The 125,360-nt window shown below is 38.5% G+C and overlaps 2 protein-coding genes across 2 annotated transcripts; both read right to left on the minus strand.

The window, feature by feature from the left end:
* Positions 1-10,546: 10,546 nt before the first annotated feature.
* npc1 (Niemann-Pick disease, type C1) lies at positions 10,547-36,851 on the minus strand. The gene is made up of 25 exons (XM_041803295.1): positions 36,710-36,851; positions 33,803-33,931; positions 33,540-33,646; positions 32,386-32,531; positions 31,987-32,154; positions 31,607-31,856; positions 31,381-31,463; positions 30,903-31,276; positions 28,699-28,925; positions 28,206-28,306; positions 25,008-25,110; positions 24,726-24,915; positions 24,293-24,475; positions 23,960-24,074; positions 21,609-21,736; positions 21,189-21,323; positions 20,930-21,019; positions 20,521-20,711; positions 19,941-20,056; positions 19,368-19,497; positions 19,047-19,232; positions 18,309-18,540; positions 15,870-15,983; positions 13,499-13,661; positions 10,547-13,413 (listed from the first exon to the last, which is right to left on the minus strand). Exons 1-25 carry the CDS (start codon positions 36,803-36,805, stop codon positions 13,331-13,333), a joined length of 3,840 nt encoding a protein of 1,279 aa, XP_041659229.1. The 5' UTR covers positions 36,806-36,851; the 3' UTR covers positions 10,547-13,330.
* Positions 36,852-45,890: 9,039 nt separating this feature from the next.
* On the minus strand, positions 45,891-116,643 carry egfra (epidermal growth factor receptor a (erythroblastic leukemia viral (v-erb-b) oncogene homolog, avian)). The gene is made up of 28 exons (XM_041802825.1): positions 116,408-116,643; positions 80,652-80,803; positions 77,947-78,133; positions 77,695-77,826; positions 77,499-77,567; positions 76,569-76,687; positions 76,065-76,206; positions 75,348-75,464; positions 72,775-72,901; positions 72,597-72,670; positions 72,426-72,513; positions 72,072-72,271; positions 71,775-71,907; positions 68,616-68,706; positions 67,802-67,959; positions 63,846-63,884; positions 63,545-63,689; positions 63,287-63,409; positions 60,755-60,853; positions 57,253-57,438; positions 56,737-56,892; positions 53,152-53,227; positions 52,239-52,385; positions 51,997-52,094; positions 50,709-50,876; positions 48,817-48,864; positions 48,617-48,710; positions 45,891-47,157 (listed from the first exon to the last, which is right to left on the minus strand). Exons 1-28 carry the CDS (start codon positions 116,517-116,519, stop codon positions 46,814-46,816), a joined length of 3,624 nt encoding a protein of 1,207 aa, XP_041658759.1. The 5' UTR covers positions 116,520-116,643; the 3' UTR covers positions 45,891-46,813.
* Positions 116,644-125,360: the final 8,717 nt, after the last annotated feature.

The raw sequence follows: 125,360 nt of genomic DNA on the forward strand, positions 1-125,360 counted from the left end.
AGTAAAATCCAAGCAGCTGATCTGAGGAAGCCCAAAGGGGGTTACAAAGTTGTGCTTGACAGTTTAAAGTCAATTTACAAGCACATAGGGAGCAAATGCATAGAGGCCAGGATCGCCTATATTTGATGTTGTTTTCTAACTTTAGTATTTTGCACTAACTTAAGATGATGAAGCAAAAAAATTCTTGTTTTTAAATCTTAAGTAACATTTTTTTTCCATTTTTAAAGAGTAGCTCCTTTTAAAAGCAGTGCATTGGCTGGCAGCAATCCTTCCTTAAGGGTGAGATTATTTTAACCTGGTTTCACCTTTAAAGTGGGTGCAGTGAGTGATCTGCTCAGTTGCACTCGCAAACACACTGATGTCACGTTTTCCAGGGTAGACCTGTCCAAACCACCTGAGGCCTGAAAAAACAAGATCAACCACTGGATTTTTAGAAAAGAAGACTTTTAGCATTTTAATCAGAACATTAAGTTTTAACCTCACAGCAAACAGTATAAAAATGCTCTGTACATCTGTATGGGTACAATGTAGGTGTGGTTTGTTTGAGATACTGTACTTGTGACATGAGCACATACTGTCACCAGATTTTGATTCATCAGTTTGCTATCTGTGATTGGTGCATGTAAATGTATGACATCACTGTTTCTAAGAAGACCTGCCCACTTTAACCAGTGAGACAACAAATCAGCAAACTCTTGTGTGACTTGTGCATGCAGAAAAACACAGAGCATGGGCTTTTAAACACATCTACATGCTCACAACTGTTCAAAGTCAAAACTAGCAAGAATCTTTGAGGTGTCTCTGAAATCAATATATAAAATCAAGTCAGATTTCAGTAATTTGTCTTACTTTCATGGGGGTTTACATAAGACTAATATATGGAAACGTATCCACCCAGGCTCTGGTTCTGGTCCAGCTTGTTTTCTAACTACCTGTAGCTCCACTAAATCAAATACTTTGAATCTTATTAGTACTTTTTTATCATTTATCCTCAGAAATTCATCAGCACTGAGGCAGAGCAGATGCCAAAAAATTCACACATGGATATGGTTAGTTTGTTTATTGCTACATGATAAATTACAAGGCTGGGATACTATTTGCTATTCAGAAGAAGTGTTACATCACCTTGTACATTTGCACATCAGTATTGCAATGAAAATCACTATTGCCGTGTCAGAAATCACTCTACAGGATACATAGTATAGCATATTTTTGTATATTTTGTGTATATTTTGTCAGAATCTTTACTTTTATAAAGATTATCCCTGAGCATTGTCAGGGGTGTTTTTTTAGAAACTGAGTGCCCCAGACAAGATCTAATATTAGACCCTTCTTCAAAGCAATCATAACAAGTGAAGCACCTCTTTTCTTTTTTCAAGTAGCAAAGCTGGAGAAGTACAGGACATTCCTGAATCTGAATTACAGATACCCAAATACCCAACAGCACTTGCCAGCACCTCTTAGAAGAGCATCATCACTCAATCTCAACCCATCTAAATAATTTCACATGTCTCTAGGCCAGCTGTAATATAAAAAATAAATGCTCAAGACACAAATCAGACCAGATTTATTTAAGGGAAAATACTAATTTTTCAATGACACGCAGTTAAAAAAAACATTGAATCCAGAAATTCTGCAGAAGAATGTTTCAATTGTAGCAGTAATACAAAAGAAGGAAAACTTACAATACTTATAGGGGTCAGAGCACCAAATGAGTGCAAAAGCTTTTTTTACTCATAGGCTGGGTTTTGTTTTTTTCTCCCTCTTCTGCCCATATTTGGTGCAATAGACATGTACATATTTTTAATTGCCACAACCCTAAAACTGTGATCTTTTTGCTCTGTCATGCCACCTTTTATACTTTCACGGTAGACTGCAAAAAGGCAGTTTTACCTAAAATGGAGGTGCTTTGGGCCATTTCCAGGGGTCATACTTGGACAACCTGGTCGAGGGGCTTTAATTTGAATAACTTGTGCTTTGGTGTACAGCTAGAATAAACGTTGATGATGAAAAGCTGTTAAAAACTTTTTCATTGGTCATAGGGTGTGGCTATAGCAAGCCCTCAAATTTGTGTTGTTTTGGAAAATCAGGAAGTTGATCATAACTCAGCTTCTCATGGTTCAATCAGACTGAATCTTTCTGTGTTAAAGAAGGTCCATATCTGCAGACATTCAAAATATTTCACTCAGGTTAAAACGCATCCTTGTGGCAACAGGAAATGTCAAGGTTAAAAGTACAAATTAAAGAGCCTCCAAAGGTATGAAGGCCCCTTTGTAGGGGCTCCATGACAAGATGCATCACATGCTGATGCTGTGTCAAAAGGCATGGCCAGAGTGTTTTGTTTTTTTTTTTAGATTTATTTTTGGCCTTTTTGCCTTTATTTGATAGGACAGTAGATAGAGTCGGAAACAGGGGAGAGCAGGGAGAGACATGCAGGAATTAGTGCCACAGGCTGGATTCGAACCCGGGTCGCCTGCGTATATGGCATGTGCCTTAACCACTCGACTACCGGCGCACCAGCCAGAAGGTTTTTTTGTTCGCCATGAAACAGGAAGAATATTTATTTCAAATTTTTTTGAAACACTTGCAAACCTGGCAGGAAATTTCCCATTTGGCAAAGGAGATAATTATTATGGATTCTGTAGATGGGTGTGGTTTCTGGGCTCAGTGGCGCCCCCTGCAGCATTTTAAGATTCATTTCTTGCACCAGTTTTAATCTAGGATTTTGGAAACTAGTGGACACATGTATCATGTCAGGACCTTCAAGAAGCCTATTAGACTCATTGTATAAAATTAAAAGTAAGTCATTGCTTTTATTTATTTTATTTTATTTATTTATTTTTTGATGAACCAGCTTACTTTCGGACAAGTCCAGGGCTCATAATTGGAAGATCTCCTCTTACAACTGTCAGCCAAACAACTTCTTCATTGGCAAAGAATAAGAAGACACATCATCTGTGAAATTTTGTTACGAACTCTTTCAGTACTTAAAGGGTGTGACTATGATGGCTCATCAAAGTTCAGGCTTTCTCCCAAGCAGTAACCTCCGGTCCTGAAAAATGAAGCCAATGCGGAAGTGCAAAAAATTGCAATACAGCGAGTGTCCACTTGAGGCTGGCTGCAGGAACACTGGAAGTTTCATCTAAACACCTGTTAAACAGCTGGTTTTTACACTAGAAATAAACTGGTTTACAGCATGGTTCAAAGCACCAAACATGTCTCATTAGCTAGTGTCTTCATATGCTCTCACTGCACGGGGGTGAATTTTTCAAGCACAATCATTTAGATCATATTTAGGAAAAACCTATCTGCGCACTGGTTGGCACATCTCATTGATTGACAGATAGCTCAACAGGCAGAAGCTACATTTCTGTCAACCAGAATGCTAGCTAGCTAGCTGACAGGAAGTTGAGCTTAGTGGGCGGGCCATTAGGTTGATCCAAATTTCAGGTGAGACAGCGATTTCAATATGGAAGCCGCTGCGGATTGGCTTCAAAAGCAGTTTGAGTCTACCAGTTGGAGGCTAAGCAGATGGCTGACGTCACACAGGCTTTTTCCAGTTCTTTCTACAGTCTGTGGTTTCTCCATGGCACACAGTTTGGCTTCTATATAAAGGAAACAGGGACAATCCCTACCAGGATGGTCAAACCTCTCCAAAAATGGGTCCCCAACATCCTCATGTTGTTTCCATACTATCATGTAAAGCCCACAGGTCTGCTAAAAAAGCTGTTTCCATGGCAATGCAATTTATGCCACGAAACAGGAAGTAGGTTTTTTTAAAGGCTGAAAACGTAAAAGCATTAAATATAAGTAGAAATTAAGATAGTGGAGGAACAAGAGGGGGTGTGTATTTTGTCAGTGGGGTTGGTAAGCAGCTCCATGGTGCCCCCTACAAAGAAAAAAAATCCCCTAAAAATTATACGCCATGAAACAGGAAGTAGTTTTTTTAGGGTGGTGCCCTCTACAAAGAAATAAACAATAGAAATTGATCAGCCCCCAAAGCATACTGTAGTACACCTCCAGTTATGAACTTTGGGAGCCCATTTTGCTGTTGTGCTATGACCCCAACATGCATCAAATTCTGACGTGTGTAAGGGTGCCAGGGTTTGCTCAGCACTGCTTGCAGCCCTAGTATTGAACTTGTGTATCATTTTGGTCTTAATGATGCTGTCAAAGGTTCTTTTCTTCTTAGTTGGTGTGATATTTCCGTTCATGTGAATTTTTCTACCTTATTCTCGATGTTAGATGTAAATCATGTTGCACTCCTAATTGTTTTGTTGTAGCAATTCTGTACTCTTTGGTGATCAGTTATGTAATATAAGCCTCATGTCCCAAACATATAAAATTCCTACCTAGCACTTCTTAAACTCACTGTCAAGGCTGTCTTTCAAAATAAGACTTACTCTTCAGAAACACACCTCCTCTGTCTTGCAGATGCATAACATGAAGGCCTATTATTCAGCTGTCAGACCTGGCACAATAAAAGGTGTGACTCCACAAGCCTTGACTGGGAAAAACAGCTTGCACCTGCGGCTCTGATGCAATCGAAGAGGTCAGTTTCTCATGAAGAGTGGAAACTCTCCTGCCTGACACATATCCAATGTAAACAAGCCCCCCGCAGTCACGCCAGTCTCGTGCTGCCATCAAAACAAACAGGCCCCTGGGCCGAGCATGGCCACATGGCATACGTGGCTTAGTCCCCTCCATTGATAGCCTAATTCCCCCCTCGCCTCCTCATAAAGGGCTCTATTGACAGGCCTTCCTGAGCCCTGCTCACACATAAGTGACCCTCATTGTGAAAATATGTGTAGCGTGGTTTGGGGCAGGCCGTGCTCTATTGCCCTTCACTCTAAAATAACAGCATTCGGCTGAAACGGCATTTTTGGTCTTTCCTGTCATGATACTGTGACTCAGGGCTTTTCCACCTTTACAGTAATGTGTAAACAAGGAAGAGGTCAACACTGAGGACTGTGGGATAGGAATGTCTAACATAAATAAGCCATTACCTGCTTGATTACCTTACTTACAGTCCCATCTCTCAATTTGACTCCTACCTTTTAAACCTTGAAAAACCTGATGTCATCATCAGCAGTTTTCAAATAGGCTCTCTTTGATTTGATTTTTTAATGCTTTTTTGATTTAATATGAACATCATGTATTAAAATAACATCAAATTAAAACAATGTGATGGTTGTTGCAATTATTTGAATCTTATTAACACATTTGGAAGGTTTCCCATGACACTAAGACTCAAATCCACTTTACCCCTTCACCCCTACCACTTATCGCTACCCCTATATTTTGTGCGTTCTCTTCTAGGACTAGAGTTACCCAATTCCTGTTGGAATGAAGGGGTAGGGTGAAGTGCAAGGGTTACATTGCCCTTCAAACCAAGATTTCCCAGTGGCATAGTCCAAACCATGGGAAACCCCCCCAGAAGGCCTTACAGATAATTGGAAAGATGGGTGCTAAATTTACATGCCATGAAGCAGGAAGTAGTTTTTTAAGGGCTGAAAAGATATAAGCACAAATATCTGTAGAAATCAGGACGGTGGTGAAATAAGAAGGTACATGAAGATTTTCTAGTGGCGTAGTCCAAACCATGGAAATCTCTCAGAAGGCCTTGCAAATAATTGGAAAAAAAATGGGTGCCAAAGCATCAAACATTGGCCTTTATCAAACCATTTCCTCCTCACTTGCACTAATTAATAACATCTTCACTAAAGCCATAAATAAGTCTTAAATTGATAATTCAACAAATAATTATGTGTAAAATGTATTAATATAGTATGTTCAGTTCAGTGACATCAGCAGGAACAAAGCTGTTTTTGTACCACTTTGTTCTGCACCATGGGACTTAAAGTGATACTATATAGCAAAAGTTTCTGAAGCAGGACCACACCTCAACCCCCCCACCTCCTCCTATAAATCTAAACCTGACCATCTCTTCTCTTTTAATTCTTGCAACCCTCCTCCTCGTCTCTTAAGGCCATAGTTTCAAAAAATAATTTAAAATTTGGATTAATCTGACCACAGAACTGTTTTCCATCTGGCCTAAGTCTATTTTAAATGAGCATTGGCAAAGAGAGAATGGCAGCATTCTGGATCATGTGTACATATGGCCTTATTTTTGCATTTGTAGATGGCATGGCAAACTGTGTTGACAGACAATGATTTCTGGAAGTGTTCTTGAGCACAAGCAGTAATTTCCAGTACACAATCATGCCTGTTTTAATGCAGGGCTGGCTGAGGGCCAGAAGATCATGAGCATCCAATATTGACCTTTGGCCTTGTCTCTCTGAATCGTTTGATGATATTATGTACTGTGGATGGTGGGATGTTAAGTCTTTGCAAATTTACATTGAGGAGAGACTCTTTCTATCTAAAATGCTCCTTTTATACTCAGCAAGGTCACTGACCTGTTGCCATTTAACCTAATTAGTTGCTCTTTCAGCTGTTTTTCATTAGTAACACTTACTTTTCCAGCCTTTTGATGCTCTGAGCGTACTTTATGAGATGTGTTGCTGCCAGCAAATTCAAACTGAGCTAATATTTTTCATGAAATAATAAAATCAGTTTCAGCATCTGTTATATTGTTTGTGTTCAGCTGTAAACAACTAATGGGTTTATGAGATTTGCAAATCATTGCTTTCTGTTTGTGTTTACATTTTACACAGTGGACCAACTTTTTGGAATTGGGTTTGTAAATGATTGTCAAATCCCATTCTGGTTGACGATGGCGTGGTCCTTGCTAGAGAAACCTCTGTGCTGAAGAAGCTGAAAAATACATGTGAAAAGGCATCATTTAAAACAGTTAGCTATCTGCTGTGACTGTGATGCAGTTAAGGACACTAGAGCGATCAGCTGACTAGACCAATAATCAGTCCGAGTCAAGGATTTTTATCTATTAAAGTTTGACAAACCATAATACCCAAAAAGGTGGTTCAATAAAAAGCATGATAAAACATGGTTATTATGGCTCCATTAGTGTGAAAGTATGGGCGTTTCCCTCAACAGTACTAGTGCTGGTGAGCCTTTTTAGACACAGTTTCACAGTCAGTTTTAAAGTTCAGTTTTGAATCCACGATGGTATCATGGTATTTATCAGCTTGCACACTCTCAATAGTCTAATAGGGGCATATTTCTCATGAGATTTACTTCTCAAATCACTCAGTATGTCTTTAGTTTTAAATGTGTTTGGCTGGAGGTAAGACTCTTCCTGCTGCTTAGTCTCTATTCTTCATCTGTTTCAGACATGCCTTTATTTGTCAAAACATGCAGTAACACCAGGCTATTAAACAGGACTAGGTTTTTAAAATGGGATGGGCTTTCATCTGAAGTTTGACAGTAACAGCTTAAATCTTAAAATTCCAGGCAGTTTCAGCTCTACTTGTAAGAGTATACTTCTTTTTCCTCCTGTATTTTCTGCATGTTTTTGTTCCTCGGTCAGCAGGGGCAAAGCTCTGCAGGTGGACCTGACAATCTGATCCTCTCCTCATGTTTGACGAGGCCACCTAATCCCTTTTGTTCCACACCAAGAGTCCATTTCAGGGACAGAGGAGCCTGCTGTAACAGAAAACCAGTGACGCAAAGCAGGCCATTAAACGCCTCTTACGCTTATTTATTCATGGTTGTTTGGAAAAGCATGCAGATCAACTTTTTAAGTCCGTGAGGTGGGGGCACTAAGGTGAGTTCAAGGTGACTTTAGGAGAAGGCACATTTAGTAGACTGGCATAAGGATTAGGTTTAATCTGAATACCTTCATATACATTTTTTCAACTGCAGATGTGTCATGAATTTAGGATTAGATAATGCAGCAGTACAAGTAGGTTCAGATTTAATTCATTTAAATACATATGTTTATTATGTGGCCTGGATGAAGCCATGTCGTCTTAGAGACTGTTTTGGAATAATTTGGACTGTTGATAACAAGTTCCCTTATTAGGAAAAAGGTCAGAGTTCAAGGACATTTGATCTTATGTTCATTGGTGTCAAAAACACTTTAAGGTACTTTCTTCAAACTTTGCACAAACCTCCATTTAGACTCAAGGATGGTCTGACCAGATTTTAAAGGTCAGATGTCAACATCATTGGGCTTCATGTTCATTGGGGAGTCTTGGGGATCATCAAGATTTTTTTGGCAAATGTGAGACCAGTCTTTGTGTGGAGGTGGAACTCTCCCATGGATGCCATTTTTGCCCAGTCTCTTTTTACTGTTGAATCATGAACACTGACCATGGCGGAGTCAAGGGAATCCTTCAGGTCTTTAGATGTTGTTCTGAGTTCTTTTGTGACTTCCCAGATGAGTTGTTGATGGGCCCTTGGAGTCATTTTGGTAGGCTGATTACTCCTAGGTTGGGTTCACCACTGTTTAAAGTTTTCCCCATTTGTGGATAATGGCTGCCACCACAGTTTCCTGGAGTCCCAAAGCCTCAGAAATGGCTTTTTAAACCTTTCCAGACTGATACATGTCAGTTACGTTTTCTCATATTTTTTAATCATGATGTTTTTTGCAATCATTTTGCCTAATTTACTTCATCATACAGGCTCTATTTGGGTGATTTCTTGATTGAACAGGTCTGGCAGTAGGTAGATTCATGGGGAAATTACTTTTTCATGTGTGGCCAGGTAGGTTTGGATGGCTTTTTTACCTAAATAAATGAAATCATTCTAAAAACTGCATTTTGTATTTACTGTTATCTTTGTCCCCATGGAGGAATGTTACCACCAGTAGTTCTACTTATCTGTAAATAATGCAACTATAACTATTAATCACACAGCATCCCCTGAAACCTGAAAATCAACATTAAATCACATCACTTTATGACTGATATACAGCTACAATTATGCAACCATTCGTGCTTTACCACACCCATTTTAATCCTTTAATTTCACTTTCAGTCTTTGTTGTCATTAGGGGCACTCAGCTGCATTAGTTACCAGATTATTGACAGATTAGTCCTGTTAGCTAAGAATTTCAGGGACTGGTAATCCACAGTCATCATGCTGTGGTGACAGACAGTCAGTGGGAGGGAGAGTCAGCCTTCACTCAAACCATCAAAACAAATTATGAAAGAGTTCTTTCAAAAGAAATCATTATGAATGAATTACACATGAAATTAGACAACAGTATGTACTCCCTGAATATGTTCTTTGGTATACTTGTTGGTACCAGACATATTTCAGATACTGCTGATCTACTGGAGTTGTAACAGCAAACCATGACTAGGGTTTATGGAGGATTTTTTTAAGAAAAAGAAAATGTCCAGTGAGTGGCAGTTCTGCAGCCAAAATGCCTTGTTGATGGCAGGGCTCCCTGGAGTATGGACAGACTGGTTCCAGCTGATGGAAAGACAACTATAACTCAGTCATTATAATCAAGGTATAAGAAGGGAGCTTCATTTAAAGATCAACATGTGAAACCTTGAAGCAGATGGGCTACAGCACCAGAAAACCAATCCAGGTGCCAATCCTGCTGGCTAAAACAGAAAACTAAGGCTTCAGTTAGCATGATTTTACCATACACTCTGATGTTTACTCAACACTCACAGATACTCTGATGTTCACTCAACACTCACAGAGATACTCTGATGTTCACTCAACAGTCACAGAGATACTCTGATGTTCACTCAACAGTCCCAGAGTTACTATGATGACCACCCAACAGTCACAGAGTCATAAATTAGAACTTCAATCTTAGAAGCACCCTATCACTGATTTATTCAAAACATCCTGCACTGTCTGTCATGGCTTTCCTCTACCTTCAGTTTCATATGAAAGCTCACTGTGGTAAAACAGCTCACTTCATTTGCACGTTTGCACTAATTCATGTTAACTGTCTTTAACCATCTTATCTGCCTCATGTAAATCTACTTACATCCTTGAACTGTTTATATTCTTGATCATGCCTAGCCAACATTCCTGCCCCCTTTGCACATCTCACAGCCATACTATCAATGCACACAGACGTATTTACTAAAAAAAAAAATACCCAACTAGAGCTTGTACATAAATAAATCCTAATTCTGAAGAAAATGCCTTCAACTCCTTATTCTGTCCTATATTTTGTTCCATTTGATGTCCAAACAGAACCCTTTTCATTAAAAAACACTTTGTTATGATTGTAAAATCTAAGAAATGTGTGCCATAGTTTTGCTGCTAAGGAAGTGATGGGTCCTCCTGACACTAGACCAGTTGAGAAGCACTGGTTTAAGACATGCAAAATTGAAAATAAATACCTAAATGCTGCTCTCTTTCTTTAAAATATTTTCAAAATTTTGGATGCTTCATTTAACATTTATTTTACAATGAATTACTTACTAAAAATATTATTAGTACCAATTCAGATCAGTATCAAATGCCCTCTTAGTCATAGTATTAAAAACAAGCTTTACATTGACATCTTCAACTCTGATTAGTTTTAAGTGGAATATGTCAGCAAAAACATCTACTTTACACAGTATTATTTTTTTCAGTTGCATTGTTCCTATAGTGTTCTTCATTCCATCTCGTTGAGCTGCACCACCCTTACTCTGCAGTGGGTGTGTGCCTTTCTGTCATAATGAAGAATAGGGGACAGGTTCAACTCTGGTGAGAGTCAAGCCATGCACATCTTACATAATAGTTCTCTCACAACCTGCATGTATTCTCCCCCAGACAGCCGAGCAGGACCTGCAGAGGAAATTAATATTTTAATCTCCCTGCCAAAGAACAGTCCCCGCTCTCACAGGGCCAGCGGATAAATAAGTCATGAGCTGGAGGTTTGTGTGACAACAGAACAGGACAGACAGACACAACAACACTCGCCGTGAGGAAGTGCACGGCTTGGGCTTTGGCACAGACTCACACATGGGATGTTAGTGGCTAACGGCCTGTGAAGTTTGGGGGTAAATATCCAAATACTGCAGATTTATACACAGAACATCCGACTGCACACAGAAACTATGTGGACTTTGAAGACACTGTCCTCTGCAGAGTGTAATTTAGTGAGTGTGTAAGAAGCATGGCAACCACTGCTTCTCTTCAAGGAGCATAAATTAGGTCACTCCCACTACAATACTGGGAGCACGATGCAGACAGAAACACTTGAGTGGATTCAAGCGCCACACTGTGGTCAGTATGAGCAATCTCAACCAAAAAGTGTGTTGCATATGCAACAGAGGCCTCCACTGCAGTTCTTTTAACCTTATGGTATTAAAAACAGCATAACAAGATAATAGATATGCTGACTTTGTTCTTAAAAGTTGACAGAAGATGCAAAAATTGGAAATGTTTTTTTCTATTTTGGTTCACCTTGAGGCTTTAATCAAAATAACTGCAAAAATAAGCATGAAAAATGATTTTTTGAGCCATATCCTTCAGGATATATCAAGAAAAGGGCTGGTTATGTGCATGTCACGTAGATGCAGGGCTATTAAAAGAAAAACAGGAAGAAGAGGAGTGAGTGGGCATATCTTCTTTGTCTTCCTGCAAATATCCAAATGAAGTAGACACATTTCCATGAGAACAATTTAATGTGTTAAAAATGTTTAAAACTAAAGAATCCAAATGTTTAAGTCACAATCATTCTGCGGTGATTTGTCCATGTCAATGCACAGCACTGTTAACATGTCTGCATTATTGATGATAAAAATTTCTCACTTAGTTCCATGATTTTACTTTTCAGTATACTGCTTTTTTGCAGCAACAAACTTAACTGCATCTCAAGGAAAAAAAGCACATTGAAAACAAAACTTAAAAACAAAGAATGATGCTGTTCTCTTCCATGATTTCATACTGTGAACAGCAAAAGCATGGTAACAAAATGCTAATAATTAAAAATAAAAAAATAATGACGACTTAACCGAGCGGGAATGTTAAAGCCAGGACTGTAATGCTGTATATTTATAACAATATTCTGTATTAACATATCAAGCTGAATGAATAAATCCAAAGCAGTCCTGGTTAGTTATCTACATTTCAACATGAAGCTTCAACTCTTCACCTTTCTATGCAACAAAAAGTTGTTCAGTAACTGCAAAATCTTCAGTGTAAAACCATTATTAGCATGACAGCACCTTAAAAACCTGGCATCAGCATGTATCTATGACTGATAGCACACAGGGGGTTGCTGATGGGACCATCCATGAAAGCACCAGAGTCATGCAAACACTTCAAAAGGACACTTAAGAATAATTAGCTAAAATGAAATGTTGCACCAGGTTATGTAGCTACTTGGTAATCTTGAAATTAAAGACCTGCAAATGCCGCTTTATGAGCCTCATGCATCGATGAAGGCATATTGTGCTAGAGTATTTGGATGGTAATGTTATGCAATGTATTCCGGAGCTACTGCATGATGGAATTTTGCTCTTGCAAAACTTGTGCAAAGGGTGAAAAGAGATACAATTTCTCCCTAACCTTAAAGTCAGTCATTTAAAGCTCCTGTGAAAAATTTTTGCTAGCTTTAAATTTTCGTAGGCCAAGATTCACAATGAGTGACATATTTGACTATTAAAAGACAACTAGATGGGTTTTTCCCCCCAAAAAGTACAACTTCTGCATGAGATACTGCCTTGTCCATAGGGGGTGCAAAATTAAAACTAAACAAAACTTCCTCACAGGAGCTTTAAACTCAAAGTTCATTATAAATCCAAAGTAGTAGTCAAAACCAGCCGTTCAAATCTTTAAAAGCTGCACAGAAACACATCAATGCAAGGCAAAACTAGCATGCCTGTTATACATTACAGTAAATCAATAAAGCCCCAGATCTGATACATGCTAATGCCAGTTTATAAGGAGCTATGATATTATTTCTGTCTGTTAGCTCCCCAGTGTGTGCTGTGTGTGCATCGTAAATGATTCATGATATCAAATAGCTCTACAAAAGTCAAGTTTTCAAAAATGTCTTTTTACACTTTAGTTTCCTCTTAAAAAACACAAATAAACCGACGTGTTTCACACTTTAGTTTTCCCAAATCCAAATATCTTTTAGCATAATGAGTTAGCAGGGAGTTCATCTGTTAGCTGACGTTTGACGTGGTGTTTCTCCTACTTCCACACTGTCAGAGTAGTTTCTCTGTTGCCAAAGTTCCCTGTAGTGTGACGATGAAAAGTGGAAGGAGGAGGGGCAACGTCGGGGGGTCCAAAGTCTTCTGAAGAAAATCAATAATTTGGCAGTCTGACAAGGCCTCTGGTACTCCTCTTCATGGGTATATTCCTGAGTTATATCCTTGCATAGGAAATGATGATGAGTGCGTCAGTAATCACAGAAACGGCCCGCGCCCACACCCATACAGTCACTCCCTTAATAATAGATAGTTCATTGTTCACTGTCATTCCAACCGGCCTGCTAGTAGTTGAGGAGGCGCTCCCTTTCTGTACCAATGAAACGTTTGTTGGAAGCAAACACCTTTGCTTTGTTTACAGAGGGACCTATAAAAATGAAAAGACAGAACATTTAATACACATTTCAGCGCTGAATTTTACGATTGGTTTGTATTATTTAAATGTTACTGACCGATGTAACTGAGCAGAACAGGAAGGAAGATGAGGCCGTGTGCGGCTCCTAGCAGCACGATGGCCAAGTACATCCTAAAGTAGAAGACCTTAAAAATCTGAGACTTTGAAAGTGCCAGGATGACGATCCCTCCAAACTTTGTTAATGTGATTCCACTGAACACCTGCAGGAATTAAACAGTGTTCAGATTCAGATTTTAATTTTATGCATCCCAAGGTGACAATTCAGTTTTACAGTCTATCAAACCTTGTGAAAACAAACCAAAACAACTAAATCACTCTAAATAGTTTTTAGAGGAAACTAAATCAGGGAAACAGTCATAGCAGCATTCAGACAGTCATATTCACATGTCAGTTACAGCAGACTGGTAGAAAAACATGGGAGCAAAATAAATAAATAAAAAAAATAAATAGAATGCATAAAGAAGTAAGACAAAACTGAGATTTAACGTAAGCACAGACTACAATCAATTACACAGCCTGATAACTGAAGGATTAAATGAGCTTGAATTTTGATAGATATCATATTATGGAAGAATTACCAAACTGAGACTCTATTTAAATCATCCTTAATAAGATTAAGAATCCAAAAAAGTGTTTCATATTTCAAGATTTATTTTCAGAGCTATAGCATTAGGGTGGGAAATTAGCACCCACCACCTGCCAAATGTGAGTATTTTTGAGCAGTATCAGGTGAATTTGCTCAGCTTACCACTGCAGCTGGTAGATGGAAGTAGCCTAACCTAAAAGAATGATGTTTTTTTTTAATGGCATAGATCAACCCTTTTTTTCTGCTATTTCCTACTGACTGTGTGCAAAGCTGAGCAGACCTACACTCTAACCAAGCTAAAGACCCTGCCCCCCTCCTCCCTCTGTCAGAGCTGCATCTGGTGTATCTGCTAAAGCTGTGTTTGAAACAATGTCTTGCTTGCTGCAAGTTCAAGATACTCAAGAAAGCATGAATTTTGGCTTAAGACTGTAGAAAATGCACAAGAAGTATTACATTCTAGCAAGTCAAAAACTTACAATGCAGAAAAATTCCTATGAATTTACAGTGCCCCTGTAGAAATTACAGCAAAAGTTTGCATAGTCAAGTATAGGAGATATTGGGCAAAAAAAAAAAAAAAAAAAATTAAATGAGTGACAGTTTGGATAATTTGTGCAAAACCCCCTCTTATTTAACAGGCATTAACTTAAATATTATAAGCCTTAACTTTTTAAAGGATGCTGCTTGTTGAAACAGAGTGGCTAGTCAAAATGTTTATGGATATTTGAATCCATCAGCCACAGTGGCAGGTAGATGAAAAAGTGGAAAAAAACTGGATCTCCAGTTCCATCATTTTTCACAAATTTAATCTTTATTTAGGCCGCTTTGCTACACTAAAATAAAGGATATTACAAAGTAGTCCTGGCCAAGAATGGCAGCTACACTCAGTTTACACAGAAAAAAAATCAGACTCACCCTGATTGGCTGTTTAAAATCTTTCTACAGAAGTTGAAAGAATCCCTCCCACGTGTGCTACAGCTTGCACCCGTGTTTCTTCACACAAGTGACTTGATTTCCTGTTTAGCTGAACTGAGCCAGAAGTAATTCAGAAAAAAAGCATTCTGTACAGACGTGCTAAACCAGAAGTTTGCTTTCATAAACCAGAAGTATACTTGTTCTGTGTTCATCTTGCCTGTGACATATCCTGCTGATGTGGACAGAGAAAGCCTCACTAATACTTGAAATTTAAAGAACGGTTTTATGACATCAAAATATTTCAGCATGTGGCCTTCATCAGGGTCATCACACTGCAAACACATTTTACTGATGTGGACATGCATATCTGCTTAAACAAAGCAATTGTGGCCCTCTATTGATCATTTTCATGCCACGAGATGCATGTGGCTTTGGAAAAAATTGGCAAGCCTTCTATTTGCTAGATTCCCCGTGCATGAGACACGCATATCAGGTGAATGAGACATAGATCACGCAGGCAGTCTAAAAGCCAAGACAAGTACTTCACACACCCAGTCTGAAACAGGCTTAAAACCTTCAACAATTCAGTTTGACTTTGAGCAAGACCAATTTCCTAAGGTCAAAAGAACAAAGGTTTTGATCCCTAGCCTTTAAGATTAAAAGGAGGAGAAGAAGTCTGTTATTCTGTAGAAATAGCTTTATAAATGAAGATATACGTATAAAAGTCTGAGTGAGCACACACTCAGCAGTGAGAAGTCCAAATGACTAAAGAATATAAAGAACACTGAGTTATAAAACCATATTTTGTTTTAAATCATAAAAAAACCTTATTGAACACTGAAGGCTCCTTATTTACTTCCATTTAAAAATCTTCCTCTGGTAAATTAATTAAAAATGAACTCAGACTTACGGAGCTGCCCATGTGAGCCAGAGCCTCCTCGGCCCGCTCCACTCTGTTCTTCTTCACACTGATGGAAAACGCTCGCACAATGTGACTGCAGAACTCCACCGAGATACCACAACTCTGCAACACAAGACAGAACACAACCCAGCATCACCATATAGAAATAAAATCCATCCAATTAAAGATTTATTCCGCTGCCTTCAATTACATATTTTACAGTAGATGGAGGTTGAGAAATAAATTCCCCCGATGGCCAAGACAACAGTGGTAGAACAAAGTCCTGCAGGGTTGGCAACATGACAAGCCAGCATGTAATATGTCTGAGGGTTTAAAGTTACAACCTGTGTTTTTATCAGAGTGGTGAAATCCATCACTTATTAAAGTCCTAAAATGTAAAAAATACTCAGAAAGCACGACACGTATTACTCCTTGGGTCTATCACATCTGTTGTCTTTGTAACCAATATGTCTACATTTAATTTATTTCTGTTCTCTCTTATGTTAAACTGTCATGTATCTTATTTCTAATATTGTACTGTTCCTTTTTATTATCACGGTTTTCTGTAAGCTACTGTGTCTACATTCAGAAAGGCAAATTAACACATATGTTGGATAAACATAAATTCTTCAATGTAGTGTCAGACAAAAGCTCTTTTCACAGATGCACTCCTAATAATTTCCAGGGAAACCTACACAGAAAATGTTCTAAATTCCTTTTTTAACACTTGTCCCTTTCACAGCTGGCAAGTCAGGCAAGAAAGAGGCGGGGGAGGGAAAATGGGAGTACTGGGATGGGAGTGTTCATTAGGTAACAGGGTTACCCAATGCAAAATACGGTAACAGGGTTACCCAATGCAAAATACTCCCACTGCAAAATACTCCATGTAGACGGAAGGCTGATTCACACATGCACAGAGCTCTTGAAAGTTTCCTTAATTTTTCAGGGTGAGCTGCATGTGTGAATGCAAGCAGCTGCATTTTTCACCCAATTTTACCCAGATTTTTTCCCCAATAGCCCCATAGTATATTCCTCCTCTCTGACCCCTCTGTTGTCTGACAAACTGCAGAGAAATTTCCATTCTGAGGGACAAGTGTGAACAAGCAAGTTGGGAATTTTCTGGATAGGCTGTCCTGAAAATTAAAAAAAAAAAAAAAAAAAAAAATCAGGAGTGGACATGTGGCATTCTCTTTTGAATGTGGTTACAAAAGAAACATTTTATTCAGTAATTAGTAGCTATACAAATCTACACACCCCTACAAAATATCAGATTTTTGTGTTGAAAAACGAGGCCAAGTCATATCTTTTTTTTAGGGGGAAATAAAAAACTTACTAGCACTTCATGGAAGCATTTTTGATTTCACTACTACTATCAGCTTGGTGTGCTTTGACTTGGTAAATTTTCAAGACTCTTCTTTGAAAAAGAGCTCAAAATCTGTCAGATTACGAGGATATTTCCTGTGCACATCCCACTTCAGGGTACCCCACAGATTTTCAGCAGGATTCAGGTTCTTGCTGGGCCAGTCCAAAACTTTTATCTTCTGGTAAAGCAATTCTTTTATAGATATGGATGCTTTGGATCATTGTCTGAGAGGTTAAAATGCCCTTCATCTTCAGCTTTCTAGCAGATACCTGAGTTTTTTATATCAAAATTGACAGGTATCTGAAACTGTTCATAATTCATGCCACCATAACTAAACCCAAAGTTCCAGCTGAACAAAAACAGCTCTACAGAATAATGCTTCCTTCACCATGCTTCATTATGGGTTTGGTGGTTTGTTTTTCAGTTGAATTCAGTAAAAATGGACAGGTTATAGGTCACATAAAAGGTGAAAAAAGTTCTGAATTAATTTGTCTTGGCCTAGTTTAGTTACATCACAAAAACCTGATATTTTGTCAGGGCTCTGAAGACTTTAAGATCAACTGTATGTTATTTTTTTATTAATACACTGCAAGATAAACTTAAACGTCCAATCAGACATTAAAATGAAACTGTAAAAAAGTGAAATTAAAAAATGTAATAAAAAATTTAAATAAACTAACAAAAATGAACATAAAAGCCCACTGCGTAAGCTGAATGAAGTTAGCATGCTGTGCAAAATGTGCTGCTGGCATCATATTTCTAAAAAGGCACATCATAAAAAAACAATCCCGATTTAATAATTCAATGTGTTGCCTTTATGCTAGCTTCATTTAAATACAGGACATTTTGTGCAAATCATCACATATTATTGTAATTCATATTTTACACAACATGCCAACTTTAAGGAAATGGGGTTGTACAATCAAACACAGAATGTGATCAATAAAACTTAAAGATCATGGCCATAAGAGAAATGATAAATCCTTAAAATATTCTTCAAAACCCAAACCAAAGGTAATATTTGTCAACATTATTTGGACAGAAATCAGTTCAGGGGCTAGTAAGTGTTTCATGATGCTGCTCACCATGACCAGGTTCACTAGAGAGACTGCATTGAGGCTGATGTTCCAAAGCCACATGACCCCAAACATGTTGACCAGGATCATGGCGATGGTAATGCTGACGACCACAGCCGACCACAGCTCGAAGCCCAGCAACACGGTCGTCACCACAAAGATAGATGCCAGCGAGACGCTCAGGTTCAGAGCGGTGTCGTAGGCGATGGTGAGGTACTGCTCGTAAAAGACGTAGAAGACACTGCAAAGGAGGAAAAGACATTTGAGTACACATCACTAAAAATGTCTCAGCTGGAGTTTAGTTCATTTTTGTACATGAACAGAGAAGAATATGGATTATCTAACTAAATTTTGCTTTTCTTTATCAGTGGGTGTTCATTTTCTTTCAATCAACATTAAATATTGTATCTGTGTCATATCCTGTCATACCTTTCAGTAATTCCAAATCTATAAACTTCTAAATTCTCAGTTTTATTTGGTACAAAGTCTACTAGATGATGTCAGTGCTTAGCTGTCTAGCTTTATAAAATGCTTTATTTGCTGTGTGCTTATCTATGACCCACTCCCACCTCAAATGTACTTGAACCTTGAAGTCAAAACAAGCAAAACATCACTCACAAATATTTCCCCTAAAAGACCTTCAACAAAAAACTGATTCCAGCTTATTCTTGCCACAGAAACAGCAATGCCTGGGGTTTCTGTGGTTTATTTTGCTTAATGAAAACACTAAATAACACCAGAACTTACCTGTAGGCAAAGACTTTGTGGCCGATGGACTCAGTGATATTTTCAGCCAGGGTTCGGGCCATTTTTAAAGCGTGTATAAAGTCAGAGGATTCATTCAGTATGGTGTGATACGTCATAAAGTAAGTGGCTCCGACCTCCTTTTTGTCAGGGGAGAGGTCAACTGCTGTTGCATAGGCAGCGTGACCACTGGTGAAAATGATAAAAGAAGGGAAATTATCAACCACAGCATAAGTGACAGACTGTGAAATGAAATTCTTGGGCACATAAGAAAGTTTCATGTGTTTTTAATTTAAAAATAAAAGAGCAGAGCTATCAAATTACCCTTTTCCACACTTAGGATTTGGATTGTCTGACAGGAACATGGGTAGAAAGCGCCTGAAGTCCTCTCCTTCTGGCCTCTGCTTCCCTTCGGGGGTCAACGGTCGACAGTGAACACAAGAGGGATCCACCACTGGAAAACAATATCAGGAATATCATCATCTATTTAACCATCAAGTCAGAGGAAAAAATCCTGCAGTAAAATCAAATAGCCACACAGATATGATCTCATACCTTCAGAAACACTAAATCAAGAACAATTTTTATCATTCTGACCTTAAAAATCAAGAAAACTTTAGGCTTTTATGCAACACAGAGGCAACATGGATATATGAAATACTTTTGCGATAGGCACATTTTTCCTGAAACTGCATGTACTCTATAATAAATCCCACAACACTGAATTTCTCAATGTTTTAAACACTACGGGCATTATGAAGCAGATAATGTCCCTGGTTCCACTGTGTGCTGTTCATGAACAGTAACTAAATGATGAAATCACGCCATGCAGCAGCTTGTGAAATAAGGATCACGAGGCAGAGACCCATGGTATGTTGACATTTGATAAAACTGTACCTGAGGCATTGCAGAAAGATCCGCTGGAGTTGTAGTATCGACAGCAGGTCGACTGAGGTTTCACCCAGTCGAAGTAATCATCGAGCCAAGAGGACGGAGTGAAGGCAATGGTTGTGCTAAGAGGACGAGGGAAAAGGGAATTGAATAGGTCACATTAAGGTAGGCAAGATTTGACAGATTTAATCCTGTCACCTGATTATGCGAAATAATTTTCAGGGTTTTAGGCCATGCTGTAACATGCATTCCAATATATTGCTATATAAGGCCAAAACTTTGCATCTCCAAAACCACCACTTTTTAGGGAATAAAAAAAAAATGCTGTATTTTTCAATTAATTTAATGCTGAATGGTCATGATCAGCATCTTTTTGATATTTCTTCATTGCTTCAAAAGTGGTTAACACCCACTGATAGATGTAAAGGGTGACCAATAGCACTGATTTATTTAAAAAAATTGAAATCATTAAAAATGGAGATACAAGGTTTTGGCCCAATACCAGCGATATGCTGCATCTAATGTGTATTGTTGGGGGTTTTTTTGTTTGTTTTTTATAGAACTATCTCAAATTGCCCAAACTTACTAGTTGCTAATGAGAGAGGCGGTGTAGACCTGCTGGACTAGAGAGTTGTTGTTGCAGCCAACTCCTCCACACACAACATTTTGACCTTCTGGGCTACTGTAGTTTATACCTTCCTCCACCACAAAGTACACTGGAGCACCAGTGTGAAGGTACATGCTCATATTCCTGAAGTAGTCCAGCACATAGGAGTCCTAAATGGATAAAAAGAGCATAAGAAAAGCATGAGGCAAAGACATACACATTTTCAATAATCACAGCATGGACTGATTTTGCTCAATTAATTTTTTTCATGACAAAATAAAAATCAGACCCATTGTTCCGTGCAGAAATCTATTAAAACACATTTAATGCAACAACCACTAAAAACACATAACAACACAGGTATGATAGAAAGTGAAAGAAGACTTACGTCAGGCATAGAGAGTTTCTGGTCCAGCCCAATTTCTACTTTATTCACCACAGCAATGCTGAAGGAGAGCATTCCCACAAACACTGAAACCTAAACAAAGTGAAACACACAAAATAATCAATAAAAGCTGCAAATATTTCACCCTGACATGAGTCCAACTCAGTGCATCAGCGTCTAAATGAAGAGTGGAGTAAAGTGAAAGGGAAATCTCCATAAAAGGACTAACACATGGCTGACAGGGCATTGCAGAGGTACTTACTATGATAGGGCGCACCCACTCTTTGAGGATGAATGGAGCATAGACTTTCTTGAAAAACCAGAAGAGGAGGCTCTGTGTCTTTGTTTCCTGACCCTCTGGCAGCTTCACACAGCAGCAGATGTCGAGTCGATTAGTCTGTAAAAACACAGAAAGACGCAGCAATTTGGTAAGTGAGTAACTCATTGAAGAGAGCAAGACTTTCTGAGTCTGCAAGCAAGTTTCCACTGCAATCCCTCCATCTGCTAATTACAATGTTCTGCAAAAACTCAACCAGAAAGGAGGATTTATCTGTTCAATTAGCATCTGCAGTGATTGGCAGGAGGAAATGTCATAATCATGCAGGATTTTCTACAGGTTTATGAGCCATCTGTAAGCCCTTCAGTGTTGTTATTTATGTAACCAGCATTCCCTCCGTCTCACCTCCTGTCTTTTAGCATCCAGGCCAAGCAAGCTGACAAAGCAACTTATCTGCAACAGGAAATCAATAAAGACAGCCAAGCCAGCGAACAGAGAGAACGTCCTCACGGCAGGCATGTTGGACAGCGCTCCTAAAGAAGACAAAGTCGACAGATTTATCATCAGCGTGTGATTTAAGCACTTTTTGTTGCAAACGGGGCCAATTCTGTCCATAAAGTAGCTTTTTTGTGGCCAGATTCTTATTTAGAAAATGTCAAGTGCAATTTATATTGCCACCAAATATGCTACCATGAAGACAGAAAAAGTCAAATCTGACTAAATCTGGACTTTAAAGGGAACTCTCCGTGATCATATTGGATAGATATATGTATCTCTTCAACATGTATATGTGTCTCATCTCACCAGGATGCCACAATGTTTTAGTCTGCACTGCAGTCTGGGTAGCGTGACTACATAAGGTTTCCACCCTTCTCTGCCTGTACTTTTTCTATGCATTATTATATTGTGAACATGAGCACAGAGGAAATCCTTACTCTCAGTGTAACTCAAAGTGAATGTAGTCATAGAGGCAAAGACTACAAGTGGAGCTGATTTTATAGTGTCTGTATTAGCGCCTGCTGAAAAAGAGAAAGCGAGCGAGAAAGAGAGGCTAGCCTACCTCGGTGAGCAATAAGTCCCGGCCATTGACCCCATACCGATTTAAGTACTAATATTCACAGCTGGTCTGATTCTCATCATATGTCTAATGTCTCAGTGATTACCTGAACGGTTTCCCTCCTCATATGCAAATAAAACGGAGCCCCACTCACCTTCATTAGCCTTTCAAAACAGGAATTAATGGCAATATATCATGAAAACCATTAGTGCTTTACCTTACCCATTTTTTCTTTTTAATGTATACAGAGACTTACCTTATAAAATACAGTGTTAAGCATGTAGAGACAGTATTAAGACAGACTGATGTGATTCACACCACCCAGAGATATTAGCAGCAAGCACTGATTTCATGGGTCCCTGTATATATATAAAGAAAACTCACAAACAAATTCTTTCTGTTAGTATGTTTAGGCCCCATGTAACCTGCTTCATGTCTTCAATATGTCTTCAAAGTTGCCTGGTCCATCTTTTAAATGCTCTGTCTCTACGTGCTTATCATGATGTGAGTCTCTAAATCAATTTATAATTAAAAAAAAAAAATAAATAAATAAATAGCAGTATGTCTTCATCATTTCCTATTCATAGGCTATTGCAGGTGAGAAGGGCTCCGTGTTTATTTACATATAAAGAAGGAAGCGTTCAGGTGATCACTGAGACACAGTAATATGATGAGGGTCAGACCAGGTGTGGATAGTGATACTTAAAGTTGGACAGGAGTCAATGGATTGGACCACTCACCCAGGCAGGCTCGCTCTTGTTCTTTCTCTCAGCAGGCACTAATACAGACAGCACAAAATCAGATCCACTTGCCGTCTTTTTGCCTCTATGACTACATTTACTTTGATTTACACTGGGAGTAAGGTCTTGTTGATGAATTTCTCTTCACTAACAGTGCCATCATTGTCATAATATAAAGATGTAATGGGTGAGATATGCATAGAAATAATACAGGCATAGGACCGTTGAAGCCTTATGACATCACACTACCCAGCAGTCTAAAACATGGCAGCCTCCTGATGAGTTCATAATTTCAAATCTCAAAATGTAGATATCTTGTGAGTTATTTTTTCATTTCAATATGTGTAAGAGAAACAAATATCTATCCATTAATATGACCTTATCATGTAGGGTTCCTGTTATACCCGTTATTCTCACTGATATTTTACGAAACTGAATTTCTAAATGCAGATGGAGATACATTTACTCTTGAATGTATGCTGCCCAATCAGACCCACACTGGACTATGAACTTTGTACCTTCTCCACAGTTTCCATGTCAGGCTTTACCTCAACAAATTGATCCCAAAAGTAGCATAGATCAAATTGCACTACCGTTTGTCCACCATGAGCCAGAGGGATAAAGTGCATCAGTGCCACAAATAAAGACTACAGAATGCTCAAAATGTAAAAAGCTACTCAGTTTTTCTGTATTTTTTATCATTCAATATGCAATTAACTGCTTGCTAATTTTTTAGTAAATTGAACCTGAAAAAGGAACAGAAGGAACTAGATGAAAGGGGACATATTTGCACCCAGCATAGCTGAGTCAGACATAATCCCATCAACAAATGGGTTCCCCAGAGCTTTAATACTGGGGCAAGGACAGTAGTCAATTGAGCTACAACTGTAGCTGTACTTGAATGTGCTTTCAAACATAGTAAGTGTACTAAAAACTTGAGATCTGTATCAGAGATTTACCCAAAAAGAAAGCCACTGTCTCGGAAAAGGAGGAGAGGAACATGCTGGGGGCTACATCTCCAAGAATACGACCGATCTGCTGGTGAAGTTCCTCCTGTGGCAGCCGCTCATCCCGCTGTGTGGAAATACAAACTCAAATTATTCTAAAAAAGTGTTTACTGGTAGCATTTGAGTTTTAGGACACTAACATTAAAGTCTCTTTAAAACATGAGCTGTTATCATAATTTGTAATAAAAATAATTAGTAATTATAAAAGAGTACACATTAAAAAAACATGGAAAGAACAGTGTGTTGTTACATAATATTTGAAGGTTTAAAGAGTGAAGAAGTTACCTGGTATGTCTGCACTATAATAAAGATGTTGTCCACTCCCACAGCCAGCACAAGGAAAGGAATGACTTCAATCACAATGAGGGTGAGGGGAATACCACAGTAGCTGAAGATCCCCAGTGAGGAGGCCACAGAGCTGAGCACGATCAGGATGCCAGCAATACCCAGAGAAATCTTAGAGTCCACCTGTATGGGCCAAAACATGGAGGATTAATCATGGTCTTCCCTACAATAATCGTTTTTTTTTTTCATTTGAGTTGCAGAAAGTCATCTAGCATGTTTCACTAGTTTTAGTGAATCATTTCTGCAAGCTCTTACATCACACAGGAAAGAGGAGACATGCTACGTAATGTGATGAGGTATTTTAGATATGTGTTACGCTAACAGACACATGGAGCTAAAAAATGCATGACAGTGCTCAGTGATTAATGCTTACCAGTAACCTCCTGAAGCTGTGGATGTGACCCAGAGCTAGAGAGATGTAGATAAACATGATGGCATAGCTGATCACTATGGTGCTAATATCACTGTCGCTCTCTCTGTCTATCTCATCTTCAATGCTCCTCTCTGCACTGAACGCGATGGTCAGGTTGGGGTTGCTATAATTCTTCATGAAGCTGATGAACCTAAAATTTGCAAACAAAGACACCATTAGCTGGGACTTTATACCAGCTAGATAACAGGGCCTGCAGGGGAAAAAAAAGGACAGATGTCTTACTCTTTCTCCCACGCCAGAGTTTTGTCCATCTTGACTGAGTCATTCAGGTAGTTGTTGAGGGGGAAGGTTATCACGAGAGCAGTGGCGTTGTTGTAGTTTGTATCTGTAACACAGACAAATAGAAAGACTGCATCAATTATCATTTATTTGATAAGGAAAACTCAAAAAGCTCCCAACTAATGATAAGAAAGTCTCAAAGTCATATGATAACCTTATATGGATCTGATAAGACCAGTTTTTAAAATTTGGGGGTATTTTTTGGAATTCATTTCAAGTAAAGGGGACAGAAAACTCAAATGAGATGAGAAGAGATACTGTGTTCACAAGTATGAGATTTAATACTATTTTTAAGAAAACTTTTATAGTGCTTGCAGGCAAAGTCTGAAATGTTTAAATAAGTAATCATCCATTAACACGAACTACTGCTTATATATTGTCTGTTTAAGTCTGGCGAGATCCTGTGGCACAGCATCTCGTCACACACCCAAGACCAAATTTTATACTTTTTTTGTTGGAAATACAACAATTGTGTAAACGGTATTCATCACGATAAATGTTATTCATGAAAACATAAATTGTTCATGGTCAATTCAAAATATTACTGAGCCTCAAATCCAAATCCTCAACAAAGGAAATTGAGTTATATTTATCCTAAAGGAATATATATCTGTGTAAAATTATTAGGCAAGTACTAATTTGCAGAATTATTAGGAAACTACATTTAAAAAAAGACTATTTTTCAACTCATTCGTTCATTCTCACCTCTGAAGCAAAGATAAAAAAGTAACTCAAAGTGATGATCAATTAATAATTCTGGCCTTTCAAAAGTATTCAGTGGCTGATGGAGCCACCCTTCTTTTCAGCCACTGCCATGAGCCTTTCATCCAAGGAGTCAGAAAGTTTTCTGATGTGGTCACCGTCAACTTTTACCCAAGCAGCAACCACAGCCCCCCAAATGCTGTTCAGAGAGGTGAACTGTCTTACCTCACTGTAAATCTCCCCTTTGAGAAGGACCCACAAGCTCTCAAAGGGACTTAAGGCAGGTGAGGAAGGAGGCCAGGTCATAACTCAATCATTTTTGAGGGCTCTGCTGGCTAACCAATCAGTGGAGTACTTGGATGCAAGTGATGGAGCATTGTCATGCATAAAGATCATGGTTTTCTAGAATGCTGCAGACTTCTTCCTGTGCCACTGCTTGAAGAAAGTATCTTCCAGGAACTGGCAGTAAGTCTGGGAGTTAATTTCCAGTCCATCTTCAACTTGAAAAGGTCCAACCAGCACATCCTTAATGATACCAGCCCATACTAAAACCCCTCCTCCACCTTGCTGGCACCTACCTCAAAGTGGTGCTTCAAAGTGATCCAACTGTGAGCCAATCCATCCAAGAGTCACTCTCATTTTATCTGTCCATAAAACCTTTGAGAAATCTATCTTCAGGTATTTCTTGGCCAAATTTTGACACTTTAACTCATGAATCTTATTCATTTGTTGAGTTTCAGCCTTCTTTACATTTGCCACACCTCTGAGTACTTGAGAATTTTGTTCTTCTAGATACTACAGGCAGATTACGGTTCAGGAATATGGTTGTGCTGGAAAATAATTGGTTTCTGGTAACTTCACACTTGATTCTCCACAAGTCTTTCAGTTGATTTTTTAAAATGTATTCACTATATTTTTGCAACCTTGTTGACTATTTGCAACAAAACGTTTGATTGTCCTGTGGTCACATCTCATCATTTTAGCTATTTCAGGAGAGTTGCGTCCATCTTACAGGCATTTTACAATATTTGACTTTTCAGCGTCAGATGAATCTCTTTTTTTTGGCTCATTTTGCCTGAGGTAATGAAGCTGCCTAATATTTATGCACAGTTTGATATAAGGTCTAAATCAGTTCAGTTCACACCCTCCATCATTACATAAATACATGGCACCTGCATCTGATTTCCTCCTATAGGAAGTTCACAAGTTCACTTCTAAGAGTGAGGAAAAAAGCATTCAAAAACAGATCAGGTCACAAAACTCAATTGCCTAATATCCGTGCACTCAGCGCAGGTTTAAGGTATGAAGACACCTTATGAACAAATACATAAAGTCAGGTGTACATTTTGTGATTTTCATGAATTTTGAGACGCTTGACTCACTAGGACGTCCCACCGACTTTTGGTTTGATCTTGCATAATTTGTCATGCAGTGTACAGGTGGGATACAATGGCAGACCGCAGCCTGACCAGCTGCTCATAACTTGTCAGATGGATTTCTGGCATACTTTGGTCATATGACTGCACACAAGAGCACAGTGAAAGCAGAACCACAAGCAGACTCACCAACACATTTTCAGCTTGTTTTTCTTTGCAAACTGTCAGCCAGCATGTTCAATCACCACGAAAGCCGCAGGAATACCTCCAGCTGACACTAAATATTTATTATTTAGCTGCTAATTGTGCCTGCTGGTGATGCTGTTTAAGTGTGTGGCATAGGCAGAATCCTGAAATAACACGGTGCACACCCGGCCTTAAGCTGAAAGTCAGGGCTTTAATATGTGAGATGAACTAAACTACTCCAGCGCATGAAGGATATATGCTTAGAGAAAAGGTGTGCATTTAGAAGAAATCACCATGCACCGATGGCATCATAAAATAAAGCAATAATGGATGAGAGTAAGGCCATCAAATAAACAACCCTTCGTATCAGTTACATTGATAAAGGCTATCACAGTAGCACGTGCAAACACAAACTCCTTTTATGGAAGAGGAAGTAAAATCACAGGTACAGTTCCCTGAAAAACACTGCCTGTCTTGGTTTCTCTAGGAGCAGAAGAACTCTTGCATGATTTCACTGTATTATCATTTAAAACAGCACATGTATAACTTAAACTAGAATTGTACGTACAATAAAGGAGATTATTATCAGGATAATAAACACTTTGTTCATGCAAAATTATTCCGGCTCAATTACAAAAACAGTTGGTTCAAAAGTATTTAAATGGGCACCAAGCTTCTGATAATACAATTTTAGACTACCACATTAGGAGAACAATGTTTAAAAGTTCAATGACCAAGAGAGCAGAACTTCTTTCTTAGTGCTATAAAACAATCCACAGAGAGGCTGTAAACAGATTATGACATTGTGTTACTGCAATGTGATACAAACTGCCATGTTTCTACTTCTGTTCACACCAAAGAAGTTAAACCAGCTCACCATCATATCCACCCAGAGCCAGCCATGGGAACACAGGGCCACCAAATGTGCCTAAACAAGGGTCATGGAGGAGGGTAGTGTCATTGAGGGATGCTGGTGCACTGAGGAAGAATAAAAAGCAGAGTTTACAGTCTGAAAAATCACATTTCTATAACATAAACCCAATCATCAGTACACGTTTATCTAATGACACTGTCATGCAGTTCAGAACAAATAAAGAACAACTGCATGACAACCAATGAGGAAGTAGATTCTGCTATTTTAAGACTCCCCCCCCACAAACTGCAGATAGCAGCATTTTGTGAAAAAAGATTCTCATGACTTGCAGGTGTTTGAGTTTGCTACATCTTTTTCCCTTATCAGATTTCGACATTTTTCTAAACTGACAAAAGATTTCAGAAGGCAGTGGAGGTCTAAGCCTACCTAGTGCTAGTCTAGTTACATATATTGAAAGTGAAAACAAGAACTTTAGCCTCCAAAGAAATAAATTCACCTGACACAGTAGAGGAAGTGGCTGTGGAAGTCGGCATAGGTGAAGAAGTCGTCTCCTATGCTGTGGTCCAGAACTGAGTGGCTGTTCTGGAAGTAGTTGAGGACACTCAAGATGGTACAGTTGTTATTGTAAGGAGCCAGCGGTGCCAAGCAGAGATCTTGCAAGGTGACATTTTCACCCTCATGTGTGGCTACAAGGTCTTCGATTTCGAGCTGCAGATCCAGCACCTGGTTGGTAAGGTTGGACAAAAAGGAGACAAGAAATTGATGGTAAGAATTAAGTCAGACTACTGCCATTGTCCCAGTATACAAGCACTGAGGGAGAATCGATTTATAAACACGAGAATGTGTTAAGGTTTTTGTTTTTGTTTCATCTGAGATTGTAACAAATGTAAAAAGAAGAACAATCTTATGTGGTGTCACATGTTTGCACGACCCCAAAACTGGAGTCGTTTTTCTGAACAGGTTTGGTTTTTGTGCTTTTTTCACATTTGTGCATGTCGTTAAGATCAGTGATTCACAACTGGTGGGTTGGGACTGAAAAGAAGGTTGCGGAGACATTTCAGTGTGTCGCAAAGGTGTGCCAAGAAAAAAATGTGTGCTTAAAAGTCTATGAAACTCTTAAAACATGGCCTGTTTTGTCTTGCCTCTTTGATTTGTCATGTTTTGTACCATCTGAGGTACAAACCGTACATTTTTCACTAAAAAGATCTGATTGGTGGAAAGTTATCAAAAAGTTTGGGTAACTATTTCTCACAGAGGGGTTTTTGGTGGGTCTGAGGCTTGACCAGTTGAGAAATGCCAGTTAAGATCAGGAAGCATTCCCTTTTCAAAAAAAAAAAAGTGAATATTTTTTTGAGAAAATAAAGTTGTAAATAATCACAAAACAAACTCAGAATTTCAGAGATAAGAGTCATCCATTTATGTTAAAAAATATCAAAATATCAGAGTTTAATCAGTGTTCAATTTTAACATTGGACCTTAAAAATTTTACATTTTTAAACTCCTAAATTTTACGTTGTAAAGTCAAAAATTTACTAGAAACTAATTGAAAACAGTGGTTAGATTTTTGACTTTAACTCAAAAATTGAAAGTTTTGGTTCTCATACTTCCATTAATTTTAAGGTAAAAACACATTTTTTCTTACTTACTTCTTAAATTACTTACTTTTTAAACTTGAGAATTTTGAGTTTTTCTTTAAAATTAACCCGTCCTTTTTTTTATTTTTTTTTCAAGAGTAGACTTAACACACTGTCATAACAATGGATAATATATACACAGATTTTTTTTAAGAACAAGTCAGTTAAAACAATTAAAATTCATGTGTACTCATTCCATGTGGGTCCTTGAGGGGGGTCTTAGCTTTTCTTGGTGCGAGTGGGGGGGTGGGGGGGGTGCTCTTAGGAAAAAACATTGGGAATCGGTGGTAGATCATCACCTCACTACTCAGAGAAGCGGCTGCAGCTCATTTTCTCTCTTTCTCTCCCCCTTGCACTGAAACTTCCCCTTAAACATCATGCTGTGGCCATGCATTATGTGGTGAAGGCCAAAATTTGTACTCACAACCACATGACAAGAGTCACTTTGGCATGAGCTTTTGCAAATAACCAAAATGTATAAAAGGCTCTAACAGAGGTGGATGGACCAAGTGGTTTCTCTTTTTTTTCCAAGGAGTAAAAGAGCCACAAAATCCCCATCACTGTTTTTTTTTCTTTGTAGCAGAAGTCCATTTTGCCTCCCACTGCAAATTTTGGCATTAAGAAGAGGGACTCAAGAGAGCAAAGACCTTTACTCAGTGACTTTTGTGCTGAACAGGGAAAACAGATAGTTTTAAAGCTCTGTACATTTCACGTGTACTCTTGTGACTTGTGGTGCAAGCACAATGCAAGCTATCCCACAATCGCCATTCTGTTTTTTTCTTCTACACATTTATCTTACCCAACTACAGAGCCAAAGCACCCAGTGAGGGAAGTGTGGTGTATGCCCAAAAATGCTTAGACTAGTTTTGGGCTAAACATGCATGAAAAATCTGAGGGTGAATTAGTCGGCCTTTGAGAATTCTGATTTAGTTTGCCAGCAGTCAGGCTACCAAATGTACAAACACTTCAAAAGACCATGTAAAAGAACATCATGTCAAAATATGTAGTAGCCATAAATAAATCAAGCCAATGATCCCCCTTTTGAATTTCTCTTTGTCTGACCCACCTGATGCAGGAGTTCTTTGTTCAAGATGGCTCCAAATGGGACATCTGATCCTCCAAAGTATGGTGAATACAAGTAAGTGTCATTGACAAGCGGAGTGGTAATAATGAGCTGCACAGTCCTAAAGAAGGGTCCGAAGTGGCTGTCGAAGTAGTCTTTTTCTTGGCGAGCCTGGCTGGTGGGAGACGACCACAGATCAACTGGGTCTGTGGTGATGCGCATGTACATCAGACCTCCAGAAGAGGCGGCTATGACTACCAGGCTTCCCAGTATAACCAGAGAGGGACGGCGCACGCAGAAAGAGCCCCAGGAGCTGAAGATGATTCGCAGAATGTTCTCGAAGCGTTCGCCAAGTGTTTCACAGCAGGATGCGTTAACTAAAATTTAAAAACAAAAAGAAAAAAACTATTTGTTGAAGCAATGAGACAATTATGTTTATCTACTCTCTAGTGATGTTAACAATTTGACTGCAGCACAATACCTTGGTCAGGGTTATCACTGTTGAGAGATAATGGGTTATTGCTGTCCAATATGGGGCCATATTCAGACATGATGGTCCTTTTCCTGGATGAAAAACCTACACGTCAGTCAAGTTTATACCAACTCAAGGCAAGCATCTAGCAAAGAATGTGCTTTTTCAATATGAATAGAGATTTAAGCTTCAATCTTTTATACACTTTTTAATATAAATCAGTCAGTCTTCCTACCTGTAACACCAAGCTGCCACTACAGTCCCAATAAAGATTAGTAGGAAGGCCATGTAAGAGATCCACATGATGACAGTCATGGCATCCATACCAAGGATCGTCCATGGAGAGGGGAGAGGGGGAGGCACAGGTCTGGGGCCACAGGCTTTTGAGCAGTCCTGACAGGAGCAGGGGCCTGAACCGTCCTCTAAACCCTCTGTACAGTTATACGTCTGGTTGTTCATGGGATCATAACCGGACACTGGGGCATCTAAAGCACAGAAACCACATAACACAACATGCCAGATTAATAATACACATTGTAACACAAGTAGGTAGATGATACATTGATCTGAGTGTTACACACTGAGCAACAAGGATAGAAACAGAAAATGAATTACCTGAGAATATTGGAATGATGGGAAAAGGGGTCTGTCCATTGTTGATATCAAACATATACTGGATCCAGTTTGTAGCATTGCACTCATTTGCATCCTTCCCACAAAGCAGTGACAACGCCTTCACATTACTAGATGGTGCTTGGACATCCTTACAGGCGTTATACATGGCTGAAAAACACAAAACTTCATTATTTAGAGAAAAGCTTGACCTCTGTGACATTACACTGTAAAGTCCCCTTTTTAATTTGACAAAAATGAATGTTTCTGGTGTTTGCCAACCACAGATTTACACAAGCGAGATTCTGACTTTGGATATTTGGTGCAGTTCCCTGCTTATTCACAAAGACCATGACAGAAACGTGGGACAGGCTTTTTTTTATCATCCAGCAGTGAACTTACCATTTGTAAATGTCTGTCCGATGTAGTACTGCACTTCCAGTACATTAAAACCCTTAACCTGGGTGGCATTCATGAACTGGCTCTGGTGGGGGCTGCATGTCAGCTCACAGAAGAGGTTCATCAGGTTGAAGAAACATGCAGGACATCTGCACAGAAACATGATGGACAGGAGAGCAGAATTTAAGAACAGACAAGGGATCACTGCAATAGGGATGCCCTACAGAAGTAGACATGCATGTATAAGTTTATTTTACCAGACATTCTGGTTGGTTTTCTGAGATATTAACTAACGTATGCCAACATTTTAAGATAACAATGCATGAATATCCTTCTGTTCTCTCTTCCTGCACCTCCCTCTTTTAATTCTTTGCATCTCCCCCGTCTTTCTTCCTATGTGTCCCTCTTCTTGCACCCCCTTTTCTCTCTTTATTTGCATCTCTCTCTTCTCTCCTATTTTATCTTCCTTTTCTTTCTTTTCTGCCTCTGACTCTATCAATTCACAAGCCCAAAACACTTTGGGTGATGGCTATTCAACAAGAGTCTGGTTCTGATTTCTGCCTGGTAAAATGAAAGCTGAGCTCATGGTGGATAAATGTTGGGCTTTCTAAGTAATATAACAGAGAGTACAGTCTAAAACTGCCTTTGTTGTTAAGTGCCTTGAGATAACATAGGTTATGAATTGGTGTTACGCAAATAAAGACTAAAAATGGCTGAATCTTTATCCCAAGACACGACGATTAAGTCAAATCTTATTTTACTCAGTATCACAGAAAACTGAATAAAATAAAATGTACTGATGCTTGTCCTCTTGAGCTCCTGTTTTGCACATGTATAACATAATAAAAGCAGTTAAAGTTTAAGAGTTCATGGTAAAAAAACAAGACAATAATGCACACACTAAGGTAAACTAAATCAGCAAAGATAAAGAAAATATGCCAACCTTATAAAATCACATTGATCTTTCTATCTCTGACCTAGTATTTAAAGCATGCAAAAGCAAGGCGTGCATGTTAGAACAATAATACAGAAGATTTGACACATTTAAACAGACACATAGTCTTCTGTTTTTGTTCATCTGCTGTGAAGGGGAATGAGAATACCCTTCCAAGCATGTCATGTGCTTTATTAGTTAATGTTATAAAGCCAGTGCATACCGAGACAAAAACTGAAGGGGTAGCTGAAGACTTCCTTTGAGAGTGTGCAACTGTGTAGTATCACAGCAGAGGCTCCGGTTTCCATAGTCGTATCCAGGACAAAGTTCCTGCACACAAACATTAAAATGCATGACATCACTCTGATTCAAGTATTTCCCTGCTGCTAAAAAGGACCGATGAAAAAACAGAAGTTGATGCATTTGACTCATTTGAGCATCAAGTGTCAGCAAAAAACAACTGAGGCATCAAGACATTGTTTGTACCGTGAGAAGTTCATAACCCTCTTTTTCCAGCGGGATGGGGGGACCAGTGTAGTTGCAGTTGTACTTTTTTCCAGGCACCTTTTCCGACTCCCCGCATTCCCCATACCACACACAGTGCTGAGCTTCAACCTGAGAGACAAACAAAAATATGGTGAGCACATCTGCAAATCGTTCATAAAGAAAATCCCATTGGCCTTATTGTTTTAGTCTTCAGGTTTGCTTATGTTAAACCTCTCTACTCTGTACAGTCTTCTGAATCATTAAACTGATACGGCCTACTTCTACTATCTAGGAAGGACAAGTGCAAGGTCTTGTTAACATGCCACTGACTAATAACTAAAAACAAACAGCTTCTCTCCATGCTACAGTGCTTTTTGACTTTTTTGACACTTGAACATTGCTATCTGATATATAAGCCACGTGTGAGTCTCATATCCTATCCTTCATGTATCTCGTGCTCAGAAAGTCTGAAAATAAAAATCTCACTTCTTCTTTCATTACAAAAGTAAGCCTTATAATACAGATATAAACAGTTGCTCAATCATGTCCCCCAAAGTTGACTAAACCAACATTTAACATGAAAAGAGGTCTGAAAAGGAGTGCTAGGATCAGGTATCTGTGATAAGATAACAACCTTTTCACACTGTTGTTACAGCTACAACCAAGTCAGGTTTGAGCTGTGGAAACTTCAAAGCTATAGTGTGTAAAAGAAAAACAACAAAATGCAATAAGTGTTACTTAACATGTTATTACATTGTTAAATCTACTAAAAAACCTCTGCAGTTAAAATTTTTTTTATCCGTCAACTCAGCATCAAAGCTCTCACGTGGTCGCAGTTGGGAGGGCTGCCTAGGGAAGTTAATTCACTTAGTCTACAAACTGTTTTATGAGTGATCCCAGTGTTAAACTCTGTCCTACTTGTGCTTTGTGCTCCTGAGTTCAAGGGCAGCATTTGTATGTCATTATCCCCTTACCCTGACTTTTACACAGCTTGCAGACAAGGAAAACTGTCCAAAGTCAACTGGCAGGCCTCCGAGTATGTTATAAGAGGCTTTTCTTTTTATTAAAGAGGGAACTGGATCCATGCAAGATTTGTTTGAAGTGATTTTTGAAAATCACAAAGCCAATGCATGACCCTGCCAAACTCACAAAAAGATTAAATGTAAGCAATTTTCTGTGAAATCCTTAAAGTAGCCTCTGCAGCCCTAAAGAAGTCAATATTTTACTTTTCCTATATCTTGATGTTTTTACCAGGATGCTGATATCTTCAAAAACTAATGATCAACCTTGCAGTTTGGCACACTTTGAAAAAGTTGCATGAATTGCAGTGGATTGACCTAATTACCTCATGAAAGGGGACTGCAAACAATGATAGCGTCAGAAAGAGGGAACTGGTAGTGAAAGTTTATCAGTGTCTGATGGGCACAGATTAGATGCATGGATCAGGGGCTTATTCGTTGTGCATTTTGCCTTCTTTTTTCTAATAGCTAACATCTTCACCAGAAATACTACAACTGAGGTCATGATTAATTAGTAAATACTTAATAAAGGTATATGTTTTTTAACACACTTTTGTGCCCATTTTTGTTCTCTGCTGATCATTTTATTAAAAACACAAATCCAGGTACAACCCACGGCTTTTGTCGTCCATCTGTTTATTTATTAGCTTTTATTTTTATCATTTTTAAAAGATAAAATCTCCATTTTTCTAGGTTTTCATAGAATCAAATCCCTACAAAGCATAAAAACTCCAAATTACCAGTCATATTTTCAATCAGAATAGAGAGAGGAGTATCAAATTGCACAACTATATATATAACACATCAATATATCCAAAGTAGCGGTGCTGTATAGACAATGTGAAGCAGTTTGCATGATGTTTTTAGAATTAAAAACAGGAATTACTTAATATATATTGCTTATAATTTCTTTTTTGTAGGAGTGGTCTCACAACAACTACCGATATCTATATTTATACCAGTATTTTATCAGAATTTGCACTACTTTTTGAATTATTATGAGAGTTTCAGACTTAACAGCCCGTATTGTATTTGCACAGCCTACATTCAAATGACGATAGAAGACAGTACACCTAATTTTAACACCCGTAGTGCTTCTTCATTCATCTACCCGGCTTTTACCAGGTGTTACGGTTAAACTAGAGACCGTGTCAACTGCAGAATGGGTCACAGCTATCTTCGCCGCCACAGATATTTAAACGTGAACTTCTGTGTTTATGTATTAATTTCATTTATAATTATAAGTATAAGTATTTTGACACTACAACAGATAATAAACAAGCAGACATTTGCCAGGACTTAAAGTGTTTAACATCCGTCGTAACTGCGACATCCACAGACGCATTCACCAGTTAAAACGGTCACTCTTTCAGCCGAAACACCAGCTTGCTAACTGTTGAGTTGCAGTTTCGATGTTTCATTATTCCAGCGTCTCCAGATATTGCAGAACATCTAGCAGAATAATTTCACAATATTTTCGTGAACACATTCGTCTAGGCTTTATACTCTTATCTACCTAAAATGAAGGTTTGTGTTCCGTCTGTCAATACATGACAATGGGAAACTTCTGGCTTTAGGAGACAACATGTACCATCATTATCAGTCTCTGAGAAATGTCAAAGCTAACATCTTATCCAGTTTCGATAACGTGACGATATGTGCTGTTTTCTACAAGCATTAAACGCAGCCACTGCTATATCTGTGGTACTACTAAACCAATTACTGGGCTCTAATTTTATCCTGGGTAGATTGAGTCTAAACCCCGAGTAGCTAAACTGACCTGAATGGTATTTTCGTTAGCCGCCTCGGATAAACATCACACTAGCAACAGCAGACCGAGCTGAGTCATCTTTTAGTCACGAGAGCACTGACGTTAAGTTAAACTTACCCATCGGAAATGTCCCTCTGAAAGCAGAATAATGAAGAAAACTACACACAAAATGCTTTTCCTCGGTAGGAATCCCATTCCTCTTACAGAAGACATCCAACCGAAGTGACAGCCCAGCTGAAGTTTCGCATATCTTGTTGATGCTTTCTTCTTCGTCGGATTGTATATTTAGGGCGGGGACAAACTGGAGCCTCAGTGCTGCCACCAAAAGGCAACGAGTGCGCACTACAAGTAAAGAGTCTGTAAACAACATGCCCTGTGATTCACAGGCTCTGAAAACATCTTTCATCGATCAGTTTCAGATGATAAATCGTTTTATGTTTTGGTATAAGGACAGCATTCTGAAATGCATGTAAAAATATGTATAATGAATTAAACCGTAATAACCAGAATTTCCCCCTTTGTCTTGTTTTTTTTCACTGTTAATATTACATCCCCAGCTCCCAAAAATGTGGCAGTGTAATCAAATGTAATTAAAACTGAATGCAATGATTTGCAGATCTTTTATTTACAATAGAACATAAGAAAACATGTCAGACTCTGAAAATGAGATATTTTACCATTTCATGAAAAATATTCACACATTTTGAATTTGACTGCAGCGGCACATCTCAAAAAAAAAAAAAAAAAAAAAAAAGGGAAAAAGGCCAGTTCAACACCCGGACTCTTCTGCTGCAAAGCCATGCTGTTATGATGGATGTGATGTTTGGTTTAACATTGTCTTGCTGAAATTTGCAAGGCTTTCTCTGAAAAAGACATTGGATGGGAACATATATTGCTCTAAAGCGTCTGAATCCTTTTCAGCATTGATAGTGTCTTTCCAGATGTGTAAGCTGCCCATGCCATAGGCACTAATGCAACCCCATACCAAATATGCAGGCTTTTCAACCATGTGCTGATAAAAAGATGGATGGTCCCTCTCCTCTTCAGTCTACAGGGCACAACGTCTACGGTTTCCAAAAAAGAATGACACATTTTGAATAATCTGACCACAGAACAGTTTTCCATTTTGATTTCATCCATCTTAAGTTAGTGTTGGCCCAGGGAAGATGGTGTTTCTGGATGATGTTCACATTTGACTTCTTCTTTGCATTATATAACTTTAACTAGCATTTGTGGATGGTAGGCAAACTGAGTTGACAGCCAGTGATTGCTGGAAGTGTTCCTGAGCCCATGCAGTGATTTCCAGTCCAGAATCATGCCTGTTCTTAATGCAGTATGACCTGCAATGTTTACATTTTTTAAACATTTTTCCCCTGCAAAATGATGAACCTTTGCCCATCTTTTTTAACTTTGCCTCACTAAAATCCTTTTAAAACTTAGTCATGTTACTGACATGTTGCCAGTTAGCCTTATTAGTTGTAAAATGCTCTCTGATCTACAAATCATTGCATCCAGTTTCTGTTTCCATTTTACGTAGCTTCCTATCTTTTTTGGAATCAGGGATGTAATAATAAAGCAAGAATAAATTCATTTATTTTGTGCCTTTAAAAAGAGATTTTTATAAGTTGCTTTCACAGAGATAGCAGAGGCAGTAAATCAGGGAATAATAAAATAAACATAAACATCAGGGCCAAACAGAAAAGTTCTTGAAAAGTCAGACTAGTAGGCAAGATTTGAACAAATTAAAGGGACAAAGATAACAGCATGGACGGATCTCAAAGGACAGTTAAAATCAACAAATTAAGATTCTAACAGCAATAAAACACAGTAGAAAAAAATATTCAAAATAGAAGAAGACAAAATCAATCCCTGCCAAGACAGAGATTTATATCCAGAGGCACAGAGGAAATAGAGACATCAGATATTAAAGATATGGATATGAATCTGAGGGTGAGAGTCATCAATCAAAATAGTTTGAATACCTTTTCACAAAGAATATTTGATAAAGAGAGGGAGAGAAGTTCAGGCACAAGTCACAACTAACACAACCATGTAGTTCTTGTATATTTGCAGATTAGCTACTTTATTCAAGTCTGGCTTTAGCGCTTAGAGTCCCCATTGAATTCAACTGAATCTTTAAAGATTTAAGCTCTCTGCCATTGGCTCTGATGTTTTAGCAATGATTCTCCCTGATGAATATGAAATAAGTTAGGAGAAATATGACATATCAACTTAACAACAGCTCTACAGAGCTGATCTCAATGCAAAAGCAGCAGATAATATACAAGAGGGCTGCAGGTTACCAAAGTGAGCTCAGTTTTGATGTTTGAAATTAACATCCTCACAGTCTCTATCAGTGTCACTGATTACTTCCCTTTGCAGTTTTAGGAAATTGTGACTCAGGTGTGATCAAAGCTCACAGATGTTTCAGGTTGGATAAGAGTTAAGCTGGTGATACTTGGTATGCTGATTTGATTAACAATCATCATGGATGTGCTGTTTTTTCACACTGATGGATGCTTATTTAGATGCAAATGAGAGCAATTTTTAAGATTTGAAACCACAGTTTTATTCCAAAAAAACATTATTTGAAGGCTTATAACTTAGTATAAAACTGGTTGTAAAACTGGTGTTTTATTTAAATAAATTCAAATTCTTAACTAAACCTACTCTAAAAGTAAAATGACTCATTCTCTGCTGTGTTTGCAGCATCTAAGCTTACAGCTCATTATCACTGAAGTGTTTGATGAAGTAATTTCCTCCTCAGATCAAAATTTCAGTTTCACTTATTTCCCTGAACACATAAAAATTCCCAGTGTTTAAAAATATAAAATGCCTTGTTAACTCAGTTTACTCACAACATTATCATTATTCAGAACCCTACTGGGAGTTTAATGGTATAATATTCCCACATAGTTAAACAGTTTTTTCAGCTTTCAAACATATGACTATACAACTAAAGCAACTCAGCAAGCAGAAAAATAAAATATAATTTCTAAACTTGGTTTTACATTAGTTTTGTTTGATGTGAAGATCAAGAGATTTTTTGATGAAAAAAAAATAGCATTAATAAATAATCCTTTCCAGCAGACAGTACAATCATAAATCATTTGATTGATGCTGTGTACATTGGTAAATACATCCAGCAGTACAGGCTTATTCATTAATGTACATTTATTTTTCTTCTTATGATAATGAAGTCCTTTAATTTATGAGTATATTTTACATTAACATTTTTAATACAGTGGGTAAGTCAAATAGGCCAATATTTATACTGCAAAACAAAATAGATGGCTATTCAGGCTTTTATTTTGAACTTTTTAACTTTTCATTGGATCACGTTTTCCTGTTCTTCAATTCCTTCTTCAAAACAAGAAAACTAAAAACATAATTTATGAAAGCAAAAATCTGACCCAATTTTATTTTTGTTTTCTGTTTTTGTGACTGGAAAAAGAGTGTAATTTTTCTATTTTTTAATTTTAATAAAAAAAAAATAAATGAAAGCATTGTGAAATTGGCTGTTTTTTCATTTTCTTGAATGGGAAAACAGATTAACAAGAGTTTCTCCTGATTTTTGTGTCTCATTTCAACCACAAAATAGAACTGCCTGAATCACCTCAATGCCTAACCTGACACGCCAGATGGATTTGTTTCACACGTTCATCTAGAAAACCTTCAGTACTAAACGTTTGGGAAAGGGCAGAGGTTTTTGAAAAAAAAAACTCGGAGGGTGATTGGATGAACGTTCTGTCTGTCACATCTTTGCAGGCCAATCAGAACAACAAAACACGTGACGTAGCCGCGACCAAGGTGCGGGTGCGCAGCTACCAAGGAACAACACGAACCATGCCGACTATAGACATGTCAGTACATGACTTTTATCGTTTTTAAAAAGAAATATCATCAAGTTCTGATAAAACTGGCGCTTTAGCAGCATCCACGCTAATGTCTTCCACCATGATTGCACTGGTCTCTTGTTGCTGCTTGCTTACATCCTGACTCTGCCGTGCCAGAAAGTACTGCCCCTTGTCGCTGATTGGTCCTGTCACTTTCTAACTGGGCCCAAACGGTTCAGGCGGGAGCTTTGCAAGATGGATTCGCCACTAAGAAACACAGAAACGGGCATATCCATCTGCTTTGCAAGGTAACTCAATGCCAGATTAGTTTATTTCTAAACTTATAATAGCTGAAACTTGCCATGAGAGAAATACAGGAACACAATAAGGAAGTGTTGGAGACTGTGAGGCTCAGTGGAGACAGATCATTTCCATAAATTCTGGGACTGTCCTGACCTAAGCTTCTCTTTAAATGTATTCATAAAACATTAAATAAGGTATTCAAAACTCAAATACCCCTGGGTCTTTACTTGAGATACAGTCTGTGTCTGAGATAGAGGGGTGATAGAAACTGCTGCTGCAGGCTTTTAAGGTAGAAAGTAAAATATGGATTGATATAAGCAGCAAAAGCCAGTGAGACCTACATTAGAAGATTGGTATAGTGTAATTTAAGAAACCGTTAAAAATGGAGAAGTTGATTTATCCTTCAAGGATCCAGAAATAAAAGTTCTATCAAATTTGAATTTATCACACCAATGTGAGCAGCTCCACTCCCTCTCCTCACTTTGAATTGTGAGTTTCCATAGTTTTACTGTAAAAGGTTAAATTGATACTTGGTGTTATAGGAAAATGCAAAAAAAAAAAACCCAAACAAACTTGTATTTACAAGGTTACCAGCCTACATTGGAATGTTGAATATATAATTAATTTAGGTTTATGATAATTGTTGTGGCCATAACCCTCTTTAATACTCTCCCCATTATGATACACTTGACAACTGAAGCTTTTAAAAAGCAGCTTGAAACACTTTTCTTCTTTTATAAGCTTTTAATCATGTGATATTATTTTGTACACTTGTTCTATTTTATAATTTTATTTGAATTTGTTTTGTGGATGTTGTCCAGTGTCATTACACATATTCTTCCCTTTTTTTAGCTTTACTTCCTTTTGTTATATTTCTATATTTTTTAATCTCTTCCTCATGTTATTTTAGTTTCAATTACAGTCCCCTTTATCTCATATCATCATTTTACCTTCCTGTGGTTGCTATGCATTGTTTCTACCTCTTTTTTACTTCTCATATCTCATTTAATAGCTTCTACCCTCTCTTTACTGTTATATCTTTTTAAAATTGTGTTTAAATGTAATTGTTCAAACCTCTCAAATCTTTTGGTCCTACTGGTCTCAGTTTGTGTTGGTGGGTTTTGTGTTGCCTGTGCTCTCATGATGGATTCCTCGGTGAGTTTGGTATGTTTATATGAGTCCCTTTGATTAAAATGCTGTTTGTCATCGGTTATATTATTTTGTACTAAGGTTTCTATGCTTTGCTTTTATGTATGTTCACCATGTATCTCAAAGTGCTTTGAAACTCCTATTTTTAAAAGTACTATGGGAAAAAAGTGATTATTTTTATTCTAAGTTTGTTCAAATATACTGGCCTTCCCCCTTGCGCCAAAGATAAATGCATGCTCATTTGCATTAATACTAACTATTTCAGACAGTTCCACTGGAGACAAATCTCACCACGCAGAAAAACACAATCAAAAGTCATCTGAAGCAGCCTCTGATCAGCACCACTGACAGCAGCCAAAGCAACATTTTCATCCACTCTGATCTAACATTCTGCCTCAAACCACTTCAAGGGACTGTAATAACATTGTACTAAAATATATATCTATATTTTAATATGGAGTTGGTCCTCATTTTGCAGCTGTAACAGCTTCTACTCTACTTTGAAGGCTTTCCACAAGATTTTGGAGTTTCTTTGTGGGAATTTGTGACCACTCATTTTGTAGAGCATTTATGAATTCAGGCACTGATGTTGGATGAAAAGGCCTGGCATACAATCTCCATTCCAGTTCATCCTTAAGGTGCTCGTTTGGGTTGAGGTCAGGGCTCTGTGCGGGCCAGTCAATTTCATCCTCACCAAAATCATCAAACCATGTCATTATAGTCCTTGCTTTGTTCACTAGGGCACAGTCATGTTGGAATAGAAAGGGGCCTTCCCCAAACTGTTGCCACAAAGTTTGAATTATTGCATTGTCCAAAATGTCTTGGTATGCTGAAGGTTTAAGATTGCACTTCACTGGAGATAAGGGGTCTAGACCAAACCCTGAACAGCCCCGCACCATGATCCCTCCTCCACAGAACTTCACAGTTGGCACAGGCAGGTACTGTTCTCCTGACATCAAGCAAACCCAGACTCTCCCATCTGACTGACAGAGAAATATGATTCGTTACTCCACAGAACTCCACAGAACAAGCATTGGCGACTTTTATGCACCATGCACCTAAGCAGTCATTGCGATTTATCACTTCATGGCTGAGTTGCTGTTGTTCCTAAATGCTTCCAATTTCTAATATCACTTACAGCTGACTGTGGAATATCCAGCAGGGATGAAATACTATCTTATGGCAAAGGTGGCATCCATAACAGAAGTCACTGAGCTTTTCAGAACAACCTATTTTGTATCACAAATGTTTGCAAATGGAGACTGCATGGCTAGGTGCTTGATTTTGTCTACTTGTGGCAACAGGGTCTGATTGAAATGCCTGAATTCAATATTTAACAGGTGTGACCCAATGCTTTTGTCCATATAGTGTATTTCCAAAGTTTGAAGGAAATTCCTTAAAGAATTCTCGAGATATTGATTCTATGAACCAGGGATGCACATGAAGCCTTTGAGCTTGCCATTTGATCTTTGACCTCCAAAGTAAAATCAATCAATCCTTGAATCTTTATGGATGTTTCTGCCAAAATTGAAGAAAATCCCCCAAAGCTTTCCTGAGATATGCAGTTAACAGGCAACACATACCCCTAACCTTGACATGTGATGTGTCCTGTCTACAGATATTGTGTTTGACCTGGGATGAATGAAGCCCAATTACTTCGAACTTTGACCCATGACCTCCAAAATAAAATAATTTCACCCTGTGGTCGGGGTGAATATTTGAGGAAAGTTTGATTGAAATCTGTCAGACAGTTCACAAAAATGGCCTAGACAGACGTGCAAATATAATACTAAAAAATATAATGCCTCTGACCTCGGCTATTGGTGCAGAGGCATAAAAATTGATTTCAGAGGTTGGCCAAACTTCAGTCATTAAGGAAATGAAACAAAATGAAATCTAAGCTCATCTAAATGGTTTGATTTTTCTGTGTACCTTCCACTTTGTATACAATGGTTTTTGTCACCTTATGCCCAATCAGGCTCTGTTTATCTCATCAGTGGAGGTTTAACATCATGATTGTCAAAGGGCTGATTCCTTCACTGACAGAGTCAAACTGCAGAGCCTTTTAAATATTTTAATCTGAATTACTTTGAGTGAAACAGCAAATCACCAGGGGGGTGCTGCTCTCGTTCAGCTGATTATCTGCTCCAGGCGTTTCATCAAACTGTTATTTGAAGTGCTGCAGGCGTGGAGATAAACAGACCAGAGTAGACGAGTGAATCCCTGAGCTCACAGTCTCACTCTAAGCTGTAAGGGAGAGAAAAACCAAACAGGTACTTCAATAGAAAAAAGATTTATTCATGTTCTCATCTGAATGAAATAATCACAATTCAGGAGTAAGTGCATATTACATAGAATGTGACAAAAACTGAGTATAAATTACAGATGATTATGTTAGGGTATATTACACGATCATATCTGTTTTCTGTACATGTACCTGTGTAAAATCTGCAAAAGTAGGTTTACAGGCCGCTACAATAGTATATTCCTTTTAAACTAGGAATAATGTTTACAAAGTTAATGCTCTTGCAAGATTACAAGACTTCAAAGCAAGATTCATAGATGTGGTGTGAACACCCCGTGTGGAACTATAGTCTAGTTTGTTAGAAAAACAAACAGGATAAGGAAAAGTCTCTAATAATATTAACACATTTGAACAAAAAAAATCAGACACTTCTGATCTGACATAAAGACATTCAGATAAAACTCATATTTACAGGGAAATGCTACTTCTAATCTAAACATTCAAAACAAGTTACTCACATGACCTAAGACAGTTCACCCAGCATCTTCAGACACATACGACGTAAAAATAGAAGGAAAACAGAAAAAATGCACTGGTTTTAACTGTTCAACAGTTTATCTTGATAACATTTTCTTTCTGTTCTGACAATGTGTTGATCACAAGAATAAATCTGAGTGCAGTCAAAGGGTTGAAGAGACGACACAAGTGGAAAGTAATGATGTAAAATGCTTCGTGGGTACACAAATTACAATGAAAGTGCAAAGAAAAGCTTTGCAGTTAAGGTTTCTAATTTTCAATTTTCCATGTGTTTTAGAGGACAAAATTTCTATTTTTAAATGACTGTTTAAATACATAAGTACTAAAAAACAATGATAATGTGTTGGAAAAACAAAAAAAGGGGCTAAAATCCAAAATGTCCAGAAGCCTAAAGCAGTTGGGCATCCATATTTTTTATTTAACTTTATTTTGCAACTATAGCATGTAAATGAGCTCCTCTTATTTTTTTTGCTATCTTGGGGAAAAAAGCTAGCATTCCCATGGTTATGTGTCACAGTCTGTAGAAAATAGCCAAACTATACATGTTATCACTGGATATAGGGTGAAATGAAATGCACGCATGTCCACCCTGGGCTTTGTTAACAATACAGTTTTTTAAAATGCTTATTTTGTGCAATCAAGTGCCAGAAAGATTGTTCTACATGTCAATGTTGTGGGATATATTTCACATTTCCTGCAACCCATCTTTGAGTCCCAATCCAGACTTTGGGAATGTATGGTCTAAAGAGCAGCATATATTGGAAGCATAATGTTTTTGTGCAATTCAGACAGTGCGCATGAGTTTTCCTGCAATTTCTGAAACTGAAAACGGGAAGTTGCCCTATGTTGGGTGCCTAAGACTTCTTTATTTGTTGCTGTGGTATCAAAACAGGGACTGAAATCATTTAAATTACTCAAGACATATGTAATTTAACAATCTTGTATTGTGACAGTCCTACTTGCTATGTTGATGTTTACATTCTCTTAAACAGTGGTTCTCAACCGGTCTGACCTCAGGACCTACCAGTCTGTCTTATGAAAGATCTCAACCCAAGTTTCCAAACAATTTTAAACAACACATGTTTAGTTAATTGAATATGTTGTAGTTTGGAGCATGATTAATTCATTATCATGGGAAAAGTAGCCATTTTTTGCCAGAAGAAGGAATAAATTAGTTGAAATATTGATCAAACATTTAAATTTACCCAATTTCATAGTAAAACAGGGTAAAATAAAAAGCATTGATGCATGTCCAATAAGGACTTCAGGATTTTTGTCACCATTTTTTTTTCAGACACCTAGTCGTGACCCACTGAAAACTGCTTCATGACCCACTTTTGGGTCCCAAAGCACCAGTTCAAAGCCATTGCTCTAAAATGTAGTGTTAAGTCAGATATAAGCTGACAGATCCCTACTCTTCCTCAAAGAAACAGTATCTTATGTTCAACATACAGAACTGCCTTAGAGCATAAAGGTAACATATTTAAACCTTACAATCCAACACTATTTCCCTTTAAATGGACTGTACATTCTATACATCGCAACATTTAGTTTCCTCATCTTTAAAGATGAGTGTCGTCAGGCCTCTGAGGACCCAAACAGTCAGCATTATGCTCTTTAAAGCTCCCTTTAATCATCTTGACTTCATCACAGTGAAAGCACCTAAAGGCTTCACATCAAGCAAGTAAGCACCACTGTGTGTTTATTAAGAAGGATGCTGTTGAGTGATTTTGTTCCTGTTGTTTGATGCTATAACACATGTACCTTAGGTTAGGTTTTGAGTTGAGCTGCCAGTTTCTGTTCTTTATTCTTCTGCTTATTTTCGAAGAGAGTAGCTTTTTGATTGCATGTCGGAGAAGTGAGCCTGGCAGGAAAAACTCTGAGCCACTAAGGAGTGTGTTTGCAGCCAGCTTTCATTGCTAAAGAGAGAGTTTATAGTTTGGTGCTGAGATTAAAAATCTTTGGAATGAGAGGAGGGGGATTGTGTGCATGCAAACAACACAGAAAGCTGCACAAAGTCTCACATCTCCTTAAAGGATACAATGTATTTGATAATTGGTAGTACCACTTAGCTTTGCTCTCACAGCCAAGACATCAATGCCCTTTCTAAGTGGAAAGTCAGAACGCTTCTATTTCTAATCCACTAAGTCCTCAGTCTGGTCCCAGGTACTCTGCATTCTCTGCTGCGGGGATGTGTCCGTTAGTGTGAGTTTTGAAGGTGGGAGTAAAGTCCTGTTGGTAATCTGGGTTGTCTATGCTGTTCTGCGGCTGGTATTTCTGAACGCTGTGGACCGTGCCGTTGGATGTGAGAGGGAGGACAGCAGGGGATGGGATCTCATTGAGGTACTCGGGTCCATTGTTTTCATTTCTAAAGCAGTTCAGGTACTCTGACTCTGCGTCGTCTGAAGAGATGGTGGGGAGGATGGTTCGAGGAGGACCAGGGTGCTGGTAGACGGGGTTCATCATATCTGAGACGCCGTTCTGGTTCATGTAGTCTGCAAGAATCCAACAAAAATGAAATAAGACTAATCTTAGACGTATTAGAGAGTAGTTAAAATCACTGCACTACTGACGATTTTTTTAAGTAAAATTACACTGTATTCAATTACTGTAAATCAGTGGCTTCCAGCCTTATTTCCTTAGCCCCCATAATCATACCTTAAAAAAAGGCATAGCCCCGCCATGACCCACTTGGAAAAATTACACACCAGTTTCAATTGTTTTCATTAACAAATTCCCATCATAATAGGCCTATATACACTTGTTTTTGACAAAAAAATCTATGTATAAACTATCCATTATTATGACAGTGTACTAGGGCCACTCTAGGAAAAAAATAAGAAGATCCATTCATTTTCAAGAAAAAAATTAAAATTCTTAAATTTGAAAAGTCTTTAATATATGTATTTTTGTTTTTAACTAAGTTGTAAATGTATGTAAACCATAACATAGAATTTTCCAGACTATAAAGACGGAAATCCAACCACTGTTTTCAGTTTGGCTTCTTGTAAATTTTTTACTTTACACTGTTGAAAATTCACAATTTAAAAACTTGAAATTATTGAGTTCCATTCATCCATTTGCTACACTGCTTATCCTATTCAAGTTGGCGGGGAAGGTAGCCTATCCCAGCTGCCATTTTTTGAGCTTCCAGGGCCAAAATGTAAGATTCTTAAACTTGGAAATTTCAAGTTTTTTCTTGTAAATGTTAGACTTTTTAAACTCTGCAGTTTTGAGTTTGTTTACTTGTAAATATACAGCTTAGAAATATTAAATATTTATTCCCAAAAAAAAAGGTTAACTTTTTACTCAAAGATATAAAGATTTTCTTCCTTTATTCATCTTTTAGGTTGGTCCCAATACATTATGTTACTTATCATGGTTTTAAAAGATATAGGACTTTAGACTCTGATCAACCTTGTATAAATATGAAACTCAGCAGATTGAAATTTTTTCATTTTAAGAAATGAATGTTCCATCATAACCAAATGGCACATTTGAAAAAATAAACCCAATTAAAGGATGAAAAAGCAAATAAAACAGGAAACCAAGCATTCAGAAGTCTTTGTATTCAGAAGGCTACTGGCTAATGGTCAGTTGTTGAAAAAGACAAAAGACTAATCTTCTAAAATTGAATTTAATACAGAGGTGGTGCCTGAATATTTCATGTTTTTGTGTTTAATATCCCCCAAATGCTCTATTTCTTTCACATCCCCTTGCCATAGAGACAAGTGGATTCATAAATTAAAGCTGAGGGAAAACCTTTGAAACAGGAGCTAAAGGTAAATAAATGTTATGTAGCTGCAGCAGTAGTCTTTAAGTTGCCCACTAGATGCTCCCATAACTCACTGAATCAAATAGCAGGAAAAAGACTTGCTTTACTGAGCTTCATTTGAATGGCATCAAAAACAAAAAAGGTGCCACTAAGGGGCTTTGCAGTTGAAGGAAACTTGCCTGGAGCTGGCTGGAAGGCGTCGTCTAAATTTTTGTCTGTAGGGTCAGGAATGTACCGGAGAACCATGCTGCCATCTCTGCTTGGGAACGTGTTCTGCAACAAAAGGTAGTTTGAAAGCTGTAGCATCAAAAGAATAAACATAATAGAGAATAAATAAAATACCAGTTGTAAGTGCAATGTAATGGAATTATTCTCTCACCATTAAGCCATTTCTGCCATGACACCTTCCGATGCTGCTGTTCGTACTCTGCAATAATATCAAATAAACATGTGTTAATTTTAAAGGTGAAAATACAGCAAATCAGGGCAGGGAGATGAAAATTAAGACGGTCTGAAAATGCAACTAGAGAGTCATTTTTAGTACAATTGCCCCTGTGCTCAATTTTTGGATGAGCCAATCACTTCTTTTTGTTGTATTTCACTTTGATTCTTTTTATTCTGCCTTCCTCAATACATAAACAAGTTTTCTGAAAGGAGAGTGATTCTTTAAGTCATTGATTTTCATTTTAAAGCCTCTCAGAGGACAATAAGCTCCTCTGAATAGGAAGAGAAAACATGTTTTTAATGAAACCTGTGCAACCAGTGCAAACAGATACAGATCAAAGTAAACGTCCACCGAGCAGATTCATATTCATTCAGACAAAATGACAAGCTTTGTGGTGTCTGTCACTTTCTCAAGAGGAAACTACTGTGAACAGGGTGAAAACCATGGAAACCGAGCGAATCAAAAGGAGAGAGTGACAGCTGTGGCAATGCAATTACTTTCAACAAGAAAAGGAAATTAAACACACTGAAAGAGCGACCATCTGTGAAAAATGTCCCGACCCACGGTGGGCAATACCCCAGCTGTGATATCACAAAAGCAGGCTTATGCTGAGCTTTTGCTGGACAAAGATTTTAAAGAGTTTGCCTGCTTGCCTGCAAAGGTAATCAAGGTTTAACGCTTATACGAGCTAAGCAGGCTGTCAGTGTCCGGCAGTGATCCCAGGTAAGAAGAGCCAGACCTACGCATGGCCTCTACTGAACCTGAGGAAGACAAGCTCTGCTCATTCATCAAACGGCACCTGGGAGGAAATGTAGGAGGGGGGGCGATGATGAGGGTGAGTGGGTAGGGGTCAGAAGGAGGAGAAATAGTCCCAGTGGTGACACAGAAAGAGGGCAGGCAGGTTCAGCCAGGTTCAGGTTAGGTACGGCGCTACTCCCTGTGTGATCACCTGCAGTTTAGCAGCCAGAATTGTGCTGCTTCAACTGAAGGCTAATTGATTTCTACAAGGCGAAAAATGGCTCTGCCATTATTTCCATTCTGACTCATGTTTTAATGACTAATACAGAAATCTTATTTCCCCAAACTCAGATTAAATGGCAATATTAAATCTCAAACAGTTAGTAAGGTGTGCACTGCTAATGCATTCCAGTTGATTTTTTGATCAATTAATGCGTCTTTTCATGGGAAAAATTCAACATCCACCACAGCTGGTATTCTCTTTTCTTTTCCCCCCTTGATAGAGATGTTTCATTTTTCTTTTTACTTGAATATATTTTAGCGAAAAGCATGAAAACCGGTGAGAATTTAAGAGCAGATTCCAGCTGGAATATTTCAAAGGGAATATTGTGAACAAAGTAAGCGACTGTCATTGTTTAAAACTTCTTATATATTTATATTGAATCTACTTTAATTTTTTTCTTTCACCTAAATAACTAGGCTGAGCTCCTAGATTTAGAGCTTGAACATCGGAAAGATTAACTTGAATTGATTAATTTATTATGATAACTGTTTGTGGGCAATGACAGAAAATGTTGTGATGTCTACAAGTGAAGCAGGATGCATCTTCAGTGAAATGACACCACCTTGTGGACGTTCTCCATACATGGAAGTCTTCAGTATCCTCAGTGAGGGACTCTGAGGCCAGTTTTCTTGATTGTTTGCTTTAACCAGGAATGACTTATCCCTTTTGTGAATTATAAACAGAGTTTTAATCAGTCCAGAGAGACATTTTATAAGTGTGTGTTAGTTATCACCGGGGAGGGAGGCAGATGGACTGACACACCTGAGCCAAAACCTCTGATTGTTCATTTTTCTTTGCATCTTACCGTGGAGTGAAGCAGCGGGGTGACAGAGGTGCTCAGGCTGCTGAAGAAGCCATGCTGTGGCACCAGGTACTCGTCTGCGTCCACAGCATCCTCCATGTCCTCCCCGCTGATCAGGCTGCGGAACAGTTTTGGGTCTGAGGTAGTCAGCAGGTGCATGCGGTCGTCCCCCTGGAGCAGAAATAGAAATTACACAGTCAGCGTCACGTGTCCAACGGGTTGCTGCGATTCATCATCAAGCAGAGTGCTGCAGGAAAAAATCTACAACTTGGAAATGAGCTTGCATTTCTACACTTTCAGTTCCCTCTTTTCAAAGTCAAGTGGTTTGTCAGGGAGTTTGGGTTACACAACTTAAAAAGGTCAGCGGGCAACTCAAGGTAATTAAGATGGTTTGGGTTCAAGATGTACTATTTTATTGGTTGCTAAAAATGTATCAAAGGGAAGGTTTATAACTTGACCTGAAAAAAAGACAACTGTAACAATATTAAAATTTCTTCACAAGATTATTATATCATTAAGTAACATCAGTAGGCTATCATTACACAAGATGGTCAATTATTTCTGTAATGACACTATGCATTCAACTCGGTGTCATAATTAGGGATACACAGATGCATCAGATTTACACTGGCATCGGCCAGTATTGATCCTTTCCACATATATCAACCATGGGCAAATAATGCGGTCATGAGCCAATTTCAGTAGCAGATGCTTATCTGTGGCGTCACATCAATCTAATGCTGACTTTTAGCATGTACAATGGCTGATTTAGAGAACAGATTTATTCTTAGGCAGAAGATTTGACCTGTTGGACAAACTCTGATCTGTTTTTAGGTAAGAAATGAGAGATAAACAAAACCAAATAGTTGGCATCTTGTTCAAGCATGAAAGAGCTTGGCGTATTGTAAGGTGCATAAAGTAAATGGTAAGGAAATATGCATTATTGTAATTATTTTTCAAATGTGGGGGTTAGAAAACTAAAATGTAATATTATCTCATACTTTTGGAATAGGGTAATTAACACATAAACTAACGTGAAGGAAATAATACATTTAATTTAACCATAGTTAAAATATTGCTAATTAATATAACGATTAAGCTCTACTACCCAGGGCCCAAAATCCCTAGCTATGCCCCTGGGTAGCAGAGTTTATCCATCATAATATGAAAAAGTCCCATTGGCCTTTCTTCTAGCTTACCAGGAATACTTCCATGTTCACATTATGACATCCCATGTAGAACTGTACAAGCTTAATTTAAATACTGTGTCTCGTCTTTGGTAAAGTTTTACCTGAATGACCAGATAACGAGAAGGATCCCGAGCCATCTTTGTGAACTCTCCTATTAGCTCCCTGAAACGTGGTCGACTGTCTGCATCAATCATCCAACCTGTACAGAAAAATTAGCATAAGACAAGAGGATGAGATGAAACATTTGCATTTATAAGCAGGGAAGTTTTTATGAATTAGCTGCTGCAGCTGTGTTTGTAGAGTGAAATGTTTTCAACTACGTCAGAGAAAGTGCTCCTCTTACATTTCACCATGATCATGTAGACATCTATAGTACAGATTGGTGGCTGAGGAAGTCGCTCTCCTTTCTCGAGGACACCAGCTATTTCGCTGGCTGGAATCCCATCGTATGGTTTAGTCCCAAATGTCATCAGCTCCCAGACTGTTACTCCTACAGAAAAAAACAAGGACAGTTGGCCTGATGAGCTGTCATTCACTTTGTTTTTGCTCCCAATGAGAGAGGAAAAAAATGAGAGTGACAGGATGTAACCTCGACAAATATCACACAGTATCAAAATAACTCTGTTGACAAATTGGCTGGGGCCGTAGGAGTGGGAGTTAGCAGGATGTGTATCTGTGTTGGAGGAGCTGAAGAAGGGAAAAAGAGGAGAGAAAGAAGCCCGTCATTTCTGCCAGGGTCTACTGATGCTTCTGCCATATTGAGCGGAAGGCAATGATCAAACCCTCAGGAGATTTGGAAGCTGGCCCACACAAGAAAGCTGTGCTGTGTTTGGCTTGTGTATGTGTGTTTAGGCATCTGTGCAAATGTACTCTCCTCTTCATGTGGGTGTCGGTAACAATCTCTTTTGACGTGATATTGTCCATCTGAGACTGTTGGTGTGTAGGTGTGTGCTACCAGTGTCCTAAAATCACAGATGTGAGCAAGATGTTCTCCCCTCTCATGTCGCGCTGTAAAATGTTGACAAGACCTATTAGATCCAAAAACAACATCTTATCTGAATCTTCGAAACGGCTTCCTCTCTTGATGTTAAAACACTTTACAGAGAAATGAATAAATATTTCTCCGCTGAGGCTGTCACCAATGCCCAAGAGTACAGCTGCTTTACATATCTGAAATCACACAGGCTCAGACGGCAGCAGGCCTCACTGGGTTTGAGTCAGAGCATGTCACAACACAAGACACACAGGAGACTTACCATAGCTCCACACGTCGCTCTGGTGAGTGTACGTTCTGTTCAGGATTGATTCAAGAGCCATCCATTTAATCGGCACCTGTGACAAAAAAACAAGATAAAAAAATAACTAACTACATAAAAAACATCAGTAAATTTGCACCATCCTTGTTTCCTTTGTTAAATCTGGATGGACCAATAACAGATCTGTTTATTTTCCAAAAATAATGCAGACTTTTAACGACTGTAGTGTTTTGCTCCATTTATTATTAGATTGTTTTGCTTTGTATGTTTAGGAGGTTTAAACCAAATGAACAAAGGTTTATGAGCACACTGAAACAGTGGTGTCATCTCAACACTGCCAGCCTGAAAGAAGTGATAATCCAGCGATTAAAGTGAAAGTTTGTTATTTAGTTACAGTAATAGAGCTTCTCTTGCGTTAAAAATAAAATCCTTCACAGTCTTTTCACATGTAAAATGTATAGTTTAAGTGCTGCCCCCTAGTGGTCAACCCAACTGAACTCTGCTTTGGCACATATGATGCATAAAAGCATGCAGCTTCAAGTGCTTAATACAGAAATGCCAGATGGGACTCAGAAATAGACAGCGAGAAGCGATCCAAATGGTTTAATGCTTCATATATTTCCATGTATACAAGAGGTTCTAAACTGGTGGGTTGGACCTAAAAGAGTGCTGCAGAGCTGTACTCAGTTTGTCATGAATGTGTGCCCGAAAATAATGTCGCAAAAAGTCCATCAATGTAGGGAAGCCATAAGCAGTAATATATTCATATAGCCTGTTTTGCTCAATTTTGTCATTATAACAGGTACATTTTGGTTGTTTTCTTGACATCTGGACTTTTTAATCTCATTATCTATGTTTTGATTTCTCAAGATCTCCAGAAACCACCAAAATGAACATGTCATTACGGCAAATTTGAGTAAAATAAGATGTATGCATGCATGCATGCATTTCCAGGGTATTTGCAGAAAACCGACATTAAAAATAACACTTCTTAAGATCTTTTTCCAAGACCATCTCAATATATTTTAAGACCCATTTACATTTTCAACTTCTAACCAGTTAACTTGATGGTGACACAGTTATGAGCATATTTTTTGCAGATTGCAAGGTAAAAATGTGACAACAACATGAGTGAAATTCAGATAGTATTTGTTATCGTAGTATGCAACTAAAGCTTCCTTTGAGATGCTAACAGTGCTAACATGACAGACTGTGCTAGTACTCCTAGCCAGAAGCTTCAATGGAACGGCGTTAATTTTGTTGACTAAAACTCTGACTAAAAATGTTTATCTACCACCTTTTATCCAAGACTCGAAAAAAGACTAGAGTAAGACTATCTAAAAATATATCTTTGAAAACGTAAAATCTGATGAAAAGTATGTTTAGTTTTGTCGAGATGACTAAACAGGGACTAAAATGAAATTAAGTTTTCACCGGACTTTCAAAATCTATACCAAAATCTATATCAACTGTGGGTAAATTGGTCAAAACACAACATATGTGTAGTTATTCTGCTTCTCAGCTGTAGAAAGCAGGGAAGCCAGGTTTTACAGGGTGCATAGAACCCACTAAAATGATTTGGTACCAGATATAAGAAAGGAAATACAGATTTGGACTAAAAGTAAAGACCTTTAACTGACTAAAACTATAAAAAGTAGAAATGACTAAAATGTGACTAAAACTATAATGCATTTAATCTAAAGGCTAAAACTAATACTAAAATTAAAAACAGCTGCCAATATTAGCACTGTGATGAAAAGCTGCTTTTAATTTGCAAAATCCTGTAAAAATGTTAACGAGCACCAGCCCAAGCCTCAGCTGTGATACCTTCTCCTCCAAGCACTTCTCAGAAAACTTTATCTAATCTTTATCTTGCATTATCTAACATGCAAAAGCACCCGCTCACATAGTTGATGTGCTAGCTAGAGATACCGCAGAGCTTTTAGAGTGCACTGAAAGTGCCAGTCAGAACAAGCGTGCAGATTGACATCGGAGCTGGTGGAGTTCCATCAGAGTCTCAAATGTGGCTTAAAACTTAATGTAAAAACAAAGTTGAAAGACTGGCTGACAATCTCTTTTGTCCAACATAAAATTTGAAAACATCAAAAAAATGTAAGACCTTGCGTTTAAAATTAAGACCTTTACAACTTTTAACAGCCTCAGTTTTTTGGAAATTGATGTTTTTAATACTTTTTAATACCCTGCATTTACTCTGATTTCCCCCCGGGGCTTTCATCCCTGTTTGTTTTTTGCCATATTTAAACCATTTAAGGTTCACATGCAACTTCTCATTTAATTAGTTTGAGTGAAAAACTCTGACCATGGTTAAAACAAAAACTTTGAATTGTTAATTGAGTGTCGGATGTTGCAGAAGTCTAACATAAGTTTGAATTAAATAAAGCTTTATACCATTTGTATTTTAAACAAGATTTATTGTCATCACACCAAGTGTCAAACAAAGCTTATTGGAAGGTTTCCAGAAGATACACTGAAGGTGTTTTCTGAAGGATATCTATACTTTAATGTCTCTAACAGGCAGTTTGTTCCATTTCTGGAGAGCTCTTCAGGAAAAACGATACATTTAACTCCAAAAAAAAAAAAGCTTTGGAATATCTCATCACTGATACATTTTTACGTTTAAACTCCTGTCCAGCTCTGCCCTGATAAATTTCAAAAAGCTGGATTGTCTCCACAGTTGCTCCTCTGTTGACAAATAAGAAGTATTTGAAACTTTGTATTGTAAAACATTATCAGGAAAGACTGCTATCTTGTTGGTGATCTAAAAAAAACGGAAAATATGAATAAGATAAGAGTTAAGAATAAGAGTTTGGATACTGTAAAAATGTACTACATTAATATAGTTCATTATGCATGCTTGAGAAGCTAATCTAAAGAATATAAACATCAGAAATTAATCACTTTTGATGTTATTTGGGTATTACAGAGAGAAGTATATCAGACACCCTGTAGTTCCAGGTATTCACAAGCACTACATATTTTCCTTTGAGGACAAAGTGACTTCAGATGTAAGAAGGTGTTTTTATATGAGAAGGAACTTATCTGATTTATCATTTCTCTAAGAACCTAGTTCTCTGACAAACCTATTTATACTGCCGCCCTTACATAAGATACAATCTAGAGCAAAACTACAAACACAGAAATACCATCTTTCATGACATGGAACAAATCCCTTCATCTACAGGAAGCCATCCGTCTTACAAGCCACTAGTTTTGTACCAGATTGAGGCAAAAAAAGTTATCACTGGCATCATCAGCCTGTTGGCGCTGGCCTCAAACTGAAACATGTTACTATGTATACTGAATAAATACAACAACTATTAGGTTGCCAGGGCTGGTTCTGTATTTGTTTGCTTTTTATTATATCTTGTTGTATTTATGTCTAATCAATAACTGTCAGACAAAATATATTTAAGGTAAAATTATGCATTAAAGACACACTGTATTATTATTATTTTACTTTATTTACTACTTATTTATTTACTTTATTCTTATTTTACTTATGTATTATATTATATATTGTATTGTATTGTATTGTATTGTATGCATGTGTAAATTGCTACCTACCTTCCCCCCATCTGCATGATACTCTTTCTCATCTGCACTGAGGAGTTTGGCCAGGCCAAAGTCTGTGATCTTAACATGCTGAGGAGTCTTCACCAGGACATTTCGTGCTGCCAGATCACGGTGCACCAAGTGCCGCTCCTCCAGGTAGTTCATACCCTTTATTCAAACAAAACAAGTGGATTGTTATATAAGCGCAGTGTCCTTTCAATGTGGCTTCTATGCTATTCAACAACAAAAACAGTGCTCCATCAGATACAATAAAGGCCATTAAATGCTAAGAACTGTTTTGTTTGATTGGTTATTTATAGCTTTGAGCAGTTTAAGATGTCACTGAAAGTAAACAACAACTACACTTGCACTGTAGAAAAGCTGAGCTGCTTTTTTGCCCTATATGAGAAAAAACAAACTGATATAAGATCTGTTCCAGTTGTGGTAAACAACTCCAGCCCTATACAGATTGCATCTATTGAATGCATTCTCCCATGTAACTTGACACTTTTACGAGTGTTTTCTCACCTTGGCTATCTGCACACACCAGTTGAGCAGGTACTGGGAGCCGATGTTGTCCTTGTTCTCTTTCACATAGTCCAGGAGGCAGCCATAGGGCATCAGCTGGGTGACGAGCTGCACCGTGGAGGTCAGGCAGATACCAAGCAGGCGACACACATGGGGGTGCTCGACGCTGGCCATCACATAGGCTTCCTGTCGTGTAAATAAATGCATTCAAAAACATCCTTAATTAAATACTTGATACTTTCTGGGTGCAATCAGTTGACAGAAAAATATAAAATGCTTATGTTTTACATGAGGATAAAAAAAGAAGTCTAATTCATATATGATATATAGTATACTGAAATAATATCTCAGAAGTGTCAATTTTAATTACAATAGAAAAATATATATAGATTTATACATATTCATTTTTATTTGGTAAAAACCAAAACAACTGACAGCAATAAGGTTTAACAACCTAAAAACATTTTATCTGCAGACTTTGAAAACTCTTCTTGGCAAGCCTGACACAAGGACATTACAATAATCTAATCGCAAAGAAACAAAAGTGTGACTAAGGACCTTAGCATCCAGAAACAACAGAAATGATCTAATCTTAGTGATATTTCTGAGGTGGAAAATAAGCTACTCTTGTCACCTCTTTCATATGAAAATCAAACAAAGGGTCTTATCAAAAATCTCACCAAAATTCTCAACTCTGTCATTGCAGTAATCTATACAGCCACCCAGTGATAAAAGTAAAATTATCATACAGATGATTTAATCTAGCTGGTCCAATAACCACCCCCTTTGTCTTAGCTGGGTTTGGTAGCAGGAAATTTGGTGATAACCAGCTCTTAACAGCAGCCAGACAGGCCTCAAGTTAAGTTGTATCTGATCTGATTTGAAAGACTACTGGCATATTAATCATCAGCATAGCAATGAAAAGTGATCCAAAAGGATGCAAAATCTGACCTAAAGGAGTCATATAGAGTGAGAACAACAGTGGACCCCGTATAGACCCCTGTGGCACCCCATGCCAAACAACACAGGACTCAAATAATGCAGTGTTGTATAAGACGCATTGAGATCTCTGGCAGGTAAGACATCAATAACTGGAGCACCTGGGCAGGGATGCCCAAATACTTCTCAATTCTGTCCAATAAATACAATGGCCCATTGTATCAAAAGCAGAGCAAAGATCTGGCAACAAAAAAAAAAACAACAAAAAAAAAAAAACAACATAAGCTTGAGTTTGATCAAATTTGTGAAAAACAGTGATAAGTTTGTTAGCGGCTGTTTACCTTAGCAAAGCATATTTTTATTTGGTTCATCTAACATGAAAAGCTCTTTAAAACTCCTGTAGAAACTTTTGTTTTGTGTTGTTTTTGGTGCCCCCTGTGGTGAAAGCAGTATCTCTTATAAATTTGCTGATTTGTCTTGTCCATGTGTAGGTAGTGCCTGTTGACTATAAAAAGTGTTAATGCCTGCCATGGAAAATACTTTAAGGGTGTATCTGACACCTACCCCATAGCCACAGTTTTGGACATTAAGAACAACTTTGGACAAACAGCCTAGCTGCTGATGGTTTTGTTTTTATAGACTTTAAGTAGGGGTGTAAAGGCAAACGACATCAACAATCTAAATATTCCCTGATAAAAGTGTCCTGTTTAGGAACACTTTGTTTCCCAGTAAAATACAACAGTGGACATAGACAATAAGGTGTGTCTCTGACAACCTGTTGTCCAGCAGACCAATCAAAGCATTTGAAAAAGCACCACTCAAACAAGAACGTCACTTTAACGAGGAGGAACAACAAAAAGTCTTACCAGCCGGTTGTAAATTTTCTATGATTTAAGATCGCTTTTATTATAACACTGGTGCTCTGGCTCTGTGAATCAAATTAATTCTAACCTTCAACCTTCAGCCTCGAAGGAGGGGGAGAGAGGACTCCATCATGTCTGCAACTGCGTCATAGGTAAAGTTATCCTCAGATTTCACACTGCTCTAACCCCTTTATCTGCCAAGATGGGCTAAGAAAAGTTCTCCCAAACTTTGTAGTAGGTCCCATTGGTTAAAAAAGTAATCCAGTGCTAAAGTCCGTGTTGAAATCGGCAGGATAGACGCTAATCAGCATACTTAACAAGCTAATGCACGGTTGTATGATGATGAGTTAAAGTTGGCTAGGATATTTTAGTGTTTAAAGAATGGGCATAAATATGTCGGTTTCTCAATCAAATAACTTAGTAATTCAAATATGTATTTGTTAATTAATATTTTTAATCATTGAGGAACTTTTGGAAGGAGGTTGCAGCATTATTAATAATTTAAATGTAATTTATTCAGCCTATTTATTTTAATACAATTTAATTTGAAAAACAAAATAATAAATAAATAAATTAAATTGTATTTATTTGCTTCAATTACCGTACTGAAAATGTACCGAACCGTGACTTCAAAACTGAGGTACATACTGAACCAAAATTTTTCTGTACCGTTACACCCCTACTATTAAAGGCCTTTTCATAACTAATCTAAAAATCCGATCAGAAGCTTTAAAAAAAATCAACGTTAACAATCCACTCTCCTGAAACAGCAGGCTTCCTCCTTTGTTTCAACTATTTTGAGCAGTTAAGGATGACACTGGCAGAAAACGAATAGACTTGCACTGCAGAAAAGGTCAGCTGCTTTCATTGTCCTGTATGAGAAAAACAAACATAAGATCTGTTCTAGGTGTGGTGAACACCTCCAGCCCTATACAGACTGAATGAAAATGCCTCTTAAGAGCACTTTAAATTGGCTTTTATTTTGTAGGTTTCCTGTCACAAGCACTTTAATATAATCCCAAATAATTTCTGTATGCCTATTATGGCATTAAAATTGTTCAGCAAATGACCATTTTACTCTCAGGAGCTCTGTGATTCAGTCTGATGACAAAGAGGCTTCAAAGCACATTTAAAAGCCGGCCTCTGCACTTCTATGTCATAAAGTTCAGCCTGCGTCTCTTTCTACCACACTTTCCAAGTGCAGTGACTGTGCTCCACGACCGCAGAAATCACAGCATACAGGATGCACATTCAGCTGTTTGCATTTTAAAAAAGGCTGCTTTTTTAGAGCAGCTACTGGACTGCATTCCTTTCCACAGCACCTCAGCCTTGGATTACACATCAGCGCCCACACACTCAAGTAAATTAATCCCATTTCCTACAGACTGGTAAGAGGGTCAGCGATTAAAAACATGACACACTCTTTATTACAAAGAAAATAAGTAGTCATGTGCTATAAATTAGGTAGCACATCACAGTTAAATTAACGTCTGGGAAGCCATAATTGTCACACTGAGCACCACTCGAGGTACGTCAAAATTATAATAACTAAATAATCTCTGTCACTAACTAATATTTCCTCCGTCACTTCCCACCAGCAGCACACAGTGAGCTGAATCACTTACGGGAATAAAATGTCTTGTAAACATTTCTTTTTAAAGCTCTGACTCAGTATTGTAGTAATAAATCAGGGAACCTACGTCGAGAATCTCTTTGTTTGCCTTCGGTGATGTGGCCTCTCTCAGAACCTTGATAGCGACAGGGATCTTCACGTCCTCTCCCTCTGGAACCCACAGGCCCTGTAGTGACACAAGTGTGTTATTTTACATGCTGTAATTACATCTGACATCATGTGACCATATGTGTTTACATACAAATGTTGGTGTATACAGCGCAAATACAGTCGCTGACATGGTCTGCATGTACTGCAAAAATGAAACTACACCCACAAAACTGTCAGTGTCTATACTTGTGAGGACTGTGGATTTCCCCTAGAATGATGGAAAATAAAAGAACATTTGACAAAGAGATATTTTTAAGAACATTTTTGTGGTATGTGACCTGAAATTTAATACTACTTTCACAGTTCTTCTCCACATCTTGGAGGCTGTCCTATGCTTTCGTTCTACTTCAACTTTGTGACTGGGTATTTCTAAAAACCTAATATACAACCAGTCATTAAATATTATATACTATAATATATCAATGTTATAAAATACCTCTTTTACGAAAACGAAACCCAACACCTTAGATTACATAACGCCCAATGTCTTATATCTGTGTACCTTGAAAAAGCTTTATCTTTTACAGAAAATGAGCAGCTGTATTATATTCTAATTCAATTTCAGAGACTGAACATCAAGAGAGCTGTTAAGTTTTTTTTTTTTTTTCTAAAAAGAGATCATTTTTGTATATTTTAGCATGTTCTCCCCCAAAATTCTTGATGTTCAACATTTTTAGTACAACAGTCACTGCAGCCCTCCACCAATCTGGGGCTGATGGCAGAGTGGCTAGATGGAAGCCTCTTCCTGGTGCAAAACATGTGAAAGCCCACTTGGATGAACTCCAAATAAAAGCCTGGTGGGCAAGCACCAGGCCGCAATTCAACAAAATTGAAAAAAGGGAACGGGGTCTGAATACTTTCCAAATGTACTGTAGATCATAGGTCAAGCTCGTTGCACTTTATGTTCATCGCTTGCTTGTGAACACAATATCTCATGAATGCTTTGAAGGTTTCTCTTCAAACTTAGTACAGATATCCACTCTGACTCAAGAATTAATTGATTAGATTAGGAGGTTGTAGGTCAAAGGACAAGGTTATTTGACTTCTCATTCATCCCGTGGTAGGTCATTAAGGGTTAAAGCACTGTTGATGAATGCTGCAAAAAGAGTATAGACAAAAAAATTAAACACACAGGCGGGAAGCAAGGTGAAATGCCCATCCCTACCACCCTAGTACAGTGTTTTTCTGTTGGAAATGCTGATTGTACACCTCACAGAAGCATTTAACCACCAGGTAGTAGTTCTACCAGTTTTTAGGTCCAAACAACCATGAGATATAAAAGGAATTGCTTCAGTAGACCACCAGCCGCTGCGCTGATAACATCAGCTGAGTAAGCAGTGGCTTCCCATATTCATGTACTCAACTGTTCAAATCTGAAGTTCATTCACTTGAAAACCTTGTTATTTCCACTACAAGCTCAAAATGTAATTCTAAATTTCCTACTAAGATACTGAAAGGATCCCTGCAGAGACAGATGCAGGTTTCCAGTCCTGAAATTCACCTTTACAACACTTATTTGAGAGAAACTTCTGTTGCTGTTTAAACAAAAAGGATGTTACTCTTTAACAAAATGGTCTATCTGTGTTGGGATCTATTTCATAATGTTGGCAGACACTTAAACTCACAAACCAAGCCTGTAAGTGGCAAAGACAAGCACTTTAAGTAGCTCCACTTCGCTCAGGCGCTGCCCACAAGACTGACCTTCCAGCTTTTGCAACCCATTTTTATGGCTTCAGACTGAGGTGATGTTCTGGAGCAATTCCACAATTTTTGCTCTCTTAGTCATTGGCAAACCCAAATGTCAAAAAGGGCAAAGGTTTGAGCTACCAGATTTATTTAACTGTAAAAGTTAATACGTAAGCCTGAAAATTGGCTGAATTCTTCCCGTAACTCTGCAAACATGTATAAAAACTGATACAGCCCTCTAAAAAATTGGGCTTACTTTCAAACTTTCAAGGTCTTAAAGTCATAGTGGTTCTCACACAGATAGAGGTCCTCCATTACAGAGACTTGTTTTTGTACCCACAGAGTGCAGTGTGGTAACCTACATTCTTTGTCTGGGGATTTACTCCAACCTTAACCTAAAAGCCACCCCTAAAATAGATATTTAACTTTGCAGAGACCAGTGGGTCATTCCCATATGGAAAAAATGTCCTCACATGTGACTGTGCAAACATACATCCCCACAATGAGATTCAAACAAGTATATATGAGCAAACTGCAGTCTATGTGAGATCGGAGTCAGTCATGCATGATCTGGCAAGTTAAAAATGCATCTCTTAATTGAAAAATTGACAACAGATGTGGATGAGGGAAACACTGACGGGTGTTGGTTATGTAAACTTGGCACATACAGTATCCTCAGCTCCAGCTGCAATAACGCTCAGCAGAGGAGTGTAATTTTTGACAAAAAGATGTTAGGAGACACAAACCTGAATCATGCTAATACCTTGTATACTGTACCAAAAGCTCCTGATCCCAGCACTTTGATTTTCTTAAACTCAGGTTCCTTCAGGATCCTCAGCAGAGCCTGATTTGGCGCCTCTCCGCTTGGCGTCAGAGGTTCAACCAGCTGGGAGAAAAAGACAGAATATTTCACTTACAGTCTGATAAGCCACACAGCTAACATCTCAAAATCAACTCCCCTCGACAGCTTGATTTACTGATGTGTCCCTGCAAGTATGGTGACTCAGTTTTCTTATCTTACCTCTCTCTCCTGGAGAAATCGGCGCATGGTTCTCTTTCTCTTAATGTGACGCCGACGGAGCAGCACAAAGACAGACAGGCCTGCGATAAGAACAGCCAGCAGTCCACCAACCACGCCAGCCGCAATCATGGAGAGACCAGAAGTGCTGAAAGACAGATGGGATTCGATTTAGGAGCACAGATAGGAAACAGTGCACCTATACTAATCTAATAAACTAGGAGAGATGAAATTAGGACGCTGACTTGCAGCAAAGTTAGTGTATACTTCAGTGTCTAGAAATCAGTATTAATGTGTTTCTTACCTTCTTCCCTTGCAGCCTTCGAGACCATGACCGAGACATCTGTAATGAAATCAATGCAAAGAATATGATTCTTTATTGTACTATCACTGCAGTATCTGCTATAATTATACTTTGTGTACTACATGTACTAGCTTCACTTTTTTAAGTACTTGTAGTTCAGATGATTCTGTTAATAACCACTGCTTCTGCCACTTCAACTATTAGTTTTGTACTTGTTTAACCCTGTGTTTCTACCTGGAATTCAGAAATCATAAATTGTTGGTTTTGTTACTTTACTTCAAAATGACAATGAAGGAAACTGACATAACATAATCATTGCATTTCAACTAAAAATGTAGTTTTATTTCCCCTTTCCCTCTTTTAAACAATAAAGGACAAAAATATATCAAAGTAAAAAAAAAAAAAACAAAAGCTGTTGTCACACTTCTATATTCTCTGATGTAGTACGTTGTAGGCAAAGCTGTTCCATAATTTTCTTTTGTTGCAAGATTTTAGCTTCTCCAAAAAAAATACCAAAAAGAATGTGTAAACATGGTAAAGAAATGTAGAAATCTTAATATGCTTGAAAAAAAAGAGCTAAGTTAAATCTCCTGTGGGAACTTTTGGTTTGTGTCTTCTTTGGCACCCCTATGAACCAAGCAGCAACTTTTAACTACACAGTAAATTTACCTGAGTAAATTTTACTCAATTTGAGTAAAATCTTACTCTGAAAAATATAACATTTGGTCCCACTCTATTTGGGGTAAAATTCACTCTGCTTGCAGAGTAATGTTTTCAGAGTTGTATTTACTCTAAAAAGTGTTTTATTTAACTCTAAATGATGATTATGTACTCCACAATGAACAAAATAAAAACAACTCCACAGTAATTTTGCTCACTACAGAGTAATTCAGACCATAGTTTATTCATTATAGAGCTGGTCTTTCTCAATACAGTATTGTATTTAGTCCTTTCAGAACTGTTTTTCATTCCTTATAAAAATGTTCACTCATTACGGAACAATTTCACTCCATATAGAATTGGGTAATGGTTATGTAGAGCTGTATCTTACTCTAAATAGACCGATGTTCCTCTTTATAAAGAGCTACATTTTCCTCTTGATAGATAATTCTGCCTTTCCACCTATAAAAGGTGTAACAACAAAAGACATGTTTTTGCCTATACCTGTTGGACAGTGTTCTTATATTACAGAAACAATTGTGATGAGGACAAGAACTCAGCAGCAGAGCAAGAGACAAGGTGGTAAAGTAAAAGAAGTTTATTTGACAACAATAGTGCAAATGATGGTGAGTGTACTAGCTGGTGGTTGGAAATAGCGCTGTCAGAAAGACAGCGACACTGCAAAAGAAAGAAGACAAATGTAGTTAGACAAGGCAAAAAAAAAGAAACAAAAACTCACTGAAAAATCACTAGATTGTCAAAGATTGAAGAGGAGTTACCTGACTAGAAGCTGTAGTACAAAGGTGTGTGAAGGTTCATCACCTGGTGAGGAGATCTTGATTGCCAAGGATAATCTGCAGCTGGGACACATAACGAGCTGCAGCTGTGACCGTCCATGAGCGACGCCAGCCGAGTTGAAACTTAAGTGGGTGTGGTTAAAAGTTTTACTCCAGCAGAATTTACTGTGTTATTTACTCCAACCCTTGTGGTGGCTGGTAATAAATATACTTAATAAAGAGTAAATTTTACTATTTCTGAGTAAAATACTTTTTACTGTGGAAAAATTACTCCCCAGGTTTTCCTGTGTACATTATTTTCCCATAGGGTTGCCAAAGTTATCCCCAAAATCTTCTCTTGCCTTCTTTTATTTCCCTGCATCAGCAGCAGGAAGTTAATTGCTTTGTCCTACAACTAAGGCTGCCCACAAGGAAGGATTAAGGGGAGAGCTTTCTGGGGTCCAGCCAAAAAAGGGGGCCCATGGTGGTCAGCATCATGGTCGACTGAAAAGTAAATCTGTGATAACCATATTTTAGATTTAATCTGAATAATAGCAAAAAGACAAAAAGAAGAATATGAGTTTAAAAGTGGCTAAAATGGCCTTAATGGTTGGTTGACTGGTAAAAATGGGGAAAAGAGCTAAAAAGAGGAAAAAAAAGGTTTACAAGTGGCAAAAAGTAGTTACTAGAAAATTTTGTGACATTTTGTGGCAAAATGGGTTAAAATCTGAGGAAATGGGTTAGGAGTAAAAAACATGGCAAAATTGGAAGAAACAGTTGTGAAAAGGGGTTAATGTGTGACACAAATTGGTTTAATGAAGCAAAATGGGTTATAAAAATTCAAGCAGCAGCCAAAGCTGGAGAAAAAAAATGGGAATAGGTGTCACAGGTGGCATAAAAGGCTTAAAATTGCATTAATGGTTAGTAAAGTGGCAAAAATGGGTTAAAGGTGGAAAAGTTGGAAAAAAAATGCCCAAATGTGCAAAAATGGCAGGACAAAGTAGTGAAAAGGGGGTGAAACTGTGACAAAAAATGTTAAAGATCTAAAGAAATGGTTTAACAGTGCAAAAAAGTGGGAGAAAATGGGCAGAAACAGTGGTGAAAAGGGGTTAACAAGTGGCAAAAATTGGTTACATGAGGCAAAAATGGCTTACAAGAATGCAAAAGAGCTGCAAAAAATGTGTAGATAGGTGTTACAAAGTGGCAGAGAATGCAAAAATGGCTGCACAAAGTAGTAAATGGTAACATTTGGTGGCATTTTGTGGCAAAATAGGTAAAATTTGAAAAAGAGGGGTTAATGAGTGGCAAAAATTGGCAAAAATAGGCAGAAACATTAATATAGATTAGGTAATATACAAAATTAGGTATGGAAATGTAAAAGAGCAGAACAAATTGTTGGAAACAAAGCTAAACAGGTGTTACGAAGTGGCAAAAATGTGTTTGCAGCAAAAAGTAGAAAAAAATGTCCAAAAAGTGCAAAAATGGCAGGACAAAGTAGTGAAAAGGCGGTCAAATTGTGGGAAAAAATGTTTAAATCTAAAGAAATGGTTTAAAAGTCGAAGAGAGGCAAAAATTGTCAGAAAATTTAATTAAATGAGACAAAAATGGGTAACAAAAATGAAAAAAAGCTGCAAAAATTGGTGGAAAAAATGTGGATAGGTGTTTAAATGTGTAAAAAATGGGTTGAAATGGAATTAATGGTTATCATAGTGAGAAAAATGCTGTAGATGCAAAAGTGGCATTTGTGGGTCAAAGGGGCTAAAAAGTGCAAAAATAATTGGATAAAGTAGTTAAAAGGGGTTCAAAAGTGGCGGAATTTAGTTAAAATATACAGAAATTGGTTAAAAGTGCAACAAAGTGTCAACATGGGCAGAAACATTGGTGAAAATGTGTTGAAATGGGCATGAAAACTCAATAATAGCTTGACACACTTTCCAGCTCCAGAATGAGGTAACTGTTAACTAGGGTGCTAGCACCAGTGCTACTGATTTAACATACATGTGATATCATCAATAAATCACAGCTGGGGAGGGCCCATTCACTGGGGTTTTCAGGGGCCCAGCCAACTCTGCACAGGCCTGCCTAAAGCTAGCCTCCTGCAGTTGTTTCGAACATTAAAAATAACTCAAAGGAATAATGAATCTTTATCCTGATTTTTTTGTTTGCTTCTAAGTTCATAAAGAAGCATCAATATTTATTTAATTCATTTACCTCACATGAGATTGAATGTGACATTTATCTCTATTTTCATTTCTGTAAAGAGCAAACAATGTGAAATCCCTGGTATTTTCCTCTAATCTTAGTCCATAACATCCCTCCTTGTTGATCCCATTTCATCATTTATCTTGGCAAACATTGCTTCACTCTGAAAGCTGACCTTTTTCTCTATTTCATGCCAACAGAACCACAACTGACCCTTCTGCCTTGGATTAAGTTACAGCATTGACATTACAACAGAGAAATGTTTGTAACGGAGAACAGCAGTGCCATTTCTCAGGTCAGCTGAACAATGATATTTACCCTTGGGTGCAGTTTTTGTGGCAGAGCTGGCACACTTTCATCTCATCTGCGTATTTCCACACCAGTGTGTCATCCTCGCCGGGCACGCCTTGTGGACAGCGAGACACACAGAACAGTCCATCCTGGAAGTTGGCACACTTTGTACAGTTCCCAGAGCCCTGGAAGTAAAAAACAAAAAAAAAACATTTGTCTGTTTACAGCTACTCTGAGAGGAGTAGTAAATATTATGTAAACTGCTCTGTCTCATAGTAATAATTTGTTAAAGCAAGCTGCATCCATCTTCCTCATAAACATGCAAATGTTTAGCAATGAAAACCCACACAGAGATGATGGGTGCTTTACTTTTTAGGTCAGCACAACTCACCACTTATGCAATCTACTGCTGCAGTTTTATACTTCTCTTTCAACCTCTCTGTGTTATCATCAATAATGATAGTCTATAATCCAAGGTACTTTCAACAACATTTAAAAGGGGCTTCAACTTTTTGTTCTCACTCAAAGAAGAGATTATGATCCTTTAAAAGTAGACAACTGCTTCACACACCCTCACTTCTGAACCCAATCAAAACACATCTTGTGGCTCACTGTAATTATGGTTTGTTAAAGCTGCTGTTGATGGAGAAATTGGTAGCACTAACACTTCGGCAACAGGTTTCATGCTCTGTCATTTGTTAGCAGCTCCATTAATCCAAGTGACTGACAAAAACAAGGCATTTCTTTTTGACATTGTAGATTCATCGATGATATTAATAAATCTGCTCCATAGAAGTTAATCTTTTAAATGGTTGTACGATTTGAGCTCTTTCAGACATACAGGTGCACTACAGGTTGCAGTCCCGTTCATGCGTTGACACTCAGGATGACACTCCATGCAGGTTTTATTCATGACAGCCTCCCGCGGTTCTCTGCAAAAACAATAACAAAGCTGACAAACTCTCTCTGCTTGTGAACCACATTTCAAACACTTGCATGTAAAGTCAAATTCTTCCTCCCTTTTCTGAGGCTGTAAGTTAAATTGTAAGCATGTCTAGATTCAATGTTTGACAAAGTTCTGCAAAGATAAACTGATGTGCCAGTTCAGCTGAAATGTTTGGACTTTGCAAAAGCTTTCAGACACAGTTAAACTTGCTTTGAGGTATTTATTCACCAAGTTTTAGTGCTAGACCTTCATTTCATTAATAACTTTAAACAATAAGATGTTACTTTATATCGAAGAGGTTGCTCCTCTGCAAAATTGGTTCCTCAAAAACAAAAAGCAGTTGTAATATATACACTGCAAAATCAGAACTCTTACCAGTTTACATGTCCTTAGTTTCTGGTACAATATCAATTTATATTAGTGACATCCACCCCCATAGTCCACATAAACATCTAATTTTAAGACAAACCAAGCATAAAAAGGCACAAAGTTAAGTCAGACAAGTTAAGTCATGTAAAATAAGGTATGTTTTACTTTTATAAACTTATTTGCTGTTAACTTTTGTTTTCCCCAGGGGGAGTCAGTTTTACTGATTACGTTGCTTTTTATATCTTGAAATCAGATGTTTTTCTGGATTTATACAAGTGGATGTGGCTTATAATAAATTAAATTTAGGAGTGGAAAGTAAGTAATTACATTGACTCAAATAACTGTAGTTTAGTAGTGTTTCTGGGTACCAATGCTTTTTTTAGTACATTTTGAAATCAGTAATTTTATTTCTACTTGAGTAAGTTTTAATCAGAGTAACTGTTCTTTAACTTGAGTACAATACTCTCGTACTTTTTCCACCTCTGTTGACTTCACAGTTGCACATAACAAGAGAATGATTCCACATCACATCCAAAGAACAGCTGTCGTTCTCCGTCATGAGTGTTTAGATGTGTTTATATCTGTATAATTAGTTTTTTGGATGTTGCCTGTTGTACAGTGATCCCTGCTGAGGTGGATTGTGGTTTTTGATGCCAGGCACATGTTTGCACCATGAGTGAAATTATCAACCGTGTTAGAGCCTCCGCATGTGACTCTTTGCGTTCCTAAAGGACACAGAGTGCGTTTTCTTCATCAGTATGCATTGCCTTGCTATGAGCTTGACTCTTAAGTTTGTTCTCTAGAAAAAACACACGCTGGAACAGATTTACAAGAGTTACTGCAGCTCTGTCATGTTGCAAAACATTTAACATTCTCAAAAGTACAGTTTAACTATATGTAGTGTGGACCAGTATAGACACTTTAAAGTTTTTAAATGAACTCTTAACAAGTTTAATTTATTCTGTCTAATTTGGCTATGTCTTTTACTTTATTATAGAGGTGTGACTTTACCTGAACAACCTGGTTGGAGATCTTTTTCCTTGTTTATATTGCCAATAAGAAAAGTAATTTACTGTACAAAACCTCAGTTTCTACTTTGTAGTCTGTACTTAAGTAAACTTTGAATTAAATACTTTTACTTTAACTTGAGTAGATTTTTAGACCAGTACTTTTACCTAAGTAATTTAACCAGGGTACCTGCACTTTTACTTTAGTACAACAGTGTAGTTTTCCACCTGTGGTTAAATTGCATATTTCTGACTAGAAATTAGACAAAACACTTGCTTAACACTAGAACCGCCATCAGGTAAAACTTACCTAAGGCTGTTCTTTTATTATGCCTAACTTTGTACTGATAAGATTTTATAGTCTGTCAGTCCTTGACTTTTCCTGAACGTTTAGTTTTATCACACATGGTGTCCTACAAAAGTGTTTGCATAACTCATAATTTTATAAATGGCCATTTGTACATAGAACTGCCATTTAAAACCTACCCTATAAGAAACCACTGATTTCCCTACTGTTTATTTCATACCAACAGATGAACAAAAGATGCTGCCATGAAATCACCTTCTCTCCATTGCTGCACTGCCAAATCAGTATAGATCAGCCTTTTACCACAGGAAAAATACTTTCATGATAGTGAAATGTCAATAGATGTCAGGAATAAGCAATCATCCCTAAGCATTCTGGATGTGGCAGATCATCATCCTCCAGAGATCTAGGTCTCTTTCTGAGCTGCTCATTGTCTGTGGTTAAATAATTGCTCTTGATCAGTGTTCTTAATGAAAATCAATGCACTCTAACAACAGGTAAATTTTACCCACTGGCTGTTTTAGGTATATAGAGATCCACGGCAGTTCTAGATTTATGCACCATTCAAATTAAACAAACCCCCTGAAAGCTCATAACATTTTCGGGGCAATTTTCCTGACAGACCCCTCATAAATTTTCCAGGTGAAGCCGCTGTGAGCTGATGTGTGAACAAAGCAGGAAATATTCAGGAGAATTCACCATGAGCAGGCAGGAGGGGGCGATGACATTTATATCCTGTGACAGAGCGTGACCATAAGCTGTTTAGTGAATGACTGTTGCAATCTCATGCAAGTAAAGAAAATTGCTTCATAACATTTTCTTTTCACCAGTAAGTTATTCTCTGCTCTTGTGTTGATGTTTTATGTGGAATGAAATGTACCAGTGATATAAAGACAGATGTTCTCATAATAGTGCTATATAGTGGACTCTGTTGCTTTGTCTGCCACGTCTGCATTGTTCTTTTTTATATCTGAGAACCCCACTCCTGCCTCCTTCCAGCAGGGATAGGCTCAAGTTGTAAGATGCATATGTGAATAACTAACTGGGGAAGATTTCAGGGGCAGTGTCCATGAAATTGCCTAGAAATTTTTAGGAGTGCATGCGAAAATGGCTTATGCTTTGAGTTTTTGCAGTGCGAATGATAAGCTGAGTTTTACCTTCAAAATACCAATTAAGTCTTAAAAATATAACAAGGAAAAAATCCCCAAACTTATATAATGTTGAAGTTTGGCATTTCTGGTGTCACAAAAAACACATTTTAAAGGAGTTAACTCTAAAAGACACAGACTGGACACTCAGTTTGTTTGTTTTAGAAAAGGCGGAGTTCATTTCAGAGCTCAAAAGACATTAAAACACAGAATCCTCCCTCACCCCTCCAGGATGTTACAGGAGTCAACACAGCTCCCTTCACGGCTGAAGTCACGGCAGGCGAAACACATGTCAGGGCCAGGGCCCCAGCAGCCGTCATCTGTACACTTCCTGTCACAAATGTTGTTCCTTTGAGCTGAAAACAAAAAGATATATATCTCAACATGGGATCTTTCCCACATAATTATCCAATTTAGTAAATAAGGGTTTGTTAATTAAATCTGTTTTGTACATTGCAGAAGCTTAAAAAAAAAACAGAGGAACGACTGAATTCTGTTCGGGAAATAAAATTATATGTACCGCATGTAGCAGCATCAGCATTTTCCTCTAAGGTTACAGTTTGGCTCTCTGATTTAAAGAGCCTCCTCCAGTGGCTTTTATTTGTGTAGCACAGGTTCTGGTTCTTAATTATGACCACATCTCCATCGCTGATTTCTTTGAGGGAGCGAAGGCCGAGGCTCTCGATGTTGAGATTAGTCATCACCACGCTGCGGCTCCCACTACCAAAAAGAAAATTAAGATTGGAACAGAAGGGTGAAGAACAATAAAAGAAAAGTTGTTAAAGCCTTGAATATCAGTTAATGCTTGAAAAAAAAATAATTTCTTCTGATACAGCAGTTCTGAATCTACAGAGGGTCTTTATAGGGAAAATACCGTTTACTTCGTCCTCGGATGATCTCCAGATTCTCAAAGGGGCTGAGTGAGGTCATGTTCTCTGGCCACGTCTGAATCCACAAGTATCCTTAAACCACAAAAAGAAATTTCATTGTGAAACTCTAGGTATTTAGTGTGTCATACATTTCTAAAGTCTTCCCCCAGCCTTACCAGTGATTTCTTTAACTGTCTTAAAAACATCCAGCTGGGAAGGTTCCATCTTTGGCGTTTTGGTGTACGTATCCCTATAACCAGGACACATGTTATCTGAGAGAGGTTAAAGTGCAGTCCACATAGATAATACATATGGGCATAAAGGCTGTAAAAAGGCACCCTGTCCTTGGCTTACCCATGAATTGATGTGTGGATGATGGCTATATTTCCGTTTATTTTAGTGCAGTTTTTAAAGGAGTCGATATTGGTGGCATTTATGGACATGATGCGAGTCATGTTCCCTGTTCCAAGTCCATTACACACTGAAAAACATAAAAAAATATTGGCACAGGGACTTATCTTAAGCTCTTGGAACAGAATTATGTTTTGGTATTCAGCTAAACCAAACTTGGCAGATTAATTTAAAGAAACAAAATAAAGGAAACTTAAAGAAAACAAACTAAAACAAGTCATCAGACCCATACTTTGATACAAAAATAAAGGCAATGTTATGGTATAAATCACAGTAAAATACAACTTATCACCAAAAGCTACTGTGTAAACCTAACATGACAAGGGTGTATTCCTTTACAGTAGCACATTATTATATATCATATATTGTCACACTGAACATCATTAGTGGTTACATTTATTATCAATAAAGTACAATTAGTATATCGCAAAAGGCCAAAAAAAATGTAAAAATGTACAAAGAATGAAGAGATGGTAGCTCTTAAAGAGTGAAACCAAAACATTTACAGCTCCCTCTAAGGACTGACTGCATTATGGGCCATAAACTCAGCCTCCTCCATGTTAACAGATGGGACAAGCTTCTATTACAAATATGTTTTAAACATGGTTGCTATCATTATTGTTAGTTTAATGGAGCTGATTTATTTCCAGATGTTACTTTTTTAGGGAAAACTTGAGTTATAAATTGCTACATTGCGCTGGTTCTGGAAGTAAAATTCGCTATTCAAATCCCCCATTAGACATTTCGTAAAACCCTCATTACAACGCTTTTAAAGCATGAACCAAGCTAACCAACTACCTGAGTACTCATAACCATTCAACAACTGATTTGTTCCAAATGGAGAAAAAGGCAAGGGTTCAAGACTGTGTAGATATTTCTTTGCAGAAGAACCTAAAATCAATCAACAACCAAATCAAATCAACAATCCATTTTATTCGTAGTTAATCATAGCTTCCCCCAACAATCAGAGAGGTTGCTGTGACGCTCAACGATTGTGGGTAGGGATGCACGATATTATCAGTCTAATATTGGTATCGGCAGATATTAGCTAAAAAAGCCAAATATCGGTATCGGCAGATATCAAAATTTCTGCTAATATTTACATCCGATATTTTGGCCATGAATATCAGCATACTGTATATCGACTGTAAAATCTGGCCATATTTACAAATAAATTAGTGGAGTTTTAGGCTGGACCAACAAATCTATGTAAGTTGAATTTTTTTTTTATTCATCCTCATTCTTTAAACTTTAAAGTGTGTTTTAAGAAAAAAAAGTTTGTTTCTTTTGTCATCCTCAATCCTTAAATTGTGTTCAAAGGACTGAATTTCTAGTTGTGCAAAACATATTTAAACATCTGTGTGTCAGATATCGACATGATACAATGCATCCCTAATTGTGGGTATTGTAGTAATTTTGGCTGAGGTCGCAAACAATCTACGGTATGTCTTTCTTAAAACAAGGTTGATATCTTGGGAACGTTTGGTCTCTACAGGAGCATAGACCTCCATTACATGCTAATGTATTTAGTCTGACCTGAATACTTTTGATAATATGGATAACAATCAAATCTGCTAAAGAATGGGATTTTTGCTTCCAGAACCACACTGCTGAACCCTATTTGATACAAAAAATTGAGGTAAGATGCAATGTGGAGTTGGCTAGCTGCTTTATCTATTCCTTAAATATGTGTTTTTCTTAGTGGAAGGGACTGGACATCAACATCCTGGTGTCAACAGATAATTCCTGCAGCACAGATTCTTGCTTTAAATGTGAAATATGTCAATTCCCACAGAGGAAAGGTCTTGGCTTCACTTTTGCACAGTGAGAGAAGGTGAAGATGTGCCGTCCAAAATTTTTATACAGTCACTGATTTGATCTTTGATTCTAAATGCTAATTGTAACTGAAATGCCTCTTATAGCTTAGTATAAAAACTGGAAAAAAGAACAGCTAGTTTGAGTCCAGTGCCACTGCTATGTCTGTGCAGACACACACACAGCTCATAGGGCCTCGTCAGGTGTGGGGGGCCCTCGCTTTGAGCAAGTAGAATTTTCTCTGTCTCTCTTTCTCCACATCAGGCCGGTGTTTATATGATAAATATGATTAATTTAATGTTTAGACAGCACTGACCAAGCATAAACTTTATTTGGGTGTCACACAGTAGTAAATTAACCCTTAAGATATTGATTTTTGGAGATAGGTGCCAAACATGATCAATGAAAAAGTGCACAGTGTCAGGAAGTAGATGGCTTCCTGCCTAAGTCTGCCCTTATAGATCTACTATGCAGAACCTCTCAAGCTCACAACACCTAGGACTTAAACTAGAACTTATTTCTCAAAGTCTGAAGTCAAAAATGCAATATTTGTCTTTAAAACATGTAAAGCTTGAGGTCCAACACAATAAACTGGAAGCACTCTTGCATCTCTAAATTCTCACTACAATCAACACTTTGTAGATGTATGTATGAGTCAGAAATGTGTCACCAAGTTGCACAGCGATAGCTTTGTCCCTTACCTTTTGGGCACAGTCCCTCACACTTGGCACACCTCCTGATGCCTCCCTCATCCACCTCATATGTGTTACCGCTGCACGTCCGCACACATGCTCCGTGATCAGTCACAACATAGTTATCTGCAGTGATTGCAAAATACAAGCTGTTACTGCATAATCAGGGAAAATTTAACATTTGTAGGTTGAATATTACAAAGTATAAGAGCAAGAGAAAACAATCCCCAACAAAACCAATCTAGATTCAATTTCAAGTTATTATTACTTGTGTGAGTCATGCTATCTGTGTTGCTACACAACAGGAAGACTATAAAACTCAAAGCTATATAGTCTGAGTAATACTGGGACAGAGCTGTGCAAGTTAAACTGAGAGAGAGAGCAGTGTTGCATTAACACGCCCTGAAACTCAATCATTTTCTTTCTGTGTTCATACAGTTTATAATTAAACTGGGACTAACTGTATCCACTGAATGTCATACAACTCTGAAGGACATCAGGTCACTTGTTCAGCTTATCACAAAGTGAAAAAGCTTGTAATCATGCATGGAGTGTTTTATACGGACCATTAGAGAAACCTAGTTTTCTTTTATTTATCTTGGCTGTCAAGATAAGAGCTACAGAGTAGACTTTTATGTAAAGTGATTAATATATCAGCGTCTAGAGGGGTTTAGGGGCATTTTGGGTAAAAATATAAAAAGTGTCTCTGTTTATAGTCACTCTTACGTGGGCAGCTCTTGACACAGGTGGCACCGAAGTTGTATTTTCCGTGTGGGTTGGGTACCAGCTGGTGCAGGTTGGGATCGTAGCGCATGAGGCCCGGGCAGGAGTCCTTACACACCCCGTCATCCTGGAAATCCCGACAGGCCTGCAGCACAAACAACAGTCATCTAGCAGTCTGGGACCATAACAGAGCCTCAGAGTAATGATAACACTGCATTCCTCTAACGCAGCCTTGGCTTAATCCTCAGAGCTGCACAGAGAGAGAGCAGACGCTGATACTCGAGGCAATGCCAGATGAAAGATTAAATCTGCAGTTATATGTCTCATTGGTACTGAAACCAATAACAACTACAACTTCTGATCATAAAAGCAGATGCTGCTGAGTGAGGGCTTTGTTTTATTAGAGGCTTCAAATCCAGATTTAATGCACGAGTACAAAACATTCATTGTGTGTTTTTTAAGCTTTTCTCCTCTTGTCCCACATATGAAGGTGTCTCTCTCTCTCACCAGACAGTCAGTTGCTCTCGGCCCTGTGCAGCCTGCAGCACAGTGCTCATTACAGCAGTCGCTGGGTGAAGGTCCTTTGCATCTTTTAGAGCACTGCTGAGCACAGTTCAGCTTTGTTACTGGAAATAAGAACAGGACAACGTCAGAGGAACAACCTCCAGCAAGGTTTTTCTTTTGATTTTTGAGGCCACAGTAAAACTGAAATTATGTTTTCTGCACCTTGCTGTTGTTTGCATGCTGTGAAAATGTTAAAATGGACTGGGTAATCCAAAACAGAACCTTCAGGAGCTTATTTAAGAGTTCTGCAAGCGGGAAAGATTACCGCAATGGAGACTGTGACAATGACTACTGTTTGTTTTTGCATAAATCTTGCTATATGCTGCCTCTGCCATGTCTCTTCTGTGATCAATAAAGATTTATCATACTGCCTGTTAATGGCTAACCTTGCAAACCAGGTGGATACACCTGTTTCTGTGTTTCTCATTGGCGAATCCATCTTGCAAAACTCCCATCTGAACAGTTTGGGGGTGGCAGAGTCGTGACATAAGCAGGCAGCAACAAGATGCCAGTGCAATTATGGCAGAAGAGATTAGCGTGGATGCTGCTTAAGCGTCAATAGCGGCTCCGTCATGTGTTTTGTTGCTCTGATTGGCCCGTAAAAACGTGACAGACAAAACGTTCATCCAGTCATCCTTCGAGTTTTTATCAAAGGCTCTGCCCTTTCCCAAATGTTGTCTACTGGAGGTTTTCAGATGGATGTGTGAAACAAATCCATCTGCCATGTCAGGTTAGTTAATGGCTGAGTATAGGTCAAATCTCAAAACATGACAAACACTCTTTATTGTGATACCTTCATTTTGACAACACAAATCTAGTATTTTTATGTCTAAGTTTACTTTTATTTAAATTAAAAAAAAAAAAACAGCTCACAGGTCTGGCAGTTTTGAGGACCAGGTGCCCAGCATGAACCATTGAAGCAGCTCGAGTCACATTTTTGACCTATAAGAGCCAGAATGAGGAAAAAAAAAAAAAACAGTGTAAGATGTTTATTTAACACCACTGAAATTCTTTGACTTCACCAATTCAAACAGTGGTTTGTCCTTTTGTTGTCAAAAATGGTACTTACAGCGTGGGTTGTTGCTGGCCAGTGGGAGCTCCATAATAGGTTTGCTGTCAGCATTGACAATATCATACCACTGTATAGTTTCCACATTGCACAGACGACTCGGCCCAAACATGACACCTCCTTTAAGAATTTCTAAACCAAAAAACACGCCGTGAATCATACAATTAATTGAACAAATCATTAATTATTTCATTGTTCTAGAAAAAATTTGCATGAACTAAAGAAATAAAAAAATGTGAAAATAAAAATCACCTGTCAAACTGGTCAGAAGAAGCTCATTGGTGCCCTTTCCTGAAGTTTTGTCGTGATTGGCGAGCACAGCGAGAGCAAAGTTTCCTTCATAGAGGGAATGACCTCGAATGATTCGCAGGTTTTCCAGAGAAATCCTGGATGCTGTGTTGAGGGCAATGAGGACGTAGCCACCAACTTCTTCTATAGACTGTAGATGAAAAACAAGAGGGAATCAAAGATTCAAAACATTATAATGAAAACTTAAACTATGTACACACTTTCTCTGGGATTATTCTTAGGTGGAAAAATAATATGACAAATTCACATCGGTTAATGCACTCTAAACATCTGATTCCAACTTGAAATAACTTAAAGTTTTAATTAGGGCCTACTTTTTTTTTTTTTAGCTATATTTAACAGGGAAACTTGTAATCAAACTTGTGCTATGTATGCAACATGATATAGTGTTGACTGGTTATCAGTTCTGGCACTGGTTCTACATTTCTCAGAATTGTACTTGTCAATGAGAAAGATGTAAATGGCCTTGCCTCTGAGCAGAAAAATGGGCTTTTAACCCCTTGCTGGCCATAAATCATGGGGCAAGATGCCCACTAATGCTGACTAAAGCTAACTTTCCCAGAATTTTGACTGTAGTCAAATGGTGCAAAACTTTTGTTTTTTGAAGGCAACTAAGGTCCAGAACATTCTTCTAGTATGCTTTCATTCAGCACCGTTTCTGCCTTTAAAATTTTACTTCTGACACATTCTTTTATAGACTTGCCTTTTGAGATGAAAGCTAATTTTTACGGGAGCTCTAATTTGCATATTTAAGCTTTAAGTTATTGTTTGTATCTCCAATTATGATAGTTTCTTTTACCTTTTTTGGTGATAACTCGTTGCTTACATAATGCTGTTTGTCATTATATTGTTTTTTTAAGATTCCTTTTGGGTTTTCAAGCCTCTCTAACAAATCAGTGAGTAGTAACCTCGCAAAGCAGATGGACTGGTCAGATTCCATGTCTGACATCAAGCAAATCCATCTTGCAAAGTTCAAATCCAAAACATTTGTGCCCAGAGTGAGAATGGACCTGACCAATCAGTGTGATTTGAGGAGATTAAGGCAGTTGCAATGGGGGGGGGGGTTGTTGGACTGGAAGCTGGTGATAACGGCTGCCGCTGGTGTAGCGATTAGCTCGGATCTAGCTATAATGTGGCGGCAGTTTTATCAGGTTTGGACCACATTTCTTTATCAAAAAAGTGCAAAGAACAGCTGAAAGCTTTTCATGACTGAAATGATGTTTTCACTTTTCTGCTGATTTGGCTCTGAATAGTTACCGGCAGGGTTTTTTGGCACTGTAAACTGAAAATGCAATGACTGCTGGTAGAGCATTAAGCTTGGATGTAACCACAGCAGTAGTTTTATCAAAACTGGACCACATTTCTCTATTCATTCATTGCACAGAAAGCTTTTCATGGCGGAAAAGACGTTTCAGATCTCCTCCCTATCTGCTTTGGAAGGAATCTGCAGTAGCTATGATGGGGTTTAGTTGTATTCCAAGCCGGTTGTAATGACTGCTGCTGCCTCTTCCTAAACACTATGTATGGGAGGTTTCCCAGATGAATGTGAAATACATACCTTGCAGTGATATATGAATCAGTCTGTCTAGTATGTCAGCCAGTTTAGGTGGACAGAGCCAAAAAATAAGGAAAGAGAGAGAGCAAAAAATGGCCCATGGGAAAACAGCCACAGGATGGACCCTAACCCAGGGCGGACTGATCACTCCAACAACACCATCATATGCAGATGGGGGTGTACCAAACCATTTGTTTCTGGAAAACCGTTTGGACTATTAACTTGTAAACCCCCTAAAGTAGTATTGTATTTTGCATTATAACATTCAGGCCAAAAAGTGCTTTCCTTATGATCCTTTGTCCTTTATTGATGTTCAGTACCAGAGACTGAAAAGAATCATAGTAAAAACCCTACCAGCTGTAAATCAGATATGCTTTAATGATTTATTTTCCAAAAATATAAGTCAAGAGGGCCCTGCTTAGTCCCTTAAGGTCTTCTTCTCTTCCACTCAAAACACTTTCACCCTGTTTAGGAGTATGTATGCAGCCTGAGAGGAAAGATCTAGGCCTTCATATAAAAAGAATCACTTTTAATACTTTAATCAGAGTACAATTTAAGATGACCTTGAAGTGCATATCAACATTTTATTCACTCAGAACTTCTCTCCTCTGGAAAATGTCTTAGATGGTCTCTGTTTACAGATTTTATTAAACTGTGAATGTAAAAGAAAAAGAGACTAAAATAGACTTTTGAATAATACGAGAGCCCCCTTTTCTCCTCTTCACCAGTGGAAATTAGATCCCTGGACCTCCGGCAGGATATCTGCTGACTGGATTATATTCTGAGTTCAAGTGTGCAAGCTTGCATGTGAGTGCGTGTGTGGTCCTTCATCACATCTGCCCGGTGTTCACAGCCATGTCTTTACAGCTGGGGTTCAAGAAAAAGCTACAACCAGAGCATCATAAACACACTGAATCATCTGTCACTGCAGATTCACTCTGCGCTGATTCTAATTATCTGTACTGAAGCGATAAGCGTGGCAGTGACAGCCCTGGAAGATAGGATAGATTGTCTGGAAAACTGGCTTCAGACCACTCTGAATAAACCAATGATAGGAAACTTTTTCAACATGGGGGGAGTGTGAAGTCTTTACTCTTAGGAAGGACAGGTCACGGTGCTCCTCCATGTAAGTGATCTCCAGGTTTTCCAGGACCACGGTGCAGTTGCTGTAGGTCCTCACCAAGTTCAGGTAGTGGTCATCTTTTGAGCCCAGGAGGTTGAATCTGTTGGTGATGCCTTGACATACTGCAGAAAAACAAAAACAACAGGAGCATTTTTAAGACTGAGTTGAAACACATTATGCAAACTGCTATTAAATGATTTCCATGAGGCGTTGAGCTATCATCAGACACATTCTCTCTGCTTATGTAACACACAGGCTGCTTTTTACGACTTTCTGCGTGTGTCTCTGTTTGTGAATTTTGGTCTGCGCACATAACTTAGCCAGCTGACATGTGAAAATACATGATCAGGGTTACATCTACAATAGGAATAAGATCTCGACCAAGGATAGGAATTCTGGCTCATGAGTCAAAGAGAGCTGGCTGTATTTATACTGGCAGAGGACTGAGTCTTTCCATTGCTACACAGGCTAGTTTAAACAACAACTGCAACCAGCATATCCAGGCCCCACTGTGTCATCTCAGAGAAAAGATTTGGTGTGTCATATATTCCGTGAGATTTGTGAGTGCGCTTCTTTAGGGGGGACTTTATCTCTCTAAATCTCATGATTAATAACTAATTCACCAACTTCAGTCTTGTTAAAGCAGATGTGTGTTTAGGGCAGGTTCTTGACATGACTGAATTAAATCTCAGGGCTTAAAACAAATGCTGATTCATGCAGTTTTCAGTTTGTTGCAACAAAGACATCGATAGAGATTCACAAGGCTTACATTGTGGGCTGATAAGGCGTTATGCAATTAGGTATTCGATAAGGGAGGCAGTATTACAGATAAGAAACAACTTTTTTTTAATAGTGTATTTTAAAGGAAGAGATTTTAAAAAGCATGATGTCTTCCCCTAAGCTGGTCAGACAGGTTCTGACTGGCATGAGAAAGACTCAGCTGTGTGTAACACCACTGACATCACTCAAACACGCACGCAAACATGCATGCAGACTCTGCATGCACACATAATAAGCATAATGATTTTTCTCTTTTATGTCTCTAGTTGGTGAGGGTAGTGTGGTTAACTTGAGCAATAAGGTCAAAAAACAACAGATACTTCCTCCTGTTTATAAGAAATGATGGTGCCGCTGTAATGTCTCTTAGGTCACATTCCTCAGCATGTCTGCTCTTGACTCCAAGAAAGCCAAAACACACACTAAAAATTCTGAGACACACCTCACAACACCATACATAACAGTAAATCAAATTTCTCCCGGGCCGGTCTGATTTGCCAGATTTTGAACAAAATGATATCATGTCAGAGCAGTTAAACCAGCATCAGTATTTTTATGATTTTAGTCCTTTTAATCATGATTTCACTCTGGCTGTTAAAGTAACGCACTTTTGATGACAACATAAAAAATTGAGCAAAAATCAAAACTCATCAACCAGCATGATGATACAGACACCTGCACTGACATACTCACCCATATTTACATGCTTTTATTATCATCAAACCATAAAATTTACCCCTCGGTGTAACCAATTTGTAATGAATGTTGCATAACTGTATATTAAAATGGACAGAGAAACAGCTGTCAAAGACTGAAGCCAATGTTCAGAGGCCCCACAATTAACTGGATGAAGTATGGACCATACACCTCGCCTTCTCCAAGTAAACAGATGAAACATGGTCATACTGTAAAGTTTTAACACATACAAAAAAGTTGGGACGTAAAATGTAAATTAAAAACAGAATGCAATAACTTCCAAATCTCATAAACCCATATTTTATTCACAATAGAACATAAACAACACATCAGATGTTCAAACTGAGACCAAATTTTACCATGTAAAGACAAACATTGGCTCATTTTGAATTTGAAAGCAGTAGTACATCTCAAAAAAGTAGGGGCAGGGCATCAAAAGGCTGCAAAAGTAAATGGTACTAATAAAAAACAGCTGGAGAAGGGTATAAAAGGAGCTTTTTAGAAAGGCAAAGTCTCTCAGAATAAAGATGGGCAGAAGTTCATTAGCAGTAAAAAACTGCATCTAAAAACTGTGGAATAATTTCAGAGTAATGTTTCTCAACGTAAAACTGTGTAGACTGTCAATATCCCTCCATCCCCAGTGCATTATAATATCATTAAGAGATTCAGAGAATCTTATGAAATCTCTATGCACAAGCAACAAGGTCGAAGGTAAAAATTAGGCTAGCTGCTTGTGATTTTTAGGCCCTCAGGCGCAACTGCCTTGAAAACAGGCATAATTCTAAACTGGAAATCACTGCATGGGCTCAGAAACACTTCCAGAAATCACTGTCTGTTAACACAGTTTGCCATGCCATCCACAAATGCAAATTAAATCTCTATCATGCAAAGAAGAAGCCATATGTGAACATAATCAGAAACGCCACCTTCTTCTCTGGGACAAAGCTCATTTAAAATGGACTGTGGCAAAATGGAAAAGTGTTCTGTGGTCAGACTGAGCAAAATTTGTAATTGGTTTTGGAAACCATGACCACTGTGTCTGATGGACTAAGTAGGAGTTGGAGGAAAAGAGAGTGCATATGGGCCACTGAGTGAGGAGAGAGAGGAAAAAAAGAAACAGTTTCAGCTGTCCTGCTGTACCTCAGTTTACCTGTGCTATGTGAAAACAATGCACCAACTATTCATCACTCCCATCACTCATAATTAACTTGTATATGATTTTTTGTTTTGTTTCTAAGACTGAGAGCCTCACCGTAAAATACCAAATAATCGCCGGGTCCCAGTTAACCGCAGGGTGTGGCAGTACATTTTAACAAATAACACCTGTTCCAAATAAATGCCGGGTGTAATTTATTTACAGCTCTGATATGTGACTGAGATGAGATGAGAACCGTATAGAATCAACTCCCCACCCCCCTTTCTTCCTGTTCTTCTCCCTGTTTGAGCTCCATAGCTCCGCCCCTCTCTTTACGTGCCTCCTCGCACATGAGAATGTCCGCTGAATTGAATACTCATGGTGGCAAAGCGCTCGTGGAGTGATTTTGCTCTGCTTTTCCACTGAAATCAATGGCCAAATCACAGGCAAGAAAACACTTCATCTCATCATGAACAAAATCTACACAGGACCAAACACCGCCGTAATTCCGCCATGGAATCAACTTCTCACTGAGCTGAGATACGGAAGCTACAGCAGCCAATAGGAACGCTCCCTCTGACCTAAGCCTGATTGGATGCGAGTACTAGCCTCCTCATTGGCTGGGGCACCCCTGTCCCTTGCTGGTTTTCTCAAGTGAGATAGCAGCGGCATTCCCCGGTGCAGCCAAACAATAAAAAGTACGACATTAACTTTAAACTGTTGTCAACTTTGTGTTTGTTTAGTTCCTTACCAGTATTTAAAGTGTTTAGAGAGTGTTGAGTTGACAGAAGAAGACAAAAGTATAACTATGGTACTGTAATCTTGTCTTAAAAATGTAAACGTGATATTCATACTGGTGTTAATAAATAGTTTGATTAAATTTATCATATTTTTCCAATTTTTGCTAAGCAAGATTTTTGTGAGAAAGGAATTAAACGCCTGCTCCAAATAGCTGCCTGGTCCCAAATAAACGCCTGGTCTGCTCAGGGATTGAGACAAATAAATGCCCCGGCTATTATTTGGTATTTTACGGTATGTATAATGACTGAATGAAACATATAGAGGTGCATGCATGCTGGCAAGCCCTATTGCTTGGACCTGATTCTTGTATGATAAAGGCCCGAACATACTCGAGCGTACTGTGAGCGGAGCGGACTCCACGCGGAATGTCTGCAATCATCAGAACTTCCAAAGTTGAGCACACTGCCGCGTAGTAGTTTCCTGTGAAATTTCAGTGAAATCCTACATTTCCCACAATCCTTGCACGTTGTTTATACTTTTCTGTCATGGCGTCCTACACTGACGACAAGGAAGAGGAGCTGCTCTGCCTGCTGGCTATGCAAAGCAATAAAATTAAGAGACGGTGGTATGTACGGCCATTAAATGCCACAAGAGACGAAGAAGGGGAGTATGCCATGTTGGTGAAGGACATGCGAAGTATTGACGTGGAAAAACAAGTGTGAAATGCAGTTCGGTGTCACATTTAATGAGGGTCGATGTGAAAAATACATGTCGAGCAGTGTTTTGTGTGACACCAGTACGCGGAGCGCAGTCCACGCGGTCGCAAAATTTGAGCTTCGCGCACACGGGCCTTGACTCCTCTGCGGAGTCCGTTCCGCGTACGTTCTGCCTCAGTATGTATGGGCCTTAATGTGATTTTAAGAATTAATAGCAGTAATACCAAATACCATGGGGAAAATTTTGGAAAGGTTAACGGTATCAAAAACTAAATACTGCCCTATCCTATCCACCACCATTATACATCAGCATCAGCTGTAAGAATTTATGGCTTTGGTTTTTTTACAACAGCAGGAGACTGAGATTTATTTTAAACTTTATTATTCAGGCAAAAATGTGAAAAGGCACCTCTGTTCTCCCTGTACACATTCAAGCAGCTCTACTGAATGGCATAGTATTAGAAAAAAAACTTGGTCTCAAAGACTGAAAGACACAAACTTCACCATTATTCAGGGAGTGCTTTTAAGTCATTCACAGAGAAACTGCAAAATATGTCTGACATTGTCAGGATACATTTTTCAAATTACCATTTTGCATTGCTTGCAAACAACAAACACATATAGATGACGTGTTTTAGTATGTGTGCTTTTGTGTCCATTAAATGAAGTTTAGATAAATTCATCTTGGTTACCCATTAAGTTGTTGTTTTGAATTCACACAATCCAGCAGAGATGGGGCATCCAATCAGAGAGAATTAGTCACAAACATCTGTCTCCCACCCTCCCTCGATTCACCTCGTCCTCATTAGTTTCTCCCTGAGGGATCTCCCTGATGTGAACCCTGCAGTCGTCCTGCAGCCTTAAGCCCAGGCAAAAGGCAGACAAGCAAGAGCATGCTGACCATTGTAATTAGAGGAGAAATGTGAGACGTAACAAGCCTCTTAATAATTACTCAGACAGAGCAACCAAATTTAAAAAAAACAAAGGCTGCCTTTACTTTGCAACTGTGAATATTAATCAGCCTGATTTGGACCACTTGCTAGCAGCAGTGATAATACTGGCTAATGAATGTTGGTTAAGGATATCTGTTTACCTCCCAGCTGCACAGATAAAGCCTGCTTCCGGTCTGTATTTTTTGTTCAGTTAATATTTATGATGAGCTGTAAAATCTGCATGAGGCAGATGACTAAAGGTTCAACAAACTACCCCCACCAGAGGCTTACACTTGCACAAGGAAGAAAAAAAGGTGATTGCTCAAGCAAGCAGTGGTATAGTAAACACTCCATACAGTTGTTGTTTCGAAACTTGGTTGCAGGTGGTAAGTGACCTGATATCCAGGACCATAAACTCACTTCCTCATAAGGCTGCAACGCAGGGGAGAAAAACAAGGTCAGGATATGACTACATGGATATAATGACTTAAAGATGGTTTTATAGAGCCTCCTGGACATAAAAAAGACTCCAAGAAATGAAAATGATTCTCGTTTACTGTGTCTTAACTTTAATTTGCCATAAAATGTTGCACAACTTGCAAATTGCTTTTCTGCTGGTTGAGAGAGCCAAAAGCTAGTGCGTGGAAAACTCTCCAGACTCTGCTGATTGGAAACTACCCATAACCGCCTTTTTCCCAGCTGCTGATTCAAATTTTGACTCATCTCACACAATAGACAGCATCTTTCTGTCTGGAAACTGCCAAAATTCAAAGGTGTGGCCTTCAGTGACGTAACTGATACTGTGACAAAGAGTAATTACAGGTTGCTTCACTTCCTCCAGCTGTAGTACCGTCACAAAATGTCCAGGAGGTAACTCTTAGAGCAAGCAGTGGCAGATCTGTTACATATCTCATAACTTAAGACTCTATGCATGTGTCCTTGAATGCGTAGGAGTGTATGCTACTATGTGTGTAAGTGTGCAAAACCGTGAGGAGTGCAGAGCATTCCCAGGATTATGCTGCAACCATCAGCACTAGGCCAGAGCCTAACAAAGGCCCGACAAACCTGATTGTTAGTCATCTAAGCTTGATGAAATGTGTGGCTGCATATCACTTTAATGGTGTTTACTCGAGGACTATAGAGGACTAGTGTTGAAAGTCAAGGGTGTGTGGTGGATATTTATTTCTGGAGGCTACAAGAATTGTAAAATGACAGAAAATGGACCGTATTTGTTGTAATACAATACTTTAAGCTCATTATTGGAGTGTTAACTACACACTCATATACAACACAAGAGGTGAGAATTCATGTTACTCTTGACACAGGCTCACATTTGCCTATAATCACGAGGACATATGATGGCCCGTGTCCTTAAGGCATGTCAGCTGTGCACGTCCTCAAAATTAGAAGGCAGAACAATCAATTATCTTGCTGTTTTTTTTCTCTTTAAAAGCTGGACTTCTAAGGCAAATTACTCATACCTTACAACTTACAGCATAAACATTTTTTTAATGTGCATGTAGTGCAAGTACAAAAATTGCCAGAAATATGAAGTGATGCAATGAAAGAGTTCAGTGAGATTTGACCTGTCAGGAGAGAAAATTTGTAGCTACAGTGAGCAGGCAGTAAGCTTAGTTTGGCCCAAGATGCAACCCCTGATGCTGAAAAGTTAAGCCAGAACTGCAGCTTCTCCTAGGATATCCACTTGAGGCAGGCTACAAACCCTCCAAAAAACCCCTTTAAAAGCCATGTTTGAATGCCCATTTTGACAGCAGAAATAAACATGTTTACAGCCTGGTTGTGGTGTTGGTAAAGGTCAAAAGACCACTTTTGTCTGTATAACATAGACTGACTAAAAGTTAGTTTGACACCATATTACTATATGGCAACTGATGTAAAAAAAAAAGCTTCAGAAACAACTGGGGCAACATCACTGAGACTACACCCATGCTTTGCATAGTCCTTAGCCCAGCTTTACTTTAAGACAGGAAAAAGGAAGAAAAAAAATAACGTGACTTTGCAAAGTATGCAATACCTCGTAAGGACAATCAGGACCTTTACACAGTTTTTTAAATAGCAATTTTCAATGTGTCTGAGAAAAGGATCAACTGGTACTGTATTTTAGGCCTGAAACTTTATAAGAACTGAAAATTTAAAATTTGAATTAGTATAGTTTCTTTGCAGATGAGGTCATGCAGGAGCAGAGAACTCCCCTTGGGGGGCAAGAAGTGTTTTCTGCATAGAGACGCCATGTTTTGAGCCGTTTATGAGTATGCCAAGCTTTCGAAGTGCAAAAATAAAAACACTTGTTATTCTAAAGCTACCCCAAAGTAGTGAAATATTCAGGCAAAAAATAAAACGTTTCCATGTTATTTCGGTATTATCTCACAATGTTTGTGTATGGTCCGTTTCCACAAAGCAGCCTGGTTTGGTTCAGTACAGCTTTGTCGTGGTTGAGCACATTAAACTCTGATCTTAACAGCAGATGTCCCACCAGCCTCACATGTTGTGACGGGAATTCCATTTCTTTCAAGAGATCCTGATCTTAAGCTCAGCTCAGTATAGCTGGTTGTTTGGCTCCCAAATGGATCTTTATTTTGTACCAATTTGGCTTTTCAAATATGGAGTATATAATGGCAAAGGATGAGGGAAAGGAAACTGGCATTCAAACAGGAGCTAGCTACCGTGGCTCATCTTTAGGGTAGGGTTAGGCTTGTTCATGACAGCTCAGCAACTTTTAATCAAAATTTGAGGCAAAATGAGATTTTTTATATATTAAAGATGCTAAGCTAGACTCTTAGCTCAGTACAAGACTGCTCCTGTCTCCCTTCATCTTGATAGACAACGCTACACACCAGGGGCCTCATTTATAAAACTGTGTGTAGGAAAGATCACTACAAGTGGCGTACGCCGGAAACACAGGAAATGCGTGCGCACAAAAACTTTCAGATTTATAACAGAGTGCACACGCACATCCTACGCCTGTTTCCATTTATAAATCACAATCAACTCTAAAGTTGTTTCACGTGAGGGAACGCTTTGCCCCGCCCATATGGTGCCTATAAAAGGTCAGGTGAATGCCCTTGATGAATATTCAATGATATCAGTTTCATGATGGACCAAGACGGAAAATGAGTGAAAAAAAGAAATTCCAATCAATGTGAGGTCGTGATATCAATAGGAGAGGTGGACACATGCAGAGTCTTATTTGGTGGGCACAGTTTGGGTATCACTAATGCCAGAAAGGCAAAAGAGTGGAAGCATGTGGCTGATGCTGTAAATAACGTTGCCTCAGAGGTTCGGACTGTGGCTGAAGTATAAAAGAAATGGTCCGACATAAAAGTGGAGGCGAAAAGGTGCATCGCTCTCCATAGAAAGAGTGTCTGTGTGATAGGTGGGGGAAAGGGCACATTGGAGCTCATCCCAACAGATGACAAGCTGGCGGGGATCATTGGGGAATCCCTCCTGAGCGGTGTGGTGACAGAGGCGGAGGGGGACACGGATGCACGGATGATCATGTCATTGATCATGTCATTTTAATTACAATTATTATAAATGTAAAACTTTATTTGTATGGCACATTTTGGGAGCACGGTTACCGTACGCCTTATTGTTTATGTGAATGGATGTCATAAAAACATGTAGGGTTTGTTTCACAATGACAGAACATGATCGATTCAATAATAAAGGCTATGTATGTGGACGCGTGCGTGCGTGCGTTCACGAACTCCCTCAGGTATCAATGTAAATTTTTCTTCTTTTTTTCGTTTTTTCAAATATATCCTTCATATATGTTATGTGTTGTGAAATGTGTAATGTTTAATTATTTCACACAAATGTATCAATTTCACATTAGCCTTAATTTCATCCTTCTACTGTTGAGGTCAGTTTCCCGTTTATCCAGGTTTTGTGCATACGGCAGGGTCAGAGCTGCCGTGGAGGTGCACACATTCTCCCGTCAAGTTTGTTTTTTATAAATCCCAAACGTTACTTACAGGTGACGTACGCTTTATTTTGTGCGTACGCAGCGTTTATAAATGAGGCCCCAGGTCAATTGGTTAAACTGCAGAAAAATCACTTTTAATTAAATGTAGGGATCTTACTCAATGTGTGTAGAAATTTTCTTATGATAATTGTAGCATGCAGGTCCCTTTAGAGCTGTAACATATTAACTCTTTTCCAGTCCCATTTATTCTTAATGGCTGTTTCCCATTTCCTGACCCCCAAAGGACATTCGGGATCATGTGACTGAGAACAACCTATAAATAAAAAAGTACAACAGCAATAGTGGTATGCATATCTACATTCATGTTTGTACTAAGCAATATCACAACGCTTTGATTTTCACTTAATCAAAAATATCAGTACCACAGTGTAAGAACATTCTGACATAAGTATGCCTTACATTCAAAAGTAAGGTAGTAAATAAAGTAGTACAAAATAATTTAGAAAAAGAAGTAAATTTATCTATGTGAAAAATATTTCTAAAGTAATAGGTAGTAGCTTATCTGGTAAATCATAGTTCAAAGTATCTATTAAGTACATATTGAGTACCTCAGAACTTCAGCAAAAATACTTGATTATTCCACCACTTTAAGGCCTTATGTAAAGCTGTGTTATGTCTAAAGTCCACTGCAGCACTTTTCCTCATCTCTAGTGAGCAGATATTACTACTATTTGAAATAGCCAGTTAGCTGGCTGACTGAATCCTCTCTGTGGCCCTACATAATGTTTTTTTTTTTCAATATTTAAAACCTCTACAAAAGCAGAGAGTCTGCTTTCTGTTCAATTCATTATCTTTTTATTAACTATTTGTAGGAAATCAAACTATAAAATGTTGAAATTTTACTCCAACTCTGAAATTGAAGGACTTATTTGACAGAGGAAAGAGGAACGAGTGAAGCTGGGTATAAAACCAAAGTCATGGTAGACAAAATTTACAGTAAACATTTGAGACACATTACCCAAACATGGTAAGATCAAATGAAACAATGTTAAGTAGCAAAAGAAGCCAAAGGAACATTTTGAGGTCTCATTTAAAAACTTGGAAGACAGTTCTTATTTTTCTGACTGTTAAAAGGAGGAAAAAAAGGATATTAACGCAAACCAAATTTTTCTGGTGCATGTCTAAAATAAATCTCTAACTCGTCTAATGGTTTCCTAAGGCATGTTGAGTCACACACTACCTTGAAATCATCAAGCTTTTTACCTTTACAGACAACAGACGTGGTCCTGCTGCATCGTCTTCCCCTTATTCACTACCTGCAATTCAATTAAGCTGTTCCTAGAGACTGGTAATCAAATTATCTGAAAACTTACACAGAATTAATGGGAAGTAACATTGCTAACTGGCATGACTTGTTTATTTCTCTCTCTGTCTCAACAGGATTACAGGACAGTATGTTGTGTAACTCAATCTGCAGTGTTCCTCCACTGATAACAAATCAATGCCAGGATTAATTGCCTTATTTAGAGGTAAATTATGGTTACCTCCTCATGTGTCTCTGCAGATGTATGGTAGGAACATGCCGATAAGAGAACGGAAAAAAAACATGTGCTCTGCGTTTATTGGCCTAAGCTTAAAAGTGGGGCTCCACTAAGGTTGCTCTAACTCAAATTTCCAGGCGTAGAGATTTCAAGGAAGCATAAATCTCTCAAAGCTATCCACTATCAGGAGAGAAAAGCCACTTCCTTGATTCTTTCAGTGCCTATACTTCCTCTCAGATTGGCTAGGATTCAGGAGAACATGAAGGATCAAATGTCACATAAACTGTAGTACAAGTAGAAATGTGTGCATTCTTTGTTGGTGTACTGTATCTGTGCAAACACACTTTGTAGTCTGACATAGAATTTCATGATATCCTGCTTTCTGTGGAGGGGAAACACAATCTTCCTCTGCGTGGGAGATGCATCAGTCCCTTGGAGAAAACATCTTGGGGCCTCAGAGAAGAAGAAAAAGGGGCCAGTAAGGACGAGAGGATACCCCCCTCCTCACTTTCCCTCCCTATCCCCAGTGAATGCAATAACACACGTCCCTTTGACATCTCAGGAAGTTGATCTTTGCATGGGGTCAGTTCCAGACAGCAGCCCTGTGATGCTGAACCAGATGGCAGCTGATTGTTGTCTCCAGTGGAGGAGGATGAACGTGATGTACTATTTGAAAACTGATGGAAAGGAAGTGCGTGAAAAAAAGAAACCATGAGGAATAAAAAGAGGAGTAAGGAGTGGGTTTGTGGTTAAGCTAACCAAAATGTAGACACAGCAGCTGGCTGCAGGGTCAGAAAGTGGGAAGAGGGTGTAAAGCCTCACACTTGATGTATGAACATAGCTGACCTTTTCAGGAAGGCTAACAAAGGGGACAAACCATTCGAAAGGCCAGCTGTAGAGCACAAGCAAATGAAGCATCCCGCTGAATACGTCACATGTCCTCTAAACAATTCAACCCCCAAGACTTTACTCATCAGCGCTGCCTTAGTTTGAGCTCAGTCAGTGAGGTTTAGTCTGATAAAAGCTCAGCAAAGTGACCAAATAAAGACCAAAAAGGCTAATGTTTACTCCCTGCTCCTGAAGAGTGCTCTCTACCAGTCAGTGAGACACTCCAGATACCTGTGGCTGGGCCCATGTTAATGTTTACTCTCCACCTCAGTGTGAGGAAACTGTGGATTTAAGTTCTGGACAAACACAGGAATACAGCATGTATACTCACACTGCTGCATACTGTGGTCAGCATTTCTAAGACTTTTAGGCACATAAATTAGTCTGAAACAGCTGCAACTGATAATGAAAATGAATGATCTTTACAAAATCCAATGGAAACGTTTCTTTTTGGAAGCCATGCCCCTGTTATTTGGGTTAATCAACTGATTTCAAAGGAACACATTCTTTGGCAGCTATCAATTTCCAGAGAAAAAAGCTCACTTTGACATCTGGTAATTTTCCATTGTAACAAAAATATTTTTTCTGGAAAAGGAGGTTGTTTTTCCTCTTTTTTAAAGTCACAGTGATCAATATCTTTATATAAACAAAGAGTCAGATGACTCTTACGTGGCAGCAGTTGTGCCCCATCTACTAGATTAATATTAAACTGAAGTTTCCTCCAGTGTCACTCAGATTTCAGCATATAACAAGTCATTTTTTGGGTTTCTTGGCACACAAACTTTAACTTTTGGTTCTCTCTCACGCGGCGTTGTACTACTGCATTCATCTGTGTTGTTTTAGTTGCAGTAGGCAACAATTTTTTGCAAAGGAGTGACAGATCTACTCTACACAGTCAGAGAGATGTCCTAACTAGCTGTGAACATGGTGAAACATTCAACTTAGTGAGTCAGAAAGGTTTCTCGGAGGACTGCTCACAGGAGAAATATTTGTAATTGATTAGTAAAAACCAGTTTCTACACTCTCACATTTTTAATGTTTTAATTTTGGGCTTTTTATGACAATATATATAGAGGAGGACTGTGCATAGTCAGAAATAGGGATGAGACATGGGGAATGACATGTGGGAAAGGCGCCATAAGCCAGATTTCAACTCGGACCACCCACACTTGTGGAGCGCCACCGGACTGCTTTTCTATCTGCACCCCAGTTTTGCAATCTCAATTTGTGCATCAAAACATAGATTTTTCTGTAGGACTGGAAACAGGCTGGGTTCCATGGACAAGAAAAGATGCTATCAGTGCGAATATTGGCTGCTAACATAACAGATGCTCGACCTGCGAGCAGAATCACGTCTGATCTTGTGAGAACATACAACTGAAGTGTTAAAAACATAACAAACACACGGGAAGATATTGATCTAAACTGCAGGAATTGGAGAAGGGTGGATTTGCTCGTATTTGTCTCTTTTTTTGTCCTTTCATGTGGATTTGTGTGCTTCTACCTTAGGTAAGTAACCTAATTATAAATAAATGAGTTGTCTTTTGTCCCTCTGACCTGTTGACTCCAGGTCCGGCAACAACCCATTGTGATGGTTTGTTGATGTAGTCAAGTAAATACAATCTGGCATTTGTCTGGAGTCAACTCGGAGTATTTGATTGGGTGAAACTCCCTGCCCTGCTTGACCTGCTCCTTGCTGAATTGACCGCAGTGGTTTGGCATCTGCTGCAGAGGGCTCCGGACTGCAGGAGCTGTGATGGAGCAGAGCAGAGCAATCTGGTGGAATACAGGGGTAACACATTCATTAAATTCATCCAGAATTTGCCCTCTGGGGATAAACAAAGTATTATCTTGTTTTGTATTTAGTTTAGGTTAGTATTTATAGTTTTTTGTGTAAGGCTGTTTGAATTGCTGAAAAAAATGTTTCTGATGCATGTTGGCTTCTTCTACGGTTGTCCCTTTTCATCAGGTCTATGGACAGGTTCTCCTACTGGAAACAAACAGGTTTCTGGTTTGGTGGGATGGTTGGCAGTGTGACACTTGAGATTAGAGTGTTCTTCAGCTTTTGTCACATTTTAGTCATTTTCACTCTTCATAGTTTTAGCCAAGTTTTACATTTGAGTCTCATTTTAATCTCCTTGACAAAAACTAAACTTACTTTTCTTCAGAGATCTTATCGCCAAATCTACATTTTAAGCTAGTCTTAGTCTTGCCTTCCTCCTGAATAAAATTTTTAGTCATAGTGTTAGTTGACAGAATCAACCCTGGTGGTTTGTTACCGAGTGTGCAGAGTGGCGGGGGGTCACCTTTTGGAAGTTTAAAAGGCTAGGCCTAGTAAGAGGAGATTGTAAGGCAGATCCCAAACTCAATGAAGAGATAATCCCATCAGGCCAGCAAATGCTCCTGATTCCTCCAGGAGAAGAAGATGGGGAGAGGGACATCTTGTTTGACCTGCTTCTGGTGCAACACAACTCAGACAAGGGACGATAAAGGATGGATGAATGGCAACAACGCTTAGGTTGAGCTGACAAAATCCTCAATGGCAGCTTGACACTTGTTTCAAAAGTCTGAAATCCATCTGTATCCATTTGATATGAAAAAATATGTCAAGATAATCTAGGCAAACATCCGTAAACTGTTAGGATGATAAATAGATGAAACCAAACAATTTTTTATGTACTGACCTCCGTGAGAACCCCTGCATTGTTTGTATTAATGCTAGTTATTATTTGAGCTAGTGCTGTGAGTAATCACTAGTCTGGACATTTATCTCAATAGTCAATGATGCGTTCATTAGCCAACAGCGATATTCATGGCAGAGGAGATAAATAAAACCCTAAATGATAGAAGATGCATTGAAAAAGGCATAAATTACCAGGCTCCAGGCTGATTTATTGGAAATAGTTAAACACAGCTGCACACCTATTACTCTCCAGCTGGGGCCAATATCAGAGGGCCCCAACATCATGGCCCAAATCATCTAGCAATACATATCATTAGCCAAATAATTCTCCTCCCACATGCCCTGTTGGGCAGTCCATTACTCTCTCATAAAGGCAGCAAACAATCCCGCAACTGCTACCCAAAACTCACACAACCTCTGTTCACCCCAGCCCCATTTAAATTCCAATAATGCACCCACCATTCTCCTGCAATGTTCAACCCACTTCCTCTGTTAGTGTCCAGACATTCTCCCTATTGAAGCCTATTCCAGCCAAGACAACTCCCCCCAACTGCCCAGCTTTTTTTTTCCTCTTTCTCCTTCCCTGTTAAAACCATACTCCTCTTCAATCCCACAGGAAGCGCAAGAGGAAGACTGGAGAGGGAGTGGGCGGCAAGCATACTGCTGCTAGCTCAATGCTCAATGCCCCCCACCCCCTCCCTTCATGGGCCGTCACTGAGCCATGCCTGGAAAAGAAGAGGGGAGGAAGAAGAGAGGCAGAGAGTGAGAGAGAAAAATAACAACCACAAGTGAAGAAACCCACACATTTCACACATCATTCCATCAGGAGAAAGCAGCTGTGACTCGGGATTCCCCAGTTGGTTCAAAGATTCCCAGCGCGGGAATCAGCAGGCCCAGGTTGAAGCACATCAACAGAGAGGACAGATAACTCTCACTCATTGACTCCTCACTCCATCTAAACAAAAGAGATAGATACTCTTTGAGGCTGCCTTTCGGCTCAAGGGTTTCTTATTTTTAGCCCGATTGCTGACAGGCTCATTTCTGTGAAGGTCTTACCACTGTTTCACAGCGTTGCCTGCCAACAACTCTGTTACTGCCTTAGTCATGTCTCTAGCAACTCTGCCCCGCTGGAGTCTTCACAGAGATAGACCCCATAAAAGGAATATTCTCCAAAAGCCCTGGGGTTTGTGTTAGTAAGCTTTACGCTGTTGCTCAGCCCTTACTCACCATTTCAACCTCTGCTTTACACATCAGCAGGCCCTTAAATCCACTGATGAGTAGTTTCTTCCTCATGCACGCAGGCAGAGGGCAAGAATCACGGACAAATAGGGCTCGGGGAATTAGCCTGTACAGCCGAGGAGCTCTTGTCATTCTTAACACTGTGAAAGGGTATTTTGTTACATGTTGCGTTGTACTCGCCAAAAGCATGACCAATTTAATTAGCCAAAGAAAGCTTGGAAGAATTTAGCTCCATCTTCCTGCTGACACATTCAACTGAAATGTTTGAAATGCAACAGGGTGCCACTGCCAAGTACTCAGGGCCCCAGAGCGCTGGGTTATAATCTTCAGAGTATTTTCATAACCATTCTATCTCCACTGAGAGTGTGAACAGCAGCGACTGACAGAAAATGGTGCTAGCTTTTCATCAAACACCTCTCCCACAAGCCCACGGCTCGGATTTCATCCATTGTTAACGTGCGGGGCGTTATCCTGTTCCTGACAAAAAAAGAACATCACACATAGTTAACAAAGCTCAGAAACAATGCAATTGCTTGTTTAAGATGATTATGACTGAGGAGGGTGGTTGTTTCAAGGCCGCCCCCTCACTACAGACACACAGAGGGGCTTTTGCACAACCTAAGGCCTGGCTGCTCTGCGTCAGTCATCAAAGGCATCAGACTTGGCAGGCCAGACCCTTCTCTCGCTATCAGCTACACTGCTGAACATAAGGACTTGACTCTGAATCACTGTGTATCAAATAAGCACTCCAAACTCTGTTGACGACAACAGAGTTCAGACAATCAGAGCATAGGCAAGGACACCAAACTGTTCTTACTTTACAACTGTGCAATGTTGATTGAAGGAAGTGGAGGAGCAATCATCCTTCATCCTACTGCAGAAAGTGAGACATAAAGTAGGGATGTGTTGATCTGACCCAGGTATGGGGTACTGGTCCAATACTGATTCAAACAGCTAGACTGGTTTTCTGATCAAGGCTGATCCAAGGGTCTGATCCGTGCAAATCAGTTCTTTGCATATTTCATTGTCATCTTCAGTTCCCTGATAAGCCTGTTTGTTTTGCTAGGTTGAGCCCATCTAACATGGTGGGCGCTAACAACTAAAGTTAAGAGGGTTTTCATGCTTGTTATGCAAACATCTTCAGTGACTCCCTGGAATTTCAGAAAAGCTATTGCTTTGAAGGAGAATGATACAATGACAAGTTAAAAGAAACAGGTGTTAACATTACCTTGCAAATTGCAAAGATGCCAGTGATGGTTTTAAAGTGACAAAATACTTGGAACCATTGCCATTCCACAAATAACTTTTTAAAGGCACACTGCACACTGCCTGGTCGTTTCAAGAACATATGAGAAAAAAACTACAATTTCAGTCAGCACCACTTTTGTCAGAAACACACATGATTTGCTGTTTTCAAATTTTTTCTCTTTATTATCAGTTATTAATTTGCTCTTATTGCTGTGATTTATATTTAGTGGTGCAGCTGTTCTGAGATCCCCCCGCCCTTCCACAAGCCTATGTGGAAAGCAACAAGGAGGAACAGTACATGCTCCTGCTTGTCCTGTGCCTACAAGGAGAGCCTGAGACAAGAAGAGAAGCAGCAATAAAGCCAGAGCAAGGAAGGCAAAAACGTCAACAGAATGACATTGATCAAGTTGGATGTAGCATGAAGGAGGAGCTGGGGTGGAGGACGGTCGCAAAAAGTAGCTTGCAGAAGAAGCAGCAAAGCATAGCCAGGCTAGATCAGTTTAAACATGGCAGCATTTGCGAAATTAGTCAATAGTGTGCTTAGAGCTGATCAGCTGGCCGTAGGCTGATGATGGCTTGCTAGCACTATACACTTAATTTTAACGGCAGGTACCTGGAGCTATGATGCTGAGGCACTATGTAGTGCTAGGCTAAAAAAAAACCACAAACCAGCAATCAATTTCAACTGTCAGCAAGGAAATGCTTGATCACAATATCACACTGCATGACACTTTAAGAGACAATGCTAGGAGTCTCCCGAGATGAGATTTTAGGAGAATTGTGAGGCTCATGCCCAAAATTCCCTTCAATGGAAACACATTCAAAGCACAATTGCACTTAGTTGAAATTTAAGAAATATTGCTTGATGTTGCGAAAAACTAATGGAAATGCAGCTACATTTTGCAAGGGTTCACTGTGACAGCAGAGGGCGAGTAATGCTTCACAAGTGGTATACAGATTGTGAGGCAGATTGCGATAATTTAGCCCACTTGTATGTATTTATTTCTTCATATTTTGTTAAAATCAGGAAAATCTGTGTATCATATGCGTAAATTATTCAGTCCCATCTTCACAGTCAAGGTTATAAGTTATCCAGATAACTCTGGCAACAGATCAGCATCAGTATTGAAAGATACCCCAAACCCACATATCAGACCAATACTGGAACTCAGACATTTGGATTGGTGCAGCACTACTCAAACGAAACCAACTTAAGTGCATCAATTACTTTAATTTGGTCAAAAAAAACTTTTGATCTGTATTACAGACGTTGAAACTAGGGCCGAACAGATAAATTCAGATCTCTTGGCAGTCAGGACTAGAATTATGAGTCAGTTAAACTAATTCTTAATATTTTCAAATCAGTTCAGGCACACAATCCTGGTCAAACGCTCTGTCTAAACTGTAATGCAGCAGCCTGCTACAAGTAGCCCCTGCACCTCTCATCTCTTAATGACTTCTGCCTTGCTGCCAAAATGCTCTTTAATCTGCTGTAAACCACAGTGAACAGACAACATCGATAGAATCTCATAGGAGCAGCCTGGTTAAGCCCTATTTTGAGCTAAAATCAAGCAGGGGTAAAGTTGCCCAATGTGAGGTTATACCCGCATATAAAAGAAGCAGAGTGATGTTATTCAGCACAGAAATGTGGATGTTACCCCACAAAGAGGAAAGAAGGCCGGCAGCAGTAGCACTGGTAGCATTAGCCACATTACACAAACCAGCTTCTGTCTGAAGTAGTGCGAAGTTCATTTACCAGAACAGTGTGAAGTTGGTTTACAGATTGTGTTTACTTGTTTACTCAGCTATCACAATTATAATTTGTGGTAACAGGATGTGGAATTATTTGCTAAGGAACATCCCTAATTGAAACATGCCAAAAGAATCGGATTGAAAAACTGTAGGTCTTCAAAAAAGGGTACTCTATAATAAGAATCAGGCCCTAGTAGAAGTTGTTTAATCTTTTAATCATGAAAACAAGCCAGCACCTCTTGTGATAATACTGTTTTTTGTTACTATTTGTTTAAAATGTACCAAAAAAGAGCAAGTACAAGTATAAAATGAAAAGAAACATTTCAGATTGTAATTTCAGCTTGAAAGCTCTAAACCCATGCTTATAATGTGGAACCATCTTATCATTACATGGACATTCAAGTTTTGAGCCTTTTTTATAATCAGAACATGAACCCTCCTACCAAAAGTGGCCAAACGCCAACTGCTGAAGATGTTTTTGACGCAATCGAAACCTCCAGAGCAGCTCCAAATTGAGGACATTGTGGTGAGATTATTCTGTCCGTTACAAACAGCTCAACAGACGTAATGATAGTTCCAGCTCTAAACCCTGGATCCTACTCCAATTTTTTTTCAATTGACAAACAGGTGCAAAGCATTTAAAGCCATGGATAAATCTTGGGACACTTCCGATCACTTTATTTCCTGGAGGGCTAAGACACATGCAAAAGAGATCTGAAATGTGGTCTAACCAAGCCAAATTCTTCAGAAGACACAGATAGTAAACATTTCCTGCCAGTCCTATGTGCATATCTTAAAATACCCTCTGTTTGACTGTTTGAAAAAGTCAAGTTCAGTGGATTGTTTACATGTTCTTTGACCACAAAAAATCAATCAGATTTTGGTTGTTCTAATCTCTTGGAAATCTTACTGGTGCCTGATTAGTGAAATAATACAGGGATAATAAATAAACAAGTAGATTCATATTAAAAAATCTCAGAGTTCCCTAATCAGCTCAGGAGGAGGTTGTTGATGTAGTGGATACACTGCAGGCCCAGAGGGCTAATCCTTGCAGCCTGGCACTGGTCCAACTATGCACTCCAGGGTATTTCTACCAGCGAACCCATTCTCCACCTCGCTGCTATCAAGCTGGAGTGGTTTGTTATGAAAATGAAAGCAGAGTAGCTGATATTGATCATTTATCAGTGCTGCTTTTAAGTGTCATAGAGCTGTAATGTGGTGCAGTGTATGGGAATATGTTTACACTGCATGGGCAATCTTGCAATAAGTGGGTAAGGTTCAGCTTTTTATGAGGGGAAACATTGCAAGTGAAGCAAACAGAATTCCTCCTCTTTTTTTTTTACAGACCTCTGGCTTTAATTATGAAAACATGTGGTAATGAAGATGTTCCGCTCAAAGTCCCACCAGGAAATTAATTCTGAGCTCAACGAAGCATTGGTGTTGTTGAAACATACAAGGTAATTAGAAAAGGTACTAACAGTAGGCGTGTTGTCTTTGGAGCATGTTATATTTTAGTGCTTTTTGTGGGAGTTAAACAAATCACGGATCATCTCTGTGGCCAAGCCTTGCCACCCCTACAATATTATAACCAGTGCTGTTAAAGTCGTCTATAAATGGCTGGGATGAAATAGGTTTTACGATGACGATGAAATCCCTGAGAGTTGATATTGGCCTGTATAACGCTGGAACCGTGGCCAGAGAGGGACTGACATCTTCTTTTCTTCCTCATACAAACTTCACCATAAAACACAGCCAGCAGTGCTGTCATTATTATAGTAGAAAGTCAGACAGAGGTATGTCATGGAGGGGATCGCTGTTATTTACTTGCCAAAATCATACTTCTCCATCTGTGAAGAGATTACTTACTGGTTACTTCTTTATTCCTCAGATCTTGTGGAGTACGCCAAAGTCTCAGGCTTACACTTTATCAGCCACTTATACAGATGTAACTAAGTATTATTATTATTATTATTATTATTATTATTATTATTATTTTAGTACAATTCTAGTGATATAAATCATCAAAGTTACATAGAATACAAAAGTTAAGTCATATTTTCAACCCAAAGCTCCTTATTAATCCAAGTCCTCATCAATACTAGCATTTAATACTTTTCCATTGATTGGTGGGAAGACAAAATGACATTTTTAACAGAGTAGAGTAAAGCTCAAGTTAGAATGTTAAAAAGGTCATGATCCCACCTGACCTTTCCATTTTAAGTGGCTGAAAACAATTTTTTCCTTTCAACTGAATGTATTAAGTTTCTCAAAATAACTGAATTTTTGTTTCCAAATGTTACATTTAAACACACCAGTGGTCTCTTGTGCTTCAGCCCCTCCACAGGTGGACGTTGGTGCTCTCAGAAAAGGACCAACAATGTTTAGAAAGCTGTTTCAATGAATTCTTCCCCACACGCAAATCCAAAGAAGAAACTGGAGCTCAGTTACTTCTCTGCAAAAAACAATTTGTGTTCTCCAGGTTCTTCTTTGGATTTGCTGTGGGAGAGAATACAATAAAACATCTTTTTATAAATACCATAAAATCATGTTTACATTTGCCTCATAGACTTTTTACTGAGCTGACCTCGAACTGCACCATAACATTACCAACTGTAAGATCAGTAAGTGTGCTAATTAGCGCTTATTCTGCCAGTTTCAAAAAGGATTTCAACATAGGATGATTTAAAATTTAGCTAAAGGGACTTATAACAAAGCGCCTTTTACAGCTGATCTGAGCTGATGAGGAATGTAACTGTCCACGCTTCTCCCAGCACAGCCACTGGACAGTTAAAGATAGCTCAGTTTTATTTAATTCAATGCAAAGTGTTGATATAATTTGCACATCTGGATTGATTAGCCTAGACTACTGCTAAAGTGCTCCTTAACTGCAGTGCTATGGTGCAGATGAGAGAGTGGAGGAGAGAGACTACGATGTTTCTACATCCCTAAAATGTTTCTTTATGTCTCCGGTCATCCTGTGGATATTTTTCCATTCACCTTAAAAAACAAACCTACTTTGCATGTGATCTAAACAGCACTGTTAGTGCAAACATCACATCTTTGTTTCAAAACAACATCTCTTGAATCTCTCTTGTGAAATTGGAAGAATTGAAAACAAAATTTGGTGCAGACATTCACGGTACCCCATAGACCAGCCGTACCTTCTGGGCAGCATTATTCCATGCTCCAGCGGGTCAAATTTCATGATCTTTTCTTCATTCATAGTTTCCTGTAGATCACTGCTAATTCATTTGACTTTTCCTCTACTGGCACCAAGGTGTTGACATTTGTGGTTTTGCATCACCACAGCTATGGGCTAGGATGCCATAAATACTGGTAAAGACATAAATGTTACACTCATAAGATGTCAGACTTAAGTAGTAATTTCATGCAATCATCCTGCTGTAATTGAATTTGTTAAATACTTGTGTTTATCCCAAACATAAACAGAATTAAACATATTCTGCCTCAGCTGTACCTTTTAAAGCTAAGCAGCACATTTTAGCAATTTTAACACTCTAAACTAATATATGGGACACTGTAATAATAACATCTAGCATTCAGCATGTTAGGATTGTTGTTGAGATTAACATTTATCTCAAAAGAACTGCTCAGCCAGTGCCAGCAGCACAGCAGCACACTCCTAATCCTGATATTTTTCCAGAAGTTTTTGTTCTCTGCTAATATTTGTATGTAGGATTACATGCCCTGATCCAGCATAAAACTCCACAACAGCTCCAAAGATTCTTTTACCCCAGCAGGCTTCATAACTTTTCGCCGACAGGGATGCCTTTCTCCTCACTGTTGACACAGGGTTGTAAAGTCATGTCTACAAGGCAAGTTAAGGTCAAGGAAGACAGATAAGCCTGTGTCAAAGTAGACAACAAAGTCCCAAATAAAGAACCCTTTGTCCAAAGACTTTGGGTTTCAGCGGAGAAGGAGGGATCCATTCAAGTTAGGTCAATACATGAGCCACAGGGGCTGGATGAGAATTAATTTGTCTCATGGACTTTTACTTTTCTTTGTGTATGTTTCTAAGTCATGCGTGTTCTGTCATTATCTTTTTGGATCCTGGCCACCCACCCACTATGTATATTGGCTAATTTTCAGCCTTATTAACATTTTCCTGCAAGAGACACTCCTGTTGGAAGCCATGAGAAGCTTACCACAAAAGGCAAACTGTAAATTGAGCGCTCAATCTTTGCACTCTGGAACTTGTCAACAGCAGACCTATTCAAAAATGTGACAGGAGGTCTAGACAAGAAGAAACCTGGAGGCAATTCAGGTATCAGTTAACAAGTTATTCCACAACTATTTAGATGTTTACTTTGCTCGTGAGAAAGACTTCTCTGTAAGGCGTGTTTTTGTTTTCCTATAGATATTCAATTCAGCTCAACATCAGCAAATTAGTGAGCTATTTTACTCTTAATGCGGGTAACCAAGTGCTCCTGAAAGTGAGATGATAGGTTTCAAATTTACTAAAGGTGTTTGTCTTCTTGAGAATGAGCTAAGAATACAGCATATGATTGATTCTCTACCACGCCCTTCTAGTGAAGCAGGTAATGCCTTAATAACACTGGCAAAGAAAACAGAGTTTTCATAGGCAGTGGAGCAATGAAAACTATAAGACAAGCCTGATCAGGATTCCCTGGAAAGACATTAATCATTATGTATTCTATAAATGAAGTTGACATAGTTTTTGACATTGACAAACTAACATTCAATGTGAGTGATGTTATCAGCTGCAGTAAATTCAAGAAGCAGAAAATTTAACATCAGATACATGTGTGCGATTTGAAATGGCATGAGCATAACATTTTATGCAATAGGCTAAACCAGAGCCAATGCAAACTGATTGAGAATTGGCTTGAGCTTGAACCGGATGCAAGGCAGGAAGCCCCTCCATTCACTGTGCGGAACAGATTACAAATTAAACACTCAGGATCTCCTGTTCCTGTTGCATCTGACAAATTCCAGGATTCATTAACAAAAAAAATGGATAAATTAACCAAATTGTACCACAAGTTGAGTCACAGCTAAAATGCACATTTTAGTTTACAAGGCCTGGACCACACAGGAAGAGGCTAAAAACTCTAAAAGACGCTTCATAGATCAGCCGACACCCTTCAGCCAATGCTTTCTTCTGAAATATTCTGTCACGGGGATTTGTTTACACACCTATTGTTCCCTACCAGTAGAGATTCCCCATGCGGACGAGCACCATCTGAAACCTCTGAAGGGTCCAGTTACCCTTTGGTCACGGGAGAAAATACCACACCTATACAAGTTCTTTGGGGTAGTGCTCAAAGACTCGTCTCTAATTTAGATGCTACAGTGAAGCAAAGATGAGCCAAAGGCCTCTTTGATAAGTGATTACATGAGGGGAGAAAAACCAAAGCCAAAGATCTTACTCCATCCTTCTGATGTTTGTTTGCGTGTCCTCAACTTTCCAGTTTCTCTACCCTCCCCTTCTCTTGCCTCGATCTTTCCTTTAATCAGTGCACCACCCCTGTCCATCTCATTGACATCCCTTACATTTGCATTGTAGCACAAAGCTCCGTAGAGCTCAGTACTGAATGCAAATATGCCAACTTAGAAATCCGTGCGGAAAACAAGGCTTCAGACAATGCCTGTCCGCTGTCCTTTCTAACTGAACTGAGCGGCAAATGTCTCCAGAGCTGGCATGAACGATGGTTTTCAATCAAGCTGAAAGCCTCAAGGATGGAAACCTGTCTGTGCCCACTTTCCGTCTTTACCTTTGCTACCAGAGCTGAGCTCTTCAGCAGTTTAAGCCCGCCAGGAAACATCTAAATACTGCCCTTTCAAACACAGAAAAAAGACTTAAATTATTTCAAACTGGAATGAATGTTCAGAAATATTTTTCTTCTAACAACCTGCATTAAGTTAAAGGCCTTGCAATCCACAGAGCACATTATGTTTTATCTTAGCTAATAAACTGAGGTAAAAGTAGGTCATGGCCTAGCCAGTGTACCATGTTTCTGAGGTTTCCTTTCCAGCTGAATGAATCAACCAAAAAATAACCATGTACACAATTACAGCAAGAGCATACAGATGAAATGAGGACATGTTTTTCAGTGGGTTTCTAACATATTCAATCTAATACTTTTACACTAAATGCTCATGCTGCAATGCATTTTAACTAACTAATCTTAAAAAACAAGGTATATAGTAGTAAACTAGAAAAGCACTCGGAGAGCGCAGACCTCCGCCATTGGCCCTATCTCCCAACAGTAAAGAATCCTTTAAAAAAATTCCTGGATCCAGAGGGGGATCCGGATCTCTCCCAAAATCTAATCAGTTCTTCCTTATGCCATTTCTGACATTTCCTGAAAATTTCATCAAAATCCATTCCTAACTTTTTTAGTTATGTTGCTAACAAACTAACTAACAAACAAACCCTGCTGATTTCATAACTTCTTTGGCAGAGGTAAAAATAGACACAAACTGTATTGTAGTGGAATTTTTGGTGGCACTTTATTTGAGTGGGCCTATTACCCTGTAATTATATAGTAGTAAGTGTAATTATTTCAAGAATAAAGTGGCAATTACCTTGTAATAAGTTAGCATTTTACAAAGGAATTACTCAGTGCTGTTAAGGAAGTATTTACATAGTAATAATGTATTAATTATCAAGTAACTCTTTGTAATATTGTGGCAATTAGGCAGCATTTTACCCTAATCCTTACCCCCTAAGTCCCACCCTAACCCCAAAAATACCAACTTTCATTTTTCACCCTCTGCATCACACACCTTAAATTATCTACTCACATTTTTCTTACTTGTATTTCTGTGAGTAACTTAATGAGTGTGCAAATGTGCTTTGTAAATGCCATATATAAGCAAACATTTTGCCCCATGTTGTCAGGTCAGGTAAGGGTCCTGCTCTGGCCTCCTGATGGCCATACTCTTGGCTTGCACCAGGCCCATGCCCCACCTCTCCAGGTATCCTCCCAGCTGCCCCTCCACAACACACAAGATCTTCCCTGCACCAAAAAGAAGACGGGGAGAACCAAGGGCTGAAAGACTGAGAATACTAAAATACCGGGAACGCCACAATGTCTTGCTCAGCAAAACCAATCAGCCCATTACATTTCCAAGTTTGCATTTGATCTCAGCCTCAGCCTAAATCTGGTATGGTAGTGTGTTCTATGCACTCTGCTGAACCTGGGGTACCTTCTTTCTACAACTGAGAGGCAGAATAGCTACAGATGCATTGTTTTTGACAGATTTACCACCAGTAGAGAAATACCATGGATTTTAAATGTCTGACGAAAACTACACTACATTTTACTCTAGCTTTAGTCATCCTGATGAATACTAAACGTAGTTCTTACCAGTTTTAGTCATCACATTTTTGTTAGTCTTAGTCTAGTTTTTGTCTAGGCAAAAAAAAAAGCTGTCGAAGAATAGTTTTAGTCTTAGTTTTAGTCGATGAAATTAACACTGCTGCTGTGTTGTATCATGCTTGATAACCTTTCTTCTTGATTTGAAAATTTGTGTTAAAAAAAAGCAAAAGCTGGTAAATAAATCATAAAAAATAGATTATAGGAAGAAGTAAGCAAGAGAATGCTTGGTAGGGTGTACTTTGTTTATGAAGTAGCTGCAGATTCATTATTTAAATGTCAATCCACTAAAGACATAGATGACTAATCCTTTCAGCTACTTGGTTTTCAAGCAAACTTTAATGTTATTGATTTTTTTTAAATAAATATGGCATTATTTCCAGTGAGTTAAAACACAGGGCAAAACAAATTACAGGGGAAAAATAATATCATTATATCTCACATTCTTAAACACAACCTCAGATGGAAATCCCTTTGGAAGAAAGTAAACACAGACAAGCTCAATAACTCATTTGGAGCTGTGGCCTCTTTCCTTTTTAACACGACACTGCACCTGATGAGATGGGAAGATAGTGGAAGGGCTTTTTTTTCCAGCCTGAATTCCTGGGTCTCTTTCCACTGGAGACTCACTCCATGCACTGCCAGTGGATCATGGAAAGGCCATAAATGCAGCAGAAGCAGATCACTTTGTTACCATGTACAAACAAAGGACACAAATCAGTTCAATGAGTAACCACATTCACTCACTTATTCCATGCTGGCTTAGTGCATGTATACAAACTACACAATGGATTTAGGTAGCTGCAGTTACAACACAATAAACACTGGTTTGTTTTGGATGAAAGTTCCCAAAGACAAGCTCTCAATAATTAAAATCAGAGATGAAGCAGGGCAGCCGTTCTAAACATATTAAATATTTATCCAAGACATGAAAGCAATACATAAAAAGTTCATTGTTTGTGGTTTGTTTAGTCTGAACAGCAGTGGAACCAGACTTGTAATTAATGGCCACAGAACTGCAGCTACACAAAAGATCTACTGTGTTCAGATTTGTCTTCACTGTTAAAAGTAAGAACAACAAAAAGCGGCTTCACTTCTGCTCCCTCTCGATGACATACATGTCTTGCCTCGGGTACGTCTGCTGCACGCCACAGATCTTGCCTGCTCTACAAAAGTATCAGTGCAGCTAGATAACCTGCCCTCCACAGAGGCACCATTGTCCCCAAGTGAAACCAGAATCCTGCACCTCGCCAGAAGCTCTTTAAAAAGCACTACCACTCAGACATGGTGCAGTCTATCAAAGCTGGAGAGCAGGAAGGCAAGAAATTATCCTCCAGCTCCCACGGCCCAATCCAACAAGTCAAACACCCAACAATGGCTGCAGCAGATGGAGGTCTGGGAAGGTCGTCAGAGTAGAAGCAGCAGTACAACCAGAGCCACTCTCCCCAAAACTAGAGATTCTAGTATTTCACATGATCATAACCTATATTTCACTACTGTCCATCTGATCCAAGAGAGTGGGCCCTAATGAAAAGAAAAGGCATTGTTTTTGAAGAATAGAGCACTGATGAGGGAAGCTGGCTTGGTAGATCCCCACACGAGGCACAGAGGGAAAAGCACTTACTCAGGCTGCTGAAATGCACTGCAGGAGCAAAATTTTGTCATGATTCAGCTCAACTTTTGCAGGTGTGCAAGCAGACTGAAATGCAAAAAAGATGGAGCTAAACTTCACCTATATTTATTGCCTTATAATCTCAATCTGTCTAGGGTTTGAAGAACGTATCAGCTCAGAAAAAGCATATGGATATAAGCCGGTTATTTCGTGAACAAAGACAGTCCAGGAGTCCTGAATAAAGGATTAGGGATTAAGCCGTCAACATGCCCCTGAGATTACAGTCTGATCTTTCACAGGTTAACTAATAACCCAGTTATAGAGGTTTTCAGACAGATTTACCACATAACCTCACTTTGGCAGATCAGAGCAGCTGAATTCAAAAGGTTAGAAATATTTTAAACATGCAATCATCATACAGTACTATTTGAATCCATGTGATTCAATCACCATTTAACATTTCATCTGGGAAATAAATTGGCTCTGTTATTACTCCTGGTTGAGTGCCGTGAGAAGCTGTGGGCATTATTTACAACCCCTCCACACATGATGACAGTTAATAAAGTGAGCATGCCAGAGCGTGGGGATGAGGAGCTTTTCTATTATTCAGCAGGTCCTGTCTGACTCCCACAGAAACCATCACACACTGCTGGCTGTCAGGGGCAGCCGACTGACAGGTGGGCGTCCTCTGGGAAAAGCTGCTCGCTGCCAGGACACTTATCAAGTCTCAAATTCATTTCCAAAAGGATTTAATAGCTTTCACATAACAAGACTGCAGATAAAGTAAAGGCTAAATGACTACATGGGAAGAAATCTGTCTATTTTCAACACTGGGCTATCATTTAGTAAGGAAAACCTATAACGCATGACTTAAAATAAGATAGTCAACACTGTCAAATGCAACCTGGCTGCCTGAGCTGGCACTGCTGCTGAACCTGGCTAATGTTCTGTCTTACAAAGCAGCTATCACAGATGTCATGGGCAAGGTTTCCATTTAAGCTTGTAGGACATCTTAAAAGAAGGAGAAGCTAAACTAAAGCAGGTTCCTCATTTCCACACTGTTAGCTTTTCTAGCTAAAATCACCTACACAGATGCAGATGTAGTTTGCTCGTTAGCTTACTTGTTTAAAAGTAGCCTATACCTTGCTGTATTTCGAAGTGTTGATGTGAAAATGTTGTAAAGGTTGACAAATACAACAAGAAGGCATGCTATACCAAAACAGACGGAATGCAAATAGGCTGACAGTCTATCATGAACACAGACGTAATGTAATGTTCATGTGTTTTGAAGCAGCACCAAGCAAAGTAGGTCTGGTCTTAAGTCAGATAGGGAAAAATATCCCATCATACAGTACTTTATTTTGAACCCAGGGTACACATCATGAGATAACTGAGAAGATTTTGGGGCCCAATTCTCCCCTCTCAGCAATCCTGAGCAAAGTCCTGATCTGAATGGTCTAAAAGATTATTTTGCCCAGGGATGCACCTATGCATAGTTTAACACTGGTATCGGCCGATATCCGTCCTGTTTACAAACATTGTCAAAATAATGTGGAATGAACTGATATCAGCTGTCTGATTAATTTCATGCTGGCATTTGGTATATCTACCCACTGAATCAAATAGGTTTTTTTACAAGGCAGAGAAAGTGGTTAACACAAACTGATCTGTCTTCATGCTCAAATGTGAGAGAAAATACTGGCATAGGGGACTTACCAAAATTAGTTATGAAACCATCAGTACTGACATTGGCTACATTTCTATGTTAAACGTCAGTATTGGCCCTATTGTTCATACTCAGTGCATCTCTAATTTTGCCCAATTTTCCTATGGATTGAGGTGTGTTGACCCTTTAAAGCCTGATACCTCAAATAATGGCCAGAAAATTCAGATTTTTTTTTTTTTGGAACTGAGGTGTTTAACCAACCTTCTACTGAAATCCAAAAAGAAGAAAAATTGCCATAAAATAAAATATTTTTTTGTATCACATTTAAAACATTAGGCATGTTTTGCAACTGACAATCCACTGGAGGGCGTTTTTTTTTATCATTTATCTGATTGTATACAAAAAGGACTTTAAGGAAATTATTGATCATGTTGATTAGACAGAGGTCTCATAAAATTGTGTATCAAATGTGATATGATAGCCTTTTATGTGTTAAGAGTGATCAGGTCTGCTCAGAAGAGTGTAAAGTAGGGGTTTAACGGTACAGAAAAATTTCGGTTTGGTGCGTACCTTGGGTTTGAAGTCACCGTTCAGTACGTTTTCGGTACTATAATTGAAGCGAATAATTTTTTTTTTTTTTTTAATTAAATTGCATTGAAATAAATAGACTGAATAAATTACATTTAAATTATTAATAATGCTGCAACCTCCTTCCAAAAGGTCTTCAATAATTAAAAATATGAATAAATAAACATATTTTTTAATTATTAGGTTATTTTAATTGAGATATTGACATATTTATACCCATTCTTTAAACACTAAAATTTTCCAGCCACCTTGAACGCATCATCATACAGCTGTGCTTAGCTTGTTAATTATGCAAATTAGCATCTATCCTGCCGATTTCAACACAGACTTCAGCACTGGATTACTTTTTTAACCAATGGGACCTACTACAAAGTTTGGGAGAACTTTTCACAGCCCATCTTGGCGAATTAAGAGGTAAGAGCCGTGTGAAATCTGAGGATAACTTTACCTATGACGCAGCTGCAGACATGATGGAGTCCTCTCTCCCCCTCCTCCGAGGCTGATAGGTGAGGGTAGAATTAATTTGATTCACAAAGCCAGAGCACCAGTGTTATAATAAAAACTATGTCAAAGAATAGGAAATTCATATCTGGCTTGTGAGACTTTTTGTTGTTCCTCCTTGTTACAGTGACGTTCCTGTTTGAGTGGAGCCTTTTCAAATGCTTTGATTGACCTGCTGGATGGCGTGCTGTCAGAGACACACCTGCTGAATAATGTCAGTGTTTCTGTTGTTGTCTTTGTCCACTGTTGTATTTTACTGGGAAACAAAGTGTTCCTAAACAGGACACTTTTATCTGAGAATATTCAGGCTGTTGCTGTCGTTTGCTGTGGTTGCCAGGACAGTGTGACAGTAAGTTACGCTCTGGTTTTCTGTCTGTGTATGAGCTTCGTTCTAAATATATTTGTTTGGGACACGTCTGTACCGCACCAAGACAATCAGTAAGGTACGAATACACATACCTTTACACCGTGGAAAGGTGTCATTAATTTAAAATAGTAAATATTTAAATTGTTTTAATGCCTACATGTAGGCTCTCTCCCATTTTCAACATCTGCTAAGATTTTAAAATCTTTGAATTTGTCCTTCACAATTTTTTTTTTTTTTAGTTCTCAAATTATAGCCAGAAAAGATTTGTATCCCATAGAAGCAAAGTGTCAAACATGAACTTTGGTTGAGCTGCAAACATTACCCTAACGCCAGATTTAGGACCAGCTACAACACCATTTAGAAACACTAAACCCATGAATTTACCATCATGAGAAAAACCTTTTGCCACCTGCATTTTTAAAAATTCATGTGGTTAATAAATAATGCTGTCCTCAGGTTAGAAAAATAAGCAGAGTTAAATCTATTCATAACACTTTCTTTTTTATATTGTAAAGATAGATACAGAAAAAGACACCACCCTCCAAACTCTTTAAATCCCTCTTACCACAGTGTCTTGCTCACTGTTTCAACACGTGGAGACGTCCAAGGCCTCACAGGTCTGTTGTGCATAGTAACAGATGCTAAACTACGATTGGGCAATCACTGTATGTGGGAGGGGCTAAGAAAACTGCCAGTTAAAAGTGATGAATTGGAGTGTGATAAATGTACATATGTGGACATTTCATTCCACATAACACAGCACTGTGACAGAGTATCTGGATGGGAAAAGCTTGTTGATGGGATAATGAGATGCCCTGTCTTTCTGGTTCATTGATACATAGATGGTAAAAAAGGTGTCGCTACTGACTGAATGTAGTGCAGATTTTAGTTTAGGCTGAATATTAAATGCCTTGAGAGTGTACCTAAACCACAGACGAAGCATTGTTTATTTATTTTTAAGCAGAGATCTGCGTCAATCTTGAGGTTTTTCTCTTCGACAAACTCTTTATCCACTTCTGGGTGTAAACAGCTGACCAGATGTTCTCACTTGCCTCTTTGCATCACAAACACTTTGAGGTCAAGCCGACTCAAGATCAGACAGTCGTCAATGACTGGGGACCATGTATCTCCTGATTCGGAGATATTAAATAAGTCAAAGGATTACATGCTCCTTTGTGTGGTGAGAAAATTATCCTTCAACTTAAGTCCTATTAAACCCTTTGAAAAGCCTTGGATTAACTCAGAAATGCATTGTCACTAAGCTCAGATCAGGACTGTTTTGTTGTCTGTTGTTTTCATATTTTGGATGCTTTTAAGGTAAGGTAGCTGCATTGTTAGATTTTAAATACTTAGAATTTAAACAAATAAACCTGATGTTTGTTTTCTAATTTTGCTCGCAGAAAGGTTCATATCTGGTATCAGTAATCCTTCTCACAAATCCCTCCACCAGATTGGAAAACAGATTCCCTACATTTCAAGTAATATTTTTATGACATAGTTGAAGGTAAGTTGTCTGTCCTCACTGACTTACAGTAATTTTAGGTTTAAACCAATAAAGATTTAAATCCCAGCGATTATGCTTGACTTTTAAAACATCACAGATGTTTTGGAAATAGAAAGTGCTGTCGCTGATACCAATTCATCTTAGGATAAAGAAAACAAACCTCAGGAACAGGATTCATTTAACCCCATTTAACCCAAAGCCAACAGATTGGCCAGATTTGATTTTTTTCATATACACATGGCCACACCTGTTGATAACTGAACTGAGGTGTTTCAATCAGATCTGTAGGCACAAAAGTATAAAATCAAGTACCTAGCCATGCAGTCTCCGTTTGCAAACATTTGTGATACAAAATAGGTTGTTCTGAAGAGTTCATTGACTTCAAGAGTGGTACTGTGATGGCTGCCACCTTAGCAGTAAGACAGTTTGTGAAATTTCATCCCTGCTGGATATTCCACAGTCAACTGTAAGATATTATTACAAAAGTGGAAACATTTAGGAACAACAGCAACTCAGCGATAAAGTGGATGACCGAGTAAAATCACAGAGCGGGGTAAATGATTGCTCAGGTGCATGGTGTGTCCCCAACGCTGTGCTGATTCCACAGCTGAAGAGTTATGAACTTCCACTGGCATTTATGTGAGCACAAAACCTGTGTGGCAGGAGCTTCATTAAAGGGGTTTCCATGATGGAGCAGCTGCATGCAAGCCTCAAATCACCGAGTCCAATGCCAAGCAGTGGTGAAAAGCATACTGACACTGGACTGTGGAGCAGTGGAAGCATGTTCTGTGGAGTGACGAATCACAATTCTATGCAATGCAGTCAGGCGGGTCTGGGTTTGGCATATGCTTGGAGATTGTTACCTGCCTGACTGCACTGTATTAACTGGTGGAGGAGGTATAATGGTGCGGGCTGTTTTTCAGGGTATGTCTCCAGTGTAGAGCAATCTCAATGCTTCACCATACCAAGACATTTTGGACAATGCTATACTTACAACTTTGTGGCAACCGTTTGGGGAAGACCCTTTTCTGTTCCAACATGACTGTGCCCCAGTGCACAAAGCAAGGACTAAGAAGACATGATCTGTCTGAGTAAAGTGTGGAACAACTTGACATGACTGACCTGCACAGAGCCCTGACCTCAACCCCTATCAAGCACCTTTTGGATGAACTGGAACGGAGATGTTGAGCCAGGCCGTCCCATCTTACATCAGCACCTGAACTCATAAATGCTCTACAGAATGAATGGGCACAAATCCCAGCAAAACACTCCAAAATCTTTTATTGAGCCTTTCAAGAAGAGCGAAGGCTGTTAAAGCTGCAAAAGAGGGACCAAATCCTACTCATACTTAACTTTTCTTCAATTTGATTGCTTGTAAAGAGTTGATCTTATATTTTGACAGTTTTCAGTTGAACTCCTTCTTTTTACTACATTACCTAATTCATTTAATAATTCTTCTTTTTCTATTTTAATCACAGTTTATACTTATTTTGCTACATGTTTGCCTTAGTATTTTTCATTCTTTCTCTTTTTTGCCATTTATTAAATCATGTGTCTTCATGTCTCTATTTTCCTTTATATCACACTGGTTTTAACACTCTAAATGTTTAATTTTTAACTTTGTAAAGCACTTTGAATCTGTCTTTGTATTAATGGTGCTATATAAATAAAACTGCCTTGCCTTGATGAAACAAATTTAGGAGACTGAGCATTATGAGACACAGAAAATTATGGAAGAGGACTAGACATGACGCCCTGCATGGATGTAGAGATCTCATTGGGGGGAAATTGAGAGTGAGAGTCTTAAAAATGTGTTTTCTTTATCATCGTATTTCAAGATGCCAAAAAGTTGCATAAGAATTTATTCAAAGTTAATGGATAAGCCAACTGCAAACTGGATGGCAAAAATTCCCAGAAACACATTGCAACAGCCTCCAGCTAATCTTTCAGTAATCAATAACAAAACTTTTGTTTATATCAAGCAATAAAACACTTACATTAAAGCATGTCTTATCCAACTCAAAGTTTGAAGATTTGATGCCATAAGAATGTAACTGGGATATTGTGCAAATCACGTCTCTTACTTATTGGACACTGTGTGCTAAAAAACACAAGTAACATCTGTCTTAGCCTCTAGCCAAAAAACAAAAACAACAACAAATAAAACTCCCACACCATATGGCAAACTTGCTTTTCCTTTGAAATGGATGCTGAATCAGTTGCAAAAAATGTACAGCACTTAAACTAAATTGCAAGGCATAGCATAACAGAGCGTGGCTATCATCTCAGCTGCTCCTTTCTAATCTTCTCTGCTCTCAATACAATTCCATAATCCTTGTTTACTGTGAGACAGTTGCTGCTGCGTGAAATGCACACTGTCTATTTGTTTAGATGCCCAGAAATATTTAAGGGCTCTATCCGTTTTGGCTCGCAGACACTTTTTGATTTGTTGTGGTTGTCTGAAAAACCTTTGCTGGTTTTTACTTTTCAGAGCAGACAGGAAAGATGCAGCTCACACGTGTGCAGCTGGCTCTGTGCACATCGAGCTTATCGTCTTATAAGGAGGAACAGCAGTACACTGACATGGACAGTGATGATTCATGAGAATAGGAAGTTAAAGTCATTAGGGAGTAAAGTGATACTTCTGGTCACTTTCTCTATCTGACATCTGGCCTTAATGAGGTCTGAGTCACTCAAACTACACCTTAAGTTTCTTATATCAAATTCAACCACTTGGGAGCTGTCCTGTGCTTATTTTCAAGGCAAATCTATGTCAAATATTGCCTTGACCTATGGGGAGATGTTCATTTAGAGGGTACAATTTAAAGAAAAGACAAAATATGTGGAAGAAAGCTGTGGATTAAGAGTCAAAACATTGCCATGTGATTAAAATATTAGCTTTCTGTGACCTCCCTCAGGGCTGAAATGAAAACAAGTAGAGAAAGAGCGAAAAAACCTGCTTTTGCTTCTTGTAATATTCAATGGCTCATTTTATATGTTTTCTATTTGCACAAGTAGACGAGTTTATCATCATAGTTTTATACAACTATATTTGGTAATAAAAATAAAGTTATAACATGTGTTTAACGTCTAGTTGTGATGTTTTAACCATGACCTGCCATGGGACTGTGTTCATTAGCCCTAAGCTAACTCTGAAACTATGCATTAATTAGCAACATTTATGTTTAATAGACTATTGTACATGTTCTGTTGATAAAATAAATTCAAAAACATTCACAGGGTGCCTCAGATACTCTTAAAAGTTAATTTGTGATTCAAGGTGACAGCATTGTCCTCATTTTATATCTATTTTCGACTATAAATAGGTCAAACACTGCTTAGAGCGCTTGAAACAATGCTAACTCTTCTGGCTAGCAAAGACATTCAACACTACAATTAAAAGGAGGGGAAACTATTATTAAGTGACGTTAAATATAGGCTAGGTATGCCAGTTAACTGCACAATTCTCAGCTCGTTTCTGCTACCATCAATGTGGTGCAAACACTTCGCTTTGCGTCCGTTTGGTCAATTAAATCACAACTTTTCATGGCATAAAAGCGGCAGTATTCCTTATCAATATTCCGCATTGATTCTAGTCAATGAACTCCAGTGGCTCCTCTCCGGTGCTTTCACTGGGTCACAGGCTGAACGTTGAGGCAGTCAGAAACTTTTCTCCCACACCGTATCAAGTTTCTGCGGCTTTTTCAGCGGTCTGTGATTTCTGTGAGATTTATGTTAATGTTACACAGGCACAGAGCAAAGCGAAAGCACAGCTAGGAGCTAAAACGCAGCCACGTACATGTAACAGAAACGCTCCCGGTCTAACATACCTTTCTTTTCCGCCAGGACCCAGTAGTCCAGACACAGCACAGAGGTGAGACACATCCACTTCAGTAAACGGGCTGCCATCGTGATTTTGAAGCTCCGTGACAGAGATGTCATTCCATGCGAACAACACTCGATATTCCGCGGTATAAAACTAAAAGAATCTGTAGGTTTTTCTTTGTCGTTCAGTGAAAGAGTTTTTTCCTTCTCTGGGAAACTTTGACAGCTCCTCCTCCTCGCAGATATCTCCAACAGTCCGGGCTCGTGCAGCGCCAGGACAAACTACTGGCTGGTGTGACGTCATGAGAGGGGAGGACAGATGCGCCTCTCAAACATGCTCAGGTACAGCAGAAAGAAGTTAGATTAAACCGCTTTAGGTACACCAGCTTGAGTATCATATTCCTTGATATTTCGTAGTGTGTGTATAAAAAACAAAAGAGAAGGTTGAGTAATTTCATTGTTTAATAATTTGATGTTATTTAAAGGAAACCGTATAAGGCATACTACAGAATTAACATTACTGTCTTTTACAAGAATGATGTTAAAGACGAATGCTAGATTTCTACATCCTTGGATACTTGACAAATAGATTCACCTGTACGTCGCCGTTTTTTAATGCACTCTGGGATGTCAAATGGTTGCGTTGTTCTTCCCTGATCTAATTTCTGATTGAAGCTACTCACCTAAATCCACATTATGGTACTTTTAGATTGTCCTCTTCTTCATCAAAGATACGACTGGGTTAAAATTAAAAGGTTTTAAGAATGAAACTCCATCAATGCAATCTCTTTTTTTTTTTTTTTTTTTTTTTTTTTTTTAGATTTTCCCAAAATGAATCAAGGATGTTTCTTTGTGTGAAATACACATAAAAGAGTCTGAAATTAATCAGACATGTTTTATTATGCAGGGTTTCTTGTAGAGGCTTAACAGTCATCCTGGAGTGAAGCAAATTGGAATTAGTGCATTCAAAAGTAGGAAAAAAATTATGGATTTAAATGCAAAATATGTAGAAAAGATGTTTTGATCTTTAAAACCTGTCTCAATCTCTGTCTCTTTACAGCCAATTTTCATATGTACTGTATATAAACATAAACTAAACACAAACATGTTTGATAATGATCCCTTAGAGTCCAGGAAATATGACACAGACACTGGGCCATATTGAAGTGTCTCAAGTTATGGTAGTATATAGACACCTGTGTCTGGAAGGTCCTTTCTTTAATCAGTTTTCCTGCCTACCATTACACCATGGAGACAAAAGAACACTACGAGCAACTCAGTAAGACAGTCATTGAAAAGCATATGTCAGGGGATGGATGCAAAAAAATTTCCAAGGCACTGAACATCCCCCAGAGTTTGGTTAAGTCCATCATCAAAAAATGGAAGGAATAGGCTATGGCTCATGTGTAAATCTGCCTATCAGACCGTCCTCACAAACTGAGTGACTGGGCAAGAAGGAGACTAGTGAGAGAGACCACCAAGACACCTGCAACTACTCCGAAGAAGTTACAAGCTTCAGCAGCTGAGATGGGAAAGACTCTGCTTACGACAGCTGTGGTCTTCGCCAGTCAAAGCTTTATGGGGGAGTGGCAAAGAGTAAAAAAACCTCATGTTATATCTCAACTATAATTTGTCAAAAGGCATGTGGGAGACTCCATGGTCAAGTGGGCGAAAGTTCTTTGGTCTGAGCACCAAAATGGTGCTTTTTAGCCATCAGACAAGACACAATGTTTGGCAGACACCAAGCAATGCATCACCACAAACACTCCATCCCCACTGTGAAGCATGGTGGTGGCAGCATCATGCTGTGGGGATGCTTCTCAGCAGTTGGCCCTGGAAGGCCTGTGAAGGTAGAGGGTAGAATGAATGCAGCAAAATGTAGGCAAACCCTTGAGGATATCCTGTTAAGCTTGCAAGAGAATTACAGCTTGGGAGAATATATTTTTTTGAGCAAGACAGTGACCAGAAGCATACGGTGAAAGCTACAGAGAAATGACAACAAGGTGAATGTTCTGGAGTGGCTGAGTCAAAGCCCAGACCTAAATCTTATAGAGAATTTGTGGCTGGACTTGAAAAGGGTTCACTTCAAATCCCTGTGCGACCTGACAGAGCTTATGCACAATCCAGCTCTAGAAATATTCTTATACATAATGATAGGTGTTTTTATTCTATTCAACATGAATCAGACATGTGCATGTGATAACAACTTATGAAGTTGTCCTTGGTTTTTAAGCTGTGAGGATATTTGCAGTGGATCCGATTTTGGCGCAGTTTGAAACTTAATGGGTTCAATAGGCAGATGAAATAATCATTCCATTAAGTGTGTCAGCCAGTGACTTCACATGCTGTTGTAGCTGTAGTGATTGCAATGCTGTCAGCTTTTGTATTACAAGTTGCAGCTGTGTTTTTCCTGCCATGTCACATCACAGGATTTTCCATGGAAAAAGTCTGTGTGGTATTATTTCACAATACTTGAAGATCAATCTTATTGTACAATATGGCCAAGAAACCAAATTGAATCAGTTAGTTTTAATATATGGTCTTATTTTCTTGTTGTTGTTTTTCCACTTCTAATTACACTGACTCTCAGGTAAATGTCCCTGGAGCTATTTAAGGTGAACCAAGATACAGAAAGTTAGCAGAAATGATGGTGATGACTCATCCAGTCTGTCAGACAACCTCTTCAGCCCATAACATCATAAAGCTAAACAGTTGTGGCACCCTTAAATCATCCTTTCTATCCATTTTTAATTGTTGATGTGTATGCATGAAAGACAGGCGGTGTCATACAGGGGTTGAAATGACAAAGTGTCTGGACTACTGACGGAGTGACTGTGTGATCAGGCTTGAGTGTAATTGGATGTCAAGCTGCTTAAATGTGCTTGTTGTTGTACACAGATCAGACTCTATGGGGACAGGAGTGATAGAAATCATTTTTCACACTGGTGTTTATTTCATTACTGTGGCCTAATGGCTCAGCAAATCGTCTCTGGCCGTACAGTTGGAGGAAGAGGTTATTGTGTTGGCTGAGATTATGGCCGTTTTCCTCTGGCAGAAATTACCTATAATGTGAGGCTAACGTTTCTTTTTCTAAGTGTGCCGTAGATGTGCTGCAGCTGTCAGTTTGACTGGTTAAAGCACAAGCAGAGAAGTGGAAAAAAATCAAAGTCAGTGGTAGCTAAAAGGGCAACAGTGAGTGGGAAAGTTTTTCTCTTGCAAGGTTATGCACTTTAAAATGGATCAGCCCTCATTAAAAAGGATAAAGAAGGGCCAAATAGTGCTGTTTATTTTCAGTGGAAATCAAACTTAAGCTTCACTTTAGGGCCATATTTTTGAATCTGACACGGGATTGGTCTGGAAACCAAGGTTTGCCACATACTCAGCCACAATGGAGGCTTATTAAAGGAAAAAAAAAGGAAAGAAATCACCTTGGCCACTCACCAGCAGCTGATTCCTACTGTGTATGAATTCTGAAATGTTTCACTTAAGAAAAGAAACCGAAATTTCATGTCACCATCCATCGCTTTCTTCAGGCTTTTCTTTGCGGGATACAGGGCCTCAGACCACAGCCACTGTCAGCCAAGCAGAACCACGAAACAAACAGAAAAATAGCACAACCAATGGGATTCAACAGAGAGAAAGAAAAAGAAGCAGAGAACAACATGTAGAAAGTGTGGAAGATGAGAGCTCAGTGGAACAGTCAACACATGATACATATTTTACCTTCTCACATCTTTTATGTCCAATAAACCCTGATATTCAGTATCTGTAGGGTCATTCTGGTGAATATGTTAATCAGTCCAGCCTATATTTAAGATTTACTCCATTTCAAGTACAGAACACAAACAATAGAAGACCTCTAAGGAGAATCGTGTTTACACAAAGAGTCCTATTAAGTGGTTCAGTGAGGCAGAAAGGTTATGTGACTGTGCTGTGAGGGGAGATGAGTCGAGTCGTTATCCTGGAGGTCTGAGGTCTGATCTGCATGACAGAGCCCAGATGGACCAGTAACATCTCAGCACATATTTGGAAGGGAAAGAAGAAGAAGAAGAACATAGACAGGAAAATACCAACCCCCTCTATCATAACATTAACTTTTCGGAGTGTCTTGTAGATAAAAGGGAGGAGGTGCAGACGCAGGAGAGAGGAGTACAACATATGGGATCATGTAAGATTCACTGTCACTCGAAGATGCAACATCTGCTGCATCCACACAGATACCATCATGTTAGGTTTACATGATTAACGTGAGGAATATATGATAAATATGCCAGCTTTGAGATCTAGTTTGGTTAATTGTATCATTCTAATTTCTTTATTTCGTTATTTCACACCCATAATGCAATATTATTATACAGCACACAATAAAAATAATGAAGTCAACAACCCAGTGGCATTGATGACATCACAACAACTAATAAATTTATTATAGTTATACATATTATGACATAAATGACCATAATTCACAGAAAAAATATCAAATTAAAATATAAGATAGTTATTTTAATCTTCTAGTAAAATCTTCTTCACTAAGAAACTGTTTACATTTATAGACCTCTTTTTGCTCTTGAGCTTGCTGATAATTTACAAGGCATTCTGGGAAATTAGCCCTACCTCTATGTTCACATTTAGGGTAGGGTGTCCCATTTCTCATTGGGATGGAGGGGCCGGTTGACTTGATAGACTATATGTCATTACACCAAGAGACTATAAAAACATTGTCTTCAAATACATCAATATGAAGCTGATCTCCCTTTTGCAGCTACAAAAGTCTCTACTCGTCTTGGAGGGCTTTCCACAAGATTTTGGAGAGTTTTGTGGGAACTTGTGCCCATTCATCCCTTAGAGCATTTATGATGTCAGGCGCTGATGTTGGACGAGAGGGTCTGATTCGCAATCTCCAGTCCAGTTCATCCCAAAGGAGCTCGATGGGGTTGAGGTCAGGGCTCTGTGTGGACCAGAAGTTCTTTCACACCAAACTCATCAAACCATGCCTTTATAGCCCTTGCTTTTTCAGTGGGGCACAGGCATGTTGGAATAAAAATGGGCCTTCCCCAAACTGTTGCCACAAAGTTAGAACCATTGTCTAAAATGTCTTGGTATGCTCAAGCATTAAGATTACCTTTCACTGGAGATAACCCTGAAAACAGCCCATACCATTATCCCTCCTCCACCAAACTTCATAGATGGCACAATACAGTTAAGCAAACAGATCTCGTTTCCACTGCTCCACAGTCCAGTGTCAGTATGCTTTTCATTACATCATACTTGTCATTGGACTTGTTGATGTGAGGCTTGCATGCAGCTGCTCAGCCATGGAAACTTACTCCATGATGCTCCTGCTGCATAGTTTTTGTGCTTACATAAATGCCAGAGGAAGTTCAGAACTCTTCAGCTGTGGAATCAGCAGAGTGTTGGTGACCTTTATGCACCATGCGCCTTAGCAGTCGTTGACCCTGCTCTGTGAGTTTACATGGTCTTCCACTATCTGGCTGAGTTGCTGTTGTTCCTAAACGCTTCCACTTTCTAATAACATAACTTACAGTTGACTGTGAAATACCCAGAAGGTATGACATTTCATGAACCATCTTATTGCAAAGATGGCATCCATCACAGAACCATGCTTCAAGTCGCTGAGTTCTTCAGAACAACCTATTTTAATCACAAATGTTTGCAAATAGACACTGCATGAATAGGTGCTTGATTATCTGTGGCAACTGGTCTGATTCAAACACCTGAATTCACCTGAATTAACAGATGTGGCCAAATATTTTTGTCCATATAGTGTAGGGCTGCATGGCCCATCAAACAGAGATTTTCTATAGGCACTCTCCAAACCGAGTGGTTTGGGAAGTCTCCTACTATGCCTCACATTCATTGGTGAAATGGCTGCTCAATAAATGTCACGCATTTCTTCATAAGATTTGAAAGTTACAATAACAATTCAATGTCATAGTTTAATGTTGGTGCGGTGCTCTATGGTCTTTTTCATTTTGAACAAGCATTTTTTCTCTTGTAGTACTGTAATGTAGGTTGTGTTTTTTTGTGTGTAAATGCTGTAAATGACTATGGTAGGAAATAGTAATGGGGGAAAGTTAGAAATGGGACTGAGCTAAAGTTCAAGCTGAGATAAAACTATCAAAATCATATTTTTAGACTCAGATAATCTACTCACAAATCTAAACATTAAGTTTCTAAGTACAGGTTATAGTGTGAAAGCATTATTAGTGACAGACTTATTTCATGCACCTGTCCACCTTGTTTCCTTGAGTATAACTCAAAATGCTTCAATAATTGCCACCTGAAGCTTTACTGTAAATGCACCAAAGCTGATCAGTGTGCAGCAGAGTAAAATAGGTGCTAAAAGCTTTGTTTTAACATCAATTGTGCAAATATTAGACTGGTATGTGCTTATAGTTTATGATATTTGTGCAGTACATCATCACTAATGATTCCCAGTGGCATGGCCTATTTAACTGTATTGATAACACATACTCTTCCATGAACAGAATCAGAATCAGCTCATTAGCAAGTATACCTAGGCAACAAGAAATGTGACTCTGGTTGGCTTAGCTCTCAGTGTACAGCCATTAAACATTACATTAAAGATAAAAATAGATTACACTGAAAAAGTATAAAATTTAAATATGTGCATACTGAAAAAAGAATAGCGGAAAATTGCGCCTATTTTAATTTTAGTCTTTTTTAACACTTTTTTCCCTCTTAAACTTGATGACACTCCACAGCAGAAACAGAGCAGATTCTGAGGAGCTGCTGAAGCCAGCGCTTTCAGGTGACAAACTGCCAGTCATCAGCATATATCATATGGTTAACAAGTCTGTCACTTTCTCAGCATCCAGTGAGGTGTTACATTTATTTTTGAAAGGTTGTGAGAAAAGCAGAGAAAAGGAAGAATTTGTTGATAGAAAAGAAAAAAAATACTCTTCTTTTCTATCAAACTTAATCTGAAATCTCACTCCTAAAATAAACTGAGCATCCTTTATATGGCTCTATAAAAACAGCAAAGAGGTGTTGATGTGCCTTACAGTTCAATTTAGGAGAGGAAGAATAAAACAAAACACATAAACCAGAAATATATGAGTGAGAAAGTCAGTGGAAATATGAAACAAATACATATACAACATGGGTACAGGAGCAAAACTATGGAAGCCCTAAATGGTCATACATCCATAAACTTTTTTATTGTTGCGTTTTCCATGCAGTAAAAACATGTACATTTTTATTTTTTAATTTCAATTCTAATTTTTTATTTTAATTTTGATAATTTAAAATGTACTTATTTTTGATATTTTATCCATTTATCTTATGTTAGGATAAGACAGAGTTGGATTACCTATGGAAATAAGTTGATCTAAGTATTATTATTTTTTAATATATATTTCTTTTTATTAATTAATTAATCTATTTTTCAGATCTCAGGAGATGAATTGCCACCTTGGGAAACCCAGCATTGTTATGTTTTGAGAAAACAACCAGATATTGCTTCCATAGGGCTTCCATACAAAGCATAAAACACAACTAACCCTAATAATCCTTATATCCTTACAAATAGGAGAATAATATAATATCTAGACCTTTAAAAAAAATTCAAATGTAGATTGTTGTTGGCTGAATACCTCACATGTTCATTTCTCCATTTGCCACACAAAAACATCTTAATACAGTATTCCTTCAGTATGAAAAAAGATGAAGAGTTAAGGTGAAAACATCTTTGTGTATATCCACTGAATGGCAGAATATGGAGGGTGGTATGGTTTCCATTATTAATCAAATATTGTAAGAAAACTACATTTTTAATTCAGGCATGCTGAGAGTCTCTGCTCTATTTTAAGCACCAGTCATGGCTACCATATCTCTGACATGTGAGATAAGAACTTGGACTTGGATTGGATTTGACTGAATCCATAAAAGCTTTAATAATAGCTCCCTAAATCCTGTTTTCAGCGGTATGGCTGAACAGCCTCGGGCTCTCCGAACAAACTGTCAAGCACCAATTAATTAGGTTTAATTAGTGAAGCCAGTGAGATTACCTTGTATCCCACCATCTGCCCCCCTGAAGGATATTCTCCTTCAGACGTAAATATTTGCATGTATGAATGAGCTGCTGTTTTGTTATAGTGAGTAAACACTTTCACACGCTTTGTTTTCTCTTCTTATGAAGAGCGATAAAACATGTGCATGTCTTATTCCTCCGTGTTTTACTGTTTCCTGGTAAGGCCCCCAGTGTTTGGATCCAAGCCATGTTCGCTTGCCAGAGCATGTGGTCGCCATGGCAGCCCATTGGGTTACACAGTAAACACCTCAGAGTAAATGAATGAACCTGTTTTAATCCAATAGGAATCTTTTTCTCAACTTCTCAACCAGTCACATCCTGTTTCACAACAAGGTACACCTTGTTCGCAGTTATGAGTAATGTGAATAACTCCCTGATGATTTAATGTGAGCAGGTTTTAAAGGTAAAGATGAGTATCTTTAATGAGAGTGCATGTGGTTCTGTGTGTATGCTTGCATATAAAAATAGTAAACACTGTTTTATAAGGCATATAAGGCAATTAAAATCCCCAAAGTTCTTCACAAAAGCCTATAATAAATAAATAAATAAATAAAATAAAAAAAAATCAAATGACTTGTAGGTATTTTTAAAATTTTTGTTGTTAATAAATGCTCTGGTTGGCTTTATAAGTTGACAACACCACAGGCAAGCACAAACATACACTGTACTGAATCTAATAAAATAAAATAAAAAGATATTGAATTAAGTGTAGCACAGATTTGGGGAACAATATGAGGAAAAAGTGAATAGAAGACATATTATCTAAGATAAAATAAAACATACCTAACAGCATTCAAAACAGTTGAGATCCCAGTGTTTATTTGTTATTTTATTATGGATTCATTACATAGGGTGATATAAAAAGATTTTCCACCAGGTTTAAG

The sequence above is a fragment of the Cheilinus undulatus genome, linkage group 13, assembly GCF_018320785.1.
Source record: "Cheilinus undulatus linkage group 13, ASM1832078v1, whole genome shotgun sequence".
NCBI classification, from domain to species: Eukaryota; Metazoa; Chordata; class Actinopteri; order Labriformes; family Labridae; genus Cheilinus; species Cheilinus undulatus.

What these genes read in the sequence shown, in the direction of transcription:
- npc1 (XM_041803295.1), bottom strand. Translation starts at nt 36,805, where the DNA reads ATGTCTTCTGTAAGAGGAATGGGATTCCTACCGAGGAAAAGCATTTTG. An exon ending in AGGGTTATGAACTTCTCACG is followed by an intron (nt 33,647 to 33,802) that starts GTACAAACAATG and finishes GTTTGTGTGCAG; the next exon opens with GAACTTTGTCCTGGATACGA. An exon ending in CATCATTCCAATATTCTCAG is followed by an intron (nt 31,857 to 31,986) that starts GTAATTCATTTT and finishes TCTGTGCTTTAG; the next exon opens with ATGCCCCAGTGTCCGGTTAT.
- egfra (XM_041802825.1), bottom strand. Translation starts at nt 116,519, where the DNA reads ATGACATCTCTGTCACGGAGCTTCAAAATCACGATGGCAGCCCGTTTA. An exon ending in GGTCCTGGCGGAAAAGAAAG is followed by an intron (nt 80,804 to 116,407) that starts GTATGTTAGACC and finishes GTTTTTCTGCAG; the next exon opens with TATGTCAAGGCATCACCAAC. An exon ending in GTGACCTGTCCTTCCTAAGA is followed by an intron (nt 78,134 to 80,651) that starts GTAAAGACTTCA and finishes TTTCATCTACAG; the next exon opens with TCTATAGAAGAAGTTGGTGG.